Raw genomic sequence first — 144,179 nt, forward strand, 5'->3', positions numbered from 1 at the left:
TTATTGTCTGACTCCCACTGAGAATGTAAATTTCTTAAGCACAGGGACTTCTCTGTTATTCGCCATGGGTAATTCTGGCATGGTTTCTGTCAAGTCCACATACAACAAATATTGTTGAGTGAATGAATGAAGAATGAAAATCTCAAATTTGATCTCACAGTTCCCTTCCAACTCTAAAACCCTATGACTTCTGTCTCATAGGGTGACTATGTGCATGAAATGAGGTAATATATGTAAGCGTTTAAGCTAGTAAACAGTAAACTAATGTTAAGGCTATTTTAAAAATAGTGTGATATAGGGCAATTTGTAAACTGTTAAACAAAATTCGGCTCTTTGAACATTGTTTACAAAACAAAGCTGGAGATGATAAAAATTAGATCCAGAGCAAATGAACCATTTTGAAACAAAGTGTTTTCTAAAAAGGTGATATTCTAGAAAACAATACCAACAGAGTAATTTTTCCCTCAATCGGCTCTGTTGAAAGTAATATTCTTCCCCTACCCTATAATATTTGAGGTAGTTCTATTTGCAAGTCATTTCTAAAGGGCAGCAATTTATTTTGTATTAGTGATTCTGTGAACTGCAGATCCCACTCTGTGAGATCATAAATCTCTGTAATATCTGCCAGATATGAAACTGCATTGATGTGAGTTCAAGATTATAGAAGACATACCCATTTAAAAATTTTCATTGGCCCAATTGTGTTTCCAGATGGAGTACTGGACAAGAAATGGAACCTGAGAGTCTGCCTAGATGTTCTTTAGTGGTCTGCCAGACTTAGCAGGAGCCAGTCAATACTTATCTTAATGATAGAACAAGTGTGTAATGATTCCCAAGCACTGATTTGAAGCAGTCACCTCATTTCACTTGAACGCTCATTAGAACATTCATCAGAGAACTTTGTTAGGAATACCAGGCCTCATGTCACTCTCTACATCTAAATAGCCAGTGGCTCCCCCAGCCCCTATCTTCTGGCCCTCAGGACACCACAACATGGCTCAGCCTAATTCCTAAGCACATGATGTCTCTGCTCCTATGTGTAACCACTATATTCCAGCCAAAGTGAATTGAATTTTCAGAATATGTCTGATACTCTCTTACCTGCCTGGCTCTGCCATGCAGTCCCCAACTCAAGATTCCCCTTCTACAACCCCCACCATCCCTACTATACAAAAAAATTACCTCCTTCTTAAATCCTACAGTCTTCCTCTTGGAAGCCATCTCTCCATCACCTTTGTATTTAATTATAATAATTACAAGTTGCATTTATTGAGATTATGCACCAAACACTGTTCTAAATATTGTCCATAGCTTATCCTACAGCCTTCAGATAACTCCATAAGTACTACTGTAATTCCGCTTTCCAGATGAAGATGCTGAAGTGAAAAGGAGCTATGAACTACTACATAGCTAGTACATGCCACGGTTGACTCAAGAATAGACATATGACCTCTAGAACCAGTGATGTGCAGGTGCCAGCTTGGACCAGCTTGAGAGAGCCAACAGTATCTCCTTCCAGCTCTGCATTGGGTGATGTCGTACTGGTAGCTTCACATAGGCTGTAGTGAGAATATCTACACCATGGAAAAGGCATGAGCCACAAACCATTACAGCCCTCATTTTATTCCAGACCATCAGTTGTTAGACATCTACCAGTACACCACTGCCTAAAGCTTGCCCTCTCAACCATTACACCACACTGCCTCGCCTATTTGCGTAAACATTTTTCCCACTAGACTGTGAGTTCCTCCAGGCAAGGGACTATGTCATACTCATTTATATCTCATGCTTTCTGGGCACATTGCCTTCTTTTCCACAGTAAGTATGCAATACACAGTTATTGGAATGATTCATAATTCATTGCCAAAGTAGCAAATACCAATTATGAGATGAAAATACTTACATACTTAATACTATTATAAGATGAAAAACATAGTGGTAGCTTCTCTTCTAGTTAAACAAAATATTTCTCACTTTAAAAAATATTATATACTTTACATATTTATGTCTTTATTATAAGGGACTGACATGATTATGGAAGCTGAGAAAACCCATGATCTGTCTTCTGCAAGCTGGAGATCCAGAAAAGCCAGTGGTGGAGTTCCAGTCCAAGCCCAAAGCCCCGAGAACCAGGAGAACCTGTGGCATAAGTTCTAGTCCAAATTGAAATGCCTGGGAGTGAAAATCCTATCAATGGTGTTTAAGTTCCAGTCTGAAGGCAGAAGACCAATGTCCCAGCTCAAACAGTCAGTCAGAAAGAAGAAAATTTCCCTTCTTCCCTCTTTGTGTTTTATCCAGTCCTTCTGTGGGTTGGATGAGGCCCAGTCACATTAAGGAGGTCAATCCGCTTTACTCAGTTTAAGGATTCAAATACTAATCTCCTTTCTAAACACCTTTGCATACACACCCAGAAATAATGTTTAACCAGATAACTGGGCATCCTGTGGCCCAGTCAAATTGACAAATGAAATTAACCATTATGCTAACCAATAAATAGGAGGGATGCTGTGTAATGATTGGCCTTTTCCCAACCTCATCAGACCTCTGGGATCTTACCTTACCCAAGAACTGCTCCCTTCAGGAGTCCCCACTGGCAGGATCTGCCTCCTCACCTTCCTTTGGCTCAGACCCCTCAAATGGGACCCTATACAGGTCATATCTGAGCTTTCTGTGCCTCTAGCATTGAGCAGATTAAACTGTTGACTTCTCCCCAGGAAGGGGCCTGTCTGTAGGCCTCCCATGCACCGCCCCCCCCCAAGTGCCCACCCCATCCCACATGCCCAAACTTGTTCTCCTGCCCCTACTGGGGACTCTCAGCATGCCATATGACAGAGACAATGTTTTCTGCTTTGTTTTGTTTTGTTTTGTGACCAATCTTAAGCTCTTTGAGGGCAAATACTACATTTTTTCATCTGTTCTTGTCCTGTTGCCTTTAGCACAGTGCTGGCCCCAAAGCGGGGATTGTCTGAGAATAAAAGACATTATGCCATATCAGAAGACAGTCAAGTGTTCTGACAGCCTCTACGGGGCACCTAAAAGGAACAAGGAAATAGCAGCAGCAAAATGTCTACCTGGAAGAGTAGGAAATGGCATCATCCAGAGGGGTTTCACTTTATTTAATTAGCACTCAATAATATTTACTATGTACCAGGCATGATTCTATGCACTTCTAAAATAATAAGTCATATTTAATCTTGAGGAAACAAATAGGTTGAATAACTTGCCTGCAGTCAACAGCTGAACTGCACAAACCAAACAGTGTGGCAGCAGACTCCTGCTGTTGACCAGGACCTGCTGCTGTTTTTGTGAACCAAACAGTTATGAGGGAAGCCGGCAGTCAGGCCAATGGGGCAGATTCAAGTTTGGGGAATGACTTCTGGACCAAGAGCCCGGGAGGCAGAGTGCTAGGGAAGCCTGGGACACACAGAGCTTGACGGAAGCAAAGATGCAGACTGTTCTCACCAAACACAGGTGCAGCGGGGACCAACAGGGGCAAAGCCAACGGAAGTAGGTTCTTAATGCCAATCTCACCGTCCTTAGAGAACAGAAAGCAACTGACCCATCCTTCTCACACTGTTTGGTGGCTAGGGGCAGGCTCTGTGGGCAGACAGCCCTAGCTCTGGATCCCAGTTCCACTGCTGAACAGCTGTTGACCTTGGACAAGTTACTTAGCCTCACCGAGCCTCAGTTTCTACCCTGAGGGATTGTTCTAAGGACTAAATGAGGTAATGCATTGTAGAAGGCCCTCAACTTAGTAAGCACTTTTGGTTTATATTATTATTACTGTTGTTACTCATTTCAAATCCCCTTTGGCCTTGTCTGAGCTGATGTAGCAAATTTAAAATTTGTAATTGGCTCGTTCTGGCCTTGGGCCAAGTATATCTTCATTATGAGGAATTTGTTCATTCTCAAATTTTTTGTGTGTGCTTACTGTGTGTATGCGCCAAGAACTATCTTTGATGCTTAAGAGACAAAGATGAATAAAGCACTTTGTGCTTTAGGGTAAATAAAAATGGAAAAAAAAAAGACTTAGAGGTCATTGTAATAAATGGTATCCCAGTGGTATAAATGAGTCACCATAGAATAATGGAGAATAGAGTGCCAGCTGATGGGAGGGGCTTGGGATCTTCATATTTGAACTCAGTGTTGAGGGGTGAGCAGGACCTCATAGGTGGCAGGGGAAGGGAGTGGCTGGCATTCCCAAGGAAGGCACAGAATGAGCAAAAGCATAGAAGTGAAAAGGAACAAATTATTTGGCATGGTTGTGAGTAGGATTGTAGCAGGAAATGAATTTGGAAAAGGAGGCAGGGGTCAGATCCTGTAGACAGTAGAACAGTGCTGAGGGACTTTATGTAGTTTTAATTTGATTTAATTTAATTATCTCATGTTAGATTTAATTTAATTTGCTTTTTAGAAAGATTATTTTGGCAATAGTTTTAAAAATTGATTAATAGTGTCATCTCAACTTCAGTAACAACTTTAGTGATTTGCATATGCCAATCACAACCTTTGTCTTTAAACATGTATCTCCTGTACTCTAAATTCCTTAATATTTTTCATTTAATTAGCTGCCTTTTTCCCCCCTCAAAATTATTTTAAAATAAGCTTTATATCACAGGCATAAGTGAGAAGTCAGTGTCATTTGCCTTACAAGTGAACACAGTGGTAGTCATATTAACCAAATAATATTATAAAATTTGATTCAGATACTTTTCAAAAGTGTTGAGTCTGAAGACTGTTCTAATTTTGTCTTTTAACGCTTGCAAAGTAGCTTCACTAAAATGCTCCCCAGAAAAGTTGTAGTGGGCAGAAAGATGGGTGACATAGAGGCGAGGGAGTTGAAGAAGCTAAAAGTACGAAGTGGGAAAAATAGAAATAGAGGAGGCAAAAAGACAGTTCAAGGCATGGGGGCTAATGGATAGGAGGTTTCCACATGGACTATATTTTCACACCTCTGAACCTTTGCTTCTGCTGAAATAGTCATCCCAAACCCTCCAGTGTCTTCTTTCTTTCATCCAAATTACTGTTCTCTCCCACGTGTTTCCACAAAATTGTTTTTATAGCTGGTATGTCTCTGTAGTCCTTGCCAGTGAAGTTGCGTGTTGCAAGCTTTGTATTTTTGAGAACTTAGCAGTTGCCTACAGTGAGTGTTCAGTTGAAAAAAAAATGACAAGAACAAAAATTAGTTCAGCACGTGTCAGATGGATGTGACAGATATACTAGCAACAGCATGAGACTTTCTTCTTGATCCAGTTAGATAAACTGGGTAAAGAACAGAAAAGGCAATAAGTTTCTGATCACATGACCCAGTTATAAGTCCAAATTGCCTGGAAGCATCTTACACTTTGGGAAACACGGATTAGAGCAGGAGTTTTAAAACTTCTTTGATCAGGACCTATAGAAGAAATACATTTTATATCTGGAGCCAATGAGAATAAGAGCATGCACACACACACACACACACACACACACACGCACAACTAAAGAAAAGATAATTTAGGCAATAATAGTCACCCTTACTCTGTATACCGTGCTGCAGTATGCTTTATCCCATGTTGTTGTCTTTCCTTTTTTTTCTTTTTTAAAATGTTGATCGTGGAATGCTAAATTGATTTCAACCTACCCCCCCCCCCCCCAGAACTGGCTTGTGAAAAACTCATACTTTGAATATTTCTGAATTAAGGGAAGAAGGACTGGTGGTAAGGAAACAACAAAAGAGGCTATTGTAATCATCCCAGCAAGAAATGATGGGTCCTACTGGATGCTAGTGGCAATAGAAATGAAATAGAGATAAAATTGACAGTGTGATTACACTCGCCTTTAAAACACTGTAACATTTCCCATAGGGCGGTGGAATTTATAAATCCATTTATTGCGAGTTAGTTTAATGTGATCGAGCTCTCTAGCAATTGGTCAACTTTGGGGTGACTTTTGATGGGAAACTAGCACTTCTGGGAAAATTGGCTGGTGGCATCAACCTTGCAAAGCAACACATTCGATCAGATTCAAATCTGAGCATTTTTTTTTTATGTTGGAAAGCTTTCTATTTGCATATTCCCTTCACATCATGCTCTTCAAGAAATCTTCAACCGTGGGCACACTTGGGTTTTTAAGTCTGTACAGCAATTGTTGTCTTGGATGATAGCTTGTTTTGTAACCCTCTGGTAGCCACACGAGTGTGACAGTGATGAAATTAAAATTGTAATTACATTGTGCTCATATTGTTTGTTCGAGTGAGACTTAATGACTGAGTTCCCTTGAGCGAATTGCCAAATATGAGAACATTTCAAGTCTTAAAGCAAGGAAAAATACACTTTCTTGAACGGCTCTGGAAAGGCCACCTCTATTTACAAGTGTGGCTATAAAATAAACAATCTTCACCTTTAATTTACGTTCACTACCACACCAAGATGCTTAGGTGTTAAGAAAGGACTGTACGACGATGCATTTGCCAGACAAAAAGCTTTCCCTGTTATTAATGACTGGTGGTGCCCCAGTGTAATCAAAGGGCACAGCTGCGGTGATATACAGCAGTGACAAACCTCAGGATCTTTCCTTCTCGATGCTAACCTAACAGCTAGCAGCCAAGAACTTCAGTGCTGTATATCTACAAGATAAATAGCGCAAGATATGAATATACGTATTGCTTACAGTCTTGAAAAGTATTGTTATATCCCCCTCCACAATCATTCTAAATATGACGCAAGTGCATTTTTCACCATTTCAGTACAAAGCTTGTTGTTTGCAAATGGCAATAGTTTTCTAGTGGAGATTTAAAACCCTCCAACTGTCCCACTTACTGCAGGCTGATTTGAAAACTGGTGCCTATGCTGCAGATGGTGTCAGTAGAGCAGGTTTCCAGAGATTCATAACGCCTTTTACGTTGACAGGCAGCATCAAAAGAAGGAATCACTTCAGGAATATACTAGAAATCATTTTTATTTTTACTCCTCGATCATGCCAAGATGATCTAGAGGGAAAACTGAAAGTCACTCATGATATGAATTTGACATGAAGGAATCCGTAAGAGGAATTCACTGGTGTTTTTATTTCCAGCTACTAAGCCATTTTTTTTCCCTCTCTCTCCTGCTTTGAACTTGTGACCAGTAAGTGCCATATTTTGCTTTGCTAAGAGTTCAAGAAAAGCATTTAATTGGGAGTTATGGCCAAGGTAAAACACAGACTAAATAACCAACATGAAAAGAGGTTAGCTTTCTGCACTTACTCAGGTGTGAATTCCTGCGGAAAAATTCTATAATCACTGATCAGGTTTCCATTAAAAATAAAGTGAACAAAACCACTGAATGGACAAAGCAAGGTCTTTTCCCAGATCAATAGCAAAGACACGTCCATGCACACACAGAGGAAGTCAGTGCAGCTCCATGACCTTTTCATGAACTTTCTGGGAGACGGAAAGATCATTCAAAGGGCAGAGGTCAGCGTTCATGCTGGTCACAAACAAAAATCAGATTTAACCTCGTAATGAAGGATTCAGGGCTCTCACCTACTGATGCAAATCAAATACTAACATTGTATATTTTCTTACATTATCTACTGCAGAAGAAACTGCTTTTGTATTTGAAGCATATATTAACATTTATTTACCAACTCATATTATTTTGCTATTTTTTTTTATCAAGCATCACCAGATTGAAAACTGGAAGACCTCAGTCAAGATGGGAATCTGTAGCTCATGGAGAAGAACAGATGCTCAAGATGTCCTCTCTGGGTGCTCCCCCCAGTGAGCTCCAGGGCACACAGCACAGAGGAAAGAGCAGCGTTCTCGAAATGCAAGATAACAGGGAGTTAAGAAGAGAGCTCCAGTTAGAAATAAATTGCATAGGTCATGAGGGGAAACCTGAGTGTTGCTACTCTGTGGGCCCGACCCACCACACAAAGCTCTCAGTTTTTGCTCCAGAAACGTTCAGGGCAGAAGAGATAGCAGTGGGGATGACTAGGACTCTAGGGCATTTGACAAAAGAGCCATGTTTTCAGTAGCCCAGATTCAGGTCAGCATCACTGGGAAAACCCAAAAACGACATGGCTTCCTGGGTGGAAGGTGTCCACCCGAAAGTGCTAACCAGTAACTTTTCTTGCTGGTATTCTTCAACAAAGGAGAACCCAAATAGACCAAAGTATTTCAGAATCAATTAGTGATAAGGCACTTTGGGGGGGCTTTGAGAAATCAGGCAAGTATCAGAATATAGGAATCCTACTATTCAGAGAAAATGAGTATCTTAGCTATCAATCCAGAAGAAAAGGCATTTTCAGAGAAACCGATGCAACCACTACATGTCACAAATGGCTTTGCATCTCTCTATGGATGGGGCGTGGTAGTTCAAGGTTAGAAAGTTCCAAAGCCTTTAATAAATGCACCTGTAACATATAGCAAAATCTGGGCACTATCTTGTATTCTAACATGTGTCCTAAAGATACATGCTATTCTTGCCTGTCCATTGTTATATTTTCCTGGGTACAACATTTAATTTTCTTAATCAATTGACATATGACATAAGCAAATTTCAACACATCTGAAATCTATTTCTACCAGTAGTTTTTCTGTGAAACTTTAATTCTCAATACTTCGTGTTAAGTTGGAAATTAGCTCTTAGCAAAACAAGTTTATGTGAGCATGTGGGGAGCGGGATGGACCAGGGAGAGTGGATGCCTAATAAGCCTATAGAACTTGACATCTAGAGAAAATACTTGAGAGAGCATTCCAGCTTTCCCTCTTTGTCTTCCAGAAAAGAGACCAGTGTTTGGTGATAGAGTATGTATGTGTGTGGGGGAGGAGGGTTGAGGGATGCCGACCAATCAGAACAGAGACAGGCCCTGACCAATCAGAATGAACTGTGGGTCTAGTGCTGCGGCAGTATCCCAAAACTCTGCCTTAAGTACCAGTTAAAATGCTTTGGCTGCTGAACCGTGGGAGGGTGGAGGATATACTGGAGAGGGACTGTTAGCTCAGGTAATAGATAACATACAGTATCAGACACAGAGAATCCTCTTGGACTGGGAAAAAGATGGTGTTTGGTTAAATACCCATCTGCCTGGGTTAGAATCCTGACTCTACCACTTACAATATAAATACTCTTGGACAAATTAATTAACTTCTGCAGGCCTCGCTTTATTCGTCTGTGTAATGGGGATAATAATGGTAACCTCATAGGACCATATAGAGAATCACATAAAATGCTACACTAAATGCTTTATGTGCACTCTTCATCTACCCATAGTGACCCTCTTAGGTGGACAACCGTTTACTATCTGCATTTTACAGATGAAGAAATGGAGGTCCTGGAAGGCTGAAAAACTTGCCACCATCTCACATTTGGTAAGAGGTAGAAAAGGGACTCAATCCAGGAAGTCCTGCATGGAGCCCTGTGTCAACCTCACAGTCTGGCCCCAGAAACTATTCTATGTTGGCCTTAATGGCTCTGCTTAAATGGCCTCCCACTGAGAGCCATAGTATTTATTTAAAATAAATAAGCTGCTTATAAAAGGACTTAATGTAATGGATTTCTGCCTAGCTTTTTCCGGAGAGGCCAACGTGTCCAAGTTTATACAACTAATTAGTGGCAAAACTGCATTAAAGGTCCATCTTCTGGCCCTTAGTGCAGTGTTCTTTCTACCACACATGCAGCCGTGAATATAGCTTTCAAAACAGATCGTAAGACTGCTCTGTGAAGGACGGCATCGTGGATAAAAATGAGGACTCCTGAGTTAGACTGCCTGAATTAGAATCCTGATTCAACTGATGTGTCTCTGTGCCTTATTTTGTTCATCTGGAAAATGGGTATGATAATATGATCTATTTCCTCAGGTCATTGTGAAGATTAAGTGAGGAATGCGTGTAGAAAGAACATTTAGAACAATGCCAGGGACTTTAAAACCACTCAATAAATGTTAGCTATTATTATTTTTTCATTCAAGCACATAGCCGCTATGTAATCAGATCAACAGCCAAATTTCAGAAACTTTGCCTTGCACTTTCCAGAAATATGCTGGGTCAAGAGGACTAAAGTGGGTACATGGTGGACTGAAGTACTAAATTAAAAGGATAGAGAGTTATTTAAAGTCTCCTGAAGAAGAATGGTTAAGCCTTAGTTCTGAAATCAGATAATACTTCAAAGAATCTTGGTAACATTATAGAGAAGGAGGTCTGAGAAAGTATTATAGTTGAAAAAGGAAAAAAATTAGAGGGGAACCCATGAAAGCAAATCATACCCCAGTGACAGTAAATTTTACTAAGGGAAGGTTTAGGTTTGCAAGAATCCTGATATTATTCAGATCAGAAATAGAAAGCAAACTCAGCTAAATATAATTTATGTGAAACATTTTAAATGTCAATTTTTTAAAGGAAATATATTACGGAACATAATATAAATGTATATTGGAATGAATGAAGAATTATAATTAACCTGAAATAAATATTAAGTCCAATTTTGAGGGGAGAGGGCATAAAGATTTCAAAAATCTATTTCCCTTTCATCGACTTCCATAAAATTTTTTTAATTCTTCACAGAGCACAGTGGGCAAGTTTCTGCTTCTTCTCCCTTTTAATGTGTTCAACTTGGTTTTAAGCACGCATCAGAAAGCAGCTTACAATGAAAGCCTTTTGTCGTCTGTAGACAGAAATGTCAGAAGCTGAGCCCTGGCCAATACAAGGTATAAAAGAATTCCCCCTGATGCCATCTGTCCTTCAAGGTCAAGCCCTGCACAGCTGCATGCTCAGGATGGCCTAGGATCACCTGGGTAACCTCTGGGTGACGTTCATATTTGAGATGTGACCTGAAATGGGGAAGAAAGAGGAGAAATAGCAACATGATACTTAACAGATTCTGGTCTGAGTGATCACACATTTGGCTTTCTGCAAGGCATAAATCTATTATCTTCAAAACTGGCCTGCTTGCATTGCTGACATTCCTCCTAAGCAGCTGCAAATGATAAGCCTTACTCTACATAATTTTCTTCAAAGTACCTTAGCGATATGATTAACCGTATATATACATGTGATGGACCCTATTTTCCCCGTTTCAGTGTGGAAGGTCCAGAGATTTCAGTGACTCACTCCATTGTTTACTGACTCTACAATGAGTCCTGCAAAGCTGCCTCATTCTACAGAGATTCAGATTCCAATAATGAAACCATATCTTAAAAAAATAATAATAAACTTCAAAAAAATTACACAACTGGATTATGCATTATAATCTACCATTCTATTTTTCCTCACGTGGGGATTTTTTTCCCCCTACAACATTGTGTTAAACAAAGTGGTTTTAACCAAGAGCTTCCGGACAAAGAAATATGTTGGCACTGGTTTCTGGCAGTGCTTGAATAAGGTTAGCACCTATCAAGAACTAGGGGCCTTAGATAAAATTGCTCTCAGGGCTTTGGGGTAAAGAAAAAATTTTAAACCAAATGGAGCCCTCCTTTCCCGATCTATTAAACAATCCTAGAATCAGAATCATGTAATTTAGAGGGGCCTATGGTAATGTGCTGAAGCCGATGTGTGACTGGTGGCAGAGTCAGCTGGTCCTATCTCCTCCCACTTTGGTAGCATCAAATTAGGCATGGCACTTTTACACTTCGAACACTGTGAAAATGCTTCTTCCTCCTACCTTCCCAGGAGCTGGTTGCTATGTATTTATCAAGTACCATGGGTTTAACAGGGCCATGGATTCAGCCCTGGACCCTAAAGCTGGAGAAGGTTATTTCTGTGGACACCAATCATTAGATATTTGAATAGTATCTGTTATGCTCATGCCTTAAAGAGATAGGAATGGATGATATGATACCAAGGAGGAAAAATTCAAATGATTATGCTTGCTAATCTAGTTTTTTTCTTTAAAAAAGGTTTTTTTAAATTTATTAAATATAAAAACTACTATTAGGGAGGATAAATTGATCCTCACGTGGTGATGACGGACAACTAGGATTTTGTAGAAGTGTGGAAAAGTTGAGAGTAATGAATCTTCTGAAAACAACTTTTATAATCAAAATAAAAATATCTCTGTATGTGTGTTTGTTCCTTTTTCCTTCTAAAGAAAAAATTTTCCTCATACGTTAAAAAAAACAAGAATCTTCCCATATGTTTTACATTAATGAAACAATTTCCTCTCTGAAAAAAAATATTGTTAAATAAAGTGGATTTAACTTTGACTCATCATTAGCTCTGTCTCTTCCCCTGTTCTGGCATTCTTGACTTTTAGTACTATACATCCTTCCAGGAGAGTCTAGTAGTAAAATCATGGAGGGAGTTTAGCTTTTATTGATTCTGAAAGAACAATATAACAAGATACTGACAATAATAAACAGATACAAAGTTGTTTCAGCCTGGAAACAATTGCAGCCATATAACCCTTGGTGGCCTCTTTTATATGAACTGTTATTTTTCTCTCCACAATGACTAACACGGGAACTATCATCCATCCAATCCAGCAGGTTCTATTTGCTCAGGAAATGGTTAAACTACTACAGGTCAGCCCTGCAGCCTCATGGAAATGCTTTGATTTGTCTCCCACATAAAACCAATTTGAGTCATTTATTTTACTAACAACTCCCCACAGAATCAAGACACTGCACAAAGTCCCCTTTTAAGAAAAATTTACCCTCACACAATGTGACTTTGCCAAGAAAGTTTCCTCTGGAAAAGACACAGATTTCATGCACTTTCATGAAGTGTCTATAGAGCTTATACTTAATATTAAGGATTTGCACAATTCCTTAATTTGGCAATTTTCTCACAGGACACTCACAATTCCAATCTAGTTTGATTTGATGCTGTTTCTGACATGTAAAATAAAGATTTGACTCAGAAATTATCCAGGGTAAACAATTCAAATGTAATATTACTCCAAGTGCTCCTAGCCTCAGAACAGGAGGATGTGGGTCCCTGACCCTTGTCTTGTGGTTATCCAGTCAGTCAACAAATAAATATCCAGTGTCCTCTGGATACATGATATTATAATAGGTGGTTGTATGAGCTATTCTAGTTCAAACACTGCAAATATTTCTATATCCTATCTTCCAAAACAGGCTCTCCGAGGGAAAGAAATCAAACAGTTAAAAATATACTTCTCAAGTAACAACTCCTTTTCCAAAATGGGTGATTCATAATTGAGTCAGCTTCTCCCTGATGGAAGGTCACCGTAGGAGCAGCCAAGAGGGAGGGTGACTTTCTCCTGCGACGCCTCAGGGTCATCCTGCAGCTAACAAGCCACAGGCTTCATACATACACCTGAGTGAGCAAGATTTGGGGTGATGGCTGAAGAAAAGAAGAAGAAACGGAAAAGAGAAAGAGGAATAAGAAATTCCTTTGAGAGAAAATAAAAATCTCTTTTGTATTCCAATTTCAAAGTGAACTAAGTTTCACACATGACGCTCTCAAACTGTAAGGCTTAAGAACACCAGCCTGCATCAAGTCGTTAACCTTTTAGGACCTACTCAAAGCAATGTAGTGTGACTTTATTAATGAATGCTTTAATGTGGTCTATAAAAGCTAACAAACACAGACACTTGCTATGATTCATCAAATTTAATACTCCATCAAACCTTTCAGTTTAAAAACCAATGCTTTTTTTTTTAAATACCCAATCCTCAAAATGGGAGTCCTGTGTTCCAATTAAATTTAATGCATCAAAAAATAAAAACCATAAGAACTTAATACTGGTCAAAATTTTTGAATAAACAATAAAAGAAATAAATGCTGTGCAACATTAATTAATAAGTCCAGAATATATTTTATTGAAACCATAGACAACCAAGAGAAGTAGGTCTTGAGAACAGATTTGCTGTTTGAGGCACACATTGTCTGCTGTGTTGTCTCTTGCTAGGAGGCAAGAGACCCCATTGTAAAACAGCTGGGCTTCTTGCTTCAGGCAAATGCAAATTCTACAGTCGAAAAACTTAAATAGAAACTTGTAGAATTTTTGCACTATTGTACTCAATGACTTTTATATTTTGGAAACCCATACTTATGTGCCTGACTTTGTAAAATCCCTTCTTTGTAATTTCAATATACACATATTCTCATTGATGTTTTATAAACCGCGCTACAAAAGAACAGCTCACCTTGCCTGTATTCAGTGTCCATCTGCAAGAGTTCTTGGATGAAGTTTTCAAAATGTCAGTTTGCTTTAAAGACACCTTCTTATGGTTTTGTTCTTGAATGTTTGTGTGCTGTGGCATTTATCAGAAGATAAATGAAGAGGAGAACTTTGGTGGTCTCACTTGATTTTGTGTTCAAAATCTAGGTTATGGCCAATGCCTGATGTGTAGCAAAATTTAGTACAGTTCCAGGAAAACACTGTCCCAGGTACTGAGAACCCTTTGTGGACAAAGAAAGGGGCCTATAAACTGTGTCATCAGGACCATCTGCCATGTCATCAAAAAAAAAAGTCCAAGTGGATTATTATCTTTTTCTCTTTAGATCATCCTGTAGATGTCTTAAGTGCTTTGCAAACTTTATTCCTCTTTATCTGGTTGTCAGATAGGTTATCTCTCATTTTACTAATGAAGTATCAGACATGGTGAAGTTAACTGATGAGCTAAGACTCCAACAAAACTAAATCAAGAGGCTGCTGACATCAGGATCTTTCCATCATTCAGAATGCCACTTCTTACCTTCTGGGGCAGAGAATGCCAAGTTATGTGAATTCTACCCAGTTCAGTTAATTTCTCTTAAACACACTGCACACAGTGCAAAGTTCTCAAGCACACTCCAGAACAGAAAAAAAAAATGTGAATGCTCTTTAGATTTTTTTTAATGCAAACATAGAATCTACAAGATAGTTTAAATGATATGGGAAGTGAAAAACTACTATGTTGCTGCTACAAAATGTGAATGATTCACTCACATTATCTGAGATTTGTGTGGCAGACTGACTCATGAATCATAGAGTAACCATTAAAAAATGACAAAAAGTAGGTCAATTTTTAAATTTCAGCTATATGTCAATCTATCTTAGAAATAAGTGAGAAGGCTACATTTTTAGTGAGAATTAGACTCATATACAGGGAAAATATTTGGTATGATTCAAAACCACAGAAGTTATATTTAGCCAGGACTTTTAAAGATGTACTTCCAACCATTCACCTTAGGGATGAGTAGGCTAAATTCTGACAGGTTAGACAACTTAACTTCTTTAATCCTAATTAGGGTCACTGTTGACATGGTCAAGTTCATCTGTATCATTTCAACTATAAATTGGGCCTCAGTAAGGAGAAAAGTTTCTACTAGCTATATTCTGAGTTCCCTTCTAACTATAATGTCCAACTAGTCATTACCTCTTATCAGAGAATATCCAGGTCCCCTGTTTCCCATTTGATGCTCTATTCGTCCTTATTTCATTTTTTGAACATTGGGAGACACATGAAGAATGATGTGTAAGGTACATCACAAGCCACATTATTGTGAACTCTTGGGTTTATCGGTGGGGATTGTGGATAGAAGGGTCAAGGTCATCCTAGAAATACAGATCGTGGCTTTGATATCTTTCCAGGAAACAAGAGGGCCAAGGACTGGTCCAAAGGAGCGGCCACTGGATGGTGCTGTAGAGCGTGGGTGACAGTCAGGTGACAGAGAGCCTGGCTGACTGCGTGGTGGCCCTGGCTGGGAGGCAAGTGCCCACACTCAGTCTCCCACTTGTCCTGGGTGACCCTTACCATTCCAGCTCCAGCCATACCTGTAGATCTTAGTCGCCACAGATGCAGCCAGGATGTGACTTTTTTGGCTGCAGATAGAAAACTAGGCAGCCACTCTTGGCCAGGAACATGGTGGTGGAGACAGATAAGAGTCATAGAAGACTCTGCTTCAGGGGTTGACTGAGCATGTTCTCAAGGCAGTGGGTGCCTCACAGAAAGTGCTGTAACATGCTGCATTAAGAATTAGCAACCCAAAGAACTAGAGTTCCTTTAATTTCACCCTCATTTAATACAGCACTGTGCTGAGTCCTGCAGACTCTACAATGAGCAAAAACCCAACAAGGTCACTATAGTCTGGTCACATGTCTTTACTGGTCAAAGCTGCCTCATATAATAAACTCATTCAGAGTGGATTTCAGCACAGCATCAGACTCTTTTAGGAGTGTTTTGTCATGAGCTCATCTCTGCTCAACTCCCCAGAACTGTCTATCCCCTTTGACCTCTGTGTCCAGCAATAGTGAAATAGTAACTGTTCTCCAAAACCTCCACAATCCCCCTCATCTGTACATCTTTGCACTTACTTTTCTTTCTCACTAAAATTATCTTCCCACTAACTCTTTCATTATTAATTCCTTTGACTCTCTTCTTAGATAGCCAGGAATCTTTGTCTTTTCCTCCAACACCATCTCAAACTGACCTGGGCCCCCATCGTGTGTTGCCATGGCACCAGGTACCTCTCCTATCAGAGCTTTAAATTGCCTTTTGCTTGGCTGTCACTTCCACTGGGTTCTAATGGATAGACATTACCCATAAGGATAATGTCCCTGCTTAGTTCCTATTATTTTATATACCAGCACCAGCATGGGTTCTGGCCACAAGGTCCAAAGGTAAACTGCATTTCAATTTAATTGGTTTCCTTTGTAATTCTATTTTTTGGAATGATCTTAAAAACATTACTTTAAGAAGGCATCTTTAGGTTTCATCTGGCTGTTGAAGGAGTCTGTGGCATAAGAAATTTTTAAATTTTTTTCTCAACGTTTTTTATTTATTTTTTTTGGGACAGAGAGAGACAGAGCATGAACGGGGGAGGGGCAGAGAGAGAGGGAGACACAGAATCGGAAACAGGCTCCAGGCTCTGAGCCATCAGCCCAGAGCCTGATGCGGAGCTCGAACTCACGGACCACGAGATCATGACCTGGCTGAAGTCGGACGCTTAACCGACTGCACCACCCAGGCGCCCCTAAATTTTTTTAATGTTTATTTATTTTTGAGAGAGAGACAGAGTGTGAGTAGGGAAGGGGCAGAGAGAGAGAGGGAGACACAGAATCCAAAGCAGGCTCCAGGCTCTGAGCTGTCAGCACAGAGCCTGACGCAGGACTCAAACTCACAAACTGTGAGATTATGACCTGAGCCGAAGTCAGTCGCTGAACCAACTGAGCCACCCAGGCGCCCTTGTAGCATAAGAAATTTTAAGAACTTCTGCTGAATGCTCAATAAGTGTATGATGAATGATTAGTTGGACAGTTAAATGGATGAAAGAAAATAAATTAAATGAAAGAAAATTCCCTATGATCCAGCAAAGAAAGAAGGCTCCAGGTCTGGGAGTTGTGAGAACTTGCTGCCCATGAACATACTTTTATTCCACAAGATGGAACTTTTCTTCATGAAATTTTAGAAAAGGTTCAAAGTTTATTGAATACCCAATACACTTGTGGCCTGTGGAAAACTCTCCATTGCCTACACTACCACTAATCCCCTCCCCTTTCTTCCATGCTAGCAAAGCTTATCTACTATAATAGTGCTAAACCAGCCCAATATTCCTTTGTGGTTAGTTCTGGCCATGGCCCAGTTCTAGACAATAAGATGTAAGGGGAAGTCTCTAGGAGTTTCTGGAAAATAAGTACTTCTTTGGCAGTGATCTTGGAGAGAAGCTTTCTTACCACCCTACCTTTGAGCATAGCTTTGTGAAGGTGTACAGTCTAGAAGTATGGCGGCCATTGTATGTCAACGAGGCAATAAATTTGAGGATGAGACAAAAACTTGCTAAGGATGGCAGATTGAAGTGGAGGAGGAACCTGGGTCCTCACTAATAGGATTATCATTAAATCATTCATGGCAGAACCCTATCCCAAACATTTTTATTTATAAGATTGTTAAATATCATTATTATTGAGCCCGTTTTTTGGTGGGTCTCCTATGACTCAATGTCTTCCCATCTCATACAGCAACACAACCTACTGACAAATTTGGCTGCCATAAGGATTAGGGCTGCAGACTTTAACTAGCTAAGCACATCATTCTTTGTTTTCAGTCATCAGTTAGTATTTCCCCCTGCAAAGATCAGATTCATCCAATAATTATTTTAGTCCTAAAATACACCAGAAAGAAAAGAGGAGCATTGGTTCTCTAGTAGGGAAGTGACTTCATGATCCTATAATCACCATCACCAGCAGACCTTGCTGAAACATTTCTATATACCTAACTCTCCTGTGTCCTGACCTAACATGCCAGGCCTGGACTGACAACAGCATACAGAAGAGGCTAAGTTCTTTTTTTTTTTTTTTTTAATTTTTTTTCAACGTTTATTTATTTTTGGGACAGAGAGAGACAGAGCATGAACGGGGGAGGGGCAGAGAGAGAGGGAGACACAGGATCGGAAACAGGCTCCAGGCTCCGAGCCATCAGCCCAGAGCCTGACGCGGGGCTCGAACTCACAGACCGCGAGATCGTGACCTGGCTGAAGTCGGACGCTTAACCGACTGCGCCACCCAGGCGCCCCAGAAGAGGCTAAGTTCTGCTCTGAAATTAGAAACTGCTTTGATTCACACCAGCTCCAGGCATCACTTTCCCCAGTTCCAGCCCATCTCCTCCTGTACCTCCTGACATCGCTCACTTTCTAATTCTCTCTGGGGATTGACACACCTTTCCAATGGACTGTAAGCTCTTTTGAAGTCAGGGACAGTATCCAGGGGTTATTGTATCCTCCTTCAGTATCCAAGCGGGGAGTCAATAAATGTTTATTTTATGATACTTTACAAAAGGTTTAGGCCTACAGGCATACTTTGTATATATTGGGGGTTCAGTTCCAGACCACCACAATAAAGTGACTATTGCAATAAACTGAATCAAAAGAATTTTTTTTGGTTTCCCAGTGCAAATAAAAGTTATGTTTACCCTATACTGTAGTCTATCAAGTGAGGAATAGCATTATAACTAAAACAAAAAAAAAAGGCATGTACATACCTTAAGAATATTACTAAAAAGTGCTAACTATCATCTGAGTTTTCAGCAAGCTGTAATCTTTTTGCTGGTGGAGGGTCTTGCCTGAATGGTGACAGCTGCTCACTGGTCAGGGTGGTGGTTGCTGAAGGTGGGGGTGGCTATGGCAATTTCTTAAAATAGGATCCCTATTTTAAAATAGGAAACTTTATTAGTTTGCTACATCGATTGACTCTTCATTTCACTTGAATACTTAGAAGCCATTGTAGGATTACTAACTGGCCTAATTTCAATATTGTTGTGTTTCAAAGAATAGGAAAACCCAAGGGGAAGGAGACAGGGGAATAGCTGTTCAGCAGAGCAGTCAGAACACACACAGCATGTATCTACTAAATATACTGTCTCATCCTGATCACAGATCACCACAACAAACATAATAATAGCGAAAGATTTTGAAATATTGCAAGAATTACCAAAATGTGACACAGAAACATGAAGTGAGAAAATGCTGTTGGAAAAATGGCGCCAATAGACTTGCTTGACACAAGGTTCCCACAAACCTTCAATTCATAAAAATAAGAAAAATAAACAGTATCTGGGAAGCACAATAAAGTGAAGCGCAATAATATGAGGTATGCCTATATTCATGAGAGTTGAGAGTATATAACATGATCCCTGCAGAGAAAGAACATGTATAAAGAGATACTTATGGTGCCAAGCAGTGTGCACTCTAACAGCTGCATGAAGGAGAAAGTCAAGGTCCCTTGGGTCTGAGATGGGAGAGGAAGCCTCTATAGAAGAGCTGCACCTCAAACTAGTCCTGAAAGTGGATAAGACTTAGACAAGAAGAGGAATGAAAGGACCCACCAGGCGGGTCACACAGGGTGAGCAATGACAGAGGCAGAAGGACTTGCAGCAGAGTGAAAGATGGATGTAAAGAAAGTAGGAATAAAATGGGAGAGGCAGTTTGATATTAGACGGTGGAGAGCCTTTATTGTAAGCTCGGGCGTTTAGGCTTCATATTATATAGGGAGCCATTGAAAGTTGTGGGAGAGAGCTACAATTATGTGCCTTGCAGATGCCATTTACCACACATCTTGCTGTGAAATCTGAGTCATTCATTGATGACAATGCCAGAGACTCTATACTGTCAGCCAGGAGATTATTAGATAGTGGAATTATCTGGTGAACAGGTTGTATAGGACAGACTCAAAAGCCTTCCTATTTATGAACTGTTGCTTCCTGCTAACAATCATACTTGATTTGAAGGAAGGCCCTTCCATCACATTCCCAGAGACATGTTACAATTATCATCTTTTATTCTTCATTTTTGACCTCAAGGGCAGAGGCCTATAATAATCCTACACCTCACTTTATAGCACATCGCCACATTATTCCCACAAGGCCCATCTCTCATTTCATTATTTTCTCCTCCTCACCCCAGAACCCTCATCACCATTTCTCTCGTCCCCACAGAGGCATTCTGATGTTGTTAATATGTGCATGTATCTTTGTAGATCTAGTGTTGTTTTGTACTTAACAAATTTGAATTTGTTTTTTAAAATTTGGACAAATGGCATTACACTGTACATCTCATTTTCTCTTACTTGCTCACTCAAAATTTTTGCTTTTAAAATGTATCCATGTTGCATTATCAAAATATTGCATGTCTAAAAAAATATTGCATATCTAAACATTGAAAATATTGCCTCTGTTTGCTGCATACTTTTCCATAGAATGCAACCACCCCACTTACTTATTTATTGTCTTATGAAGGGCATACATGTTAGTTCCAACTCCAAATTACCACAAACAGTGCTAAAAAGACCTCTTTGTGTGTTATCCCTTTACGAAAATGTCTCTGGGATGTGTCCAGAAGTGGGCTTGGAGAAGCAGGATGACTATATAATTTATTGTCTTTCCTAAGAGGAACATTTTGGGAAGTAAAGGGGGCACTAGTAGTATATTATGCCCAAACCTCAGGTTTTCCCTGCCTTCCTGCTAAGCGGGACCTCTTGTCATCTTTGCCTTAATTCCATTAAGATTGTCAGATTGCTTTCTAAAATGATCGTACTCCTTTACTCTTCTCCCAACAATCAAAGAGTTCCCATAACCCCATAACTTGTAAACACCTGGCATAATGCAACTTTCCTGTTGTGACATGCTAATGTGTCTGAAATGGTCTGTGTTGTTCCATGACCAGTGAACTTGAGTACCCCTTCTGGTACCAGTTCACCACTTGAGCTTCTTCTCCTGTGAACTACCCCATCATATCCCTTACGCATTTTTCTTTGAGGTTTCCTGTCTTTTTTTCTTGTCAATTTGCAAGAGTTCTTTGTATATTCTATGTAATAATCCAATGTCATTTTTTTAAGAGATAGTTTCAAGCATTGCAAATTCTTCTCCCAGTCTGTCAGCTGTCCATTAACATTGTTTATGAAGCTTATGGTTTACAGTTGCCAAGGTCACCATTTTCTCTTAAAAAATAAAAAGACACTATTATCTTCTTCTCCAGGTTCTGGCTGACTCTCTAGCTCTTTGCATATTCTCTATAAAACAACAGAAAGATCGATAGGAAACACGAAACATGGCCTAGGATATAAGACATTTGGGCCTGCAGAATGGGGTAATAAAGCTGAAAAGGACCTTGGACATCACCTAGTTCAAACCCCTCACAACATTCCAACTCACAAAAGAACAAGTGCCTTGACTGAGGGCTAAAAGCACAGGTCTCCTGCCTGATTCCAGGCTGGCTCTTCTTAGCACATCAGACACGCTGTGAAAGTGTCTGTTACTCCAGCCGTTCCTTATCGACATTCCTTATGTCAGGACTGACTCACCCTTCCATTGCCCATCCTGTAGAGTGAGTCCTGTTTTTGTTTCACGGTGGACTTCTTACCCAAGGCTTGGGGCACTAAAAGGCTAAAATGATTTCACTTTAGGATATCATTATCATCAGCACATGTTTATTTCCTGCATTTTCAACATTTTCAAAGTAAAGCAAAAGACCTCACCTTGCTGTGGGCAGCATGTCTGAAAAGAGCCCACCAAACCTCCTGAGTCCAATGCCAACAAAACTCGGCTCCATGGTTTCCCCTGTTTCATATTCACACGATGCAAAACACATGGGCCAAATTTATGTCACTGCAATTTGCCTGGCAGCCTGCATTTAAATCACCAAGGTTTGCAGCTCCACGTTTTAGGGTGTCGTTTGCAGTCCTGTAGCCAAGAGCTCTGAAGGAACAAGCACACATGAAGGCTTGTTAGCCAGCCGGATGTGATGGGGCTCTCCAGGCAGACTAATTAGTATGCTGCAGCATATCTGCATATCTCTCAAATAGACATTGTTTGTGTCTTTCCTCAGTGACAGGGGAGACTGTTCAGTAGGACACCTTACCTTTTAATATGCAGGGTTTGTTAGAAGAACAGCTCAATTCATATTTCCCTGGTTTGATGGTAAGTGAACAGCAGTGGCAATATTAATCTGTAGTAACCTGTCAGTGAACTCTACAGCTAATATGATGTAGTTATGATTTTACCATCAATCAGGACTGAACAGGCTCTGGGCAATCCTTACAGCACAGCCTCAAAAAATCTAATTGTGCAAAAGCTTCATTGGTTTCCAACATTTCTTTTTTATCTGTCACAGGCTTTAGGCCTAGTACACAACCTTTTATTATTGGCCTTATTGCATTAGCTTGTTGGACAAAGGAGAAAAGGCTAAAGCAGAGGGTTCCCCTGCATTCCATCATTTGTTTGCATGCAGTATTTTATTTGACAGTCTCATATTGTTTTAGATGTAGATAAAAATTATTAGGACATATGGCATCATGTGAACTTTTGAACTGCCAATTGCCAATGTGTTCTAAAGGACTAGAGGCATTTAACAATTCTGATCTACCTACAGAGGCGGAGATGCCACATGGACGAGCCAATGAGGTCTCCCAGGGAATTGCATTTAGAGTCAACATAACCTTGCATGTCTTCCTTGACCAATTTTTATGCGGGGGAAGAGTAAAATCACTCAGAGGTGGAACATTCGCAACTGAGATGATCTTTAGCCAAAATTAAGGCTGACTCTTTGTGATATGATGATAAGCAGTTCACTTTCTCCGAGAACCTGCACACACAGTATGAAGTAGCATGGAGCCACATGGCCTCCGTTCATATGCAGAACATTTCTCCCGGTGTCTGGGACGCAGTCAGATTCTATTCCAATGAAAGCATGTGCATAAAACACAAATCCACATCAAAGTAGCTCCAGCTCTTGAGTCTACAGGGTTGGAAGGGACTGTAAGACTTAAAACATATAAAAACATTTACGAAGATGAACTATTAACTTTATCCATTTAGGCATTTTAATCTTTTGCATCTTAAATGCGATTGAGCCTTTTGGAACTGGGAAATTGCTAATCAGCATGTTGGGTAAATGTTTCTATTTTAAAATGTGCACACTTAGAAATAACAGCTGGCCATAAAGTACATATTTATGTTTGTGATTTAATGTATCACAAACTTTATATTTTATTTCATTTAGCTTCACAAAGAGACCACACTATTTTTTGCAAGCATTATATAATTTCCACAACAGCTTTATGAGTCAAGACACACATATGACAATAAATCAGATATGTATACAATGCCTAAATTTTTTCAAATTTGAAATGACTTTTAATAAAAGAAATAAGGATTATACCCATTTCTTACACTGTTCTGACTTATTTAAAGATTCAGTTGAAAATTCCTATTCATCAATCAAGAAAAATCTGCATAGAATTATAGTGATTGTCTTTTGAAACACTGCACCCTTGCTTCAAAGGAAACATATTGTGAGTAAAGGCACATCAACAGCACAGCTGAGTGTTAACTCTTCACAAACCAGCGTGCACATTGTCCGCAACCTAATAAAAACATCTACACAAAATGAGGAAATGGCTGTGACATCCTGCAATAAGCATGCAGGAACGCGCCTTGGAACTACCGAGGCGGCTGCTGGAGCAGAGAGACAAAAACAGGATGTGAAAATTATTGCAGGAGTGGTGGTGATTTTGAGAGTTCTCTGGCTACCTCTCCATCATTGGTGAGATTTGCTTGTTTTAAAAAAAACAATTTTTTTCTCTAGAAGACTCTTCTCAAATACCTAAATCTAAATGATCTTTTAGACCACCTGAAAACATTTCAGCTTTGACAGACCTCTTGGAAATTTACAGCTCCTCATGTAACCATTCCTTACAATGTGGTCTGCATACCCGGTAGCAGGAGTTTTTGCCAATACAGGAAAATGTTTGCATCTGTCAGAACAAGTTTATTTCCATAGTATCATAGGTATAAAGTGGGGAAGAGTACTAGATCCTATTGCGTTGTTATTAACAAGCAAAACATGACAAAGAACATTCTCACGAGCAGGTTCAAAGTCTGAAAACCAAAAAGATCCCCAAACTGAGTAATTATCCCCTAATAAGAAATCAATGTCTAACCCAGACATTGCTGAACACTCAGACAACTTTTTAAATTAAAAAGCATGTACAGAGGCATAGCTACTACATACACGCAATATTCATGACAAATACCAGTGACAGTGGAAAATTCTCTGGAAAAGCAAAAAGTGCTAAGCAAATGAAAAGCACCATTTCACCAACATTTTCCTTGGGTGAGCTGGAAAAAAGATCACTGGATTCATCTCATTAATGTCTCAATAAGTGTATATTGAGAAAATATGTCTTTCAAAAGCACTGAAAACAAGGGCAAAAGGTTTATTGAGAAGAATGGGAGGTAAAGACATGCGTCAGAAGGATGGTGAACTTCCTTAAAAAAGACTATCTGGGGCGCCTGGGTGGTTCAGTCAGTTAAGCATAAGACTTCAGTTCAGGAGTTCAGGTCATGATCTCATGGTTTGTGAGTTTGAGCCCCACGTCGGGCTCTGTGCAGACAACTCAGAGCCAGGAGTCTGCTTTGGATTCTGTGTCTCCCTCTCTCTTTGCCCCTCCCCTGCCTTCACATACTTTATCTCTCTCTTAAAAATAAATAAACATTTTTTAAAAAATTAAAAAGACTATCTGGCCATAGTGATAGGTAAAGTTACAGAGTTCTGGGGGAAGAAGAGGGAAAAGCTGATGAATTTTAATTCACCACATGTTAATTAACTAAAATTGGAACATAGATAATAAACAGTACTATGCAAATTGTTTATATTTTCAAACATTCATCTCTACACATATATATTACATATAAATGTAAAATATACCTTCTCATGCTGTTATAGTTTTTTAAATAAAATGTCTATTCATGTACATCTTAGGTACATATAATTTTGGCCAGGTTTGTCCTCATTGAGAATATTTCCTAGACCCCAGATAATTTAATAAAGTTTCATATAATTTATGCTTTTTTCAAAAAACCTGTAATCTTGTTTGGAGGGTATAAACAGCAATAATTATTCTGGAAATCTACTGAGCATGGAAAGAACTGAAAAATATAAAAGTCATAATGGCAAAATGTGTGAAGTTCAGCAACCAACGAGAGGGAAACACAATTATAAGCTTAGTTGGTCAGAATACAAAAAAGCTAATAAAAAAATACAATACAAAGATTAATTTCAAAATTATTAGAAAAACATCAAGTAGTACATGAATCATTGAGGTAGGATTAGTCAGCTCCTCTTGTATTTTGCAAGCAGAAAAAAGAGGAAATGAAATTCAAATCCAATCACATTTACTTGCATTCTTTTTTGGTTAACATTATGTTTAGATTAAGGCTGTAGGTCAAATGAAATATATTCTGTGGGTCAAATGAAGTATTTGGTTAAACCATATGAAACTGCCATTTTGTAGGTCAAAATTGGTTGACCTTTAGCAATTCCATGTGGTTCATGTATCTTAATACATGTTGTAATGTAGACAATTTCAGATAGTTTTTGAAGTCAAATGGGCATGTTTGGATGTCATCTTAGTTCTACCACTTGATTATCTATGAACCCTTAGGCAAGTTACATGCTTTTACCTCTCCTGTAGTATCCTCACCTAGGTAAAGGGCACTGTGGTGTCTACTCTTAGAGTGTTGTGTAGATTAGATGAGTAATCCACATACAGTTCTTCATATAGGGCTTTGTCCCCACCTAATGAAAGTAGTTCCCCAAAGGTCTGTATCAAAGTCAATAGTTTATAAATGAGAAAGGAGGGACCCTAAGGTTTTACTGAATCTTCTGAGATAATCCACTATTTTAAGTGTTCTGGGCTTCTGGGCACCTTCCAGAGAAGCCACACCTAACACAAGCCAGCTGTCCATATAGGTGAGGGCATCCCACCAAAACATCTGCTTTGAATCAATGTCAGCTTCATCTTTGAAAGATATCCTGAATCTTGTTTCCACACCTCACTCTGCCAGGGACAGTAGAATTTAAAATCACCAGGAAAACACAGAGAATAATTCTTTGAAATTCAATAGCTATGAAATTGGAAAGTGGAGTGGGTGGGGAGCTTATGTCAAGCCCCTCACATTTCATAAGCAATTTAATAACTCCTCAATGCCTGATGGTATTAATCCCACTGGCCTTACATATTTGGGTTAATTTCCTTTGGGGTAAGCTTTTTCACACCCCATCCAACCAGAGAAGCAAGTGCTTATCAAACTCTGGAGGATGCTGGTGGGTGGTTTCTTCTCAGTGCAGTCCTCGTCTCCAACACCCAGTGTGCTCTTCCTACATAAGCCTTCAGAGTGAATTCCATTGCCTATCAGCTTTCTGGAGAAAGGACATAGAGCCCTGAAAGTACATCTAACAATTAACAATAAGCTTGTGGCTCTGATGAATGATTTCCATGTAATATTTCACTTCATTCTCACAGGTCTACGGGAGTTATCACTTCCATTTAGAAATGAGGAAACAACTTCAGCCTTACCAAAGTCACACCACTAAGTAAGTACCAGAGAATTCCAGAGTTGGACTTCTCTGTTATTATACCCTGATTCTTCTGAAAATCAAGAACAGCCTAAGAATAGGCATGCTATAGATGGTTTTTCTTCCTTATGAGTAGAATTTCTATATCAAATAATCAGCTAAAGACGACTATTTTTCCTCATCACATCCTCCAGCTCATTCCCATTATCCCTCAAAATGGGCCAACATCACCCTGCCTTCCATTAATGACTAAAGGGTGGTCCTCTCCTATATGGTTCCCAGGGTTTTACCTTTAAAGGGAACCCCTTCGATGAACTGATGCATTGTTTTCAGTCTTAGCTTGTCACTGGGTGTCTTTCAACTCCAGCACCAGTTCTCCATATCACAGGTTTTTCTGGTGTTAAAAATATCAGATTTTTCCCATTGCATCTTTAGAATCTGTGCAAGCCCAGGATCCCTGGCACAAATCAATATTCTACGTTAGAGAAGTGCAGGAATGAGCCAATAGAATTAGCAGAGTAATTTACTGTGCCTTGGCTACAGCTAGTAGGGACCACAGAGGGAAGCAAGCAGATGTTTGTTTGATAATGGTAGTTTCCTCCAGTGGTCAGAGCCCAATACCCATACTCTGTTAACAGTCTGTCCGGCTTAACAAAAAGCGGTAAGGGAGATCTTGAGAACTTGAGCTTCCTCAGTTTGTAATGCCAATTGAGTTCTCCTTCTACTATTTCATTGCATTGTTCTGTATTTTTCATGGTTATAATATGGAATAATATCACATGAAGGTTTAGATTTGTGGTGGTGAAAAAAGAAAAGGGTTTGGATGCAGACAGGTTAGAAACTGTTATTGGGATCACAATTTCCTATAATTGTAAGAATTTCCTATAGTTAAAGTGTTCAGGAAATCTTGGCCAATGATACCCCACTACAAGCTTGATAGAAAATAAAATGGCAGCAAAAAGCACATGGAAGAACATGTGGGTTTTCCTCTGTTTCTTTGCAATGTAGTAGTTTACAGAAGTTTTGTTTTCTTTTTTCAAAACACAATGAATAAACTTGTAACAATAAAACATAGAGTCAAGGAAAACCCTGTTTCCTTTGGATTAATTTCTGTCTTTACATTCATGCCCAACCTCCTGGGAGGGAGATCAAAACTTCAAGGGTAGCAATGCCCTCTTTTGAGAGGCCACTGAGGAGACGACCATACATACACTATGAACCTACAGTAAGTCTTAGTTTCTGCTTTTGTTTTTGTTTTTCTTTTGGATCTTATCTATACCTTGAAATGTTTAATCTATCAAAAGTATTCAGCCAAGATATATTTTCTGAAGCTTACTATGGCAAAATTCTGAGTCAAGGTCACAGAAGAGACGTCATAAGTGAGAGTAGAATAAAGTTACAAATATTAACAATATAGGAAGATTGACACAAACTTTAGGGGATGAAGCCAAAAGAGGGTGTTTAAAAGAGGAAATGATGAGACAACATTATTTTTAAAAGGCCACTTCTGCTTGAAATCTTAGTGGAACTAACCCCGCCAGAGATATGGTGAGGGAAGGGTGAAGGAAATAGCAGGCGCAGAAGCACAGACTTGGTGAAGAATGAAATTCTTGCAGTGAGAGAACAGAAAAAAAGTCGCTTGGACTGGACAAGCCCAAAGATAAGCCTGGAAGAGAAAAGAGCCTAAAGCTTGGAACACTTTGAATGCCAAGCTCTACCATATAGATATTATGTGGTAGACTACACCCTGAGGGGTGTCCCACCATTGAGGGGATCTGAGCACAGTCTGTCCAGTCCGTTCTGTAATTCAAGAAGGTCATTGATCATCAATGCGTAGGTTGAATTTGTGGGTACAGTTTAACAGGAAGTTAGGGGATAATGGAGGCATGAATGAAGATGGTAACATGAAATGAAATGGAAGTTAAACTGAGGATTTGGTGTTAAGGGGCTAGAAAATGCAGAACTTCCCAGATAATTGGGTGATGTGGTTGGAGGGTGGTAGTTAAGGAGGAAGGAAGGGCCAGGGGGCAACTGAGGTTTCAAACCTTGGGAACTGGGTGCCATTAAAAAAAATCCAGACCACAGAGAAAAGGAACTGATGGGAAACTCTGTGGAGTGTCTCAGCACGTCAAATGCTTTTCATGCAGCATTTTATCCCATAGTCACAATTTTTATTAGAAACTGTATTATTTCCACTTTATTCCTGAGGAAACTAGGACTCCAGTAATAACCAATTTGCCCAAAGTCACATAGACAGCATATGAAAGAGTGAGGGTTTGAAGTCAATTCTGTCTGGCTCCAAAGTTTATACTCTATTCCAGAGATTTCTCCATCTGTGCTCTAAAGAATTCTAGAAATCCTCAGAGGCTCCTTGGGATCTCCTGAAGGAGCATGAAGGAGGTTACACCTCTGGGGTCCCTTCTTGGCTTTCGCCTAGCTTAAGATTTCCTTTAGCAAAAGAGTTTTCCTACTAGCAAAACCAGCATGTCCTGTTTCATCTCAAAAGAAGAGAAGGGCTTGTTTTTGGACACACTGGATTTAAGAAGCGAACGGGACAGGTGAAGTTGTCCAAATGTTAAATATGAAGAACTGAGCTTAGAAATGAAGATACAGATTAAGGAGAGTGTGTATGGAGCGAATCAGTGCAATGGGTTCCCTCGTTCCATGCTGGTATTAGCAATACCAGCTTTCTAGTATAAGTAATCACATTCTTACATTTCTAATATTAGTAATCACATCCAACTGTCATGTGCGAAAGTGGCTAGAGGTTCCTAGTTTCTCTGTGATGCTGGATGCTGCTCTCTTGAGGTATGCTCTACATACCTCTGCTCCCACCAGTTGGGTATCCAATTTATCAAGAGCACTTGGATTTATTCCCAAACCATTTTTTGCCAGTTGCATCTGTTTTTTTTATCGTTCGTAATTTTAGTAAACAATGTGTAAACCAATGCAATATGAATGCAAAAGGAAATGAAGTTTTTTCTTAAAAAACTGGTTGAATTATTTGGATAGAATAGACAAGTTTCTTTGCCTTCAAATGAAATGGAAATGAGATTATTGTTCAATATTGCAGAAAACCATAAAAATATAGACAGATCCTGGGCTCCGATGGATTTTCCAATGTCTTTAAATTCTTACAGCACCAAGACTGGAAGTTGTAGATGATGTATTATTATTATTATTATTATTATTATTATTATTACTATAGCTTATACTATAAGAATGTTGAGTTGGCCTTCAAGCATCAGACCTTGGCCCTACATTAAAAGAGTGAGGAAATTAAGGTATATTTGTAATTTTAAGTGAAAATAAAATGTTACATGTGTTTGTATGTATCACTTTTATGATGCCTATTTAAAAGACTTCTTTATTAACCTACAACTACTAGTTCTGAGCAAGTAGAATAAGAATGTGTCTACCATGTATTTCTAGCCCCTGAACAGAAAGGGGATTTTTACCACTTGAGCACAGGTCAATCACTTGACTCTTCTGATCCTTAGGTCAAACCAACTAGAAAATTTGGCAAGGAACAAAGAAATTGTTGCACTGGGCTGAAACGTCCTACAATCCACCAATATGAGAGAGGGCAGGAGTGAGAGTTTAGATTTTAAATGACTTAATTATGATTTCCACTTGGAAAATTATGTGGAAAGACTTTCTTCTCATTTCAAATATATGTAAGCTCACTTATTACTAATAGGCACAATTCTGCCAGTCTCCATAGTGACATAAAATAGGATTCCAGGCTGGGCTAGCAGGGAATGGACTGCTGCGAAGACATTTTTAACTGTGTATGCAAGGTCAGATTTTACTTTGCTGCCCTGGAGAAATACGAGGAGCTGCAGCAAACAGAAGGAGAGGCCACGCCGCTCCCCAGCAGCTGCTGCATCGTGACCCGGAAGCCCTGAGCGCTCAGCACCAGCCACGAGGCCTGTGTCTGTAATTGGCACTGCAGCCAGTTAAGTCTCCTCCCTTTGTGTGCCCTAGGCTGCCAGAGCTAGAGAGAGAGAGAGAGAGAGAGAGAGACGAGAGAGAGGGAGAGAGAGAGAGAGCAAATAATGTGTGTGTGGTGTGTGATCACCTGCTTCCCTTCTCTTGTTGCCATGGGTTACGGAGCCCAGAGCTGGAGAGTGGGGCCAAGCACTTGGGGTGGAAATAACTGCGTCAGCCTCTGAAAAAAAGAAACTAGAAATAGGGAGCAGGGAAACAATGAGCAAAAGAACAAAAATCAACATCCCAAGGCAGCCTGACTGTCAGCAAGGAAGCCAGGCACCCGAAACGAAAGCAGTCCTTCATAAATCTAGATCCCATCGGACACATTGGTCCAAACACTGAGGAAGAGAACAGAACAAATGCAAACGTCTACAGCAATACTATGCCTCCACTGCCTTGGGCCTTAGGTACGGGTCTAGGACCCACCTTGGAGAGAAAGTCTGTTAAGAGTTAAGGCAACAGCTGTCAGGGAGTCCATGCTCTGCACAGCATTGTGGAGTACGAGGCACTGAGTGGAGAGACACACGAACAGGAAGGAGGCTGTGACCTTGGGGAGGCCACTGTTTAATTAGGCATCTTAAGTCTGTACGTCAGGCTTCTTGTGAACCCTACACCCAAATACTCATTATTCTTCTTATGTGATGGCCCATCAAGGAAAAGAATGTGTTTTCCCCTCTTTCCTATGGCTTCTGAATATTTTATATGAAATGTCATAACTTTTATTAGAGGGGCTTTTCAACAAAGTCCAATCTCCTAAATTTACAGCTGAAAAAAACAGGTTCAGAGAGGTTAGGTGCCTTGATCAAGAAAACTCAGCCTGTTTGGGGCTTTTTTTGTTTGTTTGTTTGTTTGTTTTGTTTGTTTGTTTGCTTGCTTGCTTTTTGCAGAGGGAGAAAATGGGGAGGGGGACTCTTAAATGATGCAGATAATGTTTACTTATATCGGTCTCAGACTGGATGGCCAGGAGGTAAGAATCCTACATCTCTTCAGACTGAACCATCAAGAAAAGAGATAACTAAGATCCCTGCTTTTCTGATAGGGCCACCCATTGTCTTTGGATGTGAGGACAAGAGCTGCTTCCCACCAACATCTGGGTCCAAGCCTCAGGCATGGCAGGACATTTGCATGATCATTAGGACAGACATGGTAGTGAAGGTGTGATCTACAAGCCTTTCTAATTCAGACCATAACACTACTGTGAGCTTTCAAGAGAAATTTCTTCCCTCCTTGACCCTGTCCAGAGGGAAAGAGAGCCCTCAGGTTATTGCAGTGCCTATTGACTTTGGCCATCCTTTCCTTCCTCAGGTTTGTGGCGAGCCTGTGTTCTTCCCTGGTTACCATCAGCTATCGGCCGGAAACTGATTCCATGAGAGGTTGTAGCTAATCTGTGTGCTGGAAGGGAACTAGTTTCTTGATGCCACGTTGCTGACTAGCCATTTGCCAGTTCTCTTTCCAGCTCTATCTCTCACTTGCTAAATACAGGGAGGCGGCCACTCTCTTTTTGGCTTTCAGTGTGTCTTGAAATTTAAGCTCTCACGTTAAAACACGTGGAGACGTGTGTCACTTGTATGCTTCTGGCAGTCACTGTAAAAACGTACCATCTACCTGATGCCAGTGGAGTGGAGATAACTGTGGCTGCTTGACTCCATGACCCTCCCCGAGAAGGCTAACGTCAGAGAGGGATGTACATGACCCTTCACAGAAGTGTGGCAAGTTTGTCCAGCTCTTTTGTTTCCCCTGAGCTCTCTGTGGGGGCAGTGTGGGCAGGACACAAGGAGGAGAGCATAGCCCAGGTTTCTCAAAGGGCAAATAAACTATGTCACAGCATCTGTGAAAGTTTATCAGGAAGCACTAGAGAGCTCTGATGCTGGGAACACATAGGGAGCTGAAGGCTACCCCTTGGAATGCAGACTGTCCCAGGATAAACCACAGGAAACAGGTGTGCCCAGGTTCATATCCCATTTGAAGTACCACAGCTATTCCAAAGGAATAGAAGGGAGTTAAACTTCTCTCTGCTAAACAAATTAATCCAGATCCTAAATCCTGCTTATTGTTAATGGCCAGATATCCTTGAGATGGATTCCTCGGCAAGTCTTTTGATCTCACTGGCCCTCTGGGGGCTGCAGACTTCTCTCACTAATCGAAGTCCATAGATCTTTCTCCTTCAGGGGTTTATCTATACTCCGTGAGTTTTTCAAAATCTTTATACCATGTCCTTCTTTATTTCCCTGTACTCTCTTTCTCTCTTCCTCTGTCCAAATCACTCTTTTATTTACTTTTCACTTTTGATCTCCACACAGAAATAACCTCTCTGTGTTCTGGGATTCAGCAACACACCAACAAAAAATGTTTACAGAGCCCCTACGGAGTGCCACCCCAGGGCCAGGGCTGGGGTACAGCTGCAAACAGTAGATGTGCTCTGTCCCCACCACACTTGTCAAAGGAGTCAGAGAAGTCAGAGGTGAGAAGTTTCCATTGAGAAGAGGGAGAGCTGGGGATGGAGACAGGGAAAAGCAGGTACAAAGGTCCCAAGTCAAGAAAGAATGCAGCATGTCGAGAGAAACTGAGAGGAGCCCGGTAAAGCCAGAGCGTAGACAACGGAGGAGGGATGGTGAGAGATGATGGGAGAGGAGCCTGGCAGAGACCAGGTCATGGAAACCTTAAGACCTTCTAAACCACATCAAAGAATTAGACTTTATCCTGTGGCAAATGGGAGGCATTGAATGTCATAAGTAGGGGGTGGTGTGATCAGATTTGAACTGTAGAAAGATGGGTACAAGACTGAAGGGCACATAGGAGTGTCAGTGGGGAGACCATTTAAGAGACAGTGAGTGGTGGTAATAATTACAATGTGAACAAGAGTAGTGGCAGTGAGGATGAAAAATCTGAACAGAGTAGAGACTTATTTAGAAGTGGAAATGCCATCTGATAGCTGTGTGGGCTGGTGTATGAGAAAAGCATGGGCTGCTCTGAGAGGAATCATTAATTAGGGAACAGGAATACAACAGTGACCTCCGACGTCAATCATGGTGTCTGCCCAATCACAGCCCCTGCTGAAGGGACAGGTCTACAGGAGCCTGTGTTAAACAGGGTAACCCTACCCCACCTGGTCTCAGCTGATAAGACCAGGGGTAAGCACCTGACCCAAAGGCAGGCCATCCATAGGCTGACCAGCATCCAGCGATGTGGTCTGGCCCATCACTGTAGTCCGGACCAATTAAATTTGCTCTCTTGAGAATATAAACTATGAAAATGCCAAGAGAATGAGTCAGTTAGTAATAAGAGCTGAAGTTTTTAAAAGGATGAAGCAAGGGGGAACATGTGCAAGCTGAAGTTATAGGGAAGAGGAAGTAATGACTAAGCAATAGTCAGTCCACAGAGAGGATAGGATGGAACAGATGTCAAAAATAAGCAGATAAACCAATAGAGGGCATCCCTGTGGCTCCTGAGAGCAACAGAGAGCATAGGTATTTTCCAGAACTATCTCTAGCCCTGAGCATTTTCTATTTCAAATGCTGTTCCACAAGCATCCTTGCAATAAATTGCCTCTGTAATTTGAGTCTCTGTTCATGGCAACAAAAAAGCATTCCCCAAACACTCACCTAATATTTTGCCCAGTGTCACAGGCTTGTCTCTGCCCATCTTGTGGTGTGTCTCTAGGGTGGTCCGGAGATGCTTGCCTGCCCTAGATTCTTTGGGAGGAAGGAATTCTGCCATTCCTGATGACTTTACAAAACTGGCCTTTGGCTGCACTCAGTAGGTACATCGAAATCAGAAAGAATGTAAAGCTTCATTCCAGAGATTCTGCTCTATGGCAAAATTTTAAACCCATGACGTGTTTCAGTGGGTTGAAAATGTCTTTGAACGTGTGCTCCCATATCCAGAGCTATGATTAATTACTGGTGGTCGCTGCTGGTTATGCCTGCAGCTCTCAGCAAGAAAATGAGTAAAAAGTATTTGAGCTTTTACATTCTCTCTCTGACAAAGAGCCCCTTTAAAGGAAAGAAAAAAAGAAAAGAAAAGAAAAAGAAAAGCTGGATGTAATCTGTAACAAGGTTCCTATATTTTCTGGGCAGCCTGGGCCCAGCCAGCATCTATCCTAAGATGAGCTATGATGGAAGCAGGTGAGATGTGCTGCTTTTATCCCGCACACGAAGTTATCCTCATCATGCTCCGTGCACATTTCTGAATTAGTTCCAGCTAGTTAGTGTCACTGCAAGACAATTTAGACTGCCATTGTTTGAGTATTCAACATACTCTTCGATGATGGATTCCCAGAAAAGGCGAAATCCATTACTTACACACAGTAGGAAAATAAACCTTCTCTCCAGTCTATGACATGAAGATCGAGAAAGCTTTTCATTTTAGACGGTTGGAAATTGCATTCAAGTGGCTTTGTCAACTTTTTTACTCAATGTCTTTGAAAAAACAAATTTAGCAATCTGGCTTCTTTATTCAGTAGGGGTGAGGTGTAACTAAGGATATTAGCTATCAATGAATGGTTCATGGTCTGTTAGCTAGCACTGGCTTGTAATAAAGTGCCACTAACTGACAGCTGTGCCTTGAGGTAGCCTCACAGTAAAACAACAACAAAAACCTTCCAGAGTTGAAATGTACAGGTAGGGGAAGTTCGGTTCAAAGGGCATTTCTCTCCAGCTAGAAGAAAAACACCTAGTGGATTGAAGATGTTCCAGGGTATAGTTACAATAGTTTTCAAGTGAATATAACAGGTTGGTAATGTTCTCTGAACTACCTTTCAACAGATGCCCAAACATTCTCAGCATGGGGCCAGAGAGGATATGAATGGTGTCCAGTGGACTGTGGGTCAGGAGGTGAAGAGACTTCTGGCTTTACAGAAAGGGCTTTGCAGGACACCACTTCAGTGGCCAGGGAGACTTTGGGTGGTGGCCAATGTAACTGGATTGGAGCAAAAAACTATAGAAGAGTATTTCCCAAAGTGGGTTCCTAGGAATAGATCAGGTATAACATATGAAAAGGAGTCCAAGATCAGATTAGTTGGAAAAATTGGGGGTTAAGTAAAGCTATGCAGGTTGTAGGACTTCTTGAAGCTTTTAATAAGCTAATTGATCTGTGGAAAAGAGTATAGCTTGTGGTCTTCTCAATTTCTTTTTAGCAGGGGGACCATGGGAACCTTTTGATGGAGTACCTCATCTCACCGGGCTAGTATGCTGTGAAAATTCTTTGGGAGAGATTCTGGTACTCACTCTCTGTCCTCTTCCTGACTCTCCAAAAGACCCTATCATGTTGTCTCTTATAACCAACTTAGTTCTGATCTTTTCATCAGGCTCTTCCTTGTCCCTGCTCCCTCCTGTTTTCAGCCTTACTCTTTGACATTGAAGATCCTGTCAGTTGTCCCAGGGACAACACTGACTCTCATCCTGACTGGGTCCTCCTAGATTACAATCCTGGGTGCACTCCTCATGCTTGAACAACCCTCTCTCCTGTGCTCCCCAACACAGGATTTCAGAGCCATGACTCATTCCATGAGGCCCTGCTCAGCCCCTTTGGTCCCTTCAGCAGGCAAACTTCCACTGATTATCCAGTGGCTGCACTAAAGAGCTGTCTTCCCCCCCCCCCCCCCGCCCCCTCACTTCCAGGCTCCTGATAGAGATATGTCTTGTGCAACCTCCATCCTTGATGGGGCTCTGAGGTGCCCTGAGGAGCTTACAGACTCCAGGAGGCCTGGAGGAAAAGAAGCAGAACTAACGTTCCCTATCCCCTGTACATTCCCTTCCAAAATCTGTCACTTTCTCCCTCTAATTAGAGTTCCTACCTGCCTTGCATAAACAGCTGGATTGGGGCAAAACCTTGAGGAAGCGATGCTGTTCTTCCGGGCCACCACTGTTTCTTATGTCCCATCCCCCAGCCTCCCCCTTTGGAGCCTCTTCCCTCCCACCCTCATCTAGCCTTTTTTCTCTGTACAACCTCCTCTTATTTGATATCAGTCATTTACACATAAGTATAATTTTAAGTCAGTTTTTACCCTCTCTGGGGACATTTAAAAAATATTAGGTAACTAGGAATGGAATGAGTGGCCTCAGGAAGTAGGTTAGGGAGCTCTATTCCCTGCATGCTAAAAACCACAAGATTGCCTTTACAGAATGCTAGTCCTGGCTATGACATTAAGTAGGAGAGCAAATTCAGGGGACTAAATAATTCTGCACCACTGGCTAGGCTCCCAGGTGGTAAAGGTGGATAAGCAGATCTCATATTTCGAAAAAGTTATACCTGGAGCTAACCATTCAGTACTGTGATTACAGCTCTTACCAGCTGAAACTTCATGCCATTTTTTATATTTTTATGTCTTGTACTGCACAATGGCATTATTATTTGACTGTGCAATAAGGAAAAGAAGACGAGAGAGTGACCCAGAGTTCTAATAATGCATTTTCCCTCTTAACATCAATGGGTTGGTCATCATTCAGAGCCAGGAACCCAACATCTACTGAAATTGAGGGGAGGTGACTGATGGAAACAACAGAAGGCACCACAGGCCACTGCCTGACTGGACAGAGATCCACGGGCCATGTATTGAGAACGGTGGATATGTGCAAACAAGCAAGCAAGCTGGCTAGCTAAGAGAAAACAAATTGCTGGAGGAGCGAGTATTTAATTTCCCCCGTATTACAAAAACACCCCTATGCTAACTAAGTTACAAGCCTTTTTTGGATTCCTTGGTCTCTGGTATCCATTGGAGCTCCCCCACAAGAGAAACTCATTTTAGCAGCCTCGCTTGGCCAACCAGCTTTGGCAGGGAATGAAAAAGAACACTTAGATTTAGTACCAGCTCCTTTCTGAGCAGGGACTGTCTGAGTTCTAGGGACTTTCTCAGTATGAGGCTTTCTTTGTACAGAAATTGGTATTTCTTGCAACAGTTGCATATAAGGTGACTGGGATCCATCAGCCATCTTTGCCTTTCAGACCCCTGTGCATGTCTTCCTCACAGAGGCCTGCCCAAGCTGCTCCATGTCTGTTTACCCTCCATAACTACCCTCATCCCCATCCTCCTCCAACACTTGATTCTTTCAGTATTAGCTTCTAATGAATTAAATACTCTGCTCTTTCACTTTGTCTACTTCTCTCTCCTCAACTCATTCCCTATAATGTAGGAGAAGGCAGAGATTTTTTACAGGTTTTGTTTGTTCTTTGCTTTTCCCCCAGTGCCTAGAATAGTGTCTGGCACATAGGATATGCTCAACAAAAATATATTGACTGAGCAACTGACTAAATTAATTAAAAATGCTAATGCTCTGGAAATGAATATTCCCCTCCCTCAAAATAGGAAGCCTGTTGTTCTACCTTTACACACTTCAATTTCATGCATGTTTTTGAAATGTATCGTGTCCCAAAGCAGGGTACGGCCAGTACTAATAAAGTAAGTGCTAAATTTTGGTGGATAGGAACAAATATTTCAAAGTCTATTAAAGGCTGTTTTTCTGTTGCATATATATTATACATCTGAGTTATGTTTTCCTTATAGATAGTATTGAGGTAGTATGCTACTTGCCCTCAGCTACAAGGTGTGTCCCTATATTCTCAGCTTTATCTAGTAAGTTTTCTGAAAGATTGCTTTAAAAACTTGGTATATAGACAGAAAACTGAGAAGGAGAAATGAGACTCACACAAGTCAGGAGAATTACTGGAAGATCATGCAGCTGGAAAGAGACATATTTAAATTAGGAATTCAGCATCACAATCCCCTCACTAGTAAGGTTTCCGTTTGCCACAAATGTGTTAGAATAGTGCTATGCATTTGCACATTGCTTACTAGTAAATAAATTTCATTAAATTTCCAATGTTCAAAGTTGAGTAAAGACTGAGTCAAGACCCTAAAGGATTTACAAGGATTTATAAGAATCCACAGCTTCTAAAGCATTCGAGATGGAAGTCTATTTTAAGCCACACGGAACATTTCTAATTAACTTTTATCATCTACCCAATAATTAGAAGCCTGTACCATCAAGAAACCCTTTTACCATTTACTTTATAAAGATAGCATTGAAAGGGACCTTGGTCATTGTCCATTCGGGCTCCCATTACAAAAATACCAGACTGAGTGGCTTAAATAGCAAATATTTATTTCTCACAGTCCTGGAGACTAGAAAGTCCAAGATCAAGGTGTCGGCAGATTCAGTGCCTGGTGAGGGCCTGCTTCCTCGTTCATAGGGGGCTATCTTCTCATTGTCCTCACAAGGTGGAAGGAGTGAGGGAGAGCTCCTGGAGTGTCTTTCATAAGAGCACTGATCCCATTCATGAGGGCTCTACCCTTGTGACCTCATCACCTCCCAAAGGCCCAACTCCAAATACTATCACACAAGGGATTAAGCTTCAACATATGAATCTGGGGGGACACAAACATTCAATCCATATTAGCCATAATCTGCAGAATCCCCGCATTTTTACTTGAGAACTCTACGACTCTTGAAGTTTGCAAACCTCTAACTCCCCATCCAGTGATCCTCTCGGTCCCCTCTTCTTCCAGAGAGCCTACTTGGACAGATGAAGACAATCATTAAGTTACCTTTCAGCTTTTCTTACTCCAAAGTAACTAATTCAAACCATGTTGGTGTCCACGATGTTCTATTTCCCAGCATGTTATGACTCTACAGATACTCAAGCATTTGAAAATGTAAAATGTCAAAAACATAACCAGGAAGGAGTAATTGAAAAGACTGAACCCAGTTTCCCTTCCATTCCTGTCAAAAGTGACTCTATGCCAAGCCATTCAGGAGAAACCAGCATTGTCTTTGGTTCTGTCAAGAGCTGAAGCTGGCCTTGGCAATAGGAGGATCTCAGAAGGCCAACCTGGGGAACTGAGAACTGGCCTTGAGCAATGTACTTTGTCAACACCTGTAATCCCTTCACCACCTAGCTCAGTACCCATATTTATTGAATTGAGTCTGTATCAAATTTAAAACTGAGCTTGGAGCAAACTTTATTTGGTGTGTTAGGGGACAAAAGATCAGCGAACCATCATTTTTCTTGATTTAATTATACCCTTGCTGTCCTTTTAAATGAATGCAGTTGCGCGCGCGCGCACACACACACACACACACACACACACACACACACACAAAAGGTAAAGAATCTTTACCTCTTAAGATCACTGCAAAAACTAAATGACATAATTTATATAAAGCAATTAAAACAACACAGGCCATAGAGTTTAATAAATGTGGGTGATAACAATAATGATATACAAATGCCTTCTTCCTGCCATCGACAAGGTCTGGGCTCAATCATTTATTTTAATATTATGAAGGTGTAACATGAGATATCTTTGTGGTGATAGAGCAGTTCTATATCTTGTGGTGGTTCATGCATCTACACACGGGATAAAATTGCATAGAATTACACACATATACAACCGAGTGCCAGTAAAACAGATGAAATCTGAATAAATTAAATTGATTGTACCAATGTCATTTTCCTGGTTTTGACACTGTACTATAGCTATGTAAGATGTTACCACTAGGGAAAGCTGGGGGGAAGTTACAGAGGACCTCTCAGCACTATTTTTGCAAGTGCCTCGGCATCTATTATTATAAAATGAAATAAGTTATCTTAAAATATTTTGAAATAATTAGAAATTATTTTAAATTATTTAAAAATAAAAAGGTTGTAAAAAAGGATTCATGGTTTTCCCATACTTTTATAAACTCTGAAAGATTTCATTAATAATATAGATGTTTTTATGTTTCCTCACTTATTAAAAAAAGGTTAAGGGAAAAACTCTCATCTCTTCCTGGAAATTACTATCATTTAAATGGAAACCATTTTTGCCAGTAAATGTGGTTCCATGAGTTTGAGATAGATTTATGCAAATAACTGATTTATAATACCACTCACTTAAAAATACTTTATCTTTAAGTATACATTATAGGTGTTGAAATTTAAAATATTTCTAACAGCTGCCAACTATTAAAGTTATAATAAAATCAAGTGGTCATTACCTAAGGCGGGGGTGGGGGTGGGGGAAGAAACAAGCACAAGTCTATAGGAACTTCATAAACACAAGTGATAAAAAGATCTAATGTTCTTAAGGAAAATTATGCACTTGCCCATCCCCAAGTAATATATTTTAGCCATGCATTATAAGAAAACTATCTTTCTGTGCAGTCACAGAAAAACATAAAGCTCAGTCCATTTGCTTCCAAAGGAAATTGTATTTTTTGTAAAAAGCGGCTCAACTCAGAATGAAGGGACTGACTTATATTTGACCACTAGGTGTCACTGTTGGTGGTGGCCTGGGCTGTAAGGAGGGGGAGGGGAAATTGAAAGCTATCTCTTAGGGGATTTTTTTGGGTTGTGAGATTGTTTTTAAACATAAAATGCTCATATTATTGCCATTTTGCTTATCTGTGCTATGAGAGATGAGGTGGAAAGGAAATAGAGAAGTATGAAGATAGAGCTCTTAGAAAATCACGGGCCATCACATCACTTTAGGAGATGGGAAGTGTGTGGCTTAACTATGGAGCTAGAATACCCAACAAAAATTGACTATTAAACACAAGCCCATTTTAATAATTCCCTAGCCACATGGCAGGAAAGCAGAAAAACATCAATTACTTCATGTTCAGAAAGGGAAGCATTCCTCAGTCATGTCTGCCTGGTGCTCAAGAAATTAGATGAATAATTTATATCACAAAGCAGAGTGAGGGTCAGAGTGTGTGAAGGGGATTCGAGGAAGAAGCTATTGAGGCACGTCAGAAACATCATCCACGAGGCCACAAACAAAGCCTGTTGGAAGAGCCTCAGGAAGTTGAATGGGATTTTTTTTTCCCCTCAGCTATCAGTGAAGTATAATTTAATTCTAGACTTGGCTACAAGAAATGGGAACTTTTTCAAAGCCCATGGAAAATCAAACAATGAAAAAGAGATTTTCCTGGTGTTTTGCTTGGCACAGGACTCCAGCGATAGCAAGATGGGTGGTGCCTGTCTGGTCTCGGGAGGGAGATCGTCCTTTTCTTCAGAACAGCCCGGGCCTGCTGCCAGGCCTCAAGGTCAGGGGCCTGTTCCTAGGGACCCAGTGGCATACCCAGGATCTACAGGCTTGCTGGGCTCATTGGCAGAAACCCACAAAGGAAGCTGCTATGTGCCAGTGCTATTTCAGGCAAGCGTCTCTAGCTGGAGCTGTTATTCTTTCACTTTCCTAAGAGGAAAAAAAAGTTTAAGAAAACCAGGAGTTGGGAAGAAGTGAAGTTGGAGAATAGAGCCCAAATGAAGGGTAGAAATCCCTAATGAGCATCCAGAGGAGAATTTTTTTTAAATGGAGAGAGAAGTTGACCGCTTGGCCCCCGATTTTTCATACTTGAAAATATTTCCCTACTCATTTATGTTATAAGCTAATGCATGAAGTGATCATTTCTGTCCTTTGCTTTAGACATTTCTCAGGGCAGTACTGGCGGTTTATTCTTAACCACACTTACTGGAGGCAAGTTAGTGAGATAATCATTTAATAAATGAAGAAAAGAGGAAAATAAGCAGCTAACATTGAGTGCTAACTGTATGCTAGGTGTTACTCTCAGTGCTTTCCAAGTATTAACTCATTTAATCATCCAACAACCCTATGAAGAAAGTACTATTATTATTCCCATGATACATGAAGAAACTAAGGCAGAGAGAGGTCAAATAGCTTCCCCAAGGTCACAGAGCCTGTAAGTGGTGGTCTGCCTCCATGGTCACTCATCCAGGCAGTCATAAGACTGGAGCTTGAGTTCTGACCCTGATCACCCAGTCTCTCCTTATTGGACTACTTTTTGGCATCTTATGACTTGTGAAATGTCTTCCTCAAAGTCAGAGACCCACAGAATGTTTGCCCAGAGGGATTTCTCACTAGCTACATTCCGGCAAAATACTGTGGTGAAGGATGAAAAGCATACTAGAGTGGGAGGTGCTGGGAGGTGCTGGCCCTTGACCGTCATGCCTCTCTCTTGGCTGACACTTTAAACACTACCTCAGGTAAGCCCTCATGACGTATCTCTGTCACTTACGGTCTCATTTCCACATAACGCCTAGCTCTATGAGACTATATATCGACCTCTCATTGTGATCTACTTGAAAGTGACTTCCAGAAAGTCTACGTAACAGTACTTGGTATGAAAACACATCTTTTCCAAGAGGTTTTAAATGCCTACTCTCCACCACACACATATATACTAAGCTTTTGCCAAAATAAGTTTAAACCAGTTGTGTAATTGTACACAAAATAGCTGAAGCTTCACAAAATGCTTGCGGGCACTGAGCAGGGGTGGGAATGGGGTGGGGGAGAGACAAAGAAAACACGTGTGCTCCCTAATAACTCTGGGAGCTGCACTGATTCTAATGGATAGTTTCTAGTCCAGCAACAGTATTGCAATTTGTCATTAATGGATGTGGGGAGGCCAGTTTCCTTAGTTGGAATGAAGCCACTATTAGTAGATAACCCCCTCCCCCTCCAAAAAAAAAAAAAAAAAAAAGAGGAGAAGCAATCCCAGGAAACAAACCCAGAGGAATCATTGGCTCTGTAAAGTAAAAACGAGTATCAGAGCACAAAATGTTTTGTGGAGGTTCTCATTGTATTACTTTTAGGACAGACACTAAGCATGAACAATGGAATCATCCAACAGATTTCTCATTCCTTTTGTACTTTTAATGGGCCAGCTTTATTTCATGATATGTCTAGGAAGCCAATTATGCAACTAAGGGAAGTTTAGAATTAAACTGCCTTCAATTCAAGTGACCAAAGAAACCTAACTTTCAAAATCCCCTCTCAAATCTGATCAATTTTTGGAAAATGTTTTCCTTTTTACTTTGCCACATACATATCTAGATACCCTTCCACATTATGGGAAACTACCATAGAAAAGGAAAAACTAAAGAAGTAAACACAAAATGTTTATTAAGATGATTGCACTTAAATGCAAAGTTCCAAAATATAAATTCCTCCATATTCATGAAACATAACACAATAAGCAACCGTTAATTTATCAGAAGTAATTTTTCACTAGTTGTGAAATGTTTCACTAGAATATACAATATACTATATCGTATATTCATATTTTCAACAAACATTTTTGGGTTCTGCTAGGGACTGGATAGTATCCCCTCAAAATGTATACATTGAAGATCTTACCCCCCAACATGACTGTATTTGAGAATAGGGCTTTTAGGAGGTCATTAAAGTTAAATGAGGTCAGAAGAGGGTCCTAATATGATAATATTGGTGGCCTTAAAAGAGATACTCCTCTCTCTCACTCTCCATGAGCCTGTGGTGAGGAAAGGCCATGTGAGGACACAGCAAGAAGGTGGCCTTTTGCAAGCTAGGAAGAAGTCTCATCAGCTGCCAGACCTTGGTCTAGGACTTCCAGCCTTGAGAAAGAGAAATACCTGTTGTTTAAGTCACCCAGTCTATGGTAATTTATTACGGGAACTTGAGCTGACTAATATGGGCTCCTGCTTTGTGCCAAAGATATTACTGCTTGCTGCTGTACAATGTTGTTCAGCTCAGATATGGTCCTTGCCCTCTTGAAGCTTATGGTCTTGTTGGGGTGACAGACATTAAACAATTAATCATAAAAATAAGAGTATAGCTATTATTTGTAATAGTGAAATACAACAGTTAAGGGGGTAATTTGAAAAACTGAGAGGAATTCAATTTAGTTTGGGAGGTTAAGGAAATGACACTTAATCTAAGTCTTAGAAATGAGTAAAAAGTTAACCAGATGAGGACAAGGATAGAAAGTTCTGGACAGAGGAAACAGTAGTATGTGCAAAGGCCCTGAGGCAGGAAAGAGGATGTTGATTTTAAAATAACTGAAAGAAGTGAGTGGAATTACAGAATGATAAGCAAAGAAAAAGGACACAATATAATTCGTATTTATAAAATATCACTGGAGCTTCTGTACAGATAATAAATGGGGTGGGGGAGGGTGACAGTTGATGCAAAAAGACCAGCGTGGAGACAGGGGACAGGAAGACAGTGGCTTCAGCTAGGGTGGTGTCTGTGAAAATAGGTTAGAAGTAAACAGATTCCAGGAGTCCTTTGTAGGTGGAAACAAAAGGACTCGGTGATACACTAAAGGTGGAGGAAAGTAGTTAGAGGGCAGAAGTTATTAAGGATGACTCTCTGGCTTTCAGTGTGAATAACTCATGCCCAGATATGGCATTTACAAAATGGGGAAGGCTAGCAAAGGAACAGAATTGGGAGGTGAGAGCCACTGTCTAGAACTGCTGTTGTACTTGCTTCTGTGAGACTGATCTTGAGACTGACCATGAGACTATTCTCTGAGGTGAGATTTCAGACATATCATGCATACCATATTCAGTAGGTGATGAAGATAAATGACAAAAACCACGAAGACCAGCACAGTTCCAGTCAGACTTCTTGGACGTAGGTTACTACTGCAGGCTTGGATTAGGATCCTCTTGGTAATCTACTTCCAGGGTAAGTATCCACTGCTGGGCAACTATCAGGGGAATATCAGGAAAGAACAGCTCACAAACTTGTCCAAACTTCACCACCACACTGAAGGGCAGGGTCACAGATGAGGTGAGGAAATCCTTTAATCTGAGCCAACACATCACTCAAGAAACCTGGAAGAGGTAGCAGTTTTCTCTGGATCCCTGGGCATAAGGGGCTTGTAGAGGGGAATTAGGCTTCACTTGTTTCTCCCACCATAGACTTGGTGCCACCACCACTATGGTCTGGTAGACATAGGATGAGGAATGCTTTTGCCAAAAGCCTTAAGGATGTGAGACCCCTCCTTGCTCTTCCAAATAGACTACTATTAAATAATAACATGCAAATTTGAGGAACATGTTGACTATTATACTACCCTCACAGGTAGGGATCTATAGCTATTTCAACAGAGACCGCTGGTTTCATTCTAACTTCCATTCTTTCCTCCCTCCATAGCATTGGGACTGCAGTTCTTAACGTGGGTTGCTAGAAGCTGGGATTAGCCTTGTGGTGATGGAGATGAAGCAGTGTGGTGGACTGGAGAGCTGCCTAAGAGGTAAAACCAGCAGGAGTTGGTGGTCAATGAATATGGAGACTGAGACACTCTAGGAGACCAAGACAACGCCCAGGCGTCCCATTTGCAAGAGAGCAAATAATGATGCTGTTTCCAGACACACAGAGAGAAGACCAGGTTTGGGATTAGAAGTCATGAGATCCACTTTGGACATGCTGATACTCATGAGGATATCTGAAAGAGGCAGCTGAATACACAAGCCTGGAGTTGAAATGAGGGCTCTGGACTGGAAATATAAACTTGTGCACACCAATATTTCCTGATTAAGTAGTAAGGGATGAACCTCCAAGACAGACTAAATACAAAGAGTAAAAAATAGAGGAGAAAACTAGGAGAGTGTGGTGTCATAAAAGCCATGGGCAGAGAGTATTTCACGCAGGAAGGACTGTCGATGGCATAAAGTGCTTCTGAGAGCTTAAGTTCAAGGAAGACTAAAACATATCCCTTGAATTTAGCCACATGGAGGCCACTGGTGACTCTGAGAATTGTTTCCAATGACGAGGGAAGCCAAATTAAACCAAGTTGGACAGCAACCAGCATGTGTAAAATGGAGCCAGCAAGTATAGGCAACACCTCATTTCCCTTGCCAACTACCCCTCCTCAGTCGCCATTCTCATTAGCAGTGGTCAGAAGCTCCCTTCAGTATACTCTTCTACATAAAGATCACCATCACCATCAAGAGTAACTCTACTCAGGGCACTATTGAAAACTTTGTTTTTCATTGTTTTTTAAAATGATGTTCACTTTGTGGCACCTGGGTGGCTCAGTCGGTTGAGCGTCTGACTTTGGCTTAGGGCATGATCTCATGGTTCGTGGGTTTGAGCCCCGTGTCAGGCTCTGTGCTGACAGCTCAGGACCTGGAGTCTGCTTCAGATTTTGTGTCTCCCTCTTTCTCTGCCCCTCCTCTGCTCTCTCCCTCTCTCTCCCTCTCTCTCTCTCTCTGTCCCTCTCAAAAGTAAATAAACATTAAAAAATTTTTTAAAAATGATGTTCGCCTGTGATGGAACAAGAGTTTGAATGGTTTTTATGGCAACAAAGACAGATGCGCAGACTGGTCTGTTCACTCTCAATCCCTTTTGTAAGAAGGTTGAACATAGGTTGGGAGTGCAGCCCATGGTCATGGAAGTGACTAAGGCATCTGTTTGGGGTTGATGTCTGGCCCTCTTTGTTCTGTTCCCATCAGCAGTGGAAATCTCCAGGTGTGGGTAGCAAGTGAATAAGGAATCAGATGACAGGATCCCCTACTCTGCAGGCTATCGGACACAGAGGGAGAGGAAAAGCAAATGTATACATTAAGGACAAATCAAGGAAGTGCTCTTTCACCCAAGGTCACTAATACAAATCTATTCCTAAGACAGATAAAAGCTCAGACTTGGGGGGAAAGGACCAATAAAAGACAGGGGTGATTAACTGGGTGAATGGAATGAATCTACCAAGGAGAGTGTTCTGGAGAAATGGTTTTAAAGTGAGAACTCTGTTGTTTGGCACAGATTAGGAAGGATAATTACAGCCAAGGGGAGTAGAATACTTGGAAAGGCTTAGATATTAGAGGGACAGAAACAGAGACTGAGGAGTCAATTCTAGCTTCAGGGTTTGTACAGGTCTGCAACCACTGGTCAGAAATCCCAAAATTGAAAAAGCTCTGAAAACTGAAACTTTTTCCCTAAATTATTTGGCAGTCAATTCTGACTTGACCTGAACACATTTGGCTGCAAAACCTGATCTGAAAAGATATAAAAATATTCACAATTATCTCACTTCAAGGTGAATAGTCATATACTTTATTGCAGAAATATTAATGTGTTTGATTACAGAGTGCTGCCCACACTCCACTGGGGTGTTAGGCATTGTAATACAGATGGCACTGAGCTATCTTCCTGAAATTATGGAAAATTTTGAATTCTGAAACACATCTGGCCCCAAGGATCTGGATAAAACACTGTGGATCTACATGGGGAGGGGTCAAGAGGATTGTATTCCTGACTGTATGAGGATGATTAACACAGAGACCACAGCCTGGGTAAGACATCCACCTTCATGGAGCACATATGGGGTCTGCAGGCACAATCGGGGGTTATGGATCAGCCTGGGGTTGAACCTAGCTCTGTATTCTCGTAAGAGGCAGGCTTAAGGGTCCCTAATGGTCTCCAGCCAGGAAACCTATGTTTTTTGAGGGGCTGCTGCAGGCCAGGCACAACATTACCTCATTTTATTCCTCACATCAACCTCTTGAGAAGAGAAAAATAAGAATCACAGAGTCAATGGCACATTTGGGGATCATATCCCAACTGTGTGACTCCAAAGCCCATTCATTGCCCATTACACATGGAAGTCTCTCATTGAATACGAGTCAATAAGCTGAGGGCTAGAAAGGTCAATTATAGCAAATTCCTATGGAATATTTTCTACATGCAGGCACTTCGTTTAATTCTCAAAACAATCAAGCTGGGTTGGTGTGTTTTGATCCCATTTTTCAGAAGGAGAAACTGAGGCTTACTGCGGAGAAGTAACTTGTCCAAGGTCCTACAAACCCAATTAGTGGTGGAGCTGGATTTCAAACTGACATCTATCTGTCCCCAGAGTGGCGCTGCTCCCTGTATGCTATGCTTCCTCCTGAACATAGATTGCTGGTGCCAGTGGCTGGATATTTACACACACACACACACAAATACAAACATACAACTCCTTTTCTTAATAGCCATGTGATTATCCAGAGTTAAGTGCCAATGGCCTTCTGGGATCTCTCTGAAGGGTGAAGTGATAAAGGTCACAGTGATGGCCACAGAAACCTGTTTATTATCAGGAGATTACATTTCCTGTCACTTAAATGAGCCAGAGACCTCCAGACACTCCAGCAAGACTCCCATTACATAGAAGAACAGCTTCAACATCAAAAGAGAGCAAGATATGGGCAAAGGAGGGGGAGGCATTCTTTTCTTCAGCTGTTGATGGTTGGTCAAGTGAGTCTAATGGCTTATTAATAAGAAGCAATTAATTGTGTAGCCAGCCCAGTAGTTCTAAGAAATGAAATCCCAAATCTGATACATGAAGGGCATCAGGGATTGAATAACTGTTAAAAAGCAGTTTCTGGCACTGCTTTGCATCAATAAAGATGTAAAGAACAAAGGAACAGTGTGCAACTGCACGATCAATAGACACTTGAAATATAAAAGCTGAAAAAGTGAAGAAGTGTGGAACCTGGTAAAATGTTAATATCTTCTTTCCAGAGAGGAAATCAGAATCACAAAGACACAGAGTTGGAAAGGACTTCAAGAGGTCATCCTGGCCCATAGCTTAAATTCTCCTGGCTGGGTACAGCTAGTCTCTTATTTAAAACAGCCAGAGAATTGCAGTAGACCATATTCCAGAGAAACAGGAGAATGTGCATTTACTTATTGCAGGCACTGGACATCTGGCCCACTGGGAGCAGTAAATCAGAGTCCAAAACTATGAAATACAAAGGATTTCTGAACCCATCAGACCTCCTGTGATGAACAAGACTGACATCTGCCTGCATTCCAACAGAAATCGTGTGAAATCAAAATTTCAGCCAAAAGAAGTCTGGACCCCATAATGAGAATTCTTATAATTCTAAAGCCAGAATTCACAATTTTCAGCCACTGAAATGAAGGGATGTAGAGGCCACTTGGGGGAATCCCTGGGCCTATGTGGTGGTTATGACAACCTGTGCTACTTGGCAGGAAATAATACCCATATGGAAGGGACGTTCATAGTTTATAGTCATAAGCTAAGAGAATTCTAATGCTCGGCTGAAATTAAAACACACATACACCCATACACACATTTGGAGATTCCAGGAATGTGGGAGACATAGCATCTGTATCACAATGCTAATTTACTAGTTAAGCCCAAAATGTGTAAGATTTTTATCTTTCAATGAAGTTGCACTAGCAATGTCTCTGCATCCAAAATGTCCTCAGTTCCTATTAATGAGGCTAAAGGAAGACTCAGTAAAATGTTTGGAATGCTTTGAGATCTCTGAACCCCTTGGGAACACCAGACATAATAATAGAACAGATTTAATGATCTCTATATCGTGCAATGCTTGTTGCCTAGAAACATTCCCCATAGATTAGTAGATTCTGTTTTTGTCCATATTCCTGTACTTCTGAGTCTTTTACATTTGTTCATATAATCAAAGAGAGGATATGTGTAATTTATATCTGTTCAGACATTGTTTCATTTCTGGGTGCTTTTTAGGGAAGTGCCAAAGAATTCAGGGGACCTAGGGAGTTGTTTCATCAGCTGGCAGAGCATTCTGTGAGGTTAAATACATTTCATCATAAGCATTGCCATAACAATGCTATAGCTGAGGAAATAAAATCAAAGACTCGGGATTGAGGCAAACATTTGTAGCAGTGGTCCTTTTCTTTCAGTCTAAGAGACTATCTTGGTAAAAACAATCCCTTTTATGGGACCCAAACCTGCCAAGCAAAGGCCATTTGTAATGAGACTATTCTTTTAGCTACAAGATTATCTTATAAACTATTGAATCCCATGGGCTTTAAATATAAAACTGGCTGACACAACCTAATTTTAATATGGCAATGTAGTATGCCATGTTGGAAATGTATGAACATGATTGGGTTTTAACTGTTTTTTAAAAGGGTTTGCTAGATTTTGCGCCTAGGCCATCTAACACTTGAAAGACTGGTAACTGTATAAGTCAGAGCTACACTCAGCTGGTCCCATGAAAGAGGAACTGGTGGCTGACTCAGGGATAGCATGAGGCAACAGGAGGTGCACTGCCTGTGTTGCTATGGTTATACCTTCTGTGATCCATCCTAGACTAAACAGGAAAGGCCCAGTTTCCTGGGGGTACCTAAGTAGTTGGAATAACTCATCAGGATGCACAGTACCCTGCCCGGATGGTGAGAAACCCTTCATGTTTCTCTTTGAATAGACATTCTCTCTTCTCCAATGGGTCATGGGAGAGAAGCAGGAGCTTTATGTCTTGTGCTTTATGTCTGTGAGTCTGTGACTCTGGGTAAAGGCCCGTTCATTATGAGGGAGAAAAACCTGGGGGCGCCTGGGTGGCTCAGTCGGCTGGGTGCTTAACTTCAGCTCAGGTCATGATCTCATGGTTTGTGAGTTCTAGCCCTGCATCAGGCTCACTGCTATCAGTGCAGAGCCTACTTTGGATCCTCTGTCCTCCTCTCTCTCTCTGCCCCTCCCTCCCTCCTCTCTCAAAAATAAATAAACATTAAAGAAAAAAGAGGGAGAATAACCTGTTTCAAGTTCCACTTCTGGAACTAGAAACTCAATCCTTGATTAGATAAAGAGTAAGATCAGTGAGTAAAAATTAGAAACCATACCTAGAATGGATGAACACATCACATCATGTCTTTAAAGGGAAAAGGGATGATGAACCTACTCACTTCCATTTGGCCTATTGAGAAGGACCAAGAATAACATAACAACTCTATTTCTATAGGTGTCCCCCCACCTCCCATTGCTCTTTTTTGTTTGGTATTTATGTGAAATCATAAGGAAGAGTCACTATTAATAAATATATACTGAGTATCAGAGATGTGCTAAAGGAATTTTGAAGTATAGTAAAAAAACATGATATTGTGAACCAACAGATTAACATAGGAATATATTTTTATGGTATGTATGCGATGATGTTTTCATGCATTGAGCCCATATTATTAATCAAGTAAATAAATAAATACAGTTGGCAATAGCTCATAAGCATCTGTAGACTATTTACACAATTGCGAAGGGGAATGAATGTCTTCCTTCCCATGTTTTACCAAACTTACTAATTTTATGATGCGGCATGCCTGCTTTTTCCCAGGGTTAAATGTTAAAAGTCTCTTGATGAACACAGAATAAGTTAACTGATAAATTAGAAAAGAGTTTATGAAACTGAAGTACAAAATATGTTCTTTGCCTCGTGTACAATATAATATTGTGTTAATAGCCAGTAAACACCGAAGGCATTGCCGCATGCATGCTAGATTGGAGAAACAGTTGAAACCTTGCACAGCAGTGGCTTTCTTCCACTGATTCACAGAATGGAAACAACATAAGTTATGTCTGATTTTTTTTAATCTAAGTAGAAGTGCTAAAAAAATGGGGCACCCTCCACTGTATCAAGCCTTCGAGTTAGAACCAGAGGTAATGACACACCTGGAAAACCAGCAAGAGGAAAGTTTATGAGACAATAATCCCAACCTATAATTTTAACAATAAAAAGACATGAATCAAGCACACAGGTTGTCAGACACTGTCCTCATGCAGTAGGCCTTCTGGCCAGCCCAGAACTTCCTTTCCTTTTCTTCTGACAACCATACCTTGAATTTTCTGTGAGGAAACCACCCTCCCCTAATCTCAGGGCACAGTGAGATTGGGTACATTGGGTACGTTGGGCACAGTGGGTACGTTGCCACTCCTGAGGTAGAGATGTTATCCGAGATTCTACCATCAGTATATTCTGTCCCCCCGGCCATAATTATTGTCTCAAGGATAGGCACAGGACTCCAGTTTGACCAGTCATCACCAGGCCTTACAGCTCTTTGCTGAGCTGAACACAAATCGAAGAGGATATAAGTCTGAAGTAGCTGGGGGCCATCATATGAAGAGGATCTATCCAAGAGTGAAACCAATAAATGGGAGAATAAGTAAGAGTGAGACTGAGTGCAAAAAATTTGAACTCCAGGTTCCAGCCATGCCTAAATGCACCTAGATTTTTAAATTACTATATTATGTATTAAATTCTTTTTCCTTTAACATAAGTCAGCTTAGGGGTGAGTTTCTGGGCTCTTATAACCAAGATATTCCTGAATAAATGAGCATGAACTATAGTGGGCCAGTGAATATGAAGTCTGAGTCTGTCATTCTGGCAGATGATACAGAAGAACTCCCATCTGTGCCCCAGATGAACCAAGACCCTTCACTTGCTGAATCCATGTGCCAAAGACAGAGTCAGCCAGAGGTAGAAGTGTCCCATGAAAGATTACAGTGGTCATACTGGGGAGAAACCATCTCCAGGCTAAGATGATTTGACACAATTAAGAAACTAAAGCCTAAATTGAAACAAGTAATATCTGATTTATCCACTGCCAACAGCAAATGAAGAAAAGAGAAGACATAAATGGAGACCAGCCAGTAGACATGTTTTGGATTTGCAGAGCATCAGAGCTGTCTGCAATGAAAGAACACAATGGACTGTAGAGGTTCTATATCAGTAGACCAAGCACAGACTTCCAGGAAGCTTTTGATAGATAGGCTTTCCTGGGTTGCCTCCATCATTCCATCAAGCTCCTTCTGACCCCTGTCTGATATGAATCACGAGTATCCAGAATTTTACAGTTGAATGGAGGCAGAGAGAAAGAACTACTTTCCTTTGATCAACCGCACACAGTTTTGTAACAACATGTTAAGAAAGGATTGCTTTGTAAAATAAAAATATAAGCAGAATTTTAGTGTACTAAATTCATACATGTGTATCATACATGTGTATGCAAAAGAACAAAGGTCTGTGTGGGAAAAATTGGAGGCCAGGTTAAGTACATCAAAGGGTGACCTGTGTAGAAAATCTAAAACCTAATTCCTAAATGTTGACCACCTACAGAGAAGAAAACTGGAAAAATAGATAGGAACAGGTGAAATAAAAAAAAGAAAGATTCTTAATATAGGTGAGAGGTAATTCAAGTCTCAAGAACATGATGTAGAATGATGATGAAAAAAAGAAGTGCCAGTGGAAGCTTAAAAATTTAGACAGGTTGGGGTGCCTGGGTGGCTCAATCAGTTGAGCATCTGACTATTGATTTCAACTCAGGTCATGATCCCATAATCATGGGCTCAAGCCCCATGTTTGGCTCCATGCTGAGCGTGGAGCCTGCTTAAGATTCTCTCTCTCCCTCTTCCCCTCTCCCCTACTCATGTGTGCTCTCTCTTTCTCTCTCTTAAAATAAAATAAAATAAAATAAAATAAAATAAAATAAAATAAAATAAAATAAAATAAAATTACAATAATTCAGACAGGTTCAGATGTCCCTGGATTCCACATCGTCCAGTGTGACTATGAGAACCACTTACACGTCCATTTTCTTTACCCCATCCAGAAAAAGCATGGATTCAAGCCAGATTGTGAGCTTCTCAAGGGCAGGAGATATTTCTTCTTCTTCTCCTTCTCCTCCTTCTCCTCCTTCCACTCTGCTTTCCCCTCCTCCTCTGCCTCCCTCTCCTTCTCTGTCTCTTCTGTCTCCTTCTCCTCCTTCTCCTCCTCCTCATCCTTCTCCTTCTCCTTGAAATTCCTAGGGCCTTCCACAGAGGCTGTCAAATACTGCTGAATTCATTGGTTAATTAATTCCAACTGGAAGTGACAATGGCATTCTTAACTTATCCCTAATTTTACCAATGAGAAACTAAGGGGCAGAAAGGTGATGAGTTTAGTTCAAAGTCACAAAGCTAGTTAGAGGAGCATCCAAGACAAGTGTTCAATATTCCTGAGATGAGGAAGAAATTTCTCATGTGTCTGAAAAAGTACACTGGATGATAGTGACTCTTCTAATTGATTAGAAGATGGTTGCCACACAGAACAGAGTGATACTTCAATCATTGCAGGAAATAAAAGGTTCCTTCCTGTCTTGTTTTACTCAGAGACAGTTCAAGCAACAACAGCCAGTGAACTGAGGAACAGAGAATGGAACAGTGGTGATAAAAAGAAACTTCCACAAATATATTATCAAAAGCATTATTTGGACTCCCTGTTTGGGCTGAAGTATCTAGGGACATCAACCTCCTAGTAATTCTGTGGTGTTCGTTAGTGCCTTTAGTTTGTACCCATAGGTTGGGAACAAAGGAGGAAACCAGAGGGACAGATGACAGAGAGTGAAAACTCACTTATATACCCGGGTTTAATTCCACACAAGTCATTTAATGGAAACCGTTATCCCTGAATTAATCGTCTCTTCATCACTAGCCAACTGTGCAGCCCTCTGTGGATCTCTGCTGCCTCATCAGTGACTGAGGATGGAGGACTGAATGATCACTAAAGTCCCTCCTGGCTCTCATGTTACCAAATTCTGAGTGCCATAGGATGTGACATAAGGGCATAATCAAATTCAGTTGAGGTTAATCTATAATTGTCCATCCTGCCTTCCTCTTCTGGCTTTCACTGACAAATGAGTGTAAACCTGAAATTCATTTTGTTTCCAGAGATCCTGTGATGCTAAAATTATTCATCAAAAATCAGCTTTTAACAAGAATAGGTAAGAAAGTAAATTAAGAAAATTAAGAAATAATGAAGCCATTTTAAAAACAGTAATGATTTAAAAGCAGGTAAGGGAATACTCTTATTGGAAATGTTGAATACCTGCAAATGAGCAGTTAGGTGACAAACACACAATGGGATTAAGGGATTTTGCTAATGTACAGATGAAACCATTTATAATACTTTCTTCCCAAATTTGGAGATAATGCAAATGTTTTGATTATTACTGAAAAGATACATTTGCTTGAAAATTGACCATCCTTCAGAATATTGAATATTATATCTGAAGATGTTAATGTTTTGCTCAAATGTCTCTTTTCAAAAATAGCAATTTTCTAGAGTTTCTTGTAAATCAAAAGATGTTTCTGAAAACTATCAGAACCATATTTGCTCTCTTAAAAAACAAAAAGTCAGGGTGTGATGCTAGGAGCTGTAACAACCTACCCTAAACCTCAGGCACTTGCTCACTCAGAGACAATGTGAACATCCCTGGCAAGGAAGCTTCCAAGGAACACCTCTTCCAAGCAGCGAGTCAAGAGGCTGGAACCTTCCATTATGAGGATCCTCTATCTCCTACGATCTCAAAGGATCTCACTCTCGGCCCTAAGGAGAGCCAGGGGAAGAGCTTGAAAGATTCCATAGAAGGTTCTATGGCCAAGCCTGGTGGTAGCTCAAGTAGCTTCTACTTACATGCCATTGGCCACAACTCAGTCTCATGGTCCCACTGAGACACCAGAGGGGCAAGAAGAATAGTTGAGCAGTGTGCTCCAGAAGGAGAAAGAAATAAGACTGGTGAACGCTAGTGATCTCTGTCACAATACAGAAATCAACCCCCAAAAAAAGAAGCTGGAAGAGAGCTGGAGAATAGGCAGGGTTCTGCACTGGGGGCCACTCAACACATGTGAATGTTGGCCAGCAATCAAACAGTCCACAAATCTTCAGAGTGGCCCCTATGTGTGTGGTTCAGGTGCTGTGGGAGAAGGGAGGGTTTGGGTAAACACTTCCTGACTCAGACAAGGTTGTTGCCATCAAGATGATTACAGAGGAGTTAAACAGATAATATATGGAAAGATAAATACCCAGACACCATTTAATAATATGAGACAATATTACTCTGAGCTTTAAGGACAGGGATTTGGCTTTCTTTGGGGAGCCCAACACTAGGTACACATCATGGCATAAGTTGGCACAGATACATGTGGTTGACTTTAATTAAATGGACTATAACAGATAGTACAGAGAAGTACATTGACTAACCTTAATTACTAAGTCCTCTAAGCTCAGTGATTACTACAAAGGTGGTATAATAGACATTTATTTGCTGTCTCTCCAGCACAGCCATTATTCCCCATCTCTCACCAAGTGGTGTCCTAAGGTGGGGAAATGTCTCCATTCTTAGGCATGTGGTTTGTCCACACCCAATTTCAGAGGCAAACATCAACTGTCTTGTATCAAAATTCCTTGTACACAGATTGGTGCAAGTCTAGGCACTTGATCCTGTCAAGGTTACAGAGAGAGAAAGAGACAGTGGATCTGGAAGCAGGTGGTACTACAAGAGATACTCCTTCTTTTCCTAGAAGAGAGTGAAGATGTAAGATCTTGGACTGCCATGTCACTTTGGTGTCATAAGGAGACATCTCAGAGCTGTGCGGATGCTGCCAGATAGGGCCCAAGGATAAAGCTTCACCATAAAATTCATAATGGAAAGCTGGTGAGAAATTATATCTGTGGTGACATTGCTTAAGCCCCTAGATTAATCCTCTCCTGAAGCCAGATGCCTTTGGATTTTTTAGTTTTGTGCCAACTAACTTCATTCTTGGTAAAGCCGGTTTGAAAGTGTTTTTGGTAACTTGCAACACAAAGTCCTTATGGAAACAGGTGATGTGGCCACTGTGAAAGGTACTATTGGTTTCCTATCTAGCAACATTTCCCTTCTTCTTTCAGGCAGAGCCTGAAAATGCTGAACAATCACTTTCCCAACCTCTCTAGTAATTAAAGCACATGTATGAATATATTCACTCCTGGTGAATAGGACCTGAAGAAAAGTCTTCAGTTGAGGAGTTGGGGTATATGGGAGGTGGTTCTGGGAAAATTTTTACTCCTTGACAAAAAGTAACACACAAGAAGAAACTTCTTATTTTGCTGTTGGCCACCGTGGGTGAGGATGTGATAGCTGGAGTGGAGCAGCCATGTTGTAACTCTGAAGAAACAAAGCCAACACAGAATGGCAGAATGAAAGTTAGAACCTGGAGCCTTGATGACATCAATCAATTGCTGAATTTATTAACTGCAATTATCCTACTCCCACCTTCATTTATTTATTCCAAGTTATTATTTAGATGACAAATTATTTCATTGTTTACATTGCTTTTGCCTGAATGGAATAGACAGGGCTTAAAGGCAATAGAATTGTTAGAGGCTGACAGAAGAGTAGGGAGAAGGTTTCTATAACAATACAACAACAATATCTACAATATACTGAGTATCTACCACATGTGAGGGACCTCTTCATTTATATTCTTAATTTTAATTCTCTAATATTCACAACAATAAGAAAGCATTATTATGCAGATTTTTCAAAGGAGAAAGTGAAGTCTCAGAAAAGTTAAATCACTTGTCCCAAGCTACCCACCTTTTATGTGGCATCACACAATTCCCACGCATCTGCACTCATCCTGTTACATCGCTACAGTTATGAATTTCAGGCCTAGAAAATATAGCAGGCACATTTTTAGAAGTTGAAATAATATTTTCTATACAGGGATCAAACCTGAAGTTATGAAGTAGGTGAACACCCAATGTAGTTAAATTAATGTGACGTGTCACGTTAACAGGTCACCGAGAATGAAGAGGACTTGTGCCTTTGCTTTCCTGCAAGATTCTACTTCCCCCTAACCTCTTCTTTGCCATTTATGTGCTGCCTATGTGAGAAAATCATCTACTGGTTCTGTTCAATCTGGGCCCAAGTACAGTAGGGGATGATAAAGAACTCTTTCTGGCAGTGTATCATCCCTTCCCTTTTCTTCTGATGGCAATACCCTGCTTTTCTTAAGGAAAATTAAATACTCTGCCTTCAGCATTACACACATTCTGGTGGAACCATTAGCCAAGGGGTCATGTGACCTTCTGGCTAAGGTGACAAGTGACCCACATATGCCATAAAGGCCTTCACTTCTAGGACTCTGCATCTTGAGGGGAGTGATGCTAGAGTGGGGAAAATGGTTGGTGCCCGTATGGTCACTTCAGAGAGGGTACCATTGTAGACCACCAAGTGTTTCCTACTCTCTGTACCCTACTACCTAGACCCCCGCCACAGCGCTTCCTGAGCCCAGTTTACATCTTTCCACTGGTTACCCAATGTTCTTTGACAGATCACTTCCCTGCTTAAGCTTACTTCCATTTAAACCTGGAAAGTTAACATTAGACTGTCAACTCTGTGAGGGCAGAAGCCACTTCTGTTTAGCTTCATTGTTGCATCCCAAGTATCTAGCACAGAACTTAGTAGATATCAAGCATTCAACAAATATTTTAATTTCTTAATTAATTAATGAGGTCCAGAAATGAATGAGTCATCCAGTCTATAACCAAGTGGAATATTGATGCTTAAATGTCAGATCCTCTTTAAGGATTTTTATATGAGAAATTATCTGCTGCTTGTCTCGGCTGAACAAAAGCAGAACCTTTGATACCATGAAGAATGAGCGACAACTTAATCAGAAACAAAGAGAAAGTGTTTCCTCTTGTGCCACTAAGTCTAGAATGTGCTGTTTGAAAGACAGGCAGAGAAACCTGTGCTTCCCTGTGTGAGATATCCACTATGCCACACATCCCAGAGCTTCTGATCCTTAAAGAGGGTGAGTAGATAGACAGAGAAAGGATAGAAAAAGGAAGAATATTTCCAAAGGAAGCCACAGTTCCCCTCTGCTAAGAATTATAAGGCCAGAAGTAGGTGACTTAGCCTGTTGTCTCCTAGATAAAGAATGGAGATGTGACTAGGACAGAAGAAGTCCTCCACACACTGCTGCCGGCTCTCCCCCAACTTCTTTCAGTCTCTCCCAATCTCTCTGTCTCCTTACACACCCCCACACACACCACACATGCATGCTTGCACACGCGCACACGCACACACACACACACACACACACACACACACACACACATAGAGGCTGTGAGAACCCAGAAACATACAGACATAAAACAAATGGAACTGAAGGAAATCCAACACCACAAGCCCCTGGTAATGATAATGATGAAGAAAAGCTGCTGCCAGATGCATCTTGTGATGACGCCAATGATCTAATTCTCTCACTATCAAAAGATGCCGGTAAAGGCAGCCTTGACAGAAGGCTTTAAAAAATCAAAAGAGCACAGCATCACTGGAACTGTGTTATCTGATTTATGTCTTTTCAAAGACCAGGCTTGTGTCATATGCTGATAATAGACTCTAGCCATCAAAACGTTATTTTATCTGGTATCTTGATTTTAAAGAATTGTGGAAACTAGCAAATAGAACTGGGTTATTTATATGATGTTTGAAACTATCGTAGTCTACTAGGGGAAAATGCAACACACACACACACACACACACACACACACACACACACACCCCAAAATCAAAACCCAGGCTACATAGTAATATAATAAAAGGCAACAGCCTTGATGTTATAAACGGTCAACAATGTAATTTCCAAATTAGGACATTTTTCTTTCATAATTTCATAATGCAAGTATGAATGAGTGCTAAGCTGGTATGTGGGTGCCCACTGGATGAGACCCTTACCCACAAGTACTTGAGTACTGCCAGAATTCAGAGCCATCACTGCCAGCAGATGGAGACTCCTGCTAAAGAAGAACCCACATCAGGAAACAGCCTCATCTATTAAATTACACAGAAATAGAAGGGTCTCCGTGGAGCACAACACAAAATTAAAAAAAAAAAAGTTTAAAAAAAGTTTAAGTAATTGAATGTAAAAAGTCCCCAGAAGCATGACCTAATCATTCCACGTTTCATGCAACTTAGAGATGACATCTTTTTCCTTGAATGACTAGACATTAATCAGACAGACCTCCACACTTGAGAAGATAAATGTCACACAAAGAAAATGAAGCTTTCTATATATTTACCTTACTGTTTAAAGCAAAGACATTAGAAATGAATGAGATTTTTGACCATTTATCATACAGAGAGACCAATTGTCTTGCAGAAATTTTTATGTCAAACCACACCTGGCCATACATGTTTGTCTCTTGATTCATGAGCCCTAAATATCACATTGCAACACTGTTGGGCTTAAGCCAAAAATAATGTGCTTAAAACTTCTTCCTTGCAGTCTTAAATTAGCAGCAATGCTGGAAGAAAGAAAAAAGCTGCCTTGATGATCCAAAACTATGAAAAGTCTCAGTGTTATTTATTTAGTGTTTTAAACATGTTATTTAATGGGGTTTGGGCAGTATATTGACCTTCCTAATGAGGTTTGACTAAAGCCAATATTAAAATTAATGTGCCCTCCCTGAGCACCCAGTGACAGAATGTAATAGGAGCTGGCTTGGAAGGATCTGTGTGGCAGACAGAAGTCAGCCTGGTAATAAAAACTGGCCTTGGACAATCTGTATGCTGATGATCCAGAATTGACTTTCATCACTGTTAGGGATTTCAGGAATCATCTTTTCAGGCGAGACTCAGTGTTCAATGATCAGAATATACTGATAGGAAATATTGATCATAGTGGTTATAGTTTGTGAAAACATAAGAAGACAATATAAAAGATCCTGGAAGTGATTTTAAGTGGAAAGACCAGTAGCACATGCATTTGAATTCCATGTGGGTGAAAACCACTGCAGGGTAGTAATAATGCCTGGGACTGGACAGCCCTACAGCACATCTACATTCTCTTCTAGATCCAGTATATTTTCCAGACTCACATGCATTCTTAATTATTATTAGGGTGCTTACTTGCTAACATGACCTCCTCAAATCAGTCCTAATTCTCATCCCTAAGCATCCTAGAACCACCCCACCCCTAATCTCTGACAGCACAACCAGTCCAGGCTGATGGTGATGTTGGTGGTGAGTCATTTCCATCTGCCAACTTTTCCATTTTGTCTCCTTCAACCCCCTTCTCCCTCTGAATCTCCAGGTTAAAGTGACTAATAATAGTTTATCGCATGACATCTAGCCAGATTCAAGGTAACTTTCAGAACATGGCTTTTCGTGAGAATAAGCTTGGCTTTCATTTACATATCCTTAATGGTCACCTCACAGCTGGGTGGCTCTGGGTGAGTTATTTTACTTTTCTCAGATGTAGTTGCCCAGTCATAAAAAAAAATGGGGATAAGGAATGAAATTATACTCACAAATGTTTTAATACCAAGAGGCATTTCTTTGGGTTAGATGGAATAGGGTTCTGCTAATTATTCTAAGTCTGGAGGTTCAAATACTGTACGTTCATTTCCTTAATATAGTCCATCTGGATATTTCAAACTCCAAAGAGAATTTGAGAGGCTAACCTACCCAATTCATGCTAAGAGTAAATGTATTTACACAGGCTGCCTATTCCACTGCATCACAAACAGGGTAATTCCCATCTCAAACTCTTTTTGGTAAAATCCCTTGGCTGTGTTCTCTGAGAAGGTGATTACAGACGTTCTCCTTCTCTTCTCTTTGTATTTGAACCCTCAATCCTAATGGACAAGGCAAGCGGGTCAGGAAAGCAAAGAACAAGCCAGGAAAGGACAAGGGCTGATTTTCTGTTGAACTTGCCTAACTTCTATTTCATGTTTAAGATACCAAAATAGTTCTTCAAATATGCTTGCAAACGGTGGCATTGCCCTTGAATATGTTCCCCCGGCTCCCATCTGAGTCAGTGTAATGAGTCTGCATTTTATAAGAGCTGAGCCTGGTCCAAATGGAACCGTGTAACTGTTAGAAAGATTAATGGACTGTATCATCCCACAGTTGACTATAAACTTCTAATTGTGTGAATCTCAGTGTGGCGTCTAGAGCTAAATGGGAGCCTGCTTCCTCAGTCGCTAATATCCGCTGATATTGTTCATGATTTTTCTAATGCCAACCCTAGGTACATCAGGGCTGGGCAGACCCCTGAGGAAAACAACAACTTTTGTTGTAGGTACTTGAGAGCAGTCATTTTCACCGTTGCCAATTAATTCATCAATCCGTGTTTACCAAGCTGCCACCGAGAACAGGGACCGGCACTGAGCCCTGCTGAGTGAGGGAAGGATGGAGAACTCTATGAAAACTGAGCCTCTGCTCCAGAGCAGATGTAAATATAAGCCAAGAGGGGACTGCATGACATCAAGCAACTCCCTTACCCCTCTGAGCCTTAAACTGGGAAGCAGGACACCCACCAGGCCATCTACCTGAAGAACAAGAGACAAAATGTGTGTGTGAACACCCTTTGGAAAACATTAAGGTCAATACAAATGAAAGCATCCATCATGACCTATAATAGAAAACACTGGTCCTGTAGAGCTAAGAATAAATCAAGTTAATTCGGGTGTATCTGCACCCATTCTCTTCCTTATAAATTCAAGCCCCTCTCTCTTCACATTTCAGAACATTTTGAGTGGTTTATCCGCTTAGTGGTTTATTTCAGCTTTGAAATCACGCGTGGAGGCTTCTTTCAGGCACACTTGCTTTGTCCTTGACAAGACCACATTCTATTAAAAGAACTGTCAAGTATTGGCCCTTGGTTGGGATCAAGGGAAAGCTAGAGAGGACTTCTTTCCTCCCTGTACTCCTACCCACCTGTTTCTTTCCCCACTCCCTCTTTTTGTGGCTCCCTTCTGCTCCCTCTGAACAGGAAACACAGAGCTCTCAGCCCTGTGATGCCCCTCCAGTTTCCTGCACCAGTGAGCAGAATCCACATAACCGCTGGGTCCTTCATCCCAGGCACCTAACTGTGTAAGCTGCATTTCATCACTTTGCAGAAATGTCCCTCTCTCCTTCCTTAGAGCATTAAGTGAACAGATTCCCTTACGTTCTAAACAGTCTTTTCTTTTCCAGAAATTAGGGAAAGAGCAATATTAGGTATCTACGTTGCTACAGTGCGTTGTGAAACTTGGGATGGATGGCATAATGCTTCTTGGCAAATTGCACTGCAAGTCTCCAAAGTTAATCAAGTTGCTGAGGTTTTCAGGATCCGGATGTTGGCAGAATTTCCTCACACTCCTATGCCAATTTAGATGTTTAAATATCTAGGGAACAGTAAATATAGAACACACAACTACAGCATTAAGAAGGAACCGTGGCTGCAGTCCTGTCTAACCAGCATGTCCCCTAATTCCTCAAAACTTCCCTTTTGACCAGATGGAGAATAATAATATATATAATACCTTCCTCAATCCTGGAAAGGGCTTTGCTGCCACTCTCAAAAGGGTTCAGGCATTTTCCTGCCACCTCATTTATAACAAGCTAATTCATGCTCTGTAGATCAGAGAAATGGGCTGATTAGGAACAGATTTGTGTAGATTCAAATCTGCATTTTGAGTGATGGAAAAGCTAAAGCCTATTGCACTCTAGGGTTTAGAAGTAACTCTGATCCCATCTACTGTCTCAAGTTGTTACAGTGGGGTCTATAAAAGCACAATCCCAAAGAAGCCTAAAAATAATGAAATGGCAAAAAAGTGCAGCATCAGATTTTACCTGCAATCCCTGTAAAGTCCTTTATTGAAATGTGGGAAGGTTGTATGTTAACCATGATGCCTTTATATATCACTAAAGGAGATGATGGCCCAAGTTTGGGTCTTCAGACCTATCACCAAATGTTTTCTGTTGCTTCACCCCAAGACAAGTAACAGTATGGAATTTGGTCCTGGGAAAGAAAGTTTGGGGAGGGGAAGTTAAAGCAGGAGAAAATAAGAGAAGGAAAAAGATTCCTAATACCACGAAACTCCTGCCATTTGCAAATATAATTTTGTGTCAAATCTGGACTGGGCGAACTTATGTAAGTGAACAAAACCCCCTGGATGCTACAAGAGTAAGGGAGGAAATGGATAAAGCCCCAGAGATCCAGGGAAAAGAGGCCCGTGTTAGCTGAAGGAACTGGTGGTGTTTTTCCTCTCATCCTTAAGAGTATAAATTGTGGAAGATATGAACAAACAAAAAGCCCAATGAGACTATTTATGAGGAGAAGCAATAAAATCCACACAGATAATGTATGACAGAGAGGGGGAAATGAACTTTCCAAAACAGAGTACTAACACCCTCTTCGTGGGTGCAATGCACAAGATTAACGACGCCACCCTCAGACTTCTTGGTGGCATTTCAGGACCTTGCTTTACAGCTCCCTTTCATTTCACTGGGATGTAAATAATTGATAACTTGAAGGGACCCAAGAAACCCACTGCAACTGAACACAGATATTTTTTATGACATCAGTTACAGGGCTAGTGACTTGATGAGAAAAGGAAAATATTTCAAACCACACTTTAATGATCTCTACCAAGAACCCCTAGTGTTCCAAATGAAACGTGGGTCTCTAGGCCTTGTTGTTTTTCTTTTTTCCTCTGTTTTCCTCCTCTTTGGGAATATAAGTTACCGCTGAACAGAAGAGATGGTTAATTATGTCTATACTTTGCAGTGGTGGCTTGCAGGCCTCCTTATTTTAATAGAGAAAGAAAGCTTGGGACAGCGGAAGGCTTTGAGGGGAGGTCCCTTGTGTGTGCCCCGTCAGGGCCACATGTTAGATGACAAAAGTGTTGTGGAGTTGGGCTTGGCAGCTAGGGCTACAATTGTAGTTGAGATTGTCATTTATGACATTACAACACCAGGGCACATTACAATGATATGGTAAGCAGCACCATTAAGGCTGTTGAAAGGAAGTCAGAGTTCAAGTATTTGTGCATGAAGCACTTTATGTGGTGGCGACTTCTGAATTTATAGTTGTCAGGACGGGAATAGAAAGGTTGATTTGGTCTGAGAACGGGTCTGTTCATGCTTGGGTCTGGTTGATTGCGAAGTCCAGTCCATTTTTCCTTTTTTTCTGGCAAAACTCTTGCAAGGCTGTTACTGCTTCATCAGAAAGGGCTAGAACCATGTCTGGAAGGTTATCCACAAACCCCGCCCATGCAGCGCAGTGGGAGTATGCTCAGTACTCACGCACACGGGTCCTGAGAGAAGGATGCTCTGAGGTAGTACTGGTGTGGGAGGCAGAGAGGGCCTGGGTATGTCTCTGAATAAAGGAGGGAAGAGGGTGGAGAGATTGCTCCAAACCAATTCCAAGACAATAAGATCCCGTTATTCTGTGACTCATTACACGCGTTTGAATCCAACAACAGGTCAAAACACATAACTTGAACTATCATTACAGGACCCAGGACAAGTCTCCTAGAAGCATCTTATACTAAGGTCTGGGTGTGTTTCTCACTACCGGCATCACCACTGTTGCACTGCACCATTTCTTTCTTTGGAGGGGCCTAAACCACTGAGGGGAGAACTCTTTGGGTCAGTTAGTTTAGAAAAGAGATCTGCCAAACTGCTTGTTCTCAGGGTGAAAAAGATACTGATTAGCCGGTAGGCCACAGTTCTGAAGCCCTCATACTTTAAAGTAATGTAATTCTAAGCTTCCATGTCTTGTAAAGAGCTGTTCACTGACTTGGCTCCCAAGCAGGAAGAAAGGGGGGTGAACGGTGCAATGAAAACAAGAATTCGTTCTCTTCCTTCCAATTTTTTGATACAAATACGCCCTTGTTTCTCCAGTTGCATTTTCTCACCACTCTCCCATACTTTCCTAATACTCTGCATCATCTGATGATGTCAAATAAGCTATAGGATATAAGATCTTCAAAATGTCAGCAGTAAAGTGCTTCTTGTGGCTTTTTTTCCTGGCCTATCTGTAAATGGCACCAGGAAAAATCAATCTATTTTTATGAGTCGTCCAACCCAGCTGGGTCTACTTAAGAAAAATCTCCAGATGAAATTTATTGAGATGTTCCTAAAATGCCTCCTATTTACGTATTACAAATGAAACATTATTCAGAATTTGGAAGTGATTTCTGGAGTATTTGAGTCTTTTCATTTTGAGCCTGAAGGAACAGCCCATAATGAAAACTTACCGATGGAGTTGATATTTGATCACATCTGTGTTAATTTGGGACTGCTAACTTATCATTAATAAAGCATTTGGCTAGAAAATGATGGCCATATTGACGGTCTGGTAACTTTTTTCTCCATTTTATGCCACAATAACTGCCCAGTCTTATTGTTGCCCATTATGAATGTATAAAGTTTTATAGCCTAAGTAATGTCAAATGACGCAGTGTCAAGAAGACCTGGAGACAAGTTGGGAGGGTTTAGATGGAAAAAGAAGTTGTGTGGTCCATGCCAGCCTTGCTTGTAGTTTTACTAGGTATTGATCCCTTTTTTACATACTGATTTAGCATCCTGAATTATGATGCAGTATTAAATTTAAACACCACTTGAGAGCTTGTACCTCAAAGGTTGCTCTGTGTCACAACCACTTTTGACTCTGATGGTGTCTGCCTCTCTAGAGGAGGTGTTTTATGAGAACTGTCCATAAAAGACTGCATGGCAGTTAGCTCTGCAGTGGAGAGAACATGCAGTGCTTTATAAGCATCTGGAGGGCCAGCAAGCATGAGCAGTCCGGTACACCAAAAATATTCACAAAATCAGAGTCTTGAAAGGAACTTCCAGAGATCAACCAGAGGCAACAGACTTGTGCATTCACTAAAACTTCAGAAAAGAGGTTTCCACAGACTTCCTTGATAACAAAGTTCATTATGCAAGCCTAATCCTAGAGGAAAGTTTCCCTACACCTCCCCAAGCCTCTGCACTTCACACTCATTCCTTTTTCTCCCATATCGAGGGCCAGTGAAATCCCACCTCGTCTACCACAGAAGAAAGTGGAGTATAATGTATTGGTCAAGCTTTTCAAAAATTAGGAGTTCTTAAATATTTAATTAGGTATAATGCATTACACTCCAGGTGTTATTTATATAGTGTCTATTTGTTGCATATGCACCAAGGCTATTTTTATGAGTGAAATATATCTGAACACCATGCTAGAACTTTTTTTTTTTAGTCAGGCAAGCTGGATTGGGTTCTAGGGTCTTTTTTTTGAAATAGGTGTCAGTTAGTTGCCAGTATTGCAAAACACATGCTATGTTCCTAGCATATTCCTATGATGTTTAATGTCCAAATATAGAAAAGAAGGGGAGAGAGGGAAGGAGGGAAGGATAGAAAGAGGGAGAGAAGGAGAGACAGAGAGAGGGAAGGGGAAGAGGGAAGGAGGGAGAGAGGAAGAAGGATGAAAGGAAGGAAGGAAGAGAGGGAGGGAGGGAGGGAGGGAGGGAGGAAATTATTTGTCCACTGATTTTAGATCTGCATGGAACTCACTCCCGCACTTTTTTAGTCTGATGTGGGGCCATCCTGTTTCTCATTGCTCGTCACTGAGGCAATGCAGGGACAGGGGAAGGAGCAAACAGCCAGTGGACCACAGATGGCTTTGTGTTCCATGCAAGACCATGGATAGCTTTGTGCTCCATTGCTGGGTCTAGATTCCAGGAGAGCACAGGAAGAGCACAGAGAAGATAATGTGAGAACAGAAGGTGATTTATTCATGGCAATCTCAAATGATTTCCTTCTTGTTCACCTTTCCTTCCAATGCCTTAGGCAAATCTATTAATTCTTCCCTTACAGTGGTAAAAGAACAAAACCAAAATAAGGTAAGGTGTGGATTTTCTCTTCTGCAGTATGAAAATATATAGGTTTCAGAAACGAAACAGTTTATTCATATCTAGAATCCATTAATTGATGGTATTTATTAAAATGCAGTAATTCATCAGGTTTTACAAAGAATTAAGCTATGGATCGCTAACAAATTAAATATAACTTTTTATTTCCATCAAATGGCTAGCTCACTGTACCATGTTTTACAAAACTATCACATTTAATCTTCACCCAATGGAATAGGCAGTTGTTCTCAAAGTGCCTGGAGGTTCCTCGACCAGCAGCATTACTCAGGAACGTGTTAGAAATGTAAATTCAGAGGCCTCACCTCAGACCTATTGAATCAGAAACTCCAGGGATAGGACTAGCCATCCATGTTTTAACAAGCCTTCTGACACACAGGACAGTTGAGAATCACCAGGCTATGGAGTATTCTCATTCTAGAGTTAAGAAAACTGAGGCACGAAGACTTTAAGCAATTTTACCAATACCACATAGTGAGAAACCAGTCAAGACTACATGACTCCAAAGCCCTTGCTCTCAACTATGAGGTTATGCTGCATGATGGACTCAGTTTACTTAGGAAAACAGTGTCAAGAATATAGACAAATTGGGAAATATACTCCAGAGAAAGAATTTAGATTTAAAATAATAATAATAATAATAACATATGGCTTGAAACATGTCTTGCTTGGCTTAATTTCTGTCTCTAAAAATCTTGGACTGAAAACATTCTGACTCAAAGTGTTGAAGTCAAATCAGGTAGGTGATGGGAAAGAATGCTTGGACTCAGAAGGTCCAGCGAGCAGATGGCTTCTGTCCCATGTGACAAGGCAGCCACTAGACTAAATGCCAGCAGAATGATGCTACATCAAAATGATCTCTAGGGGCACCTGGGTGGCTCAGTCGGTTAAGAAGTTAAGCATCTGACTTCAGCGCAGGTCATGATCTTGCGGTTCGTGAGTTCGAGCCCCACGTCAGGGGGCCCTGTGCTGTGCTGTGCTGACAGCTCAGAGCCTGGAACCTGCTTCGGATTCTGTGTCTCCCTCTCTCTCTGCCCCTCCCCCGCTCATGCTCTGTGTCTTTCTCTCTCAAAAATAAATAAACGTTTTTTAAAAATCTCTAAATTCACTAAAGAAAAGCCAGGAATCCCAACTTGTGAGGGAAAATTTCCAACTTTAGCTATTTAGCTAAAACATTAGCTATTAATTCATGAATTTTGAAAGAAGTATGCCGATTTTTTTAACTATGGGTTTTGCTTACAGCATGCCATTTTGTAACCTTTCACTGAGAAATCCTCACATTTAATGAACACAGATCAAATGACTGAGGGTATATAAGGTTTGTGAAAAATATGTGTGGGAAAAAGTGTGGGAAGTTGAACGTATGGAACTGTGCTAAGTGATCACATTATCAAAAGTGGGCTTAAACCTTATGGCTATGTCATACTGGTCCCTTTTATTAACTCACAGTTTGGAACAGTGATTCCTAATATCACCACATTTGTATAATATTCATTGAGATTGTGTGACTGCAAACCCTGATTTCACAAGAAACTGCTTGAGTGAATGTTGGAAAATAAGCTTTTGAGGCATATGTCAAGTGTTTTTGTGGGCACCATTTTAAATTCTCACTGAGAAAGCCACTCTATGGACTGAAAAACATTCAGAGGAAGCAGGTTTGGAAAGGTTACTACAAAATCCATCTCAACTGCAAACAGAAGTGATTTTAATGCCTGTTATTTTGGAAGCAGTTCAAAGTTGTTTTTTCCATTGTAAATAGCATTAAAGTGCTCTGTGGAGGCAAGTATTACTTTTTTCTTGGCCCACTGCACTTCAGTAATGGCTCTTATACACTGAAGGCACAACAATAAGACTCAGGAAGTTATGCACAGTATATCAGGGACAGCAGAGGAGAAGAGGGAGGGGAGAGGAGGTCATATGGTAAGTATAGAAAAGAAAAATTTGGGGGTGGAGATGCTGTGCATGCGAATACCAGCCAAGACAGGGAACATCTGGAAAACCTGCTCTGTATTATGTGGTCATTCCACAAACTTTTCCAAGGAATCACATAAGGAGAATATTATATTTTAATTAGAGTTGGGACTGATCCAGAGAAAGGGGGGAAAAAGGATGGTTTGGTGAACGAGCTGCATTTTAGTTTGGCTGGGTCCATGAAATGCAATTAACCACTTAGTTCCCTCTAGAGGTGCTCAGCCTATTCCAATGGCTCAGCGACTTAATGAAACATCACACTGGACTCTTTCTTGCTTAGCCTTAACCTGTTAAAAGGAGAGGAGAAGTAATAGGTGAGTGTCAATTGAAGAAAAGAGGCCAAACCTGGGACCTTTTTGTCAGGAGACCCCAGAAAGCCAATATGATACCCTTGTCTCCCTCTGCCTTTCTTATTTATGTCACATGGCAAGTTTATCAGTTATTCTCTGAAGGTAACTGGGAAAGAATAGATATATGAGTGTGATGAGGTATGTAATTTATTTAAGGTAATATTCTATTTAATTTTATGAGAAAACACAAGTATTATGCCAAAAAAAATAAAATATTCCACATGTCTTGAATCCTCCTTAATAGAAATTAAATACATTTTAAATGCTAATAATTTATTGTTTTTAGTTTAGCATCTAAAAAATTAAATTTAATGTATCTACTGTTAATAGAAAGGAGTGAAATAAATATTTCTTAGAACTTTGTTGTTGTTTACAAATTCATCATCATACATTTATTGAGTCCAAACTACATAGTGGGAATTGTCCTAGAAGAACCAACCTCTCCACTCAAGGGACTAGCAGTCCAGTAAGAGAGACATGGCATAGAGCCTTGAAATGTTAATGACAATATAAGACAATGATATATATAATGGCAGTCAGTAAATTGCCAAGCTAATGGTTTAGCAAGAAGCACCATGGGCTCTAGGGGTAGAGAAAGCAGGGATGGCTTCCTGAGAGAAGTAGTGATTGTCTGGTCCTTGAAGGCTGGATAGTATCTGGATAAGTGGAGAGGAGCCAGAGGATCAAGCAGCGAGTGGTCTATGCTCTGAGCAAATGCCCAGGAAGGCATTAAGAGTGTTCAAAGGGCAGATGATAGTGGTTGAGAAGAGGCTCCTGGAGGTGACACAGGGAGGGTGACATTTTAAAGGAGTCAGTGGCCAGAATATATAAGGCATTGACAAATGTCCTAGATAAAGCATTATAGGGATTGCAAAAGATGTTGTTTGAGGAAGGATCCCTGGTGTAGGGAAGAAAAGCTTATAATTGAAAAGGGTCCAAAATTAGTATCTAGAGATTTAAGGAGTACACATACTGAACATATACCAGGAATTACAAAAGTGGGATACTTCCAAATGTTTAAGGGATGTTTTTTTTCTTCAACGGTATCTCTGTGGCACATTACAGTTTGGACATGATGATGTCCACAGTGATTTCTCTGTTTCCCTTCCTTTATACCCCAGACCCCAAATTATTATGCCATCTGAAATAGTCTAAATTCCTGACCCCTTGCATTTTGACCCCATGCCAATAACATGTCAACTCCCTTTCTTTCCTCTTTAAGCATTATCTTCTCCAGACAGTATTTGGCCCTTATACTTGAACACCAGACTTTGCAAAAGTTGGAGAAATCTTGCAAAGAAGGAACATGGCATCCGATTTTTGGACTCACCCTCCTTCGACACGCTTCCAGCTGCTGTGCGTATACATACTGCTTGATTTTATTTAATAAGAAAGCTCAAAATGTTTCCCAATTCAGAACATAACCCTGCATGCTGTTCCCTCTAGTCTAACCAGAAATCCCATTCTCCTCCTCCTCTAACTCAATAAACCAAATCTAATTGGAGAATAATTATAAAATACACTGATGTGCAATTTGTTACACTAACCCAATAATTAATTAATATGCTACTTATGGTTCGGAAGAGCTCTTAAGACACAGCACAAATACTGCTAGATGAAAGAGAATACCAAAGACATAAACCAGGGGCAGCATCTTTATATAAGACAGGCCAGGAGATAAAGGCAAGATCTACTTGGCCTGTTTGAAACTATGGTGAGATTTGTTTTACCCCATTTGAGGATTCTCCTTTTGCCCTTTTTACATGTGAAGTAGATTGTGTGTTTTGCAGATGAATTGGCAGCTGGTGGATGGACTTTTTATGTTTAAATTTTCCAACCACCAGATGCTTTCAGGTGAGAGAATAGTCCTAATCAATGGCGCCCATTTCCTATGGACGCCTGGTTGATTTGAGTACACAAGCTACACTCCTCCTGGTAATACACAACTCCTAGTTGCTTTGGCCTTCACACAATTGAAACTTGCAGCAGGAAATGCCTTGGATTTTCCTCTTCATTAATAAAATGTGCAGTATGCATAACTTGCCCTGGAGATTTCATTTTAAATGATTATAAACCTATCTTCTATTTGCCTTTGGAGAGGGGAGAGTTGAAGCTAAATCAGACTCTTTGTATTTAGAGCAATGAGCAATTATTAAATGACCACCAAATATATTTTTTTTTTCTTTTTGGACAAATGAACATATTCCTCATAGCTGGGTGCAAGATTCTCAGCGACACCAGGCAACGATCCACCAATGCACCTTCATACACTGAAGGATAGTATGTTTTATTTTAATCCTTTCACCTCTGTCTCGTAAAATTGGCTTTTATCTTTAGAAGTGTAATGAACTCTTTGGAGTACCCACCACCTGGGAAGCTACAGTGTTTCTCATCTAAGGGTGAAAGAGCCTGAAATGATCCAGAATGGTGCACCTTTATATCCTCTTCTTCACAAGGCTCCTGGAAGCCTTTCTTTTAATCAGCTTTTAATATTTCCCTGGCAAGGCACGCCTGAAGCATTTCCCTGGCTCAGCGTGGGTGTGCCTGTGTCAGAACCCTGTTTTCCTGGAGACCTCATGTTTGTGCAGCAACACAGTTCACTTTGGCAGGCCAGCACCATACATGACGAATGAGGACTCAAAACCTACAAGTTCAGCTGATTTCCAATCTAAGGCCTATACCAAGGAAGTAGTAAATCCGCCACAATGTGGTTCTTTGCCAGGATCTGTATATGAGTACTGCTTTGTATTTCTATTGCTTTTAACATGAGGTTTGAAATTCAGCTGAGACTTGCCCCGTTTTATAAAAAAAACAACTGATCAATTGCCTACCTATTGTCTGCAACAAAGGATGTACTGCACTAAATCATTGCGTTTTTAATCCACATTTCTTTTACATGGCATGTTATGTTGAAATGGGAGAGCCTTTCTGTTCACATGCAACAGTTAACTTCAAATCCCTCCCTTCAGTGTGTCACCTGATCCTTTTTATCATGCATTAGAAATTTCCTGAACCTGGCAAAAAGAGCAGTATTTACGCAAGCTTACTTTTTAGGATCATGGACCTATTTCCAGAAATTCTTTTTTCCTTTCAAAACAAAAATACCAGTTTATTTTCAGCCATGGGATTTTCCTTAGCAAAGAGAATTAGTCAAGCCAAATACTTTGGACTCATCCCGTGTCAATTCATGAAAGGAATGCTGATTAGGAAATTCCATACATTATATGAAGCCATACTGGACAAAGATAAGACAAAACTTGCTTAAATGAATTATTATTTGGAGGAATTTCCAAACTATAGAAAACTGAAAGGAACAACTCCCTTCCTCTCTCTTTAAATTCTGCACTGTCCATCTTCAATGTCCATACTATCATATTTCAGATTTTAAATGTCCAGAGTCTATAGGAAAATGTTTTTACCTATTTTTCTCATTCTATAGAAACATCATCATGGCAGAATGTGTGTATGGGTTTTTTAAAATAAAGACAATTGTGACAATAAGGCAAACAGGTATATTCAACACTGGAAAGCATCAAACAACCTGATAAAATAGATTACAGACTTCCCATAGATCATTTTGATAGAGTTAGAGGCTAAAATATAGAATGAACATAGTGATTGCTTAATAAATTATTACTGATGTGATAATGTTCACATAATACAAAGCTCCTCAAACTTTTTTGTACAAGAGAATCACCTGGGGTTGTGTTAAAAGTGTGAATTCATGAGTCTGTCCCCAGAAATTCTGATTTGGTAGCTGTGAAGTGGGTCCTGGGAATCTGCAGTTTTGACCAATATCCCAGGTAATCCAGGTATAGATGGTCCATGGGCCACACTTCGAAAAAATACTGCCATGGGGCATGAATTGTAAAGAAAGAAAGATTTATTTCCCGTAAGTCCAGAGCATTTCACAAAGTAATAGGGTGACAAATGCTCTCTTAAGCACAGAAGGGAACATTGCCAACCTGGAAGGATAGGACATTCTGCTCATTTGTTCATTTACTCATTCCTTCCTTCATTCTTCATATTCCACTGAGCACCTATGACAAAGCATTTACTTGCTTGCCAGACCCTGAAGCTGCTCTGTGAACTCCCGGCATAGTCAGGGGTGAGCCCACAGAGAAGCCCATTATCAGATGAAGAACCATCATGCAAAAGAGCATTCTTTTTCTATTTGAATTTTCCTTTCTTTGTGGGCATTTGAGCTTGTGCTCACATCACTCAACATCAGGCTGGACTATCTTTGCCTTTTTCTCTCTGTTTTTTTTTTAATTGAGATATAATTGACATATAACATTGCATTAATTTCAGGTGTACAAGATAACAATCTGATATATATAGATAATATAGATATACATACCAGATATATATATATCAGAATCATAAAATTACCACCACAAAGTCTAGTTGACGTTCATTACCACATAAAGTTTTTTCCTTGTGATGAGAACTTTTAAAGATCTACTCTCTTAGAACTTTCAAATATATAATACAGTATTGGTCTTTAGTCACCATGTTGCACATCATATCCGTAGTCCATTTCAGTTTCTATTTTGTTTTTTTTAGATTCCACATACAAGTGAGATCATATGGCATCTGTCTTTCTGACTCTTCATTTTTATGACAGAAGGTAGAGCATGGAAGCCAAGTTTAACACCAGCTCAGTCAAAGTGGGGAAATTGTGTATTGGGGAATTTGATACTATTTTTTTCATCAGAGAGTTAGTTTTCTACTGAGGATAAGTTAATGATGTCATATAACTCACTTTCAACATATATTGCTTTTTCCCTTCAAGCTAAAGGATAGGCCAATTAAATTTAGCCTTTAAAATAGACCACATCCAGGGCGCCTGGGTGGATCAGTCTGTTAAGCATCTGACTTCAGCTCAGATCGTGATTTCATCGTTCATAAGTTCGAGCCCAGCGTTGGGCTCTGCACTGACAGTTCAGAACCTGGAGCCTGATTCAGATTCTATGTCTCCCTCTCTCTCTCTCTGCTCCTCCCCTGCTCTCTCTCTCTCTCTTTCTCTCTCTCTCTCTCTCTCCCCAAAATGAATGAACTTAAAAAAAAAATAGACCGCATCCCAAATTCCTTAGAACTGTATGAAAATAAATCACATTTTATACCACCATATGTACTACCTGGTGTAGAGCTCAGATAAATAGGATTCTCAAGAAATCTCTGACACAGGATATTATTCAAGTAAAATGGTAGAACATACATCGCCAACCAGTATAGAAGCCAAAATTGGTCTTCTTGTTCTAAGCCTTGAAACTCTGACTTAATGCAGTATCTTGAGGTAGGATTTTTAAACTATCAGATGCTTAGAAACTTTCAATTCAAGTTTTAAGTGTATTTATTTATTTTGAGAGAGAAAGAGAGAGAATGAGCGGGGGAGGAGCACTCCATGCTGTCAGCACGGAGGCCTACATAGGGCTGGATCTCACAACTGTGAGATCATGACCTGAGCCAAAATCAAGAGTTGGATGCTTAACCGACTGAGCCACCCAGGCACTCAATTCAATTTTATATCTAAAGAAGTTCTGTTTCCAGAAATGGTAGGATAGATTTTTTTCAGACCAGATTTCCTGCAGAAAAAGAACCAAAAATATTGGATAAAATACTAATATAAAAAGTCTCATAAATGTATCAATAAGCTGACAAGGAACCACCAGAACAAAATCTAAGGGGAAAAGGGAAGCTACAGAAGAAAGCAAGACCTGAGCATCACAGATGCTTTTATCCAGAAGACATTTCTGAGTTTTGTTGGCCTTATACAGAGATAGACAAAAGGCAAGGCTCAGGGCCAGTGCAAGAGCAGAGCCCAAGGAAAATCCTTCCCCACATTAAATGGAGCCCAAAGACTACACCCTCAAAGAACATGTCAATCGGAAGTGAACTAGCCTTTGCTGTGCCGATTTGTGGAGAAGGGAAGAAAAGTGGGAGAGGGGAGAGATGTCGCACCCATAGGCCAACCCTTGTGTGGATTTGCATTCCCTGGAAATTTCAAAGAACCTCAAACTCTGAACTTGATTGAAAGTGGTAGAGGACTGGTAATGCCCACAAGTGTCTGGCAGAAGCAAAACCTCTCTGGAGAATGTGCCTTTGTGAAAAGTCCCAAACGTTCCCACCAGTAATTTTTTAAAGACAATGACAAGTACATACACAAAAGTTACCAAACATACTAAAACAGACACCATGAGCAAATTTGTTATCTGCCACATATCCCAAAATTTTGCTCCAGAGAAGGATCACTAGGAGAGAAGAAGACACCAGCCCCACCCCCGAGAGCAGGTGCCCTTTAATCCACTGAATATTTGATGAAAAGTTTCTTTAGCTAGAAAAGATTAAAATACCTGTTGAGGTATTTGGGGGAAGATAAACCCTGGGTTTTCTTAATTACGTGACTCAGCATGGCCATCTTTGACAATTAAGAAGCCAAACAGCAAATTCCTTTGGGTGAGAAACTTAACTACTTGGAAGAAAACTTTATATGTGTGAGGAATTCAAAGAGCACATATTCTTCATTATAATCTTAAAAACACACACACAAGGGGCACCTGGGTGGCTCAGTTAAGCGTTGGACTTCAGCTCAGATCATGATCTCGAGATTTGTGAGTTCAAGCCCTGCATCAAGCTCTGTAGTGACAGCTCAGAGCCTGGAGCCTGCTTCAGATTCTGTGTCTTTCTCTCTCTGCCCCTCCCCTACTCACACTGTGTGTGTCTGTCTCTCTCTCAAAAATAAATAAACGTTAAAAAAATAAAAACAAAAACAAAAATCACACACAAGAGGAAAAGATTTAGTATGTTTTCAGAGGCAAAAAATGATGTGTGAAACTGAATCCCAAGTGACAAGAAGCAGCATGGAGAAGTGGCCTGTGGTCTCCTTGGGATTCTATATGGCATATCACATTAGTCCAACTGCTATAATCTGAATATATCAGGCCTTTTGATTTTGTTCATGTGTTTTAGATTCAAAAAATGTATTTTGCCAGAATTCTTTGCCCTTAATTTTTAAAACCATGTGTGTTTTAGGGTCAATTTAATCTGCATGTTTCCTATTTTCTTATAATTAAACCATCAAAATATTGTCCTTTAAAAACTATTTGATGTCCACAAAATCATATGAGCCCTTTCAATAAGCTTCTTAAAAGGGTTTTTATCCCACTTAAAAACAGAAGTTGCACTGTGTTATGGGTGACCTGATGCAGAAACCAAGAATCCCCTTTAAATTCCAAAATCCTTGAAGTCTGAATAATTTCTGAACTTGGAGAAAATGAGTTCACCCATTACTAAAGTTTCTGTGTTGCTAAAGAAGACATTTGGAGCAAAGATGAGTTCCATAAGAGGGGAAATCAGAGCTGCAGAAGAAACTGAGGTATGTGAATTTAGCTTGGGCCCCTGAGGAATAGCTGGAAGCCCAACTTGTCACATTGCCATCCACAGAGCAAGAAAAAGCTCAAATGCACATCAAATGTTTGACAGGACTAAAAAGAAATGTGATGTCCATATGAAATATTATTTGTTCATAATGCTAAGAAAACAATGGAACATAAAATGTATGGATTTCAGCTCCATCCTATTTGCTCTCTAGCATAATCCTCTGCTGTTGGCAGCCCATGGAAAACCCTTAATATATTTACCAACATTGAATAATTAATTCCTCATAAAGGATAAATAGGATTTGTTATTCTAACATTAACTCCTGTTACATAGAACAGCAGAACTGTGGTGGCAGGCCCAGTGGATGGAGGTTTTTTGTAGAAGGTTATGGATAGCAAGCCAGGAAAATGAACTGGGTTCTGTAGAAAAGTCTCTCCCCTGCTCCGCTGGTGTTGACAGGAGCCCAAGAGCTGAGCAGCAGCTAGCATGCCTGTGAGGGGAAAGCTCTCCAGCCAGGCCCCAGGGTGCGTTCAGGAGGCATTTCCAGGGAACCCATAAATACTTCTGTTCTGGGCAGTTCCCAGCTCTTGGAGAGCACAGGCTTGTTATCACCAAGCATCAAATACCGAACAGACAGGATGCAGGGGCTTCCCCACCAGAGGAGCTGGCACACGAGCTCTAAGGAAAAAGGATCTGAGTCCGTTTCCTGCGATTGTTAGAGAAGGATGGTGGCCTGGCCCTTGGGTATTTAGAGTCCTGTGTACATTACTATTCTCATGTGATCACCAGGATCTCAGCATATCCAGGCCTCAGTCATCTACAGAAAAACTCCCTCTGCTTAGGCAACTGAATTAAAAGCTTGATTTCTCTATTACAGCTAAAATAGTTTTATTCACAGTTTGCAAAGCTGTAGCACATGCATTAAATATTTCCTTTAATATGCTGTTGATTTTAACCACAGCAGCGATGATAATAGTACCAATAACAAGCATTACTAGAACAAGTGAGATTAGCAAAGTTGCAATATACAAGGTAGATATATAAAAATCTAATGTAGTTCTATACACTAGCAACAAACTATTAGACCTTTTAAACAGCTTTTTGAGGTACAATTCATATATAATGAACTGCATATATTTCAAGTGTACAATGTGAAAAAGTGTACAATTTTATAAGTTTTTACATATATATGTTTTTACATATACATATAGTTTTTACGTAAGTTTTTATACATACATATATGTCTATACATGTGTGTGTATGTGTATATACATGCAACTACCACCATAATCAAGACAATGAATGTATCCATCATTCTCAAAAATTTTCTTTGTCCTTTTGTAATCTCTCTCTCTCACCCCTCCGTGGCTTTTCTTCACCCCCATCTGTTTTCTGTTACTATAAATTAATCTGTATTTTCTAGATTTTTAAATATATGGAATCATAGACTATGTACCCTTTTTGGCCTAGCTTCTTTTACTCAACATTATTTTAAGGTTCGTCTGTATTGTTGCTGGGGGTGCTTAGAACTTCTTGGATTTGTAGGTTTATAATTTTGATCAAACTTGAAAATGTATTCAACCATTATTTCTTCAAATACTTTTATATTCTCCCCTCTCTCCTCTCCTTCAAGAAATCTATAACACATTTATTAGGACTCATTAGCTCACCGATGCTCTGTTTTTGTTTTAGGTGTTTTTTTTTTTCTTCAGTTTTTTTATCTCTGAGTTTCATGTAGGATAGTTTTTATTGCTTCAAATTTATTAATTTCTTTTCCTCTTCAGTGTTCAATCTGCCATTAATTCCCTCTAATAAATTTCTCCACCCAGGCATTATTTTTATCACTAGAAGTTCAACTGGGTATTTTATTTTATATTGTTCGTGTCACTACTTAACATTTTTCATCTTTCCTCTAGTTTCTTGAACACATGAAATAGAGTTATAAAAACTTTTGATGTCCTTATCCTACCAATTCTAATGTCTGGGTCATTTCTGGGTCAATTTCAATTGGGTAAATTTTCTCTTAATTATAGGTCACGTTTTTTTCTACTCCTTGGTATATCTGGTAATTTTTTATTGGATTCCAGACAGTGTGAGTTTTACCTTCTTGAGTACTGGATTTTTTTTTTCACTCTCAAATATTCTTGAGTTTAGTTCTTTAATGTATTTACACTACCAGGAAACATTTCAATCCATTTGGGTCTTGCTGTTAAACTGTGTTAGGAAGGCCCAAAGCAGCATTTAGCTTAGGGCTTATGAATTTTATGAGGTTTTTCTCCTCTGACCAGTAGGAACAAAAGTATTATCGACACTATGTGAGTTCTAAGTATTGTTTACTCTATACTTTTTGAGTGACTCTTTCCCTGCCCTCTGATAGTTTCCTTTGCAACATGCAGTGGTCAATTGTAGAGTTATGGGGACTCTGTAGACCTCTGACATAGTCTCTTGGTGCAGTTCTAGTCTCTCCAATACACTGATCTACAAACTCTATCTTGGCCTCCCTGAACTCCCACTTCTACTTCAACTCAAGAAGACTTCAGGACTCTGTCTGAATTGCAGCCTCCTCTGCTGTGGCCTAGAAACACTCTCCAGGTGATGAGCTGAGCAGTGATAGGGCTCGCCTTATTATATTTTTTTCTCTATCACCCAGAAATGTTTAAGCCTGACATCCCATGGCTTAAAAACCATTGTTTTATATATCTTGTTCAGCTTTTTAGTTGTTTCAGTTGAGAGGACAGATCCAGGCCCTGTTACTCCATCTTGGCTGGAAACAAAGTCGCACAACTAGAAACTAAAATTAAAAATATATACTATTTATAATAGCATCAAAAAATATAAAAGTCTTAGGGAAAAATTAATGTAGTGTGTGTAAAATCTATATACTCAAGATTCTAAAACATTTCTGGGAGAAATTTAAAATGGACCTAAATAAATGGAGAGATAAACCGTGTTTATCAGAAAACACAGTGTTGATAAAATGTCAATCTCCCCCAAATTGATCTATTGACTCAGTGCAATTTCAACCAAATCCCAGCAGGTTTTTTTAATAGAAATTGGCAAAATGATTTTAAAACGTAATATGGAAATGCAAATGAAGATCTAGGAAATGGAATTATTCTGAAAAGAAGAACAAATTTGGAGTAATTATGCTACCCAATTTCAAGACTTATTATAAAACTATAGTAGTAAATATGGTGTGGTATTGCGATGAATACAGACATACAGATCAATGAAATAGAACCCAGAATCCAGAAATGAATCCTCATATCCATGGCCAATTGACTTTCAACAAATGTGTCAAGGTGCCAATTCAGTGGGATGAAGGATAGTCTTTTTCAGTAAAAAGATCCTGGAAGAATTGATCCTGTGGGGGGAAAATTTCTAGAATGCACCTCACACCATATACAAAAATTAACTCGAAATAGATTACTTAAATGTAATATCTAAAACGATAAAACTTCTAAAAGAAAATATAGGGAAAACATTTTAATTTGAATTAGGAAAATGTTTCTTAGGTAAGACACACAAAAATAAGTGAACCACAGAAGAAAAGCTACAATAAATTGGGTTTCATAAAAAATTAAACTGTAATAAAGAGCCTGACTCCATTTTGATGTTTGATTTTGACTGCTGACAGCTTTCAAATCCCACCATTCCACCTTCTCCTTCTGCCCCACATCTGGGCTAGCTGATAAGAAAGCCCAGGGACTCCTACCTTTGTTGCCAAAAGGAAGTTCAAAACATGCAAGCCCTGCCTCTCAAGCACAGGAACCCTCACTCCAGCGCCATTCCCTAAACACAGTACAAACAAAACCAGCCTCTTTTCCCTGCTCTCTCAAGCCATTTTTGTTCCTTCTTAGGAGCCTGCCCTGCTCTCCCCAGAAAGTCTCATTATTGCATAATAATCCTTTCCTACCTTCCTGGCGTGGTCTCAACACCTAAATCAAATTTGGTGGACAGGAATCGATCCTATTTCTATGGGATAACCACCCAAAACTTTTACACTTCAAAAGACTCTGTTAAGAAAATGAAAAGGCAAGCCACAGACCAGGAGAAAATATTTGCAAGCATGTTTCTCAATGAGGCATTTATCCAGAACATATAAAAGAACTCTTAGAACTCAATAGTAAGAAACCAGTCCCATTTTAAAAATTGGCAAAAAATTTGAACAGACTCTTCATTGAAGAAGGTATATAAATGACAAATAGTCATACAAAAAGATGCTGAATATCATTCATCGAGAGGGAAATGTAAATTAAAACAGGTATCACTTCACAGCCACTATATTAAAAAAAATTTACAGTGACCTACAATACTGAGTATTGCTGAGGATATGAAACAACTAGAAATTTCATACATGGATAGTGGAAATGGAAAATGGTGCAGCCACTTTACAGAGCAGTGTAGCCGTTTCTTAGATTAAACACAGACTTATTATACAACCCAGCAATCCTACTTTTTAGGTATTTACCCAACAAAAATGAAAATATACCCATACAAAGACTTGTAATTAAATGACTATTGTAACTTTCTTCATAATAGCCAGAAACTGGAAATAAGCCAAATGATTACCAACTGGTCCACTGATAAAGTGTTATGTATCCACATAATGGAATACTACTCAGTAACAAAAAGGAACCACTGATATGTGCAACATTATGAATGAATATGAAAAGCATTACGCCAAGTGAAAGAATCCAGACACAAAAGACTACATACTGCATGACTCCACTTATATAAAATTGTATAAAAGAGTAAAGCAAGGATTTAATGGGAGGGAAGTGACGTTAACATGGCACAACAGAATTTGGGGAGTGATGGAAATGTTCTATAACATCATTGTGGTGTCAGACATATGAGGATATATATTTGTCAAAACATCAAAACACATCAACTGTACCTTAAAACTGGTACATTTTATTGTATGTATGTTACACTTAAATGAAAAAAATTTAATTAATATCTAGCATCTACTGACTGACGAAGCACTTTACCGGACTCTAGATTGTTCTCTGTTTCACATACATTATCTTACTTGATCCTTGCACATTCTCAGTAGAGTTGAGGTCTGATTCCATAAAGACATGGCTCAGGGAGGTCAAGGGACTTCTCAAGATCATACTATCTGTAGGTAGATTGCAGTGTTGGAATTTTTTTATTCCAAATTCAGTGCTCTTTCACCTACAAAGCCTCTTTTTCATGGAAATCTAGGTTTTTAAATCTTTCCTTGATATTTTTAATATGTCGCTTTATACTATCTTAAGTAATCAAGAAAAAAGACCATTTAAATCAAACTTTTAAAAATTCAATTATTTTCTTTTGTAGTTCAATTATTTATAGAGGGCTTTATTTAGCACTTATTTTGTACTTTACAATAATTTCTGACTCTGACAGAGTAAACAAATTGCTCTCTTAGAAATTAGCATCTTCTCCCTTTTACTCAGAACCTTCGAGGGACTGACTATGAATTTGATAAAGGAAATGTTCCATCATAGATTAGCTCCAATGGAGTAAAAATTTGGTCTTAACACTGAATAAGCATTGTTTTTGTCACCGTTGGGCTGGAAAGAGAGAGAATGTGCTGCCTCAGCCTTTCTCCTGCTTAACATGATGGCTTAAGAATATAACCATGATGGATTTTGCCATATCTGTGAGCCACTTATGCTATTAATTATTTAATTTTTCTTAAAGATTCTTATTTTTTGTAACTATTCTAATCCTCAACAATAATGTCTACAACATCACAGGTTTGATAAGTTATATATACTTTTAATAGAGACATGACAAAAGGGGACATCTTCTGGGACCTCAGAATTTTGGTTAAAGCTTCAAAGCTTTAAAAAACTGATGAGAATGACCCCAGCAATCTAAAGCAGGGTGTCAATAGGTGGCCAACCTGGTTTTTTAAGACTATCAAAAGAAGGTTGAAGATTCATCAAGAGGAGATACCCCATTAGAGTAGACAGTGTTATGGAATCTTGATTCTTTCCTCAAGGCTCCTTTCCCTCCACTTTAAGCAAAGAAACAGAGCTTCAAGAAAACTACTCATAGAGACTGATGATACTTGTCACACATACAGGCTGGCCTCTTACCCCTAGCTGGATGCAAGCTTTGGGCAGCTCCAAAGCATTAGCAAATTCTTGGGAGAACCCCAAATTGTGTTCCCTGGAACTTGGAGAAACTGAAGAATTCAGAAAGCAAGAGATTAGCTGGTGCTGCCCCAAACATCAGTACAAGGAGAGAGGGCCAAGCAGAGCAAACTGCACTTCTATCAATGACAGACAGAGCAAGATATGTGAATGCCTATGCGTCACATGTTTGTTGTGCCACTAAGTACAGGAGTTAGAGCTCTCTTGAAAGGTTGCTGCCCAAGATCTACCTGCTGAGGTGAGAGAACCCCAGTGGAAAAAGGCTAATTGGGATACACTGCCAAAAGACAGAAGCCAAAGGAGTGTCAGACAAAGTTGGAGAAAGAGTCCATCAGCTCATCAAGGAATGGTCTTATCAGGGTGGTGGAAACATCTCCAAAAATATGCCCAGTGGGGGCCAGCTTGGGCCTGTCATTAGGAAGGCACTGATCACAAGCTTACAATAGCTCCAAACAAGCCAGTTTTTCTATTTTCCTCTAATGCTCCTCCTCCTTCTAGCCTTGACTCTGGGAGCCAGAGCAATGTTGTGAATTGGAATCTGAGAGTCAAAGTGAGCAAAATAAAACATCACTCCTTTTTCCTACTAATAGTCTTCAGGATCAAGGGTCAGATGGTGGAGCATAAAAACTCTGAATTGGATGAGAGACTGAAATTTGTATTTTTGTGTGACTGGAATTTTTAAGACGTGAGCATGAGACTGTTTTCTTAATGAAAAAACTAATCTGAAAGGAATTTAAAAAGTTATAAGGGGTGCCTGGTTGGCTCAGTCAGTTAAGCATCCAACTCTTGATCTCAGCTCAGGTCTTGATCTCAGGGTTGTGAGTTCAAGTCCTGCTCGGGCCCATGCTGGGCATGAAGCCTACTTAAAAAAATATATGAAATTAGTCTAGAATATCATCCAGCAGCACAAGAAAGATCTGACAGAGCAAGCAGCAAGATAGTAAGGGAATAAAAACAATGCTATTTCCTAATTGTATGTTATGGTGTTCAGCTCAATAAATTCGTACATTTATTCAGCTCAATGAATTCAATTAACAGTTGTTAAAATTAAAATATTCATTCATGCACCTATAAAATCATGTTACACCCCCCTCGTGGTCCTCATTCCATATTCCACACTTTAGGAAAGACTGAGTCATATCACATTAGAAAAAAGAGACCCTGACAGCATTTCAGCACCTGGCCATCACTTAAGTGTCAAACAGAATCATTTAGCAATAAGGACAGTATCTCTTAAGTGTCAAACAGAATCATTTAGTGATAAGGACAGGATCTCAGAGATAGCAAATGACTTACTCCAAATCACACAGCTACTTATTTAACCAGAACTCAAGTATTCTAAGTCCTAGATTACAGTGCTTTCCTGAACACTATGTTGCATCCCTGGTTTACCATTGGTAAGTTTTAATATTGTGTTGAAAATTTAATTGTTGAATATATATAATTTGTCTGCCTAATTGTTTCACAACAACCACAGCAGCAGCAACAATTCTGAATTTTTATAATTTAATTAATCCAATATTAAAACTCTAGGAAAACAAATTGTCTTCAGATTTCTACTCTATCTCTAATATGTCTGCCAGGCCACCCACTTACTTCAGAGGCCGGGCTTGAAAAACTTTGAGTAGGAACTTTTTTCTAGAGTTTTCATGAATTCAACAAATGCTTATTAAACTTCTCATGTGCCAGGCCTTGTGCCAGGCACAGGGAGTTCAAGAGTTCTTGCCCTCCAGTTGCTCAGCTCAACAGATGAGAAAACAGGCAAATACAATAGAGTGGGATGAGTACTCTAATGGAGGTGTACTGACTGGGTGATATGAGACCCAAGAGACACCTGACCAGTTTCAGGGGGCCAAGGAGACTCAGGCAAGGCTTTGCCTAAATACATAAAATGTACATATATAAACACATATATATTTGGTTCACCTCAGAGGTCATGACTAAAGTGACATCAAGATTTCCACTGGCTTGCATGTTTGCATGGGCAGGAAAAGATCTCTGACAGACTCCACACCCTATCTGGTGGGGCTCTAAGTGTAAACCCCTCTCCCTCTCCTTCCATCATTTGAAACATCACTGCACCTTGAGCAAATAGAAGAGGGAAAATGAGTCGTTCAAGAAGAAGAATCTGCCTTGAAATTGCATCCCTTACCATGATTTTCCAAATGAAGAAGTCGAAATGCACAGCTAAAATGGTCAGAGGCTGTGGTAAGCAGAATAATGGCCCTCCAAGGATAGCCACATCCTAAACTCCAGAACCTGTGACTATGTAACCTCACATGGCACAAGGGACTTTGCAGATATGATTAAGGTTAAGGATCTTGAGATAGGGAAAGTATCCTGGGTTATCCAGGTGGGCCCAGTCCCCTGAAAATTAAAAGAGGAAATCAGAGAGTCAGAGGCAGATGTGATTATGGAAGAGGAGTTAGAAAGATATAGCCTTTCTGTCTTCAAAGAAGGAGAAAGAGGGTATAAGCCAAGAATTGTGGGTAGCCACTAGAAGCTGGAAAAGGCAAGGATTCTCCCCTAACCCTACCATCACTTTCATTTAAGCCCAGTGAGACCTGATTTGGACCTTTGACCTATAAAATTGTAAGGGAATAAATCTGGGTTGTTTAAGCTACTAGATTTGTGGCCATTTGTTATAGCAGTGATAGAAAACTGATATAGAGCCCATGGCTCCTTACTAGAGTGAGCTGAAAGTATGGTTAAAAAATGGTTTACAGAAAAGTTAATGATATTCAAACAAGCAAATGTCAAAGATAATCATCCAAACTCTGTGTGTGTGTGTGTGTGTGTGTGTGTGTGTGTGTGTGTGTGTTTAAAGCTGGATACAGCGGGCTATTTTTTTTATTAAAGAAATACATTTTCACTGGGGAGTAGTTAGAGTTCCTTGAGGAAGATGTATAATTTTCTGCAGATGAGGATAGTTGACCTCGAAAGTCTAATGAGAAATTCACTGTGAATACCATGTACATCTTCACCCAATGGGAAAACAAAGGTGCTGATCATCGGTGGACTGTTGGCCATAAGAAGCCATAGGGAGGAATGACCTGGATGCAGTCCTGAACACCAGAACATAGTAAGCATTTATTCTCTTTCCAGTACTCTGTGCTGCTGAAAACATACCTAAGGAAACAAATGGATTACTGGAGCAATAAAAGCCAGAGATCTGTGGTGTGAGACTCATTACTTGCTTTTACTGTCCAAATAATCAGAAAGAGTAATCTGTAAGTATTCCTTCATAGTGATGTTGGAAAGGAATTCTTCTTCCCCCTTCTCAGCCATAAAAGGTACCCATGAGGATACACGCAATTGCATCATGAATTTTTCCTTTGTCCTCAGCAGGATCCTGCTTTTGTGTTTGCTTCAAGTGGGATTTATGAGAAATAGACTCTTATTCTCTCTAAAAGTTCACCTACAGGTACAGATCAAACAATAATGGCTGTGTGATAAAGCACCTCTGCCCTCATGATGTAATGAAACTGCCTCAAATGAAAATGCTTCAAAGTTCTTTTCCATCTTTGCTTTCCCTGAAGTACAAATCATTCACTGTTTTATTTTATTTTCCTGCAGCCTTGCTCTTTGTGCCCCCTTTTTAATTCATGCTCCTGGTAAGGAGGTGTTGATTTTGAGGAACTTTATACAATATCACAAATTCCTAGAATTGGAAAAACCTTTAAGAGTTCATCGAATCCTCCTCTTTGTTCATCTAATCTAGGGCTTTACCCAAGCCAGCCAAGGAAGGCAATGTTCTCCATACTCCTTAAGATCCCACAGTTTGGAAACCATTATGGGCTTAATTTTGCTCCCCTAAATTCATATGCTAAAGTCCCAGCCCCAGCATCTAGAATGTGACTGTATTTGAAGATGAGATCTTTAAAAAAGGCAATTAAGATAAAATGAGGTCATTGGGGTGGGCCCCAATCCAATCTAACTAGTATCCTTATAAGAAAGTGAGATTAGAATAGATACACGGAGATGGAAGACCAGGTGAAGATACAGTAAGAAGAGAGCCATCTACAAGCCAAGGAGAGAGGCACCAGAAAGGACCACCCCACTAACACTTTTAGGCTCCAGAATTATGAAAAAATAAATTTCTGTTCTTTAAACCATACAGTCTGCACAGTCTATGGTACTTTGTTATACAGCTCTAGCAAATTAATACAGAGAGCAAACCCATTAGCCCATTTACTGTTAGAAGAATTGTCCTCATGTCTAATAAAGATCTCATTTGCTCTAAATAGTGGCCTTTTATTCTGTCTTTCGTGTAAAGGGTAGCAAGTTCTTTTGAAAGTATCCTGAATATATTAAGGGAATCCAGAATGTTAGATGTAGAAGGGGTATGGAAATTACTAGTTCAACCACTTCTTTTTACAGATGAGGAAACTGAAACCAAAAATGTTGAGTGAGTCTTTCAAGGTCACACTGCAAGTTGCCAGTCAAGCCCAGGAGATGGGCACAGGGCCTGGACCCCTGGCCCTCTGCTTTCCATCTCATGCCAGAAGAACTAGAACAATTTTTAGAGAAACAACATTGGAAGGCACAATATGAATCAAGAGAATTGGGAGCAGAGGGTGGTATCACAGGTTACCTGTATATGGTAGCTGTTGGTGCTTATTTTCCATGATAATAACAATTTTGCAGGATTTTAAATTTATAAAACAAACAGTTCTGGACTCACACTTCATAATCAACTCAGGGGACCCACTGTACATTTGACAATCTATCATTATCTGATATTATAATTTCCCTCTTTTGGGAGCTGGGGGGCATTACCATGACCCCGAGCTGCCACAGTGAATCTCACAAGAGGACACACCATGTTGTGAAAACCCAAGCATGCTTTCTTGTCTCTTATGGTTTCATCCATTCCTCTTCTGCTCTTCATCTAATTTTTTTTTTTTGCCCAGGACCTTTCACTGTACATCCATCATTTTCTAGAAACTCTCTGAAGGACAGAGAACTCTACATAAATCATAAAGTAACGAAAGATAGAATTACATTATCTTACTCTTCTTTGTTTATTCTCACCAATCCTTCAACCCCTCACATGGCAGAGTGGCAGGTTTCACACATAAAACTCAAAGCACTAAACTTCTTTCCTTTGGGTCCAGTTCTCTCCACTGGAGCACAGTGAATCTGTCAATTCCCCTGAGCTGACTCACTGCTGAGTCACCGATGCCACTGGCGGCCAAGGCAGGGGGCCACAGCAGCTGATGGTGTTGATGCCTGGGGTTACTTCCCTACAGAAGCTAGGAAGCAACAAGGGAAGGCAAAGCCTGCCAGTCTGGGGTGAGATTAAGCCCATTTAATAGAGCACAGAAATAGGGGTCAAAGCTGAGCTGAATTATTTGTCTGGCTATCAATTAAGCAGAGTTGCCTTATGTGAACCTTCTGACTCATTAGGTTGGGGTTCTCAAAATGAAGTCTGTAGACCACCTGGGTCATAATCACCTCGGATCACGTTAAAAACTCAGATTGCTGAACCCCACTCCAGACTTACAATTTTAGCAGCTTGCCCAAGTCAGGAGTGATTGCCTTTAGGACACCAGCTTGTTGTGTTTGTCTTTAAAAAAGCAATACCATATGATTTCACTCATATGTGGAATTTAAGAAACAAAACAGATGCACATAGGAGAAGGAAACGAAAAATAAAATAAGATAAAAACAAGATAGGGAGACAAACCATAAGAGACTCTTAAATACAGAGAACAAACTGAGGGTTGCTGGAGGAGAGGTGGGGTAGTGCTAAATGGGTGACAAGCATTAAGGAGAGCATTTGTTGGGATGAGCACTGTTATATGTAAGTGATGTATCACTAAATTCTACTCCTGAAACCATTATTACACTATATGTTAACTAACTTGAATTTAAACAAAACCTTGGAAAGGAAAAAAAAAAGCAATGGGATGGACATTGTAGAATATCCAAGCTATTTTAGTTTAGGGAACCACCTCTGCTTTTGACAAGTGTTAAAAACATTTATGAAATCAAAATCTCAGGGCTGTGGCCTTGGGGTTTGCATGTTCACTAAGCTCCCCAGTGATTCTTTGGGTCACAAAAATTGGAAAACTCTTTCCTGTAGTTTTCTCTCATAATCCTTTTGGTTGATAATTGGGGGAGAATAAAAGAAAGGAAGAAAGAAGAGGGGGAGAGAGCAAAAAACGTCTTTCATCACTTTGGTCTGCCTCGTTCAATTTGGTATGTACTTGCCTTATCGGGCAGGTGCACTATCACTCCATTTTGCTCTATCCAGCATCTAACTTTCTCTCTTGTGTGGGACGAACCATTCCCTATGTGTTGTATTAGTGGGACATAGTGCCTGAATCCCATGGGCAGCTCAGGCATAAGAGAGCTCTTTTGGCCCCACCTCTGGTTGCCAGACTTGAGCACAAGATCACACTTTACCATTTGATGTTTCCACCACTGGGATAAGGGAGCAGGGAGAGTGATGGGTTTGTAGCTGTGGCCACAAGATCTGGAGGGGCAATGATATCTTGGCCAGATGACATTGTCCAAATATCATTCACTTTATAATGGTACTACTTGATAATTAGGCAATAATATGACAAAGATTCCTGAACAAGTCATTGCAAAATTCTATCTAACCCTGGTTATACTGCTGGTGAATTGCCTGACTTTAGGCAAGTTTCTTCTTCCTTCCAGGCCTTACCTGTATCATTTATAAAAAGGAAAATCATTATCCTTAAGCGGCTTAGTAGAATTGTAGTAAAACTAAATTTTAAATATATATGTGCTTTGTAAACTACAAAATACGATAGAAATATTAGTGGAAAATGAATTTTTTAAATGTATACTTATTCTCACAGAAGCAAAAATTTCCACTCAGCAAGAAGTATTTTTAGAAAGAGATCCTTAGTTTTCTTGTGTGACTCTTAAATTTAACATCCAACTTGCTGATTTTTAACATCATGAATTTTTATATTTTGCTAAGTCCCTGTTGTTTCATCTGCTATCAGGCAGTCAAATTCCCCACAGGAATAAAAGCATTAAATAAAATGCTATACACACTACAGTAAAAACTTCCATCCATTCCCCAACAGCTGTTGCTTTTTAGAGAAACCAAATATTTTTGGAAAGGGCCACAAACATTCTGGATTCAAACCATTTATTAGCTTTGGAAACATAACATGCAGTCATCTTGCCAGTCTTAATCTTGCAGTTCCATTAAACACACCACAACTGCATCATAAAACAGAAAAGGGAAGAATTTATAAACAAATAAAGCAGTTAATTGGGGCAATAAAATAGCAGTTCCCTCCCAAGTGTGGAATCGCTGTGTTTCAACCTACAGAACCCTGAAATCTGCTTGTCAGAAGTCTAGTCCCTAGCAGAGCCAAACACAGATCAAAGATTTCAGGATTGCTCCTGGGTCCACAACACTTACCTCTGCCGCCACGCCCTCAGTACCTCCTTCCCCTCACCTGGCATTGCTGCAAGTCTTTCCAAGAAGAAGACCAGCTCCCAGCACAGTACTCTCTTGATTGTTATTCCATAGCCAGGGTTCCAGTTGAAGAAGGAATTGCCGGGAGATCCACAGCTATGGCTACGTCTTCAACACAACACTCAGGTGGGGAGATGGAGACATCTTCTCAGATGTGCTTCTGTTTCCTGGGCAGTGCGGTAACCTAATAGCACTATCTCTCCTGTGCACTGCCAAGATGAGAGCAAGCTTTGGAGCCACAGGAACTACGCTGCAATCCTACCATTGCCTCTTGCCTACTCTACGGCTACGAGCAAAAGCAAGATTTTTAATATGAGTTTCATTCATCTATTCATTCGACACATATTTATTGAGCAACCTACTACATACCTGATCTTTAAGATCTTTTAGCAGTTAAGTGGTGATGCTAAACCCCTACTTCAGAGACTTGTTGTGAGAATCAAATGAGAAAAAAATATATATGCATATACAGGTTGCAATAGTATGTGCTCACAAATATTCACTCCATTGGTTCAAGTAGCAGATTAGAATTATACTGTACGTGCAATTAAAATCGTATCTTGCACAGTATTGCTTTCATTCAAGAAAGAGACAGAAAAGACTTAGGGTATCCACCCCCCTCCATAAATGGACTCTGGCTTCACTCACGTGAACTGCAGAATAGTCAGAGGGATTGCAGCTCCCGCTCCGAGGGGCCCTCTGTAGCAGTGGGATGGAGCAGAGCCAAGTGGTCCATGTGGGGAGTGCACTCATGACCTTTGCCTTGTTAACACCCAGGACCTGCACTCTCTCCCACCCCTGGAAATGTTTACAGTCTGTTTATGTAATCAGATGTGTGCATGCGCATGCACGCGCGTGTGCACACCCACATACACACTATCTAACAGGAAATTATGTTTCTTCGTAGAGGTCTGGCTTTTGGTATGTTTTGTTTAAACTCTCTAGAGATAAACTGCCATTTACCTTTGTTTAATGCATAGACGAGAGCTGTACCCAAAAGATGTTCTACGAATGACTTATAATACTTATGAACAGTTACTTTCCTGGTTTAAAAAAGAATGAGATTAGTATATGGTACTCTTATAAACCATTTCCCAGGTCCTAAATCAACTGAAGAGAAGGGAAATACCTGACGGTCAAAATCTGTGTGAAGCCTACATAAGTGCTTGCTACTGCTTGAAATCTTTCTTAGACACAGCAACTGCACATGGGCCTGCTTTAGAAAATGTCAACTAGGACACTATTGATTAGAGTTAGAACTCCTAAAAGGGAGGCAGGGAGGTGGGAAGGGAGAAAGGAAAAGGACTTAATCTCTTCACCAGGTTAGTATCTTAGATACTTATAATTCATGATTTCCAGGCTGTGCAGTCAACATGTTGAGTTAACTGGTTTCCAAATGTACTGGGATTGCTCAAACCTAAATGAACCTTTTATTTGTGAACTCATATGTGGCTAAAGAGATTGAACCCATGTGTCTCATTCATTTGCACATTGGCTGTAAAAATATCTTTAAGTTATACTCTGGAAAAGATCCGTAAACCTTAAGCCAGCACACCATCTCCTTCACCTCAAGACCTACTGAGAAACTGTGTGGGTGACAGTGCCTTCTTGTTTCTAAGCCTTGCCAGCTCCTGTCTCCTCTTACGTGTAAACAAAACTCAAGCGAACCGGGAGTCATTTGGAAGGCAGTTGGAGTGCTGTCCTTTCATCAGCTCACCTGGTGCTCTAATAAAATATCCAAGAAGCCCACATCTGGTAGGTAATAAAATCCAGAGTGGAATGAAGATGCCTGGCTGCTAAAGTGCTCTAGCCACCAGACAAAGCCATTGCGACATTTTCTTCAACTGTTGCCGATGCCAGGATTTTAATGGGGCAAAGCTGAGAGCCCTCTTTCTATGTATTTCTCCTGCACTGGGCTCCCTGGCTCTGCTGCTCCCATGCTGCCAAAGGTTTTCTCCACAGCACCATCAAAACCGGCTCACAACCCAAACAAGGAAAATGCGTCTTAACATGACAGAATCAAACACAATAACACTTATCTCATACTCCCATCTCCCCAGGGTGGTGGCACTGAAGGGCGGATCTCCTTTCTTCTCCACCTCTTCTGAGTCTCCCAAATAAGAATAAATGTTAGATCTCTTTGCAGGAAAAGACAGCTATGCCAACCGCAGAGGACATGTTCTGACTGTCAACAGTGATGGATGAGATTCTGTACATTTAATAAATATAAATGTCATAATCCAACCATCAAATTTAATAAACAAAAATACCACAAACCATCTTTCCTCTCTGCTCCATGTGCTCCTTTAAAGCTGATAACATTAGAACACATTTTGCCCAAGCTATAACCTCACCATCTGCCTGGCTCAACTTCTGAGGACTTGGTACGGGTTAGAAAGAAAAGCAAATGACTTCACACTGAGAAAAAAACGAGGGACGGGGGCCTGGATGGTTTTTTCACTCCTCCCTTTCCTTCTGACCTATTTGTTAACTATAGAACCAGATGTAACTATCGGAGTATAAGTTCAACCCTCAAGAATTATTAGGGAGGCAGATCGTGGAGAACATTTTTTTGCATGAGTTACACGAACAAAACTCTAAAGGCTTCCCCAGCAAGCTGAGTTGTACATTTCAGGGCTTTGATTTGGAAATGCGGAGATGCAGTCAGATGCGGACTGACTCATTAAGGATGCACTTTCTTTTGATGGCAAATTAATAATAATCATAACCACAACAATAAACACATACAAAAAATTGTTTCATTCCTTGGCCAGATTCGAAGCTATAACTGGAAGGGGCTCTTTATGTTGAGTTTAGGAAACCTCAGTGGCTCAAAGAAATGGAAAGGGGGAACTAAGTCCAAAGAACCTTAGAAAATGTCTAATATGAAGAGAGAGAGAAAGATAGGCTAGATCTATTTTTTTTCTATTGCCCTTTTTTGAGAGCCTGCTATGTCCCAAGTACTTTATATACATTTTGACAATTTGATCTCATTGAGTACTTTCAAGAACACACTCCAAAAGATATTACTAACCCTATGTTGTGGCTGACCCGTACAGAGGCTCTATAACACGTTCAAATTTAGAGCACTAGAATATGAGAGAACTAGACTGACCGATTCCAGAACTGCTACTCCTTCCTCTCTGGGAACCTCAGTTTTCCTTTGGGGAGCTGCTCCTTCCACATTCTGGTGTAGTTTGACCCCACCTCCCAGTTCCAGGATTCACATTTTTACCGCATCTGGCTCCAAGGCCAAATTCATAACTACTATGCCATGGTGCTTGGGAAATAGATTCAGATGCTCCAGCAACACTGGTGGTTGGGGTCATTGTCAGCCGTAGAAAGGACACTTCTTTATACCTAAACACCTCCAAGGTATTAAAGCTAAACCCAAAGAGACCGTGGGTTTTAGGATGTGTCCATTAGCAGTTGCTACTCTCATGCCATCAGAGATTTCCAGGAAGCATCCTGTGCAAATAATCTGCACAAGAGAAATCATTTGTCTGTTTCAGAGGGTGGTGTAATTTTCCTCTCTTTAGGAACCACCCCACACCCTGCAGTTCTCCCAGAGTACACTTCAAATCTCACACCATATATACCACGTGTTTCTTAATGACGCCAGGGAAGCTAAGTGGCCATCTTGTCCCCCTTCTGGTTCCATGTGTTCAAATCTAGGCTTGGGTTGGCCAGGGGCTGAGTCATGTCTCGGTGACTAGCAAAGCAACATGTGCCCCAAGACAGAATTAACCTAGCAGGGAGGGGGAAGAGGAGAGGGGCGTTCTATCCACATTTATCCATCTAGGCAGCCTCACCACTGGAAACTCTGACCTCCTGGGCTCCTTAATATAGAAAACCCAGAAACCTGAAGCTCTGGGCAAGATAAGAGGCAAGAGGATGGAGCCTGAGCAGAGGACTTATTTTACTTGAGTTGAAGTCTCTCTACATTCCCTTGGCACATGGTAGGGGAAAATGCAATGGAAAAATCTCAAAGAGATTTTGCTACCAAATTACTACTAGGACATCACACTGCAATTGAAAAAAATGTTATTTGGAATTGGGTAGGATTTTGGAATTTAAAGGGTTTCTTTGTCTTCTTAGCTTTGGTTATAAGGCAAGTCATTTTGCTAGTGTCACAAAAATGCAATAACTTCAGTGTAACAATTACTGTTTTTCCTCTTGACAGAACTTTCAGGCAACGGGAAGCTGCAGTGCTTGGAACAAATATTGTGGCTTACCAGAGATGACGATAGGGGTGGACAAAACTCTGCAAGAAACAGTCCCTGCCCTGAAAGCTAGGAATCTAATTTACACAAAGGCCATGGTCCATGCTATATACCTTGGAGACTTCTACAATTTTCAGAGCATGATTTCATACTTTGAAAACTAATGTTTACTATTACAGTTTTCTACTTTCCAGAATCTTCTATGATTAAAAAAAATTGGGGGAGGAAGTGCAGGAACCAAATTTTCCACCCCTAGTGCCCTCCTCCCCAAAATACATATAAATGGTGGTAGCTGAGAGGTTGGAAAGTGGGGAGGGAAAAAGATAGAATGCCTCCCTTCTGCCCACATCTGTCCTTTCTTACTAGCCAATGCCTTTAAAAAGAAGTAAGAGATGCAAGGGATCCTGTGGTCTGCTCAAGGAAGGCTACCTCCCCTCAGGGCCATATTCATATTAGCATCTAAGTCAACAGCAGAGGAATCTGGCATCTGTTCTTAATTATCCTTTTTTAATTCAGAATACTAAACAGTGAGTTCAATACTCTGTCTTCTTAGTTGAACCTTAAAATACCCATGTTATTTAAACTGTCCTCCTTGAGCTCTGAAATCCAGAAAGGTTAAGTGTGCTCCCCAAAGATACATAGCAAGGGCTTAGAAATTAATCCCGGACATCTGATTTGTTTCTAACTATACGTGAGTTAACAATGGCTGACTAATAGCAAACTTATTTTGAAAATGCTTGCTAGCTATTTTTCCATCACTAGAAATTACCTGGTAGTTTGCCTCATAAATATTGTATCATTATGATTCCTAATATCTCTGTCAGAGTTCTTAACTTTTATGATAATAGGCAACTTGGAAACACTTTGCCAGACATTAGGCCATAATGTACAAAATAAGTGACTTGCAAATGGGCTGTAGCTATCTAAAGCATGTCTGGTAAACAAATAACTGATATTGGACAACAGTGAAAATCAAAGCTTAAGTGCTGTCTTTGTGAAATGAAATAAGGACTGCTTTCTGGTTCTTTGTCTCACTGTGGATTGCTATCCTTTTCATTATCCTTTTCATATCCTGCTTTCCTTTTCATTAAAAACAACTCCTGGAAAAATAAACCCAGGAAAAAAACTATGGGAGGCAAAAATACAAATACAGCCATTCTCTAACAACACCTATTACACTATCTGCTGAGTAGCTCTGTTAGTGTAAACAGAATGTCCAATTCCCTAAATTTTAATATTTTTAATTTCCAAAAGCAAAGTACTCCCATAAAGAATTAAGGCCATTCGTTGAGGGTGAAGACCCAGAAATAAATTACTCTCTGGGATACTACCACCCAAGTTCCAACTAAGAACAGTTTTATACAGATGAAACCAGATTAAAATAAATTTTAAGCACAACTTTGAAAAGAAGTAAAATTTTAGAGATTCAAACGTTGGAAAAATTGCAGGTAGAAGGGTTAAAAAAGTTTTGCTTGGATGATGGTGACGGATTAGGCTTTTTTAAATTTATTTATTTATTTTTAATCCTTTGCCCCCACTCTACCAAAGTTTGAAGAGAGCTTAGAGAAATAGGAAATGATTTCTGAAAATTGAAGGAGCCTAAATAAAAATTTTAAATGAGAAAATATCAACTCCAAGAGTGATATCAGCAGAGAAGAATGTAGACCATATGGTAATATAGAGTTGCTCCCAAGCTTCCTCAGAGCCAAAATAAAGAGGGAAACAGAGTCATTTATAAGATTCAGCATGTCAACAAGACAGAAACAAACCAAATGTACAGGAGAATCACATTTCCTGAAACAGACCTGGGAGCATTTTTCTTGTGGCATCTCATGAAGAGGATGCAGGCTGATGCCCAACAGCATCCCAGCAGCATAGGCAACCAGCGTTCCTTCAGGCAGGTTCATCCTTCACTGTTTGCTATGGCATCAGGCAAGGCCCGACCGAGCAAGCATGATTCTAAGACAGGTCAGGTACTGTGTTTCAGAATTATATAGCACGGTGAGCTTCAACCCTGGCTATGTATCAGAATCTCACCTGGGGAGCTTTGAAATATCCTAATCCCCAGACCACATCCTAGACCAATTTAATCAGAATCTCTGGGGATGGGTCCCAGGAGTTAGTAGTTTTTAACAACAGTTTCCTGGGCCACCTGGGTGGTTCAGTCGGGTAAGCGTCCGATTTCGGCTCAGGTCATGATCTAGCAGTTTGTGAGTCAAGCCCCACGTCGGGGCTCTGTGCTGACTGCTCAGAGCCTGGAGCCTGCTTCAAATTCTGTGTCTCCCTCTCTCTGACCCTCCCCACTTGTGCTCTCCCTCTCTCTCTCTCTCTCTCAAGAGTAAATAGTTTAAAAAATGTTCGTAATTAAAAAACGTTTTCCCAAGTGATTCCAGCATATAGCCAGGGTCATGGGGCCTTTATGATGGATGTTCTCCCTTCTTTCTCCCACTGGCACTTCCCCATTCCACTCCCCCACTATGACGCCCAGGACAATATACAAGACTCACTGCAGCTTAGAGCTCTCATTTCTCTCCCACCTTTGCAAACAGTGGTTTTGACTGTAGCTATCTTCTTTGAAGGACCCCCTCCCAACTATCTGTGCCTTGACTATGACCTAACATCTGCTGTCAATCTTCACTGACATCATTTAATTCAAAAATGACACCAACTGTAATCTTTGGGTAGGCATGTGTCTTTGTAGTCACAGTCACACACAGATACAAATTGTGATGTTTCTTTCTTTTTTAAAATAATGTAGGACAAGTCATGCATTTTGACCGGTACTGCAGAATGACTTACTCAGTACCCACTCCATCCCTTACGTCCTCCCTCGATTTCCTCTGCCCTCTACCAGAAGGGCTGGGAAATTAACATATCTACTCAGCTTCCCATATAACTAGGGTTCATGGATCTGGTCACAGATAGAGGCAAGGTCCCCAGGAAAGACTCCTATTCCTAAATAAAAAGACAAAGCTTCATGAAGAGAAAGGTTTTGCTTGACTCCCTTCTTCCTGTCTGGAAGCAGCCAACTTTAAATTATATGGATGAAAGGAGCTCACTAAGCATGGGAAGTGAGGACATGGGAGCAATAGCACCAGCCCTGGACTGCCTATCCTGAGACTTCTTATTGCATAAGAAAAGTGAACCCGCGTTTGGTATTAAGCTACTGTAGTCAAGTTTCCGCTGCATACAATCACATGAAACCCCAGGCAACACATGTATGGTACCATTGAACAAGGTGGACTAGAATAGTGTTTTTCAAAGAAGTTACAGTCCCATATTGAATCAACCTTAAATATATAGATGTAGACATGGAGATAGATGGTAGATAGATAGATACAGATTTCATTTCAGTAGAAATGAAGGGTGTCACTAATCTACCCAATTTATCCTCATCCTCTACAAGTTAACACAGTTGTGGCTTTTTCTCTGCTGCAAGAATTAACAAAGAACAGGGAGGTTTTTCTTGTCCAAGGTTCATAGAGATGAGTTCAATTGTACAAGATGGATAGGGACCCCAAGAGTTAGAGGAGGTAGATGAGGCCCAATCCAGGGGACAGAAGGGTTCCCTCAAAGCAAGATGGGAGGCAGAGGATGTGACAAGTTCCTCAAGTGATTAAGACCTGTGTTCCCACAGGGAGACCACGTAGTGGACAGGTGGTGAAGACCATGACCTTGACAGTTAGCAGGGTGAACCATGTGTGGCCTGAGGTGGGTGAGGGAAAACTGTGAAGGCAGCTCTGTGGGTCGCCCTATCCAGCACTGCTTGACAATGCTGGACAGCATCCCACTTAGTAGAAGCCTCATTGGAAAGATTAAGGCCACCGTGAGCTAGGACTGTGGTGTTTCAAGGTTTCCTGGCACCACTTAAATTCTCAGATGCTTGTTAATTCATTAGAGGTAGAGGAAGCCATCCAAAATAACCGATACTGGACTCATTTTGATAAAAAGAGAACTTTAGAATTCATATGGCTGGGGGGAAAAAAACCACAAAGAATTGTGAGAGCTGATGGTTCTTAGAGCTTCATGTTGGAGAATTCATTCTTATTGCCCAGCCCATTGTTTAAAGAGCTGTTCGTTCTACATTATAATCATTGGGAGCAACCCAGTCACTAAGGATTGTATTTATCAGAAGATAATTAAACCTTGGAGAAAAGGCTCATATTTGGTTTTGATCAAACTAGAGAAAAGGAGTGAGGAAGCCAGTTGCCCCTTCTGGTAAGGCTTTAGTATCATCAAACTGGGGGGTGGAAGGGACTCTTGAAGATCATCTGCTCCACTACTCATGTGATGCTAAAATCCTCTCCCCAGCACCCCAGCATTGCACCTCGAACTCTGACTTGAGCACGCCTTCAGCATACAAGGCACTATGTGGGTACAGTGTCACAAACGGGATGCGAGGGCAGAGCCTCAAAATGAAAAAGTGAGAAATGAGTGCATAAACGTTTGTAACAACACTCAGTTTTCGTGGAAAGTGGGGTGATAAAACAGGGTAAAGTCTCAACAAGGGTCTACAACGCGGGTCTCCAGGGGGATGGGAGTCAATGAGAAACTGTTCAAAGGAGACTCAGGGAAAATTTTGGTAGAGTGAGAACAGACTCCACCAGTTGTACAACTTTGCTGTGAACCCAAGTGGCAGGGGAGGTCACAGAAAGGTGTTACTCAGGTGAGAAAAGGAAAAGGAAAAAGATACATATGTATATGTATATGTATATGTATATGTATATGTATATGTATATGTATACATATATCTTTACAATTCAAATCCTACTTCCTACTCTGCTCTGTAATATTCATTTTCCCCAGGAAGATTAGTGCATTTCATCTGGAGTTCTGAAGCCATTAAGAATGCACTCAAATTCTTCCACCACCTTTGTCCAGCAATAAACATCACTGAGCCCAGCAGCAGCCAGCTCTTCTAGCAGTATGTGAGGGACTATTGGGGGAATTTGAAAATTTTATGGTCTGAAAAGTGGGCCTTAGCACTTTAGCTTTTATTCTCTCAGAGAGCTTATAAATCCCTCTTCATTTAGCAGTTTTCATGAAAATGACAGCTTTTGTTAGTCAGGCTAAAGTGAGATTAGAAATAAAAATTTTAACCATTAATCCTCACTGATTAAAGTGAGACCAGAAATCAAATTGTTACCAACTGTGTGCTAATTTCAGCTTAATTCTTTGGCAAGAGGCTTTGGAAATTTTCAACTCGCCGTGCTAATTCACAATGCCTTACTACTGATGGCAGAAAGTCAAGGTCTCCTTTCCTCCTGGGTCCAGGGTGTGAACAATGACTATTTCAAAATCAGTCCAATAAAATATAAACATTAAATTCTTAGCTATGTTGTTTCTCAGCCATCACTTTCCACACCACTCTCTCCTCCTACTCACCACCAACCTTCCCCCCACTCCACCAACAGCTATGAAAAAATATCTCCCCAGAGACTAGAGAATCACAGCTGAATGGCTGGCCTTTCCGCATCAAACAGAATGCCTGCGGCATCAAAGCAGGTGTCACCCCCCACACAAGCCGTTTCTATTACACACAGTGCTGGGAGGGAAGGAAAATCTTCATGCCAATAAGCCACATCAATTCATCAATCAAAATGAATTCATGCGCTAATTAAACTAGCAAAAATTTAAAAAGGCATTTGTGTTACAGACATGAGAGTGGGGTGGGGAGGGAGATGGGAGTTAAAATTCCAGGGAAGTGAAAACTTGACAGACACGGTACCACATAGAAAAGGCAGTAAATACATGGCTGGAATTAATTGCAAGCCTTTCCTTAACTTAAAAATAATAAACAAACAAACAAACAAACAAACATTCACACATACCAACAACGGGGGGGGGGGGGTGCAAATATTTTCCTGGTTGGGCCAAAACTGACATTAGCAGGGGTGTCCTCTGTATTGTGCACATTGGGAAAACCTGTGAGCAAAGTAAAACTCTTATCCCTCTTTCTTCATGTCCACTTGTCCCTTAATACTGAACATCCTTCCTACTCTTTTTGATGACTTGGCAGGGCTACAAAGTACAGTTACATGGTTAGTGCACTGCACAAAAGCCTAGAGCTGAGGGAAGAATGCAGCTGAAATCCAGTCCATGCTCTGAGAGCAAAGTCACATGCTCTGGCATGGAGTTGCTGTCAGGAAGCAGTGCCTTTTTCCTCACACAAAGTGCCCGCTGCTTGTGCACCCAGAGGGCTGTGACCCCACAGAAGCCAGGGGAGGTCCTGGTCCTTGCTTTTATTTACCTCTTGTCTCCTGTTTCTCCTGTTTCTGTTTCCTCCCTCTGAAGCTTTGAACTGAACACTTCTTCAGCTGTTTCAGCATATCATAAATATCTGAACAAAGAAAAAAAAACTCAATTATCCATCCAAGTGTTTCATCTATATGACACCAAGTACCCACGTATAGGGGAAACATCTTAATGCTTAGTATTGTGTAGACAAAACATCTGGTTGATCAACTTAGTTCATGTTTCTCTCAGATTCTTGAGTACCATAGAAATGCTCTCATACCCACTCACAGGCTGGATTCTCCATTGTAGGGTGCAAACTAGTTTTTCTAGGCTCAAAGAGTCCAATTCAGTACAGTGGAGGCCTGAGAGATAATAAAGGGACAAGGGGGCTGTTTTCCTCTTAACACTAAATAAATAACATTTAGCCCACTTAGCAAAATATTATGGGAAGAGAACTTTTCATCTTTAGTCCAATTGTTCTGATGCTTCATTTGACAAGATTCTTTCACTGTCTCTTATCTGTGTCGCATTTGGAGGAGAAAAACTTTAATATTTGCTTCAAATATCTCAATTTTATAAAGGCAGGTTCATCTGTTTCTTTGAAAGCTTGCTCTTGAAAAACAGGAGTCCAGGGGCGCCTGGGTGGCGCAGTCGGTTAAGCGTCCGACTTCAGCCAGGTCACGATCTCTCGGTCTGTGAGTTCGAGCCCCGCGTCGGGCTCTGGGCTGATGGCTCAGAGCCTGGAGCCTGTTTCCAATTCTGTGTCTCCCTCTCTCTCTGCCCCTCCCCTGTTCATGCTCTGTCTCTCTCTGTCCCAAAAATAAATAAACGTTGAAAAAAAAAATTAAAAAAAAAAAAAAAAGAAAAGAAAAACAGGAGTCCAGTGGCATGGGCTTCCTAAAGTTAGTACTGGGGCAAATAAATTGGCCCAATCTCAGCTATCTTTGCTCGAAATGACGGAGAAAAACGGTTCGAATATATCAGTCCTGTCATCTGAATCTAGCCTCCTGGCCAGGGCACTCTATAGCATCCCGGCGAGGTAAATGGCGAACGGCGAGGTGAATGGCGAATGTCATTCTCCTCGTTTCCCAAAAAAGAGAAGCAGTTGAGTGAAACGCCAGGCCCGTGGTCAGACAGTGAGTCAACAGCACACGGGCGAACTTTCCAGATCTTCCCAGAATTGGCCCCAAGACTTGGTGCACAAGGGGTGAAAACTAAAACTCCTTTTCTTCTCCCCAAGGCAGACCGTGAAACTGTAAAGATGAGCTGGCATTTTGTTTTATTTTGTGTAATAAACTGTTCTTTTCACAGCAGTTGGCCCTGGGGGGGGTTCAAATAGCACTGCTTGGCTGCAGCTGTGGGTGTGGCCCGGCTCAGTCCAAAGGCAACTTGGAGACCACAGCTGTGTCAGGCCGAGCGGGATCTTAAACCTCCCATCTGGGCTGCACACTTTCAAGTTCACCACCCCCCCCCCCCGCAAAAACAAGTGGAGACATTTTCACAAGCCAGAACCCCGCAGATGGGAGGTTCTGCTCTTCCTCCACCGGTGGTTACTGGGGGGGGGGGGGGGGGGCACCTCCGATACCCCCAGAGACTGACCCCCACAGGCTGCTCGGGACAGTTTCTGAACCGTCCCCGGGGCCATCCCTTCGCTAGCCACGAGAACCCTCCGCAGGGGCGTTGGTAACAGCGGTCAGCATTTTCAAAGGGGTTACCGGGTGGGAGGGGTTTTCTGTTTGGTGTTTCGATTTTTTTTTTTTTTTCCCATGACTCTTTCTCGGGCTCTCACAGCCCGCTCTGACAAGTGGCATGCGTGCCTCGATCCGGTAGATTCTGACACCCTTCCAGGAAAAAAAAAAAAAAAATCTTCAAGGGTTTCCTTTGAGCCCCCGCTTCCAGCTCCAGCAAATAAATGACAAAGTGACCCCTCCGCCGGCAGCGCCCAAACGCAGGGACGGAAGCGCGAACTCTGAACCCCTTCCCATCCCCTAAGTGACGGGAATCACTCACTTCTTTGTCTCACTGAGGAAACTATGTGGGCTCGTGAATGGCTTCTTTTCTGACTGGATTACAAGTACGTCAGAACGGGCACCGTCTGGGAGGGCGGCGAACGAAAACGCAGCGCCCGGCGCACGTCTGGGCGGCGGGGGTCGCCGCGGCGTCCTCGGGGCGGCAGAGAAAGCCCTGGAAGGCCGCGCCGGGCCGCGGGAGGAGCCGCCGCCAGGGGGAGCGCCGCGAGCCCGCCGGCCTTTGTTCGCGCCGCGGCGCCGGGGGAGCGCGGGCGGCTGCCGGGAAGGGCGGGGGGACGCGCCCGGGCCCTCGGCGGTGGGAAGGACCCGCGTCTTTGGCAGTCCGAGTCGCGTTCGGGCTTTTTCGGCGGGCACTCTCGCTGTCTGGGGCTGGGCGCCTCCGTGTGCTCCCACACGTCCGGCCTTCGACGCGGTCCCGTCCCTCCTGGCCGGCGGCGTCCCCCTGCGCGCCTAGGGGATGGGGACGGGGACACACCGGGGGTGCAGACGGAGCGGGCGGGAGACGCCAAACAAAGCCTGGGGAGAGCGCGAGCGAGAGGGGGTTATAGAGGGGGTGGGGCAGCGTGTGTGCGGGTGGGGTGGGGGGTAGGGGGAGAGAGAGAGAGAGAGACAATAGAACTAGAGAGCAAGAGGAGGGAGAAAGGGCAGCTCAACGCAGCAAGTCTAAGCTGAACGCAGTCCCCTGGGAGAGGCACTGTCCTTCAGAGGGTCCCTGCCGTTGGGTGGTTGTGGACTGGTAAAGAAGAGCGAGCCACTCATTTCAGCAGCAGACAGATGGGTCTGTAGGTATAACTAACGTGACAGATAGGCAGGCGCTGGTCTTCCCAGGGATCCTCCTTCCTGGGGAAAGGAGCCAACACTTCCCTCAGAGGGTTCCAATAGCTTATCTGTGGAGTGTCAGGCTATCCCAGAAGACATTCCGTGATCAAAGGCTTGGGAAAAGTGATAAGAACACAGTTTTTTTTTCCCAGCTAGCAACGCTGAGCAAGTTCCTGGGACCATGGCCGCTTTCTTCACTTGTCATGCTTTCTTCCTCTCCGTTTCAGCCAGACTGCCCAGTATTCCTATAGAATTGTAAAGCCTGTGCCCTTCTACAGTCAGAGCCAATTCTGGACATTTGCTGATGACACCAAAGAGGGGAAGACTGACCGTGACCCTGGGAATAAAGGTCACCAAGAACATTTTCAGCCCTACTTCCCTTAGTCTGGAAGTGGAGGAGAAGCAATAGGAGTCTGGTCACTCGGGTTTTAAACACTAGCTTTGAGTTGTAAACTCCATTCAGGGAACAATAGGAAATGGTGCAGGTACTTGGTTAGTTCATTTCATTTTGCCTACGTTGAGCCCCTTAACTCCTAAAACAAACCATTTCTTTCATACATACGAGCATGGGTGCGTTACTTGGTCTTCTTTTCCTCATTCGTAAAATTGAAGGATTGGATCAAGGTACCTTCCAGTTCCAAAATTAGAACAGGTATCTCTGTTCAGGAATTTGCAGAGGAACGTTCCTTATTTAAACACACGATGCAATCATGGGGTGAAGAACACGAAATACAAATTTTTAAAGGAAGAGAGTGAAATAACACAGCATTTAATCCAGCTGAATCTCCATTTCCAAATTTTGTATTTCTAATGTTGATAATTCACTGTTACATGAGGTCACATCTAAAACAGTTAATGCTCCCTAAGTGAGAAGGCAATGTCACCTCTGAGACCCAGCATGGAAATCAACCAGGGAGAACTATGGGGGGAGATCATTTGCTGTTCAAGAGGAAACCATTTTCCTGCACTAAGAAGAGGCTCTTAGACTTTTGAATCCTTGGGTTTTCCAGTAACAAACCCTGCCAGGATGTAGCTGATTTTTCTGAGCCTCTAATTTTTTTTGTTCGTATTTTGTCCTCTTTTCACTGTTGTGTTAGTTTTGGAGTTTGAGGACAACGGACAGACACAAACCCAACTTTGTGGCAAGACCACTTCTCAGTTACGCACATCAAATTTTAACAGTTGTGAGAATGTCCGCGATTAAGGCTGTTTCACCTAATGTTTGTCTAAGTTGAGAAGGTTCCAGTGATGAAATTTAAAGTCTGTGGCTAATGAGGAACACAGGTTTTTTTTAAACTTCATGTTTAGAGGGCAGTTCTTTAGCCTCTCTGTTGGAACTATGACAATGTGGGTCTGATAAAATATGACTTGGTTTGAAACTATCAAATAGCATTATAAAAATGTTTGGACTAGATTTAGGTCTCCTCAAAGGTGGCAGATTGATAGAGCATGGATAAAGCAAGTCAGCTTCCAGGAATGATTGCTTCGTGAGAAACTGGGCCCTTCTTTCTCCGGAGTGACATGACATTCCCAGACAACGTCTTAACTTGCAGAGTCCTCAAAGCACGAATCCCAGCTTCCTTCCCTGCTGAGAAGCCTCTCACAGGAGTGGAAATTTCTCTAGGAATTCTGTAATGGAATGGTAACTTGCTGAAGCCAGGGGTCACCAGGTCATTGCATTCTAATCAGCCAGAAGCCAGCAAGGCCATCACCATAGCTAAAACCTCCAGAACAAGCCTGTGAAATATGTTCTCTGAGCTCTCTGATCTCCTAGGTCGACCACCTCCATAAGTGGTTTCCGTCCCAGTCCCGCCAGGTTCTCACGTGGACCATAGCCCCACCCGATGGCAGGGCCTCATGGTCCCACTCAGTCTGTTCCCCCTTCCTCCATCCTCTTACCTCACCGCCCTTCTAGGTACATTTGCATCTCATTTGTGTGACTAGTGCACCTAAGGCTAGTGGCTCTGTAAAGCAGGAGAGGGTCTGTCATCATTCCAGAAGAGCAGCTAATAATTCTGGACAAAGTATTTTGACTGTAAGTGTTGATTGATCCCAAATCATTTAAGTATTGCTTCTTCAAAATACCATAGGTTGTTTTTGACTCAGGACTTTTATGGCTAAGACAAAGAACAAAGTTTAGCTGAGACAAATAAACCTGCACTATGGATAGCTCTCTAAATAGATCATTTACATATATATGCATGTGTTCATACATGCATGTAAAGCTCCAGTTAGAGTTTTTCCTATGCTTGGTATCTTAACTACCTCCATATCTGGGCCCTCTAGCACATACTAGTCAAAGGAAACAATATCAGTCTTGTTCACCTTCTTCACCATTAGGGGATGGTCTTCTTCCGCATTTTTTGCTGATCAACTAATTACAAGAAGCTCTGTGCCGACATGTTCTGAGCTCAGATTTTACAGAGCAGTCACTCTTTCTTCTCTCTCTGCACCCCCCCCCTCCTTTCTGCAGTGGTGGGAGGGATTTTACCAACTATGTTGGCTTTTTACCAAATAGAATAATCTATGGACTAAGCGCCTTACCCACCCCTCACAAGCCAATCCCCCATAGTTAGTTCCCGGGTGGACTATTAAATGTCCCTTCTCTTCCTTGCTCCCGTGGTTGCCGCTGTGGAGCAATAGCCACCTCACCGGGAAATTGTTGGCTCCTCACATCACACTGGTTTCTGAAAAGCTCGATGAGTATCTTACCAGCAGGCCCAAAGTCAGGAGCCACAGCATCAGCCAGACCACGTGACTGCCCCTTCAAGCCGGCCTCAATCACTTTTCTTTGCACAAGGAAGCAAAAGCATCTGCCCCACCTTCTGACTGGCCAACAAGTATCCCTCATTTGCATAAAAATGAAATCAGCCCACAGATGTCGATTGCAAGCATTCTTAGCAGAGCACTCTGCTAGGCACTAAGGAACCAGATACTGGAGGGGGGAAGGTTTGCTAAGAACACTGCAGAATTTCTGAAAATAGCTACAGGAAGAGGAGAAAGCTCCCGGAGGCCAAGCTGCAGCGAATCCTGGAAAGCAGTGCTTGACACCGGAGGTCCAGTCGGCCAAACGGCTTCAGCAGAGCAGCATATTTTTACAGAGTTCATTTAAACCATTATGTCGTGTATGTTCTCTTTTTTTTAAAATGATACATCACTGCTGACAGTTGGCATGTACTGTTTTCATAGCTTAGCCTTTATAAATATTACGAGCACATATCACAGCAGTATTGTTATAACGAGTTACAATGATGTGTTCTTTGAGAGAGTGCCAATGACTGGTTTATATCCTTGGTGATGCTGCAGCATCATAATAAATGTGGTATAAATCTTTTCCAAGGTTCAGCAGTTCTTTTGAGCCAAGAACACTACATGTGGGTTGTTGGATTCCCTGTGTCGCCCCCAACCTTTGAAACCCCTGCTTCCTCAATGCTTTGATATATAGTTCCCAATTTTGAGGATGTTAATATGGTCAGTGATCTAACCACACTCCTTTAATAGAGGGCGGCCTTTATTATAATCTGGAAATAATTTTCATCTAAACATCACCAACAGCCAAACATAATAAAATATGTATAAGTCAAGTAACATTACCCAGAGGCCGCATGGGCTTTAGCAGAGTCAGCCCCGGCCGGCCCCGGCCGCTCTACAGCCACGGGACTCAGGGAGGCAGGGAGGGAGGGGAAGTCTCTGTTTGCTGTCACAGGGTGCTGTCATTGTTGGGGGCAAATGGGAGAAAGCAGTCACCCTCTACTAAGATGGCTCTGTTACCGCAAAGGTAGGCCAGCAGGTTTTCTCGGGGAACATCAGGACCCAAAGCAAGGGGCTAAGGCAGTGAAATAAGCAGCATGCTAGAGGCAGGGGCTGACAGCGTTCATCCCTTCCGGTCATGAACTCACTTCGTTGATTTGGCCAGGGGGCCTGGTCTTTGGTCTTGGTTCCCTTCTTTCTACCATATGGGACCAGGGTAAGGACAGAGAAATATAGAATTTTAATAATGCTGGGGCACCTGGGTGGCTCAGTCAGTTAAGCATCTGACTTTGGCTCAGGTCATGATCTTGTGGTTCATGAGTTCGAGTCCCCCATCGGGCTCTGGGCTGACAGCTCAGAGCCTGGAACCTGCTTCAGATTCTGTGTCTCCTTCTCTTTGCCCCTCTCCGCTCATTCTCTCTCTCTCTCTCTCAAAAATAAACATTAGAAATAATAATAATAATAATAATAATAATAACAATGGCTCCAAGTCCACACTCACTATGTCAGGGTCATTCTGGGTAAGACGGCCACAGCCCTGACTTCTCACATTGCCTGAGTCACTCCCTATAGAAGGACACCATCTCTGGCCCTCAAGTACCTGAAGCATGTCCATGAGAACAGGTCCCACATACACTGGTCCCTTCCAAGTAGGGTGCATTAGAATGATTAGTTGGAATTGTAGGTATACTGAAAACTAAACAACTGAACCCTGAGTGATTAAATCTTCATTTCACCCTGCTAATTGTATACATGGGCCAAGAGCTGCCTTCAGATAATCACGCTCAACAGAAATTGGCTGTGGAAATGGAATTGATCTATAAGCAGCTGTCCCAAGCTTGAGGTGGTAATTCTTTTGCAAAACGTTAATATATTCTGTATCATCGATGAAACCACACCTGAGTCAGAACAAATGCAATAGGGTGTTTTAGGGGAAAGTATAACAATGCCAGAGGGGAAACTCCCTGTAAGGTACGGGCTTCATTCAGGCTCTAAATCACCTCCATTCCTGAGTCGGCTGGGGTGACTTCATTACCTTTTCCTGTGAATTATTAATACCAGAAACACTGAGCCTTGAGGCAACGGTTGGGAAAAACTCTATGCATGGAGGAAATGAACCCCACCTATTTTCAAGGGCTTCTCCTTTTCTTTCCTGGAATTTCCTCAGTCCCCCCACCCGCCCCAAGTTTCTTAAGTGTTTGTGTGTTTGAGATAGCTGCCACCTGACTCATTAGAGCATCTAGTGCTATTGCTTGAGTTTGCTTATTCTTTCAGGAATATCTTTTTGAAAGAGAAACCTAGTTCGTCTAACTTTTTTGCAGTGCATGTCCCAAGTCCCAAGTGACCTATGGGGATGTGAGTTCTGAAGAAATTCTCTGCCTGCTTTTTGCTTTGCTGGGAAAATAAGCTGATAGGTGAAAAATGACTTCCATCAGTGGACCCCTCCTATTGCCACAGTAACCTGTAATCTCAAAAGACAGTTGCTCCTATCTGGGGAGCCAGGACTCCTGCTCCCACTATACCAGTCTCCTAGGTTTTATTCCCCATCCTTCCCAACCCTTGGTGTGGCCAGCACTCTCCCCTTAGACTCCTCCCCCTCTCTCCCTGATCCCCTGGAGCCACTTGGTCTCAGGACCTCTCACTTGCCCTCTTGTCCTCACACCTGTCCTCTATCCACAGATACCTCCCTTGACTGTCCAGACATTGTGAAAGCATCTTGTTCAAAATTAATTTTATTATAATCCACACCCCCCAGCCCCTCTCTCAGCACTGCACTGGACCTAGAGGGGAAACTAAGTAAAATCTGAAAGATTAAGTCAAAAGTAAATCTTCCATGTGTGTGCAGTTCTTAATGCCCTAAATACATAGACCAAAGAAGACTTGGAATATTGGAGATAGGAAGAAAACTGTGGACATTTTTTGGACCATAATTTCCGAAGTAAACCTATTTCAGAAGAAAACTGTGACAAGTCACTGACCCTTGGTTCAAAGTGGACTTCTAAGCCTGAGAAAGATGCATTTGACTGAGTGGGGGAAAGAAGGTTCACGAGGCTTCTGGAACCTTAACCGTGTTCTCAACCTCTTGAGGAATTAGGGATAAATGAAATCAGAAACATGTGGAATATATTTCCCTTTAAATACATTTGAGGCTAGAAATTAAGGGGAAAGTGTTCAGCTAAAGTTATTTAGGGTTTGGCTTTACCCACAACATCTGAAAAATAGTTCAAGATGTTAGATGAACCCAAAGTGCAACCACGTTCACCTTCTACTGAAAACAGAGTGTGTGTAGCAGCTGAGAGGAGACATGTTTAATGTCAAGTTAATAAAAGGAGAAAAAGGTATGTTGGAGCTGAAAGGAGGAGGGAATGTTCAAATATGCACAGAAAAAAAATTGTTAAAGCTAGAGGGGCTTTGGCCAGAGACAACGGGCAAAGGGATCTGAAGCCTTAGTACTGTTTCTGCCACATGCACCTCCCTGGGGACATAGGGTTCACTTAGCCAACAGTGTTTTTCATGAGACTCTCTTTTGTCATATGATTTTCCGTCAAAAGTTGAAGCTATTGCACCTTGATCATAACAGAGGTGTCTTATAAGCACCAAAGATAAGTTTGAATGTGACTGGCTTTTAGCTAGATGTCTTAAAAGAACTGGTGGGTTTTTATGCCTGAGTGGTTGAACTCTTGGATGCCCTGACACTCAGTAAGTCAGGACCACATTGGGCTACCGTATAAGAGGGAGAGCCTGAGACTTGTCTAGAACTACCTACAGCAGCAGAACAGGCTCTTAGTCTATGGGTCTGCTGTTGTCTCTTCTGGGACCCAATGGATGGTACAGCTGTCACTACATTGGACACAGAAGGACCGGCTTTCTTTAAAGCCCACAGTCTATACATCTGCCACCATTTCTGCTGTGCCCCCTCAGTCTGGGTTGATGGAATCGATGGCCCTGAAGTCCCCTTTTGAGCCAGCGATCATCCTCTTTCTTTTCTCACTGGACCTCAAGACAAGAGACAGCAATAAACTTGACTTGCACCCTATTAATACTTGTGGAGTCTGGGACTGTCTGCAAAGGGAGAAAAACTTGCTTCTTGCTCCACCTATAAAAAACTAGAAAAGAAGCCTTAAATCAGACTAAAAATCTTGATAAAACTTAGAGATGGAAGAACAGGACCAAAAGATTATGTCTCAGAGGATGCCTCCGGAATTTGGGGACACGAATTTGGCCAAGTCTATGAACATCTTTTTATTTCAATTTTCCCGTCTGCGAAATAATAGGATAACAATGGCTGCTCTGTTGATTTCATAAAGGGATTGTTATATGATCAAATGAGATTAAACGTGTATCGGTGCTTTGAACGACACGAAGTACCCTCCAGCACTCCACACCTCTCTTCTGAGCTCTGAGTGGCCTGACACTTTTACCTGAATGTTCTACTGGTATCTCACACTTGACATGTCCAAAATGGATCTCTTGATCTTCTCCTACAAATTTCCACCGATTTCAACCTTCTCATTTCTGCATATGACTCCACCACCCAAGCAAAGGTTTGGTGGGGAGTTTTCCCTGATGCCTCCCTCTGCCTCCTACTGCCAATTCACCATGTCCTATTGATTCAGCTCCATTTTTCTGGAATTTGGGCACTTCTCTAGCCCAGGTTCTATCCCCCTCACCTCAACCACTGCCAAAGGTAGCTATTAGTCTCCCTGTTTCCTCTCCACCCCTACGCCCTCCCTCTTCCATCTCTCCCCACCCACTCCCCACCCACTCCCCTGCAGAGTCTGTTCACCTCACTGCTGCCAGAGCAGTCTTTCAAATTTGATCCTGTCACTCTCCTGCTCCAAACGATTCAGGCTTTTCTGCCTCCCAGGAACCTGAAGAAAAATTCAAGGACATAGGAATTGAAAGAAGCCTCCACTATGCTGGGACTTAGAATGTGTGACTTACCAAGGTCTTTTGCTGGGAGACACAGGTGCAGAGCTAATATATCTTCAACACTTCCCTCTCCACAAGCGCCCTGACTGAGGCCTGACAACTGGGTCTCCCTCAGCCGGAAGTCCTCACTGGTCACGCCAACAAATAGGTCCCCCCATTGAGGGGATGTATGTGTGTGTGTGTGTGTGTGTGTGTGTGTGTGTGTGTCTGCTTATTTCTGCAACTTTTGTGCCTACCATCTGTTTACCAGCTGTAATTTCAGGAAGGAAAGAGGGGAGGGAATGAAGGATAATGAAATTAATAACAAGATGAGTTCTTTTCCATTTGTATTCCCTATTGATAATAAGTATTTTTTACTTATTAATGGTCTAAAATTTTCTCTCTAGATTTTGAGGATTTTCTTGATGTCCTAAAAATGTTAAATTTGGAAAAACCTCACACTACTTTACTAAGCACCTGAGAATTTTCTGGAAAACAAATGGGTTTACAATTTGGAATACAAGCAACTCATAACATCCATGTGCAAATTCTTGGCTCGCTGGATCATCTAAGACAAAATTTTAATTTAAAACTGACTTCCTCAGCCACCCCTTATTAGTGATTTGTACTCAAGAAAGATAAACTAATTTTAACATTTTTCCCAAATGAAATATATTTTAAAAAGATTAATTCACCACCAGAAATATTCTCTAAAGTTTTGGAAAGCTAAACATAAATGCTTTCTGAGCTATCTGTTGTTTGAAATTATTGTGTCAGACTTTTAATGCTTTTGGCCAAAAGCCATTTCAAAATGTTCAGAGTAAAAATTAAGTATAGTGTAATTTTGAGGATAAGTCATGTATTTTAAACAGAACAGAGCTAAAATATTTCTAAGCCTTCATAGTTTTTATTTTCAATTATCTGCACTTGTATTCTAATCCAGAAACCCAAATGATCAAGGGTAACTGACCATATTTAAATTTTTGATGGCACCTTTTCTCAGCCATCACGTGTCAAGTATGATTAATCTGAGATGCGGAGGAGCCAGGTGGTTTGGACAAAGTCGCACATGCGTAGTGTAAGGAAACGGTATGGGTGTCGTGAGTCTTAGAACCCTGTCCCTTCCTCTCTGCCTGCCACGCCCCTAATCATCAGCTGTGTCATCCAATTTCTCAGATGTTCAACTGCAAAGTCAGAATATAAAGGCAGGTGGTTACTCAAAAATGCTTTCCACGTTCTGAGACACCTGATCCAAGCTTCTATGATTTAACACACCGAATCATTTGTAATGGGGAAAATCTTCAAGTGAATCCATTTAAGGCAGAAACTAAAAATGTCAGAGCCTGGGTAAGGTTTGAATGAGACTTGACTTTGAAAAACAAAACTAAAAATTATTAAAAGAGGTTAACTTCATCATATTTTAAGTTGGGAGTTATAATTGCATAAATTACTTTTTAGAACCAAGAATGAAACACACGGGAGATTTTCTTCACATGATTTTTCTACCAAATTTATGATAGTATAATACCACATTGTGATATTCATTACTCTCATAAAAATAGTAAAATATTTTAGAACTTCATTATTTTCTCAGGGGCCCTCTGACCCATTTGATTTTCAAACATCTCTGATGAATTACTACCCCATCAACATTCCTCTTGATTTTTTTTCCCTTTTACTTACAGCTAATTTTTCTATTTCTTCCATTCCCATCTGTCAGTAGCTTTGTGTGTGATTCACACAATTGTCAACATCGTTGTATCAACTTCACGAAATCCCGCGTCTTTTACAAGACTTGCAACTTCACTTTGCAGTAGATTTATATTATTTTGTCAGAGGACTTGGCAAGTCTAGCATGAAATGGGAAAGACACCTTTAAGTGATGGCTAATTTTATAAATAAATGAATAACATTAATGAACATTTTGACGTTATGGTAACTTTTGCTCCCGTGTGCCTTTTTTTAATGAAAGGGACACACCGAGATAATAAGGCAGTCTTGTATTTGTGAGTTCTGGAATCTATCTCTCTTTTTGTTTACACAAAGCCATCTTATACAAAACTCGAAGATGTTTTCCTGATTCCTGACCCCTAGGAAAATTCCTATGAGAAAATACTACATTTTAGAAACACAATACTAATACTATTGGAACCCTCCTCATTTGAATAATTAAGAAATGAAAAGCCTGGACAAAATAATGCTGCATCAACTCTAAAACAGTTGTTTTCTGTAACAGCTTATAGCAAAATTGTGATAACTGCCTTCACAGGATATTTCACAGTGAGAAATATTTCCTTTTAAAAATATTCTTGGTGGCAGAATCCGTGATATCTTCATGTGAAAGGCCATTTATCAGGTAATAAGGTGGCAGATCACCTTACAAGGATCCTCAGCTTGAGGTCATTTGTTTCTGAGAAAAGGTGGTCTCAGTGGGGTCTGTGTCCATATTACAGAAAAAAGGAATGGATTGACCTGTTGATGCTGGAAAGTAACTTTTAGAACATCTAGTGAAGACAAATGCTGTTACAGAAGGTGCTTTGGGCAGCCATTCTGATGATTTTGCTTTCTCTGCCCTGTGGCTTTTCTGAATTTTGTCTGCTGATGTGTCATGTGGCTTCAAGATGGAGCCCTAATGGCCAGATGACTGAATAGTACTAAGCATGGGTTTCCGAGCCAGGATTTCCCATCGACCTTTTACCCCAAACTGCCACTTCCAAGCAGAGCCTAAGGCAGTGGGTTGCTTTTGGTGGAGGCAAACCCAGGAAACAGGAGTGAGACCCTGCAGGCAATAAGACAGGAGGGAAAGTCGAGGAAAGTTTATGTTGTCCAGTTGGTCAATCCTGTGGGTGACTGGAGCTCACCCTCACCAGGACCTTCAGAGAAACTGCAAGAATGTACCTAAGAATTACCTGCCTGGGCCAGCTCCCGTAACCACCGATCAGGAGCTGCCTGTGAGGCCTTGCCCTCTGGCACTTCCAGGTTGTGTGTTCCCGAACAGGTTTCCGCAGGCATCTCTCTCTTGGTTGTTAAAAGAGCCTCGGGGCAGGAAGCAAGATGTCTGCGGGGGCAGGAAGCAAGATGTCTGCGGTGTAGCTGAGGTGAGAGGCTGTCTGATCTGGCCAGCGTGAAGCTAATTATAGTAACAGCAGCTAGAGGAAAAAGGTGCGCCACGGAGGAGGCAATGCAGATGAAGCGTTCGAGGCAAGGAGATACAAACCCTGAGGAGAAGACTAACAGAAGCGAACTCCGCTCAGGACACTCAGCAGTCATGTCGGCCAAGAATGGGGCGCTTTTGTAGTGCCTGCATATGGTGACACGGAGCACGGGCAAAGGGCCCCCACCTCTTTCTACCGTTTTCCACATTCTTTCTCAAATGCCATTGTCACCGTGCTTGTCACCGCTGCCCATTCAGGATGGGTGAGTTCTTATCACAGTCAACTGGCTTCACAGGGCCCCATAAGTCTCCACTGTAGTCTCTGATTCTGTAGACTAGGAGAGGCTATGACTCACAGTAGGTACTCTATAAATAGTAACTCTTTTTATTTTTGCTCTTTTAACCAACTCTTCGCTCCTTTTGCCTATACGGTTAATTCTTTAAAATTTATTTGCTTAAACCCTGCCTTACTCCAGAAGCTCCCCGAAGTGGCAGGTTCTAAAGGTAAGTCCCACCAGGGCTTTTGTCCCTGTATGTCCCTACACTGAGAGAGCCTGCTCGAGGGCTATTCTTTGGGGAATTAGAAAGTTAAAGCCAAACCAGGTTAATGAACATATTCATTTATGACACAGTATTTATTGGGCACCTCTTATGTGCCAAGCACTGGTTTAAAAAGGCAGGGATGGTGGTGAACAGCACTGTTCCTTCTCTCGATAGGCTCACAGTCCACTGTGGGGAAGGGAAACAGATCACTAAAGAGACAGTTGTGACACAGGGGGGTGGAGCTAAGCACAGGGAGCTGGGGGAATGGTCCCCTTAGATTTGGAGGAAGAAGGGGCATAATGGAGGAGTCACTTGTTTGCACCTTGAAGAAAGTAGCCGGCAACTCCGGGTGCAAAGCCCTGGGGCACCTGAGGGGTACAGGGCAGGCAGATCATGAAGAACCTTGTATAAAATGGTGCGCAGGCAGCATTTGCTCTTAAAGGATATGGAGAACCATGCAAAAGATATCCAGCATCTGTCCACTTCTCACTATCCGGTCTAAGCCACCGTCGTCTCTTGCCTCCATTTTGATGGCCTCCTGATTGTTTCTGCTTCCACTCTTGCCCCACCAAAATCTTCTCAGCACACCACCCAGAGTGATCTTGCTAACTATAACTCAGATCATATCATGCCTCTGCTCAAAACCCCCCTGCAGCTCTCCTGACCACTCAGACTAAAAACCAGAGTAATCTCAGTGGCCCAAAGGCCCTCGGTGATGTTACACCAACACCATGCCGTTGCTCCGTGCCCCCCTCTCACTGGGCAACACTAGTCTACCCTTCTTGCCATTTCCCTACATAGCAGCCACGTTCTTTACCAACGTTTCCTCACCTACAATGCCCTTCTGCATATACACGTGGCTTGCTACCCTCACTTGATTCAAATTCCTGCTCAAATTTTGTTTAGCAGTGAGGTCTTCCAAAGCCAGACTATGTATAAGATGCCAAACTCCCCTTCCCCCCACCCTTTCTTACCACCGTTACTCTGCTGATTTTCCTCCCTAGCATTTATCACTCTATGACATAGATATTTCTGTATTTTATACTCACACATATATATTAACTTACTTATGTCATGTATTGTCTCCCCCAGCCCCCACTGGAACGTGAGCTCCATGAGGCAGGAACTTTGTTCTGTTCTCTGCTGATCCTCATTGCCTAAGTCAGAGTAGCATCTGAGTAAGGATTCATCAGACAGATGAATGAATGAATGAATGAATGAATGAATGATTTGAACAGTTTTCAACAGGAGAGTAACAGGATCAGATTACTGTTCAGATGGCAGCACAGTTGGGAACAGATTAAAGAAGAATAAGACCAAGGAGGCCAGGTAGGGTGAGGGCCTGAGCTGATGATGGAGCAGAGGGGAAGGGAGGAGAGACAGGGGGTGAGAGGTGTTGGGAGCTGAATTCTGCAAGTCTTGGGGCTGACTGACAGAGGTGAGTGAGTGGGTGGAGTCAGGAGGACCCTTAGCTTGTGGGAGGGTCAGAAGGGTGTCCTGACCCCCTTAAGATGAGGGGACAGGAGATGAGGAGAAGGGGGCAGACGGAGGGGAAGGGTTGGAGAAATTCCCACTTCTACTTGCCATGTGAAATAAAATACAACAAAATGTTTGCTGAAAATGAGGGAGAGGTCATAAGTTATGGGAAATCTCCTGTGAGGGCTGTAGGAGAAAGCTCAGAGGGGACCTGTCAAAAACATCAAAGGCAGCCTTGAGTAAGAAAAGAAATCACACAAGAGCATGAAAGATTTGTGAATCGGGGTGTGAATCCAGGCCTTGCCAATTCACTTTACGAAAGTGATTTAACCTCTTTGAGGCTCAGTTTGCTCCTTAGGAAAAGGGATGAATATATTCTATTATGCCCAGCTATGATGCACCTTAAGTAAGATTAATATGCTTATATCACATAGCCAGGGCCTGGTGGATCCATATTTTCTGGGGACTCGAATTCTTACAGTCGTTAAAACAATCTTTAAAGACTAGAATACCAGTGTTTTGTGTATTCATCCAGAGTTTGCCTATATGAATACAACCATGCATGTCTCCTCCTCTTCTTTAGAAACAGCACACCATACATGCTTGTTCTGCTCCTTGCTTTTTTCACTTAACACTCAAACATGGAGATTTTCCATATAGTACCTTTAAAACCTAACATGTTCTTTTCAATGGCTGCATGTGGTCCTATAGTATACACATGCCACATTTTATTTGGCCAAAAAAGGACCACGTCTTAGTTATCTTTCCCTGCCTTCTTTCTTTGTTTTAAATTTTTTTTTTTTTGAGAGAGAGAGAGAGAGCATGAGTGGGGGAGCATCAGAGAAGGGGACACAGGATCCAAAGTGGACTCTGCTCTGACAGGGTGACAGCAGCCAGCCCAATGCAGGGCTCGAACTCAGGAACCGGTGAGATCATGAGCTGAGCTGAAGTCAGATGCTCAACTGACTGAGCCACCTATTTTCTTGAACAATGCAGAGTCAGTAAAGATTCAATGCTTGCTCACAAATTATTCAAAATAAAAGTGAGTATTTATGTAGAAGGAGAAAAGAAATCACCACAGATTACACATTTTTAACTTGCCAATGCCACATGCATCATAAAATCCAGAAAAACAGCACAATATTTTTATTAATTAATTGCCCGGCATACCTCTATAATATTTTTCCTATATTATTTGGCTGCAGTCTTGATAACTTCTTTATATGGCAATGATTTTGTGATATATTTTTTATAGAAAGGATAAAAAGACTTTTCAATCTTTGCTCTACCTTGGTTGAACTAAATTTACTTTTTATTATTGATAGCTAGGATTCAATAAGCATTGCACACAGACATATCTCTGTTTATTATATGGCTAGACATTTGCACAAATACAAGAACCATGATCAGTTCTATTTCACACATTCTTGTCAGAAAAGAAAAAATAAATTGGGGGGTATCTTAGCCCATTAGAGCTGCTGAAACAAAAATATCATGGACTGAATGGCTTAAAAAACAAACATTTATTTCTCTTAGTTCTGGAGGCTGGGAAGTCCAAGATCAAGGCAGATTCAGTGTCTGGTGAGAGCTCACTTCTTCACTGAGGACATCCTCTCACTGCGATCTCACATCTTACATGGTAGAAGAGGCAAGGAGGCTCTCCAAGGTCTCTTATAAAAGTACTAATTCCATTTGTGAGGGCTCCACCCTCATGACCTAATCATATCACAAAGGCCCCACTTCCTAATACCATCACACTGAGCACTAGGTTTTCAACTTAAGAATTTTGGGTGGGGGGACACAAAAATTCAACTCAAACAATAGCTTTATGAAGAGTGATATATGGTTCATCACTGAGTGTATGCCTGACAGAAAAGAACTTTCATTTTCATTAGCCATTGATGACACTAGTTTCTGGTTCTATAGATTTCAAACCTCTTGTGTCCTTCATCGCTCACTGTTTTTAATGCCACGCCTTGTAAAGCATGTTGATACTGTGATATGACTTCTGGACTCTGCATCTTTGTGTCCTGATGCTGAGTGAATGAATCAGTACAGTGGGCAGTAAAAGTATTCTGGGACAGTTTCTCCACTGGGGTGGTTAGCAATAACTGAACGAAACGTGGAAGTGACTGAAGGCTGCATAAGTATATCTTAGGAAACCCAAACTAAATGTTGTCCCAACCCAATTTCCCTCAACTACATCTCCAAAATACTGGTGGCCATTCCAAGCACACTGGCTACTGACTGGGGGAGCATCGAGGGGAAGCCAGAGTAGACAAAGACGGGGGTCTTAACCGATTGCATTTAAATATCTTACTTGTCCAAACTTTACAAAACATGTGGCTCTGTGAGCATATTACCTGGACCCTACCCAGGGTCTTGGAGCTGATGATGGAGCAGCTTACCAAGGAGGGACCCTAAAGCTTAAAGTTCATTAGCATCATGGCAAACTTCATTGTTCTTCTCTTCCTCCCACATAGTGTTTTTTAGGACGATGCCTCCTAAGGCTACATGCGCAGCACCCAGTACACAGCTATACTTGCAGAGTGTGATTATCGAACACCTGACAGGCACTACATTTTATTTACCATACTCACTCAGCTTGACTTAACTCCATTTTGGATGAGCTGTTGTTTGAAGCAGATCCAACTCTCTAAAACAGAAAAAAATAGACTTGGTATTTGCAACACTCTTATTTGACAGGATTTCTTAAAATGTAGTCTATACCAACCATACTTCTAAGAATAAAAGAGCTGGAGGTTGGCTTTTGAAACCCAGATGAATTACCTAGGAACAATGCCCCATAATAAATTCAACTAACACCTCATTTACATCAATATTGTACAGATGGACGCAAAGAAATTTATTATGAATCTTGGCCCCAGTCCACACTCTTCTCTAAAGTGTGTTGGGTTTGGATTATTTTTATTCCTCCACCAGATAAAAAAGAAAATAAAAGAATAAAACAAGACAAACAAAAATCCCACCTCCAACAATGTATTATATTCACTTCTTGAACAATTTGTTTCTCAAAAGATAAAACGTGTTTCTATAGCCTCTTCTACACAGAGAGCAGAAGTGGAAGGCAGTGTTTCCAGAAGCTTGGATGCTCTTTGTTCTAAGCAAGATTCTAATAAATGCACACAATTTATAAGCGATACTTTGAGGACTAGCTCACGGAATTTAAAGCAATCCAGGATTTAATAGCAATCAACAGAATCAAGGCAAAGTGAAACTATTACGGCTGAACACACTGGAAAAGTGGAGTTTGAATTGATGCCGCATATTATTCATTTTGACAAGTGCAAACTCACAGTGAAGATAGCAGGAGAAGAGACGGGGACTGCAAGGAAGGGTAATACAAATGTATTATTAACACAGAAACAAATCTGACTTTAAACCTGGCGTGTCTCCTGGTTAGCAGGAATAATAATAAGGCCTTGAATTCTCATTGTATTTTGCATCAAAAGTAATCAAAGAAGTCCCAAATTTTCATGGGCGATATGGTGGTCAGTCCACATCCGTTATATCTTCAAAGGAAACCTATTACCAAATTAAATGTGTGCATTTGGGGGATGCATGCAGATAGGTAACATCAAAAATGCACTCAGACACCAAGAAATGCCGACAGTAGAGTTGCGGGGCTCTCTCCGCAAAGGCCAGTTGGGCAGCGAATCGGAGACTGGCCCGATTCACACAGGGCAGGTAGGCACTGAAGACACTCGCAGTGCAGTGAACCCCAGCCGGGCTCTCAGCTCCTCCTTCGGACTAATTGGGGGAAGCTCTAACAAAACATCTCAGAAGATTGCCTGTGACTGTTGGGGTCCGACGGACTTTCACAAATACTCCAGTGGGACCAAGAGTGCAAAGACACAATCGGGATTCCACCCGCACGTGGCGAGCGCCAAGCCCGAGGACCTGTGTCGAGCCCACCTCTGCATGCATTCGCCGTGTGCGATGTGCTGCACTGGTGTCGCCCGCTGTCAGAGCAATCCTCCCCAGGCGAGTCCTGTGAGTATCCCCGCTTTCCTTGTGAGGAAACTGAAGCACAAAGGCGCTGAGGAATTGGAGAGGGCCAGTCACCTCCAGGTGATGCCAACACAACGGCAGGAAAGAATTTTAGGTTAGTGGACATGAAACCTGTCCTTAGAAATGTCTGCACTGTATGTGTTGGCTCGCCGGATCCATAGACTGTTCCAAGATGCACAGACACAGCCAAACCTCCTGGGTTCCGAGTTCCCACAGAGCTCGTCCTGTCGCTTCACTCTGTTCCGGATGACTCCTTAGTAAGACATTTATAAATACAGTTGCTGACCTAATGCCCCGAACTAAACCAAATGAAAAACCGAAAGCATGGTCAGAATGCACCTACCAGAGAAACTGTGCCTGAGACGGGGAATACCTGCCGTGTCTGCTCCACGAGGGAACATCCACAGCCTAATAAAGAGTTAAAGTGGCCGTTCAGGAACACCCGTGCCCTGTCGCAGGTAGCCATTATTCTAACACCACTGCTCCTCCTGAATTAGTGTCAAGTATGTAAACCCAAATTTATATTAGCATAAATATTGAGGAATGTTTAATGCTGTGCTGTATTCTTGATTTATAGGAGGACAAAACAAAACAGATAAATCATTTTCCTTAAGTGCCATGGCCATACATCTTTAAATAACCAGCCCCTCAAGTCCAAAGGCACTAGTTTCTCCTTAAGCCACATTTGTAATTCTCATTAGTATCCAATGAGAGCTGTACCCACCAGGGAGAAATAAAACTGAATGGATACCTTGCACTTCAGATTTTCAGAGCAACGTGAATAAAGCAGGTCTTTTGACTTAATCATGGTAAGGTAGTGCCAGTAAGGCAAGCAACGCCAGAAAGTCAGAAACCCGGAAGTAGACATTCATTGACACTGAGCTACATTAAATTCAGCAAAGGTGGAGATCTCAAATTGGATTAGTTCTATACAGAAATATTGCTGGTGACGAGGAAAGGAAGAACATTTAAATGAAAGCACGTCTTTCTTATCGGCCCTAGAAGTCTGACTTTCAGATCCACGAGTACATTGTTCTTTAAGAATTAAAAAGGAGAAGTAATTATCAATAATGTAGTCAGCTTGTGTATGTCAGACAGATAAAGTCAAGCCACTTTTAAAAAATCAATGAGATACAGAATATGAATTTGTATCCTAATGGACAGGCACAAATAAAGAAGGGAAAGCATAACCACAGTACTGGACTCAAGATTTTCAAGTCAGGTCCAGAATTTTCTCTCAAGATGCTTCTTAGGTCCAAAAATAAGAGCAGAAAAGACAGAGGAGACCACTGTCAGCAGCGGGCTAGCTTCTCACCGGCTAAGAGCCTTTTGTTAAATATTCAGGAATTCCCGGAAGTAGATCTTTAACTGTTGGTAGCTTAAAATTGGCTACAGTGGGAGTATTTACACGATGGAAATGAGCAAATGCTACATTTGTTCCCAGACACTCACCCAACCACCCCTCACCCCTGCCCCCAGAGCCACTTTACTAGCACACCACTGGTCAACTGCTGAGATGTGGCCAACCAAGTCTTTATCCCAATTCCAAAGGCGTAGACTTCTACTCTCACGCTTTTTAATAACGAGTCAAAATAGCGCATTAGTTCTCAACTCAGCGACTAGGAAATATGCCGCATTGTTAAAAATGCTTTGGGTACTTCAGACGCTGCCCAGTAAAATGTAACTCTGTAAAGAATGATTGGTAAAATGTACACAGGCCTGGGAATCTGAGGAAATTAGTGGGACTCCCACTCAGCAGCTGGATGGCCTCTGGCAATTCACTTCCCCTCTTTGCAACCTCCTTTCCCTTCTTCACCTGCATACTGGGAGAGTAGCAATACCCTCTCTGCCTATTTCACAGGACTGCTGTGAAGATGCACATGAAACCACGTTCTAAACGGTGAGGCACAGAAAAAAGGTCAGGAAGTCCATAAAAGTAACCATGTATTTCCTACCTGTTCATAATGTGCCCTCCATCATGGCAGCGACTGTTGGCTGGTGTTGTAGGCCTGTATGTATCAAGGCCCCTAACCATCCTGTTAGTGACATGGGAAGAGATGACAGCATGTGTTTCCTGAATGCACCACAGTTCCCACAACTGCCCTGCACACACTGCGGTGTCCAAAAAAGATGACTTCTTTGAAGACTTCCTACTACAAGGAATGAATAACTAAGAGCTTTGCGGAACTACAAAGAAATTAAAATTCCACCAAGAAGTTATTTTTTATCACTTCAATCTCAACATCTTTTTTTGATCCCTCTGATTACGACTTCCTCAGATTTGATCTTTGAACCATCTTCAGGCTCTGTTTCAAATCACTCCTCCAAATGCACTGTTTCTTAAAGTTCCTGTGGCTCAAGTGCATGGATTCTTCCCAGTCTACACTGAATGGCACGGGTCTTGTTCTAATAAGCAACAGAATAATGGATGCCACTGGTCACAAAGTCATCAACTAATCCGTAATGTCACTAATCGCTATTCACTTCAGTCTCCTATTTTCTCCTGGGTGATTTTTTTTTCTTTTAAGATTTTTTTTACAACCTACAAATAGACCGTCTATTTTCTCACCGTGGAACAGCATGGAATCATGGAGAACACATAGGATTTGGGGCGCAACAGATCAAAGTTTAAATCCCAACTTTACCGGTTAATAGTCTCATGACTTTAAGGAAAATGATCCACCTTTCTGACCTTCAGTTTCCTCGTCTTTGAAGTGGGGACAATAAATTAAGTGGGACGAGGTATGTGAAAGTACCTGGCATGGCGCCAAACACAAAACTCCCCCATACTCACCTCTCCTGCCTCTGGAAATGCTTGCAACCTTACTGCAATCTCTCAGAATGCTCTAGGAGAGGCTTAAATACGTTGGCCTCTAGCCTCTGGTTGTCAAATAAGAACTAAGCTTTTAACAGTCTGAATTAATTGAGGTAAATCATCGTCTATTGATGTTTGGGAATGGTTTAAGAAGGCTGCCTCTGATGATCCAGGTTGGATCTGATCCTCCCAGCTGCTATTGCTCTTTTTTTCTTCTTTTTTTTTTTTTTGTTTACGTTTTCATCCTTCCTTCCTTCCTTTTCTTTTTAAAAATTTTTTTTTCTCATTAGGTCAATAAGTGTTTATTGCATGCCGACAGGAGGCAGATGTATAGGTTGTGTGGGGCTTGAAGTTTGTAATGGTTGGGAGACCCCGCTATGAAAAAGAATATAAAACTGCAAATACAAAGTTAGGCATAAAAGTGAATGTTTCTTCAAATGCAAATGGAAGGGACCCTGAAGCTTAAGGTTTATTTGCTTTATGGTAAATCTGCCTCCGATAACCTACCACATGCCAGGCATGATGTGAGGTTCTGGGGATACAGACCCGAACGCAGTGGACATGGTCCCACTCACGTGGATCCAGCAGTCTAGTAATTTGCAGACAATGCTGAGCCTTTTCTTACCTCCCCAGAGAGCTGTGTGGTCCATGCCCTTCTCGCGGTTGGAGGTCCTTAAACACCAGCACCTTTTCCTGTTTCTTCCTTACCCCATGCTGGAAATAACCCAGACTCTTCTATACCCAGTGGCTCTCTCAAATTTCCTCCAGCTTGAAAGAGAAGACAGCCTTCCCCAAGGGTGTCAGTAGAAAGATTTCTGGAATTTTCTCAGAATTTGAAACCTCCCTGAGATAAGGGATGAAGTCATGGGATCCAAAAAGTGAAGCAGTGTTCTTAAGATAGAAAGGTAGTCATTGCCCAGCCAGAAGTAAAGCCCAGTGCCCTGCTTTGGGCTTTAATGGCATTTCTGTTATGCCATATCATCTCCCCTAGACTTGCTGTCCAAATGGGGAGTAGGAAAGGGCAAATACACTTTATCCCGCCCCAGAGAGGAATTTTAGCAAACCAGTCCTCGATGAACATCATGGATAGCCAGTTGTCTTTATTACCTTCTAGGCACCATAACCAATCACCCTTTAAAATTCTACAGTCGTCATTGTTGGTGGGGATGGCTGTCTTTGCCAGCTTCATCCAGAAAGTACACTGAGGTCCAGGAAACACTTGCATCTTTATAAGAATTAAAGATAAATCAAAATTAGAATGTAACTCCTGTTTCCTTTTTATTTTAAACTTTATTTTCTCTTTCTCCCTGAAGAACATGGTAGTGCACATCTAAAGAGCTGAATTCTATCTTACCAAATTATCATCTTTTTTTCTGGTCTGCTTATAAGAGTTTGAGTGTGTGTAACTGCTGAATTTCTTTATTTTAAAGACAAGGATTGGCCCCTAGATGCTCCTTGAAATATTCATCAATGTCTAATACATACAGAATATTACTTAACATTCAGGACAATATAATCTTGCCTTTTGAAAAATTTCATCTTTTGATTAAATGGCACTGGTATTTGAGAAATAGAAACAATGATCCCCGAAAAGCCATATATATCAGATAGATATTGATTCCATTTTGGAGTAATAGCAAACCACAGCACTGCTATGAAATTATCAAATTGGGGATAGAAATCCTTAAAGAATGAAGGCTGGGGAATTTATTGTATGATCAACATACTGCATCTTTGCAATAGCAGAGAAAAAGCATGTAGCAATTGTGGCTGAAAACATCAATGTAAACGTTATTATGCCTTCCCAGTTCTCAGTCATATTGGCTGCTGACATCGCTCAGTGTCGGTTGATTGTCCGTGGCAAAGCAGGTCTGTTGTCTATTGGCTCGCCAGCCTCATGTGATCCCACTGCCTGCACCCACGTAAATCACCAAGTGAACTGTTGTGTGAAATCATGCCTACACCCTTTGGTGCATTTGCAGTGTGACAGCTCACCCCCGAAATAGATTGGACGTCTTCAGACCACATTTGCCCTTCCCACAATCCATCCTGGAACCTGAGCCTCCCACGAACCTCAGGACTCACATTCTTATTGTCTCGCATTCACATGCCAGTCTGCGTGGGCTTTGCTCCCTCACAGGCACATCGCCTGCACCTTTATTTGCTTAGCTTCTCTTTGCATTTGTGCGATGTCTCTTCACAGGACTCTGTGATGAACACTCGGCAGCGCTGCGAACTGCCTTTCCAGTTCTTACTTCCCCAAATCTGATAAAGAGCTTAGCGGGGCATCTCGGTCTTTGTGTTTGGATAATTTATGTGGTGAAGATATAACAAAATCAGAATTGGAAGGATATTGAGACATCTTATTACCTACAAGAAAAAACACTACAAAGTGTGTCCCAAAATCTCAACGTGAACGTTTGGCTTGTAGATTTCTTATTTTCCCAATACATGGTAACATTTTCATATGCTGATAGTGAGGGTGGAGAATAGTATAACCTTTCTGGAGGACAATTTGGCACTCCTTGATGAATAATTTGAGATGTGTGAGAAAAGAGTTATAAGAATGTTAAATCAGAGGTGTTTATAATCGCAAAATAGCTACTTATAAGTCTATGCATTTATCATTGTTATATATACTTTTGTGTTTATAATTACAATAATTAAAACAGGGCAATAAATAAATGGATAAAGAAGGGATAAATTATGAAAATAACCTAGAGGCACTTGGGTGGCTCAGTCAGTTAAGCATCTGACTCTTGATTTCGGCTCAGGTCATGATCTCACAGTTTGTGAGTTCGAGCCCCACGTGAGGCTCTTCACTGACAGCACAGATTCTACTTTGGGTTCTCTCTCTCCCTCTTTTTCTGTCCCTCCCTTGCTTGCTCGCTCTCTCTCTCAAAATAGATAAATAAACATTTTTTTTAAAAAAAGAAAAGAACCTAGATGTCTGTCCAAACATGACTCTGCCATAATTATTGAAATTTTTTGAGATTATGTTTATAATTTTAGAGTATCTTAGTAAGCAAGACATAAAACCCAAAAAATAGTAATGATTTTTTACGGCATACAAATCTGCAAACAAACACAAACCAGATATAAACAAAGTCAAATTCTTGCAACACGTATATATTGAAAAAAAGGATGCTAGGAGCTCTCATGATTTCATTTTATTTGATTGATTTAAGAAGAAAGACAAAGGAAAGAAAAGAATGCTAATAGAAAAATAGTCAAGAAGCACCAATAGATAATTCACAGAAGCCCAAAGGCCAATAAACAAACAAACAAAAAGATGCCTGGCTTCACCAACAATCAATGAAATGCAAATGAATGCCTAATTACATATTTTTCAGCAATTCTACTGGGGAAAAGACCAATAATATTAACTCATGGCAAGGGAGTGAGGAAACTGGTAGGGAGAGCATAAATGGGTACAACACTTGTGAAGAACATTTGGAAACACCTAAAATAATACATATGTCTGTAATCACGTAATACAGTAATTGCTTGCATTTAATGAGTTCTTGGTATGTACTCAGGCTACGTGCTTGTGTAGTTGCATGTATTAACCATTTAATCTTCATAAGTGTCCTATGAGCAGTGCTGTGCACTCGCAGTTCCAGAAGGCACAGTTCACCTAGACTTCCCTGCAGACGGCGCCTCCTAGGGCCGTGAGGGCTATCTCCCTGACTGTGAGGTAGCACTTTCATATTCCCATTTTACACAGGAGAAAGCTAAGCTCTGGAAGGGTTACGTAATTTTCCTATGGTCATGGCAATGGTGTGATTATAAACCAGCAATCAAGAAAGAAGGAAAGGAGGGAGGGAGGGAAGGAGGAAAGGAAGAAAGGAAGAAAGGCGGGAGGAAGGGAGGGAGGAAGGAAGGAAGGAAGGAAGGAAGGGAGGGAGGGAGGAAGGAAGGAAGGAAGGAAGGGAGAAAAGACAAAAGAAAAGAGCAAAGAAAAAGTCCTGATCTGTAGTGTTTGCCAATTTCTATGGTGTAAACAGCCCCACCATGGCCAATAACAGCTATAGATAGAAGATCACTGAACTTGGAATTGAGAAAAGTGCATGAGCGGCTCTCATGTGCCAGCCTCGGCATAAGCATACCCCAGTTTGTAAGTGTTCCCACCAAGATACAAATTCAGGCAGTTTGGCTTTCAAAGCAGATGTCCATGGCTCAAAATGCTATTTCTAGGACTACACAAAATGTACAAAATACATGTAGCCAAAGTTACATGTGGAAGAACGTGTGTAATGGAGAAAAACTGAAAATTTAAAAGTTTATTTATTCATTTATCAGCTATGTTACTGAGAGCCTATTATGTAGCTGTTACTAGACCAGTGCCAGGGACACAGCGGTGATAAAACGGACATGGTTCCACCAAACTTAAAGTCGAAGGGAAAGACAAGAGACAAGTACTCATTCAAATTATAATTCACCTAATCAAGACATATTACATAAATGGAAAATTGGTGGGTGTGTATACATTATATGCATATATATATATACATATATGTATATATGGACACAAAGTTTAAAACCTTTAGCATAAATTACCTCATGTAATGTTTTCTTCCTTTTTTAAACTATAGATATGTATCACTTTTATGATTAAACATAAAAAAATTAAATGCCATCATTGCTGTGCAAAGATGTTTGAGGTTATGGCTTAAAAGAAAGCAGGTTACAAAACGGTATGCATACGTTTTGTGTAAGAAAAATCCTACAAAGATAACGCTGAGTTGTTAGCGGTGGTTAACTACGTAATGCTTTTCCTTCCTCTTTTTGCCTCTTTTTGCTTAACAACTTTCTGACTCTGAACATGTGTAGCTTTTGCAATAGAAAAATAAATATAAACCATTTTTTTTTTTAAATTTTTTTTTTTCAACGTTTATTTATTTTTGGGACAGAGAGAGATGGAGCATGAACGGGGGAGGGGCAGAGAGAGAGGGAGACACAGAATCGGAAACAGGCTCCAGGCTCTGAGCCATCAGCCCAGAGCCCGACGCGGGGCTCGAACTCACAGACCGCGAGATCGTGACCTGGCTGAAGTCGGACGCTTAACCGACTGCGCCACCCAGGCGCCCCAAATATAAACCATTTTTAATACATGAAAGGAATAAAAAGAAAAAGCCAATGGCATCACCTTATCTTGCCACATGAACAAGCTCAGAGCCACTTTTCTGGAGGAAATCCACTAGAAAGAGTGGGCTGGCGGGGTGTCTGCTGTCCTAAAGGATACATATGGGCTCTCTAAAGTCTGGAAGTTCCATGACGATGGCAGAAGGTTTCACATTTCACCTGGGTGTTTGCCTTCAAGTAATGACAGCAATTCCATGTTGAGCTGGTCCCACCCAAGGGGGAAAATAAGAGAGAGATGCCCAATAAAGTCCAAACACGAAATCACCTCCCCCACTGGAAATCACGGTCAGGTTCAAATGAATTCACACATTTTACACATATTTCTCTGCTTCCACTTATCATGCCAAAGGTCAATCTACGGTTTACATTCATACCAATATGACGTGTCCAAACCATTGTAATTCTTAGAAAAATACAATGCACAACTGCACACCAGAAAAACAACCACCCAGCAAGGGGAAAATTTTCAATAGCATTAGGATTGCTCAACAAACCAACAAAAGCCAGGAAATTCAAAGTTAAGTTTTACACTCCCTTCTTAACTCCACGCCATTGTGAAAGAGAAATAAAAGGCACAATGGCGTGCGTTAGGGGTGCAATGTCAGCAGTAACAGCACTTCCAGGCTTTTATTGACTGTGTCATAACCTTAACATTCTATAAACAGGGGATTTGGCTTAACACCTGGGTCCTTTAAAAGAGAAATATCTCCTGGAAGCCTAGACCGGGAAACCCGAAGAGGTTTCCTAGTCTCTTAGGTATACACAGTAAATCATTACAGAAAGAGGAAACAGATAAACTTGTAGTTAAGATTACAGCCATTCTGGGCTCTCGGGAAAATAAATAATTACAACAAAGAAATCCTATTTACTTATGAGACCAGAAAAGACTCCTGAGTAATCTGGTCTACCAGCTAATTATTAGACACATTTCTCGCGCAAAGCTTTGCATTCAGGGAATAAAAGTATTCCTCAATGGTACTTTAAAGTGCTAATAGTTTAATGTTTCTTTTCGTACCATTTGCCAAATACAGCAAGCTCCTTTTTGAGTGTTCAATTCCTGAATAAACTGAAATTCTAGCCAATTTGAGGACGACAGAAACATTTTTAGAAGTTTAAAAATAAGCATAATTCCATTACCAGGCATGAAACCTGGACTTTTTTTGTTGTTGTTGTTAACCTGGCAGGAAAAGTTTATTGAGGAAGTTAAATGAGTCCCAGAAAAGTGCACTTTCATGAATTGGCTTGAGTGAGATTGTGAAGGAGGAGACGCACTTCACAGACGCTGGACACACGAAGCTCCTTCCTGTGGGGAAGCTCTGAACCACAGGACTGGTGTCTTGAAAATCGTCAGGCTTTGCCCCACCCAAAAGCCACCTCTGCTTTAGAGTCATGATGAAAGATGGGGACTCATGCTCTGTCTCTCTCTTAAAAATAAACGTTAAAAAAATTAAATAAAAAAAGAAAGAAAGAAATATGGGGACTCTTGAGCAACGCTTAAGGTTTGGTCCCTATATCTAATGTCAAACCAAAAAATGATTTGGGATCAAGGTTCTTCTCCCTGGTAACATACAGAGATTCTCGCAACAGAGAACAAACTTCAAATAAGCGAACTATTTTCCTCTTTGGAATCTTCGCTTTAGTAAATGGCAATGGTCAGAACTGTTCTTAAGTAACTAAATAGTAAGCTGCTTTAAGGTGAATTCTTGCCATTGGCTACCAAAAGATATGTAATGAGCAGAATAACAGCTGCCAAGAAATAAGATCCCTTTAATACCTTAAAGGAATTCTCCTACTTTAAGTTACTTTTTTTTTTTAATTTTTTTGCAACGTTTTTTATTTATTTTGGGACAGAGAGAGACAGAGCATGAACGGGGGAGGGGCAGAGAGAGAGGGAGACACAGAATTGGAAACAGGCTCCAGGCTCCGAGCCATCAGCCCAGAGCCTGACGCGGGGCTCGAACTCACGGACTGCGAGATCGTGACCTGGCTGAAGTCGGATGCTTAACCGACTGCGCCACCCAGGCACCCCTTAAGTTACTTTTTTAAAGATCAGAAAATAAATATGGAATTGTATCAAATCCTTTTGGGGCATCCCTCAAGAGACCACGCATTTTTCCCTCTTATGTTAATATGATGGGTAACATAATCGCTTTCATAATGTTAAACCACATATGCATTTTTGGAATAAACATAGGTCCATTCACATGCAGTTGGCCAAAACTCAGCCACATGACCATATATAACTAAAAGACATGGCAAGGTAGACTGTGTGCTCCAAAACAAAGGGAAGTGAGCTTCGTGAATAGCTACCCAGCCTCTGCAACACCAGCCATGCCATCTCTAGACCAGTAAGAATACCCTTGCCACAAGGAGGCATTCCTAAAGAAAAGAGCAAATCACTCCCCTTCTCCGTTACATCCCCAACTCAAAATAGCCAAGAAATTGGGAAAATCTGGAGCAAGTAGGGCTAGTCAAAATTTCTCACCAAATAAGAATAATTCTTGCGCTCACATCGCAAAACTCTGTACTCATATCAAGAAAGCAGAAGGTCTAGTGGCACCTGGGTGGCTCAGTCGGTTAAGTGTCTGACTCTTGATTTGGGATCAGGTCATGATCTCACCGTTCCTGAGTTCAAGCCCTGCATTCGCACTGTCAGCGCAGAGCTTGCTTGGGATTCTCTCTCTCCCTCTCTCTGCCCCTCCCCAGCTCGCTCGCTCTCTCTCTCTCTCTCTCTCTCTCTCAAAATAAATAAACTTAAAAAAAAGAAAAAAAGAAAGCAGAAGGTGTATACTTTTCACTCTGTAAGCTGGGTGAATACATACAAGGATTTATAGGTACTATTGTTAGTTTTGTAACTGTAAAGTGATACCCACTTTCACATTTTTATGTTATTTGATAAATCAAATGTGTAACTAGTACAGAAACCAAATTATACATTTTACTTTAAATTTTTTTAACGTTTATGTATTTTTGAGACAGAGAGAGACAGAGCATGAATGGGGAGGGTCAGAGAGAGAGGGAGACACAGAATCCGAAACAGGCTCCAGGCTCCGAGCGGTCAGCACAGAGCCTGACGCGGGGCTCGAACCCACGGACCGTGAGATCATGACCTGAGCCCAAGTTGGACGCTCAACTGACTGAGCCACCCAGGCGCCCCTATACATTTTACTTTAAAAATTAGAAGCAGACAGCAAAGGTAAAGCAACCAAACTTTTAGCTGAAAAGGTGAGTCATCCATTATGTAGACATTTTTAAATTGCCATTATGAACTTAATGGATATCATATTCAAAGGTAAATTCCACCTAAATGTGAATGTGGTGAGTAGGATCTTGTCCCCCTGCCTGCCCAGGAACCATTTGTGTGTTTGGCTTCTACAGACTACAGAGGGCGCTCAGTAAGGGAGAATTCTATCAACATGGAATGGGAATGTGCCTTGCCTTTCAAACATCAGCCTTACCTTGATTGATCAACTAGATCTTCCAGAGACATGACAACCTCTAAGTGACATTGTACAAGGTTAGACCGAAAACCATTGATTGTTACAGCCCCTAATCCACTGATACACGCCTCCAGCCAATTTATTTAGACCAAATCATATGACTGTCATATGTTCCAGGATTGCAAAAAAGTAATGTTACATTTTCCCATAAAATATTTTCAGAAGAGTTTGCATTTTCCAGAAGGTTGAAGGGAAAAAACCTTCGAATGTAAGAATATGAATGACAATTGAATCTCAAAGTTGATTCTAAACCAAACAGAGAGCACTTCTCTTTCTTTGCCACTGACTCCCTCTTAAACTCTTCTCTCTTCTCGAGGTCCGTGAAAATCACCATCATGTGTTGGCTTTCCCAGGTACCTCCTTGACAACAACCCAGAAGGGTTAGACATTGTTTCCTTTCTTCAGATAAGAATTGAGGCATAGACATCTTCAATGATGTCCTCAAAGTCACCCAAACCCATATAGAGGGAGCCCAGTCTCTATCTTCAGGTTTCTGACAGATCCCCATGGCCATGCTCATCACTAACACTACAGTTCCCTACTGCATTTCTTTAGTACAAAAACTAAGGCCCACACGTTCTTTAGTTTCTCAGAGGACAATGATGGTATATTTGTGTTGTAAAGAACCCAGAAATCCCATACTCCTTACAGGGGGTCTCTACGGATTCCAGGACTCCGCATCACTTCTCTCAACTTCCACCACCATCTCCCACTCAGATTACAGCAGGAACTTCCTAACTGGTTCCCCCTCTCTGCTCCCTCCCTTTCCCCCACCACAGGCTATTCTTAGCCAGACAGATTGTTTGAAATCCTAAGCCAGATTGTGTCACCACAATGCTCAAAACTCTCCAGATTAGCCATCAAATCTAAACCACAATGAGATACCATTTCACGCCCACCAGGATGGCTCCAAGCAAAAAAGACAAATAATAATATGTGTCGGTTAAGAGATGGCAAAGTTGGAAGGAACCCTCACACATTGCTGGTGGGAATGTAAAATGGTGCCGCCATTTGGGAAAACAATCTGACAGTTCCTCAGAAGGTTAAACATATGGCTCAGCAATTCTGAGAAATAGGAATGAAAACACGTTTCCACACAAAAATTTGTTCATGAATGTTTACAGCAACATTATGCCTAATAGCTAAAAAGTGGAACGATCCAAATTTTCGTTAACTGATGAATGGATAAATAAAAAGTGGCACCAGGGTATATTATTCGGTAGTAAAAAGAAATGAAATACTGACACATACCATGACACTGATGACCCTTGAAAACATACACGCAAAAGAAGCTAGTCACGGAAGATCACGTATTATGAAGTGCCACTCAATTAAAGTGCCCCAAATAGGCAATCCATCGAGAAAGAAGATAGATCGGTGTTGTCTAGCGCAGAGGGGCTTGGGGGGAAAATGAGGAATGACTGCTGATGGCTCCAGGGTCTCTGGTTGGGGTGATGCACAGGCTTTAAAGTTGATTGTGGTGATGGTTTCACAATTCTGTGAATATACTAAAAGCTATTGAATTGTACACTTTAAGCAAATGAATTATATGGTATGTGACTTCTATCTCAATAAAGCTGTATGTATTTTTAAATTTGTTTTGAGTTTATTTTTTATTCTGGGGGGGAAGGAGTGGTGAAGGGGCAGAGAGAGAGAGAGAGAGAGAGAGAGAGAGGGAGAGAAAGAATCCCAAGCAGGCTTCTCACTTTCAGCACAGAGCCCAACATAGGGCTTGATCCCACAAACCGTGAGATCATGACCTGAGCCGAAATCAAGAGTTGGACGCTTAACCAACAGAGCCACCCAGGTGGCCCCTGAAGTTGTATATTTAAATTTTTTTTTAATTTTTTAAATGTTTATTCATTTTTGAGACTGAGAGAGACAGAGCACGAATGGGGGAGGGGCAGAGAGAGAGGGAGACACAGAATCGGAAGCAGGCTCCAGGCTCTGAGCCATCAGCCCAGAGCCCGACGTGGGGCTTGAACTCACGGACCGTGAGATCGTGACCTGAGCTGAAGTCGGACGCTTAACCAACTGAGCCACCCAGGCGCCCCATGAAGTTGTATATTTAAAAAAAAACCCTCCAGAGCCAACTATAGAACCTGGCACTTAGTGGGTGCTTAATAAATATTTGTTGGGGCACCTGGGTGGCGCAGTCGGTTGGGGGTCCGACTTCAGCCAGGTCACGATCTCGCGGTCCGTGAGTTCGAGCCCCGCGTCGGGCTCTGGGCTGATGGTTCAGAGCCTGGAGCCTGTTTCCGATTCTGTGTCTCCCTCTCTCTCTGCCCCTCCCCCGTTCATGCTCTGTCTGTCTCTGTCCCAAAGATAAATAAACGTTGAAATAAATAAATAAATAAATAAATAAATAAATAAATATTTGTTGAAAAAATGAATGAGTCAGCGAGGGGGCGTTTTCATTTGTAGATCAAATTAAGATCATGAAATGAGCAAGAAGACTTCAGATAGAGAACTTAGGTCTGGTTACAATATACCATGCCTTGAGAGGTCTTCACTGAAAGCTCAAAATCTGATCTCTCCCTTGGTCCAGCCTCCTCCAGTGCCCATCCTTCCCCCTTTATCCCACTCATTTCACGTGATTACGTGTTCTCTATGAGGACAGAGGCCATAGCTGCATCCCCAAAACCCGCCAGCACCGTTCTTGGTGCTCACTGAGCACTTGTGAACTTAGTGCCTGTATGTGAAATCAATCAATATTTATTTACATCTACTCTATTTATTAAATATCTACTTTATGTCAGACAACATGGTGGATGCTATGTGGACTATAAAAAGGTTAACAGACTTCTGAATTGTTGGACTCCTATTACAAGCATGTATTAGTTTTGTTTTGTAAAATAAAATCATGTAAAAATAAAATCATGTAAAAAAAATTTTTAAAGGTTCTAACTCCTGGTTTCTTTTGAATATTAGAAAGAAAAAATTTGACAGCTCAGAAGATCTGCCATTGATATCTGACAACCACAGATATCAACCTAATAATGTGGGAACAAGCCATGATATGCAAAGTGGCAGAATGGAGTGTATTAACTATGACTGCACTTCCTGATCCGATCCTTGACTCAGCCACGTATTAACTGCATGATTTCAGATAGGCTGCTCAGCTATTTGGAGCCTTGGTTTTCCCATCTGTAACTCAGGGATCTTGACGCTATTGCCTACCTCACGGGGCTGCTGAGCTGATAATATGAGACAACGCATGTAAATATTCTGCAAATTATCAGTAGTACTATTAGCAGTGGCATAAAGACGAAAGGTGGTCTCTACGGAGACCCCGGAGGGAGGCAGCCTTCGGCTTAGGGCTTCAGGAAGGGGGAGGTTTGTTTAACCCCATGGTCTCTGGAGTCAGACCATCGGGGGTTCTAATCTTAGAGCGACCGCTTACTAGCTTGAGGAATCTGGGTGAGTGAAGCCTCAACATAATTTTCTTTCACGATTACATGGGGAAATTAAAAGCACCTACTTTGCGGATTTGTGACAAGAATTCAACGAGAAATTGGTATGTTACAATGTGTTCAGCAGATAGCAAGCTCTCCACCAAGGGCAGTGGTTACTCAATCCTGATCCTTAAGAGGGAGCTGTGCCAAGCACATTCCAGAAAGGGTAAAGAGGTAAGGTGTCGGACAACCTTCAGCCAGAGAGACACATGTGCCACAACCCCCTGCAAGCAAATTATTAACCTCCTAATAATAGATTCTTGTGATTACATTCCATAATGGTCTTCTAAAAGCTATCACAGGTATGACTCCAAAGTTTTCCTTTCTCTAGCTGGTTTGGAATACTTTACAGAAGGTACTAGAAAGCTCTCTAGCCATTCAGCGGTTCAGTGTTTCCCTTCAATGGGCTATCAGAAACTCCACTATAAAGCTGATCATCATCGAACATATCAGAGTCTTCCATAACAATGGTGTCAACGTTGGGGGCAGTATTCCTAGGTGTTTGGATTCAACGGGACACTAAAGACGTGCGTTAGATTCCAGAAGGAGAGGAGACCAACAGGCTTCGTGCTTCGAGAACCGAACTTTGGTCTCATCTTCGTTGGAGGGTTTGATCACCATTTCCCCACCTCTCATCTTTCCCATTATATATTCCCATATTAATTCAATTAGGAATTCTTCACCTGTTTCCATGGTTCTCAAACTTCAGTGTGTATTAGAATGACCCGGAGACCTTGTGAAAACACAGATTCCTGGGCCCTCACCCCGAAATTTCTTATTCAGCAGGTCCAGCATGAGGCACTGGAATTCACAGTTCTATCGGTTTCCCAGGCGAGGTGAGGCTGCCGGTGAGGGGAATACACTTAGAGAACCAGTTACCCACCCTGACAAAGAGCTACTTGCAAAATAGACTTTTTGAAGGCTGCCTTGCTCTTTAAAAGAACTCTGAGAGCAGAAGAGCCTTTCGGATAAAGTCCAACGCACACAGCTTGGGAAGTTTCTAGAGGGTGGACCTTCTGAGAGGCACTGAGTCAGGAGCTGATCGGTTGCAGCTGCTCTGATGAAATGTCCTATAATCAGCGGCTGCTTGTCTCTGCAGACCTCCCTTAGCACAAAGGGTTCCCAGCCCAGCTGCCTGCTCCCAGCTTCCTGGAGCAGAGCTGCAGCTGGCCCCACTTCCCCCTGTACAGGGGACCCGCGGGTGTGATGAGGACCTGCGCTGGGCCCCCGGGGGGACTTCCTCCCCACTTCCTCCCACCTCCTGACATTAGCTCTTCTCACCAGGGAACCAGTCTACACTGTCTTGAGGCAAGTGCTGGAGGTTTACTGTCATAGCAACTGATCCTCTCTCAGCAGAGGGGTAGAAGGACCCTGGCATGGGATTTGATGGGGGCTACACCATTTCCATTTCCCTAAATGACGATGTCACCACTAGGAACTCTCCCTTTTGAACTAAGCACTTTTCCACCCAGGAATCCCATCTTATCATGCAAACAGTTCTCGGGAAGGAAGAGTGTGAATTCCCTATCAAATGGAGCCTGGTACCAGCCTCAGAGGGGAGATTGCCAGACCTCCCCCACGAAGGGACGCTGACAACGGCAACTTTGCCTCCCACGCTGTTGTATCAAGGTCCTGCTGACAGGTGCTTGCTGAGGGTGGGCAGGGGAGTGACTGGGGCCACAACAGAGGTTGGGAGCAGTAGCTCTCCCTACACATGGTGATATTTTTAAAATCTCAGGATCAAAATCTGAAGACTATAGATGGTCACCAAACACCTCACCCGTCTGGCCGTCATGAAACTACAGAGAAACGAAGAAATGTCCTTTGCGATTGAACTCCTACTTAACAGCACGTTCTGTTGATGTTTCAGGACAAATTCACCTTCGTGGTTTGTCTTTTGTTTTCTATTTTATTTTGCTTTTGTTTTCTATTTTATTTTGCTATCCTCTATTTTAACATCTTGAGTCGGGTTTCACATAAAAGAAGCAGAGCCAGGATGTTTGGGAAATTAACAGATGATATTTAGCAAACATTTTGACGGGTCATAAAGAAACATCTGCAGCAAGTCTGAGACTAGGAGTAGTGTGTGTTGGGGGAAGGAGGCCCCTCTCCAGCAGCTGCATTAGGTTACCAGGCTGAGCTGAGCTAAGGGGTCGGGGAGCTGACGGCCGTGCGATTCAGTGAGTCCCCAGCAGGGGGCACCCTGCTGCAGTAAACTCTCTCCTTTTTATAGCTTTGCTAGGGTCTGCAGACCTTACACATAATTGGCATTTTGATTTCTGTAACCCTCTGCTTCTTCCTTCAAAGCAGACACTCCTCTCTAAGAAGCTTTCCTCCCACATCTCATGAAAATGGACATTTTGATAGGAGGTGGCTCTCGTGGAGAGGAGTAAAAGCAAAATCTGAAGAAGGAAGACAGTCAATGAAATTAAGTAGATTATGAAGAAGGTTGAATACATAGTCACAAAAGTTTAAAGATGGTCTTGCCTGACTTTCATGATGGGCCCAAAGAGCACAAGGAATTCCTGGATTGTCTCATAAAAATCTGAGTCAATGGTGCACATCAGTATAAAAGGACCTCCCAGTATTTCATTTCTCCAGGGTCAGCTGTCTTACTTGACAGCTTGTGTCTGTGCAGAAAACACCCATGTTCTCCTGGCAGTGCGTAAATAATCACAATAAATAATCCACTCATTAGCCAAAACAATCAGCCCTATTTTAGGCAATCCTAAAATGTCTTGGAAGCAAATAATTCAGCAATAGACAACAGCCTTCTCTGAAAACCAGGCTCCAGGATTGCCAGCCATTACTATTTAAGCATTTTAAATAACCTACTTTTTGCCCTTCTAATAAATGGTCATTTATTTGTGTTGAATAAATCAATGAATAATTTTGAATAATTTTAGTTCATTACACTCCCACTTCACAGCTCTTTAGACACATTTGGGCAAAATTCTCATTTTAAACTTGGTATGGATTTTGAGTTTGATAGGTATTTTTTTCATTTTTCTTCTAAGGATTTTCTTGCTGGAGGTTTTGTCTAGCAAGCTCTCCTTATTTCCACTGGCTCTTTTCTCGGCCACATTTTAAAAGCCAATTCATTCTTTTTTAAAAAAAAAAATTTTAATGTTTATTCATTTTTGAGAGAAAGAGACAGACAGAGCCTGAGCAAGGGAGGGGCAGAGAGAGAGGGAGACACAGAATCCGAAGCAGGCTCCAGGCTCCAGGCTCTGAGGTGTCAGCACAAAGCCCAACGCAGGGCTCGAACTCAAGAACCGTGAGATCATAACCTGAGCCGAAGTCGGACGCTTAATCGAATGAGTCACCCAGGCGCCCCAAAAGCCAATTAATTCTTAAAATATTAACTCATCTAAGCCTCTTGAGGTAAATTTCCTGTCACAGAGGGGTAAACTGAGGCACAGAGAAATTAATGACTTGCTAGAATAGACAGAGGTGGCAAGTAGCTCAGGCAGGATTCGAACTCGAGAGATCTGGAGCCAAAGTCCAAGTACTTAACCACCACGTAATGTTATCTCCTAATAACGAAGAGCCCTTAGTTGTATGCAAACTCAGCTATACTTAATGAAATATAATAACCGAGGTAATCTAGTCCAATCCTTGGCTCATAGTAGATGCTTGACAAAAACTGGGCATGTGGGAAGAGGATAGATGTATATGTCTACATTGACCGCCCCCCCCCCCCGAACTCATTTAGTGAAGTGGTTGATAACACTGGCTTAAACAGAACTAGGATATTTCCAGCTCGTTCAATCACTATCTGTGTGGCCTTTTTCAACCAGCTTAATCACACTAAATTCAGTTTCCCCACCTGCGGATACATACTAGAGTCTACCTCGCAGACTTGAGATCAAGATAAATGAAGTAACGCATGTGAAAACTTAGCACAGTGCCTGGCACAGGTGCCATTCTTTCATTCAGTTTCCTTTGGACTCGGTGTTTTGTTTTTTTTTTTTTAAGGATTGAATCAGTGGTTAGCATCCTATCCTAGGGTAAATATTTACTGCAATTTTCTCTCAAATAAGGCCGGTCAAGGAGCACATTCAAGTCTTTCTGGAGAGACACAGAAGCATTTGGTAATCGATACCGATTGAGGGTTTTGAAAGGAAAAAAGATAAAGAGCTCTACTGGAAAGTCAGTTACGGACTGAAGTTTGGCAAGGTTTGCAGAGCGTCAAGTCCACTCCTCCTCCTCCGTAGCCGACACTTTATGCAAGAGAAAGCTGGAAGCTCTGCCCTTGACAGAAGGCAAAGAAGGATAACGACAGGAGAGAGGCCACAGAGAGGGGCGGGCCTCCCCGCTCCTTCCCTCTCCTTGCTGCATCTCCTGCTGCAACAGCTCCTCATTTTGCTCGGCTTCCGCTGGCTGCACGCCCCCTCACCACACCTCCTCCTGGAGCAGCTGCTCGGTGGGGAAAGAGCATCACGAGATGCCTTTGCTGCCACGGGGCTGTGACAGGGGCCAGGTGGCCTCCGTGAGTGACCAGGGGTGCTCAAGCCCTGCGGAGGGGGGAAAGTGATTTCCCTCGAGCCTCCATAGATGGGTCAGGGCCGTGGCCACCTTTGTCGAACGGTTGTCTTTGCTGTAAGGAAAATGAAACAATGCTCAGTCCTCAAAGTTGTATTTTAGACCATTGCGTGAACCACGACGGATGGCTCAACATCACCCTAAGCTCGTATTTGCCCAGTGGCCGATGCCTGGCTGGGAAGCAGCAAGGGCACCGTGTCCTCCTGGGGTCCTCATGGACCCACAGGCAACTCTTAAGATGATGTTTTAACGTTGCTATTCTCTGTGCCGTTCCTTGACTATTTCCTTCTCACCCAGACAGGACTTGGCACTGATGAGAATCACATAATTTGAGAACACATGAAGGCTAGGAAGGACTACAGGACACCCTGGTGCTGGTGGGAGTTGGAAATAGTGAAAAACACTAGTAACCCTTAATAGCCCACAAACAAGCCTGGAGACTCTGCTCTGTAATATGTGTCCCTATATTTGTATAGCCCAGGGGCCCCCAGAGGACAGCTGGGGAACTTTTGTCAAAAATGGTAAGAAATAGGGGTGCCTGGGTGGCTCAGTCGATTAAGCGTCCGATTTCGGCTCAGGTTATGATCTCACGGTTTGTGGGTTCGAGCCCCGCATCGGGCTCTGGGCTGACAGCTCAGAGCCTGGAGCCTGCTTCGGATTCTGTGTCTCCCTCTCTCTCTGCCCCTCCCCCACTCGTGCTCTGTCTCCCTCTGTCTCAAAAATGAATAAACATTAAAAAAAATTTTTTTTAATGGTAAGAAATAAATCCCAAAGAGATTTCACTATATAATTTATTTGGTCATTCACATTTTTTTCTGAGCTTCCATTATGTGCCCAGCACTGGGCCAGGAGCTACAGAGAGGCATGAGGTGCAGTTCTTGCCTTCAAGGAGCCTGCGGTCTGGCGGGAGGGAAGGTCAAAGAGACCAGCCTCCCACGGTATGAAGGGCACAATAATGGAGGCACATCAAGGTGCTGTGTGGACCAGAGGGGAGCTCAGAAATGGACAACTAACCTGCTGAGGCTGCCCACAGAGAAAGCTTTGTAAGGTATGTGACCCTTAGCAAACCCAGCGGACCCAGAGTAGGAAAGGGAGGGTATGGTTCTAGCTTAAGCATCAGAACTCACCGAAGCATGAAAGCACTCGGGGCCATTGGAAACTACAAGAAGTGAAGCTTATTTGTGGAGAAACCACAAGAGAGAACTCTGGAGAGGTGGGCAAGGGCCAGATGGGCCATGCTAAAGAATGAGTATTTTTATCCTCCAGGCAGAAGGAACACACCAAGGTGTAAGTTTGACAGTGACATAATCAGATTTGAATCTAGAAATATCATTCCAATACAGGGGTAGAAGTTCATTTTCTGGGGTCAGTCTCATGATAGGATGACTGTTACCTTGGTTCACTCTACAAATCCTTTCCAAAGAGAGTACTTGCCATTAAGCAGGTGTCCTGACAGTCCAAAGTGGAAGAAGCCCATGCCTAAAACCCTAACCCCTCTTATTTGTGGGAGATTAAACAGGACAACAAGTTATTTGCAGCTCTTCCCATTAAGAAGTAGCATCCTGGATGCCTGGGTGGCTCAGTCCGTTAAGCATCGGGACTCTTGATTTTGGCTCAGGTCATGAGCTCACAGTAGTGAGATGGAAGCCAAGCCAGTCCCCATGCTGGGTGTGGAGCCTGCTAAGATTCTCTCTCTCCCTCTTCTTCCCCAGGTCTCTCTCTTTTTCTCTCTCTCTCTCAAAACAAGAAGCAAAGTCCTTTTCCTACCCTTTGAAGGAGAGCTAGCCTCGTGATTCACTTTGACCAACGGAATGTGGCAGAAGTGACATAGTGAGACTTCTAAGCCCAGGCCTCAAGAAATCTTACAGCTTCCACTTTCACCCTCCTGGACAACTGCTATCACCATATAAGAAGCCCAGAACAGCCTCCTTGAGGATGAGAGAGCAGTGGAGAGAGGCCCAAACAGCAAGCCATCTAGCAGTTCACTCACATCTGAATGAAACCATCCCCAACAAGCCAGCCTCTGACCAACCCACCAAACAATGGTAGCCACGGAAGTGACCCCCAGGGAAGACGAGCAAGAGAACCGTCCAGCTGAACCCAGCACAAGTTACAAAATCAAGGGCAAATTAATGGCCATCATCTTACATTACTGTGTCTTAGAGCGGTTAGTTACTCGACAATAGATAAACGGGCCTCCTCTGTTTTGCAATTCCTGAAAACAGGCACTGTACCAACAAGCTATCCAGAGTTTCACTGGAATTAATCCTGTCTGGAGGGTAAATATACTCCCCATACCTTGTGGAGAAGAGGTTTCTGCTAGCATTGTCTTAGTATCCTTCCCTCCAGAGTGCCAATTAGGGTGCCTGACTTTGTCTAACTTATATCTAACTATAAATGCACTGCCCTGATTGATGAGACAGCAATATTAATTAATAATTCATAGGAGGGTCAGACATTTTCACATGTAATCACAACTTTAAATCTCAAGAAATGCTCCTGCAGATAGCCGGGAAAAGCAGTTTTTCCTTCAAATCCTGACTTAAAAAAAAAAAAAGTTATCTTTAGTCCCTTAGAAGTAACTAGTCCCTCAGAATTTGGGGAAAATGTGTGGAAAAGCCAAAGTTGGCCAGAGATGTCATTTTTTTTTTTCTCCTCGGGGCAGGATGCCCCTCCGGCAGAATGTAGCTTTCATGTGAACAGTGGGGACAGACAAGGAGAAGACAGAGTGACTGGGTATTTAGGGCCACTTGGATTCCATATGGCGGGTAATGGGGGAGGGGCACTGAACTAGGCACTTGAAACCGAGTTGATGTTATGAAGTTCACGGCATCTAAATTCCTGCATGTACATCAAAAGGGAAAGAGCCTTGTTACCACACACTTGAACTCATTTTGAACCTTCAGGAATTCTCTGTAGCGTACAACCATGCCTCATCTTTGTTCCATAAATCTAAAGTTAAGTTTCTATCTTTCTGCTGTCACCACATCATACCAAAACAGCTAGACAGATTTTTACCAAGCTTAGAGGATGTGTTTGGGATGTCCCGACTTGAAAAAAATACGCCCCAGGATTTGCAAGCATGAAAGTCACCTCGGGAGGCCCCAGACGGCAGGTAGAAATGAGATGTGAAAGACACTTGTGACCACCAATCAGAGACATGGCCAGGAATTAAAACGCTGGGACCGGAGAAAACAAAACTGGGTTTCCAATGGGAGCCCTAACTAAGACCATTAAGGGCACCCACTGCAGGCATCCGTTCTCAATGGGGCTGTTTCTCATGAAGCTACAGTGATAACGTTCGCTAGGGTGAGCAGCAGCAGGGACTTCTTTATTTAGCAAGGGTTAAAGATGGTTCTCACAGCAACACAGGGAGAGGCCAATGGGTGTCATAAATAGCTACGAGCAGCGCCCCTGGGAGGGGCACCCCATGGAAACAAAGACATAGTCGAAGCGGAGTTTA

The 144,179-nt window shown here is 41.4% G+C and overlaps 1 long non-coding RNA gene across 1 annotated transcript; it reads right to left on the minus strand.

Annotated features, from left to right (window-relative positions):
- Window positions 1-10,558: 10,558 nt before the first annotated feature.
- On the minus strand, window positions 10,559-103,788 carry LOC125173761 (uncharacterized). Its single transcript, XR_007155145.1, has 4 exons — window positions 103,551-103,788; window positions 101,554-101,643; window positions 21,879-22,098; window positions 10,559-10,791 (listed from the first exon to the last, which is right to left on the minus strand). It is a non-coding gene; the product is annotated as an uncharacterized LOC125173761 (long non-coding RNA).
- Between the last annotated feature and the right edge of the window lie 40,391 nt (window positions 103,789-144,179).

Source organism: Prionailurus viverrinus, chromosome C1, assembly GCF_022837055.1.
Source record: "Prionailurus viverrinus isolate Anna chromosome C1, UM_Priviv_1.0, whole genome shotgun sequence".
Classification (NCBI taxonomy): domain Eukaryota; kingdom Metazoa; phylum Chordata; class Mammalia; order Carnivora; family Felidae; genus Prionailurus; species Prionailurus viverrinus.